We start from the raw sequence: 135,885 nt of genomic DNA, 5'->3' as shown, positions 1-135,885 counted from the left end.
ATTAGCAGGTTTTGAATGTAGTTGTTGGCCTTTGGCCATTAGAATTTTCTTAAAATACATTTTAATAATTGTCATGTGACCAACTGATTTCAAGAAGGCAGAGTTTGAGAGAAACGCTTGACTCCAAGACATCTCATCAACTTTTGAGCAGGCATGAAGTGATACGTGCTTTTTTTCAAGGGGAAAAAAAAGACAATGGAAGAATAAAAACCCCACCAAATCAACATGGGGGCACATCAAGAGCATTCAGTATTCTCTTTACTCTGATTAAGATGCAGGCTGTAGCATTTGTACATGTTATAGGACACAGACAGCTCAAACAGATCTGCCAAACATTGAAATCCGAAAAGGTCACATCTATTAATCCTTTTGCTCTGAGATTTGGATTTTTGACTGGTGTTTATGTCCATTGCCGGCAATGGATGCACCAAAACTGCTGCTGCCACTGTGGAGTGAGTTCTCCTTTCCTGCCCCACCTGATTCCCTTCCATTATATTGTATTTACTAGTCAGTCATTAAGCACTTCTGTTTTCTTGTAATAAAACCAGCATTAGGCCTTTACTAAATACCTCTCTAGAAAACCTAGATCCAAAATTTACCTACCTTCTGGCCTTTAAAGTCTTGGTTTTGTTTCCCCACCTCTTTCTCCACAAGGTCTGTCAGAACCCCTCCATAACACTTACTTGTTTGGGTTCTAGCAGTGCACATATCATGCTATAAAACTAGGATCAGAAAGATGCAAAAAAATGGAACTTGCTCATTATCTGCTGTGCTAAGCAAGCTTGTGATTAAAAACAAAGAGAAGTCACTCTCTACATGACAATTTAATTTCCTCAAAGATTACATGTTTTCCTACCTTACTAGTCTTAACAACAGTTAAATGATTAAAATGGGGTAGTGACGAGCCACAGAAACTTAGAATGAGTTCTTAAAAGCATATGTAGCGTTTTAAGCTACTCTAGTGCTTTCTCTGCTTAGGTGATACATAAATGTAGTGCTTCTAAATTCTAATATACTTGTGGTTTAGAACCAGTAAGAACATACGGCTTCTACTTGTCCATGGCAGTAGCTGCTGAGCATTTTTAATACTTGCAGTGCAAACTGATTCAAATACAGCAACACTGTGCAATTGATGGTTCTTCATTTGTTTTGGCAGTGCCATATTTTTCTTTGCTGCCTGATGGAGCCTTTTAGTATCTGATCAAACATTCTTGCTTGTAGAGTCAACTGCAAATGCTAAACACGTAGTGGGCAGGTAATTGTCCATGTAAGAAAATACAAAAGATTTAGAATTCTGAATATACTAATCAGGAAAAAAATTTGAGTGCTGAGTTAGAGTGATGTAAAAGCAGGAAAGACCAGGAAGCAAATTAGGAGCATTGAAGCTTGCATCAGGAGTGTCATGTTTTAAAAATGGCCAGTTGTTACCAAATTTTACTTTCTCTAGGTCACTTCTCAAAAGCAACTTTTCTGTCTTGTAAGAAGTCACCCTTGATACCTGAGATGGCTTCATCGCACAGGATCTGGAGTTCCTCCTTAGATCAGTGGGAATGGTGTGCAAGGAAAAACTGCAAAAAGTGCTCTGGAAAGTATTACCATTTTAAAACTTGGTATTTTTCTCATTTTTAAGGCTTCCTGCTTGGTGGAAAATGTATAGTCTGTTTGGGAAGATGACATTTTCTCAGAGGCCAGCTATCACACAGGGTTCATGCTGTTACAGTACGTATATGTGATTCCAGAGTGAAAATGTCTTCCTGGTGTCCTTACAGTCTTGTGCCCTTCTGTGCTCAGTGTGAGATCAGAAGTTAGTTGTCTTTGAATAGTGATCTTAAGGTGTACCTTTGGGCTTAAAGCTCAAACTGAATGGGAAACAGGGGGAACAGGCCAGGGAGTGTTTTTAACGAGAACAAGCAGCTACTGGCAGAACATGCAGAGCATTTATTCAGCTTGTTTACTCCACAGAGATTGTCAGTAAAAGCTTTGTCTTTTTTTACCTGTAAGCTCTTCTGTGTATAACTGACTGGGAGGAGAACTATGTGTAGTCTAAGCAGCTGGGAGGAAGAACATATAAATCAAGTGGAGTGGATTTTTTTGTGCCACCAAGATAAATGCTGGCTGTTTGCTTCCCTGTGTGGGGCTTCTGTGACTCAGCAACAAAAAGCACACAAGCAGGGGCACTCTGCAGTAATGAATGGGGTGTGTCTGAGCAGAAGGGGGATAGATTTAACAACTGGGTTGGTTTCACCACAGTTGCTGTCTTCTGGTTGCTGAGTGATAAAACTGAGCATATTCTTGATATAAAATGGAAAATGACATCACATTTAACGACCCTTAGTTAGCAAGGCCAGTGCTGAACAATCAACTCTTTGTTACTTTCATTTTGTACATGTTGAATTACTTTATGAAATCACTGCATCTTCCTGATTATTTTTTGAATGAAAAGATTGCTCTGGTCTAGCAGCACTTAAGAGAAACAAGAGATGCTTTCTTTTAAAAGGTCATTTTTGAAGTGTCACCTTAAAGATTTTGTTGTCTTAAGTGTCTCCGTTACTCTCCATATTATAGGAGCTAATGACTTAGTTGGGCTTGTTTTCTGTTCACTTCTGTTTTCTAATTGCTGTGTCTGAACTCTTGGTGAGAGACTTTACATTAAGAAGCTCAAGGGGCAAAAAAAGTATGTTCACAAAAGAAAAATTGTGTGGTAGTGGTACACTTGTTCTGATTTCTCTTCACATCTATTATTTGAACTACGCTGGTATCCAGATGCTGCAACTGTTAAATAATTTTAATCCTTCATTGTCAGCGGGTCCATTTTTATACCTCTGTTTTCAGGTGCTTATAACATGGTTTTCAGTTTTCTTCAGTAGGAAGCTCTAGTCTAAACCTTCCAATGATGATTTCAAATCACATATTTTTACAAACTTCTTTTATGAAAAGTAAGCAAGGAATTTTTACAGCACCTGCTTTTTAAAATTCACTTCGTACACAGTTATTTAAATAAATTATAGCAGTAATGCTCACCCCCAGAACTGGTCTGAAAGATTTGTATCACCTAATTCAAAAAGGCTTTATATAGGCCTTGAAAATTTGGTTTGATACATGTGCAGTGACTGCTATTCACAGACTTGTAATATGGTTCTGATGTGCAGTGTGTGCACCCTAGGTATGTATTTGCATTTGAGGTATGCTTCTGATTTGGTGGGTATATAAAGTCCTTAAATATATATTAATATATGTAGAAGATCAAGTATCTTCAAATGAAACAGTAACTTTGGGAAAAAATCCGTGTTGAATATGGTGTGGGAATCTCTAGAAATAAGGGAGCAGAATTTTGCAATTCCTTAAGTGTTTAAACCTTCCATAGAAGCGTTTAGGATATTGTCTGAAGTAAGGATTTGCAGGATCAAGACCACATTTCCTGGTCGTTTCATCTTCCTCCCCTTCCCTAACAGTTAGCGTAGGGGCTGTATCTCACTTAAAATGTTGGAAGGCAGAAAGTAAAAAAATCCAGCAGAAATTATCCACTTGGGGTTTTTTTTTCTGGTATATCTGATGTAAGAAAAATTCTATGACTAATTTTTGATGCTTTACCCAGTCTGAGACCTAACAGAGAGCTCTGGCTTCAGAAATATTTATCAGTTGGAAATTATTTCTGGACACCCAGCAGCTGGGGTATTGAGGATTACTAATCACTTTGGAAAGTCACATCACTTACCAAGCTCTTCTTTTGGATTAGGTGTAACTAACTGAGATAGTTCCAAACAACAAAAATGTGGGAATAATTGTCCCAACACTTCAGAGTAATTTAACTTACTTTGTATATTGCAAAAGATGTATATTGCTTAGTATAACACATAAAAAAAACATTGTGTAGAGCTTCTGGGGGAAAGAATAAAACTCTCTAAAGTAGTTAAGGTTTTATAGTTGAATCTGTGGTGTAAAGCCCCCCGATTCAACTGCAATTAAAAGCAAGTCTTACAACTTGGGTTTTTGACTATCATCTTGCAAATGCTGGCGCCCCACACCTGAGCTGAGGAGCAGGCGAGGGGGCAGCACTGCAGTTAGAGGGGCACACGTGCCTGCCAGTGGATCTGCTGTTGCTCCCTACAGCCCCAAAGGTTGCTGAGGAGAGCCGAGCGACGGCGCGGCTCCGTTTGTTCGGCTGGTTTACTTCGTGCACTTTGCAGCACTTTGTGTATAGTCAGTCTCACTGGTTCCCCAGGTGCAGACCGAGTCACTCACTCCTGCTGTTTGGATGCTTGTTCCAATAACAGGGGAGATGGGGAGTAGATGGAGGGAAGCGGAATGGAATAGTGTGTATGCAAACCCAGGCCATTTGCAAGACAGGTCTTGGACAGGCCTAGAAACTACTTGTGACGTGCCCTTTAAAGGCTGAATTTCCAAAGGAAGGTCTCAATTTAGGAGAATCATCCCAATACCCTCCTTTTCTCATCCTGATTTTCAAAGTAACTGGAAAATGTACTTTATGTCTCCTTCCTTGAGAGAATAAATAATGTTCCTCCATCAGTGCAATGTGGATGTGGAAAAAATTAGGATCAGTCTGTAGAATATTATGACAATGTTTGTCTCTAGGGATGACAGTCAGAGTTCGCACAATTTGCTTTCTTGTTTGTTCCTCTTACTGTGTCCCACACAACTGAATTTGGATCAGTCTGTCAGAACTTAAATGATTCTACAGGGATAAAGTCCTTCTGCAAAAACACATTATAGACCTCGTTACCAGTGCATCGTTTGTTAGGTAGAACAGATAAAAGTCCTTAATAGATACTAATCTGCTACTTGAGGTAGTTGTAGAAAAGGACATCAAGTCATAAAGCTGTAAGCCTTGTTTAGTTTTCCATTTTGTACTCATTATATGGACTCTAAAATTTTGTACAGTACCTTATTCCTATCCTATATTCATTCAAAGGATGCTCCTCCCCCTAACTGGCATTAAACCGCTGTGTTGCCAATGCAGTTGCTGGTTCCTGCCCGTGTTTCACAGCCATCCTGCTGCACCCAGGGGATGGATGTGACTGATCCAAACGCGTCACGTTACCATTCCTGGGTGCAGGGCAGTTCCCACACAGGCACACATCCTGTCCATGAGACAAACATCGGGGATTCTCAGCATCCCAGGTGGATGCTTACCCTCCAGTATTCTTTTGAGAACTGGATCAAATCTGCCAGATAGGTCTTTTAAAATTCAAGATATGCCTACATGAAATACAGTTTTGTCTTGCTGCCGTGTGCTGTTTGTATGTTTGTAAAGATGCCTTGAGTTCCTTAAAAACGGTCTCCACAGCTGGCCTCATCTTTTGTTTTCTTTCTCTAAAGAATTAATACAGTAAAGTTCCACAAGCTGAGCTCTTTATGTAGAGTTTAATCCTTGCATTTTTTGAGTCCTGAACCTTGGTTTTTTCAGTCTCTCTTCAATCATGACTTGCTACAATATCAAAGGGAAAGGACCGAGGGGACACACACTGTGTGTGTGGGAAGGGGGGGAGATACCTTGAAAAAACTGGAAGTGTTATTCTTGTTGCACATAAATTGGGTGGTGCTTTCACTGTCTTTTCCCTCCCACTGGTAATACCACGTGCATGTAAAACATGCTGCGTTAAAACTTTTTAAAATGGAAGTCATGGTGGCATAGTGCTCAAAGGGTTAACTGCAGTTTATTAACAGCTAATGTTTTTAGAATTGCAGTACACAACTGTTTAAATACTGTATTCCTTGTAAATGAAGTAAGAAAAAATGTTAAGGCTGGTGCCAATATTTTTGTTAATGAATTGTTCAGCGTTGTCTCTCACTACAGTCTGGTCAGAACTCTTTGTGTATAAGCTGGGCCTGAAGCCATTTTATAGCTTGTAGGCCTAATTGTGTAACTTTTCTTTCATAATGGTTTTGTTATAATATCTACTGTCATTTCTTTCATATAAATATGACATGTAAATTGTCATAATAAAAAAAAATTGAAATAACTCGATGTACAAAGTATAATGTGTATTGCAGATACAAGTGCTTTTTAATGGGACTTCTCTTAGTTTTCGAACGAGCACTGAGTAATGGCTGCTGTGTATTGTTCCATGATGGGGCCACTGCCTGCCATGGGGACAGGCAACTCCTGGTTTATGTTGGTTTTATTATGGCAGCTCATCTGACAGAGTCCTTTCTTTCTTTGAGCAGCTCTGGCTGATGGTGGGGAAGACTGATGGATTTGTTTTTGCAGTCATGATGTTTTTCTGTGTGTGTTCCATCTTCTGTATAATTTTTGTATCTCACCTCACAGTGGTGTTGCAGTCACTTGACAAAAGCCAATGTGCCTGCAGCTGGCACTGTACCCAGCTAGGCTGTTCCAGCAGACAGCCATGAGGTGTCCACGTGCTCTCCTGACAGAGGAGCCAGGTTCATTTATTTAGGTTCAGATGTGTAAAACCTGGGAAAAATGGGGGAAAAAAATGGAAATCTGCAGAGACGCACTGAAGAAGCAGATGTTCTGACACGTGGCAATGGACGTGGATGATATTTCGGCACTTTAACAGGAGAGAGTCAGGGAGAAAGAAACAAATCGAAGGAGAGAATGGCTTCTCTGTGTGAATTGCGGAAGCCTGTCAATCTTTATTTTGAATGTGTCTGTGGTTGCAGTCAAGCTGCTGCGTGTTCCTGTAGTGATGAGAAATTGCTGTGAAATCCGTCCTCTTGCTCCAAATCCACTGCTGAAACTTTACACTTCCATTTTTAACAGATTCGGGGTATCTAAGTCTGAACTCACCACCTTATGGCAGGCAGTGCTGTGGAGAGAAACAAGCTCCTCTGGATGGTGAGTCCTGCCTTCTGTCCTAAGGTGACTCTTAACCCTGTGAAGGTACCTGCTGCCCTTCATTGCCTCTGAACATGGTCCTGGTTGACTAAATCACTGCTGGACATCCAGTGTTCAGATGTCTGTCTGAGGCTGGATTTTAACTCACTTAGCTGAAGAAAAGTTTTCAGATAGTGCCATTCTGTTCCATTCAAGCCTAGAGGAAATGTCTGCCTTCACCTCTAAGCTTCTGTTAGGTGCAGCACTCAGTACTCTGGTGTGAAGTGTCTGGATTATGTAAACAAGGAAGATGTGGATTTCTCCTCCTCCTTTAATGCCTCATCCTCAAAACCAACTTCCTGCCTGGGTTTAAACCATCCATTTTCCCATTTTCTTTTGGAAGAGTGGTATGCCACAGAAGAAAGACTCGCATTTGCATGCAGGAAGAGAAATGGACTCTCTACTGCTCCACTGCAGTGGCTTCAAGCTGCAGTAATTCAAGCCCAACCACTCAGAAATCTTAATTATAATTGCCTTAAGTTGTTGTGTGATTTGGAGTTAACTGCAAAGGTGGTGAGAACACTCTGTGGCTAATATGACAGCCACATTAGGTGAGAGGGGGCGGACATGAACAGGAGCATTGCTTTATAACCACTAAGTGTAATGAATGGTGTTTCCATGTATTTGGACCTCTTCCCACCAGCTGCCACAGTCTGATCAGTGTTCATGGATGAACTGTAAATTTTTGTTTCCGGTTGACCACTTGTCTTGGTGTGGCAAACTTGAAGATGGTTGAGAAATTCCCCTTTCCTCATCTCCTGTTGCCTCTGTTGTGTTTTTCCAAGCTATTCCAGTGGTGTTTAAATATCACTTCGTAGTGGAATTTGCTTTCATTTTGGTCTAGGTGATTATTTGTATGAGCAACAATTATTTCCTTAATTAGAATCCAGAATGGGAAGGCATGGTTGAGCAGCTTTCCAAAGCATGGTCAACAGCTCAGCCTAAGAGAACCATGTTATGTTCTGCTCTTTGCTGTCCAAGACCATAGCTAAGAAAGTCCAGAGAAAGGAAAGATGGGGATCTAATCTTGTAATAATTGGTTCATGTTTGTGAGAACCCGTGTTTGCACACAGGTAGGTAAATGACTCCTAAAAAGTAAATTTAAACTGTTAAAAGGGAAGATGAACATCCATGACAAGCTAACAACTTGCATGGGCTCTTGGCATGTTGCTATGGCAGGAGCATTTGTCATCCTGACAAGTCAGGGAGAAGGGATGTTTGCAGTGATACTGTCTCACTGATGGCATTACCAGGAGCATGCCTGGACAGAGATGTACTTCGCTGATGTGTCAATAATCCTTGTTTCTCACTGTAGTAGCAAGAGAAATGGTGTAAACCTGGGGGAAGAAACAGGGCCAGTGCTCCTGAGGGGGTGGCAGCCTTTCCATCCCTGCAGTGTGCTGTCCTGAGACACCCCCAGCTCACCAGGTACTGCAGTAGTGTCGGGCTCCTGAGCCCAACTTCATCACTGCTGAGGGAAATCAACTGGATACCCTTTAGGCAATTCAAGTACTTGTGATTTTGTTTTTCTTCTCTGTGTGTATTTATGAGACACTGGGTGCTGGTCACCCACCAAAAATTCCCTTCCCAGCATCCAATAATGGTAATTGAAAAGCTGCTGTGTTTGTCTTTCCCTCTGTCACCCGTCCAACAGACACGTGCAGGCTAAAATAGATATGGCAGAGATCAAGAAGCATTTGGACAATGCTCTCAAGCACATGGTGTGATTCTTGTGGTGTCCTGTGCAGGGCTGGGAGAGGGACTCAATGATCATTGTGGGTCCCTTCCAGTTCAGGATATTCAATGGTTCTGTGACTGCTCTTGGTACTGTCAATTATAGAAACAGAATGGTTTGGGTCGGAAGGGACATTAAAGACCTGTTCCAACCATCTAGTTCCAAACCCCTTGCCATGGGCAGGGACACCTTCTACTACACCAGGGTGCTCAAAGCCCCATCCAACCTGGCCTTGAACACTTGCAAGGATGAGGCATCCACAGCTTCTCTTGGCAGCCTTCGCCAGTGCCTCACCACCCTCACAGGGAAGAATTCCTTCCCAATATCTAATCTCACCTTGCTCTGTCAGTTTGAAGCCTTTTCCCCTTATCCTATCCCTTCATGTCCTTGTCCAAAGTCCCTGTCCAGCTCTTCTGTATCCCCCTTTAGGTACTGGAAGGGGCTGTAGGGTCTCCCCGGACCCTTCTCTTCGGAGAACAGCTCGCAGCCTGTCCCCACAGCAGAGGTGCTCCAGCCCTCAGCGATCAGCTCAGCGCTCCCCTTTGCTCCTCTCTTCCACACAAAGACGAGTTAACTCCGACCCCGCCCGCAGCACTCGTGGCACCCAGACGGCAGCGCCCCGGCCCCGCGGAACGGGATGGCGGCGCTGACACCGCGTCCGGGGCGGAATTGCATCACAGAGCGGCGCGTTCCGCTTCCGGCGGCCGCGATGGTGGAGCAGGGAGGCGGCGGCGGCGCCATGAGCTTCCTCAAGCGCTTCCCGCCGCCGGCCGACGGCGTCCGGCACCAGCAGCCGGACACGGAGGCGCTGCTGGCGGGGCGCAGCCTGGGCTCCGGCACCCTCTACATCGCCGAGAGGTGCGGGGCACACGCGGGGCTGGCACCCCTCGGGGGCTGCCCGGGACGGCCCTGAGGGGCCCGGGATGGAGGGTTCGGATGAAGGGGCCGTGGCGTGCGGGAGGTCCTCAGGGGCCGTGAGGCTCTGCGGGGGGCGTTCCGCTGCTCCCGCTCGTTTTAAAGCGGGCAAGAGGGAGCAGCACGGCCACGGACCCGGCTGGCTGGGGCATTCAGGACCACGGTGGATGGGACTTGGAGCAACCTGGTCTAGTGGGAGGTGTCCCTGCCCACGGCAGGGGCCCGGAACGAGATAGCTGTAAGGTTCCTTCCCACCCAAACCATTCTATAAAACTCAGCGTGGTGGAGAAATGTGCACTTGCAGCCCAGAAAGCCAGTTGTATCCTGGGCCACAGCAAAAGCAGCGTGGCTAGCTGGGCATGGGAGGGGATCCTGCCCCCTCCTTTTGTGAGACCCCGCCTGGAGTGCTGCATCCAGCTCTGGGGTCCCCAGCATAAGAAGGACCTGGAACTCCTGGAGCAAGTCCAGCAGACACGACAAAGTTGATAAGGGGACTGGAGCACCTCTGCTATGAAGACAGGGTGAGGAAGTTGGGATTGTTCAGCCTGGAGAAGAGAAGGTTGTGTGGAGACCTTATGGCAACCTTCCAGTATCAGAAGGGGCATGCAGGGAAACCAGAGAGGGAGGGGGTCTTTGACAGGAACTGTGGTGATAGGACAAGGGGGAATGGCTTCAAACTGTAAAAGAGCATTAGATTAGATACTAGGAAGAAATTCTTTACTGTAAGTGGGGTGAGACACTAGCACCAGTTGCCCAGAGAAGCTGTGGATGTCCCTTCCCTGGAAGTGTTCAAGGCCAAGTTGGATGGGGCTTTGGGCATCCTGGTGTAGTGGAAGTAGTGGAAGGTGTCCCTGCCCAAGGTAAGGGATTGGAACTGGATGGTCTTTAAGGCCTTTTCCAACCCAAACCATTTCATCATCAAAACCACATCAGCTCTCCCCTTGTGACAGCACAGTAGGCGGGGCTGTTGGGTTTCTGCTGTTAATAACTACTGTGGTTCTGTGACGTGTTTCATGTTGCATTAATCACATGGAGACTGTATGTTCTTACTAGGCAGAAATCAGTCTGGTTATTCTGGAAGATGTTTTCTGAGCTCTTTGTGGTCTCCTTTCAATCCTCCCTGCATTGTATAGCTCAGGGAGACAGCTTGATAATTAAAACAATGTGATTTTCTTTAACCATGGAAAAGTACTCATAATATATTCTGCAGATGAAGAGCATTGTTGGAACAAAAATGTAATTTAAAATGTGCACTGAGGAGTGAATTGTCTTTTAAAAACCTCAGACTAGGAAACTTTTATGAAATGGCCAATATTGACGGAGGAGCTTTTGCCCCACCTGAGCTTGTTAGTGATGTGTTGGAGAGGAATCTCTCTGGAATTTTGTTTACTGTTTGATTTTATTTTGGTTGCAGTTACCAGGACTTCTGTTTGTGGGGTATCTGCTCTGAGGACATGTAATGTTGAGCTTCTTTGTAAGTTGCTCTCAGTAGACTTTTGTGTGAGGCACCTACAGGGCTGCCAGCTTCCCCTCCACATGTTTCAAGTGCATCACAGAGCTTTCACCAGAGTCATTTGCTGGAAGTGAACAGAAAACACCAGTGTTTGCAGGAGTGCCATGGGAGAACAGGGTGCCCAGGAGCACAGTGTGGCCCTTGATCCATGTACTGACTCTCCACCAGCAGCGGTAAACATTGAGGACTGGCCAGTCGAGGCTAGCAGATAAATTCCTTGCTCCCACTGCACTAGCTCTTGCTCTCAGCCAGGTTTTCCGAGGCAAGGAGTCTTCTGTGACCTTTCCATTGGTTTTGTCCCACCACAAAAGCTTGTGAATGCTGAGTTTTGCACATGGTGGAGGTCTTGCTTTCTGGCCCTCAGTATTTCTGTTCACTGTGTGACATCGCTGATCACAGGCACCCAAATCTCGTTCGAGTTTGATTTCTCAGTGGCCAGAAAGATGTTGGCTGTTCTGATACAAAGGAAGCAGTGGCCTGGTGGTGACAATCTGTTCTGTCTCTTGCTGTGGTTAGGGATGAGAGTGAAAGTGGGAGAAGCAGAGGCTATAGCACATAAGTTCTGAGTGGAGGAATACCCATAACCTGCCTCTGCTGATCACAGAACTGGCTGTTTATCCACATAACAGGCTATACCCACATCAGATCTATAATCTTCTAGGAATTATGATACTGACTTGCCTTTCAGTGTTCTGTCTTGAAAAACCACATTTAATAGTTTGAATTATAAATCACACTCTGGAACCTCTGTAGTTACCTTTGGTATGATAGATATCTACAGGGAGGAGAAAATGAAGAGGTAGGGAAGGAAATTCAGCATTTAGTGCAAATGTGATAAAGCTGTGATGTGTTTAGGGTTCTTAGCTTCACATCATCTAAGCAAAGGTGTCTTTTCCCTCAGCCATCAGTTAATGCTGTTGTAAAGATCTGTTCAGGCAGGTCCAGGACCATATGCCTGGAGAGTGGGCTAAGTGCCTTGTCTACAAGTCCTTTTTTGGGCTTAGTTTTCTGCACACTCGAGTCAGGTACTGTGCATTCCTCTGTTAGTTTCTAACTTGTGTCGTCCTTTTTTCCTCCCTTGTTAGTCGCCTGTCTTGGCTGGAAAACTCTGGAGTGGGCTTCTCCTTGGATTATCCCACCATTAGTTTACATGCCGTCTCCAGGGACCTGAGCGCCTACCCGAGGGAGCACTTGTACGTCATGGTGAACGCCAAGTTCGAAGGTATGCCTGGAGTGTTGCTCCTGCTCCCACGCAGCCCCAAGTGACAGGCTTTCCTCCTCAGAAGGAGGAAATGTTGATTTTAAGTAATTTAAGTAATTGCTTGTGTTTTCTTTTTTATTCTCCTGAAGGATGGTTATTTTAGAAGCACAGCTTTGCATGTATTTAGAGTCACTTCTTTACAGTTGTGCTCTCAGCTTGTGGCTGTGTACACTGAAGCTGCTGAGAATCAGTTCTCTGCCCTCTTACACTGTTTTAAACAATTTAGTTCCTCTGCCAGTCTCCCTGTGATTCCATCTTGAGTATGGTTTTTTCTTTATTGAATTTATGTTAATGTTGCTGTCCTCTCCAGGCTTGATGAATTCCTGCTGTTTCACAGCCTAGAAACTTTTCATTCATTTTCTCCCACAGCTTGGTTAAAAACAAACAAGAAAAGGCAATAGGTCATGTTACCAGGCTTAAATGGATCTTTGTAGATTGCCCACAAAACCCCCCTTTTGACCATTCTTGCTTTGATATAGAGAAAGCAAGCTTTCTGTTTCATTGTTTGTATGAAGACTGTATTTTTTTATATATATACTGTGTATTTTATATATATATTTATGTTTTTCTTCTGGCAGACCTGTTAAGTGCATCAAAAACTGCCATCTCAATTGAAGATTAAAAAGTGTGAGGTCTTCAGCAGGTCTCCTTTTCCCCTTTGTGCCTGCTGGTCATCATAGCTAAAGGCTAAAATCTGGTATTTTGGGTTTTTTTTTAATGTATCCAGAAAGTAGTGACAGGACTCTGAGGAGGTGGGGACGCTTTTAAGCTATTAATGTTCTTCATTATTTCCTTCTCTTATGTTGCTAATGTTCTCTGACAGTCTATCACTACAAATAAGAGGACATTTGCATACACCTCATGGTTCTTCTTCCTCATTTTCCTTTCACTGTGGTTATTTTGAAGTAAACAGAGCCTCGTCTGAAGAAAGACACTGTTTCTAGCTTTTAATTGCATTTGAATTAAAAATTTGACAATACAGATATCCTGTGAAGCCCTTTTCTAGAAATCCTTAATAGACTGATTTTTGTGGGTATTTTTTTGTGTATTTTTTTAGTGTTTTTTAGTATTTTTAGTACTCTGCCTACAGTAAATCTTCCACAGCAAGTAGCTTTTACTTTTCCAAGTCTAGCCCTAGCCTGCAATTTTAACTGCTGAATAGTGTTAAACCTTTCCACTTAGTTGGCTGCAGGAGTCTTCATTCTCCGTTGTGCAGGGTACATTTTGTTCTTCCTCTGAAAGTTTTGCCTGTGCTCTCTGCGTGTTTGCGCCTTGTCCTCACCCCTTTTCTTTTAGAAAAAGGCACTCGGAGGTTGACTGCATTGAAAACAAAGAGCTGGACTCAGCAGTAACAAGCTGTGCCTGTGGGTGTCAGTTGAAAAAGGACTGGGTAGCTTCCTTGCACACTTCATTTTTGGGGCAGCTGGCTGGCAGCTTCTTGGTGTCTTTGTATTCTTGGTGGTGCCAGTTTCGTATGGGATAAAAACCACTCTCAGTGGAACAGCCTCTTCTCCTGTAGAAAATTATTGTGCACTTTTGAGGCTGTCAGTGCAGTGTCCCCAGCCCCGAAGTGATGAACTGCAGCCATTTTTGTGGGGTTTTTATTCATAGAAAGGAAAACGCCACAGTGATGCTCATTTATTCATGTACATGGCCTGCAGAAGTGAGGAAGCACCGCAGTTGTCACTGGCTCTGGGTGCGCTTTGTACTTCTCACATCTTGCTGGCTGACTAGGAATCTTGGAAATGGAACAGGCATCCTCCGCACATGTCAGAGTCCCCTGTGAGGGGCCCCACTGGAACCTAGCTGATTTCATGACAGTACTGTTAAGGATCCATAAAAAAACCCCATGTGATTTTAAAAATGGTAACAATTGTGAATTGGGGGGTTTGAGCACAGTTGTTTTTAATAAGAATCAGGCAATTTTCCTGAAATACATTAATACATTGTGTGACCAGTACAGAAATCTTAAGTCCTAAAGTTATAAACAGAGAAGCTTGCCTGTGTGTTGCAAGTGTTTTTGACGTGCTGTGAGAGGGCCTCATATATCCATGTAGGTCTAGGAGTCTCATGGGTTTTTTTGGGAGAACGGAGTGGAGGTTTTGTGCCTCTCTCAGGTTGTTTCTGACTTGATTATGTGTGTGTTCCTGAAAAAATAAACAAATGGCTTTTTTTTTTTTTTTTTTTGACAACATGTTTCTTCTAAATCTTTCAATTTCCTAAAGAGGAGACAAAAGAGGCTCCCATGACTGAAGGGGAGGAGGACGACAGCGATGATGACGTTGAACCGATTGCGGAATTCAGATTCGTACCTAGTGACAAATCAGCCTGTAAGTGAGGAGGGGAACTGTGTTTTACTTTCAAGTCCTGGCTATGTGTGGAAGACACTGGGGTGTAGAGATGTAAATACCAGGATCCTTCAGTGTCATTCTCTAATGACTTGATTCCTGTGTGCTGGAACGAACAGTTTTATCTGGCTTGAAGATGGGACTATTTCTAGCATCTGCTTCTCAAGTAAAAATTCTAATGCTTTAAAATAGAAACTGTGGAGTATAAATACACAACATGGGTAATCTCACTTAGACACATTTGAAGAGAGCATGTATGGGAAATGACTTTTTGATTACAAGTTCAGTGATATTTGAGTCAGTGACAATTTCATAAGAAACATGCTAATGTCCTGACACTACCACTGGAAAGCTGTCATATCTTGTCCAGTGTGGGGCTTACAGTTGGATTCAACTTTTAGGAATCTGATAGATGAGATGCTGCAAGGATTCCTGCAGTGGGTAACCACAGACAGAATTGTCCATTGATAAAACTTTATCATCAATGAAATAATGCAAAAGTGCTGTTAAGAGGCTAAAGCACCAGGCTGGATCTCTGAAACCTGATTTGTTTCTTACGTGGCTTCTGGCTTGTTGGATGATGTTTTCAAATACGAATTCAGTTGTGGTTCTGCTAAAGGAGTATTCTGAATCCCTTTGATCACTTGGAGCAGGGTTTCTTGCCTGTTGCTTTGGGGTGTTGGTGGAGGTTTGTGTTCACTTGTGTTCCTGCAGTGGAAGCCATGTTCTCAGCGATGTGTGAGTGCCAGGCCCTGCACCCAGACCCGGACGATGAGGACTCAGACAACGATTATGAAGGGGACGAGTACGATGTTGAGGCCCGCGGTTGGTAACAGTTGCTTCTTTTGAAATACCTGCCAGCACTTGGATACCTGGTATCTGTCATAATTGTTTCTTCATCTTGCCTAAACGTCCCTTTTGTCACAGGCACTGTATAGAAATGCATAAATCTGCAGAAAACCTGTAGTTTAGCTGTCACAAATCACAGGAATTCAGCAAAAGCATTGTTCTGGCTCTCCAAAGCAGACACAAAGAGCAGCCTTTCTTGTTCCCAGTGGCTGTGCTAGTGCAGGTTCAGTGCCCGTGCTGCTGTGTGGTCAGTTTACAGCACTGTGTGTATTCTGTACCTGATGTAAGCAGCTTTTTAATCTGAGTCAGTTCATCTGAGCATAACTTGCCCAGCTGCTCCCCTGTTCCTCAACCTCTGCATGTTTCTGGCTCCTAAACTTAGGTCTGATAAACACAAACTTGTTTTTGCAGAGCTAGAACAAGGTGACATCCCGAGCTTTTACACATATGAAGAGGGATTGTCACATTTAACTGCAGAAGGCCAGGCCACGCTGGAGAGGTTAGAAGGCATGTTAGCCCAGTCTGTCAGCACCCAGTACAACATGGCTGGAGTGAGAACAGAGGACTCCATAAGGGAGTTTGAAGGTAAGGCATGCTTTTGTTTTACTGAAGAATATGTCTTCATCAATGACACAGCCAGTGGGATCAAGTGCACCCTCAGCAAGTTTGCAGACAACACCAAGCTGAGGAGTGCAGTTGACATTCCTGAAGGATGGGATGCCATCCAGAGGGTCCTGGACAAACCTGAGGAGTGGGTCTGTGGGAACCTCATGAGGTTCAATAAGGCCAAGTGCAAGGTGCTGCCCCAGGGTTTGGGCAACTCCCAGTCTCAACAGAAGGTGGGAGATGAGGGGATTAAGAGCAGTCTTGCCAAAAAGGACTTGGGGGTGCCAGTGGGTGAAAAGTTGGACATAACCTGGCAATGTGCACTCGCAGCCCAGAACACCAGTCATGTCCTAGGCTGTATCCAAAGCAGGGTGGCCAGCAGGGCGAGGGAGGGGAATCTGCCCCTCTTGTCCACTCTGGTGAGCCCCCACCTGGAGTGCTGCATCCAGCTCTGGGGTCCTCAGCATAATAGGATATGGACCTACTGGAGTGAGCCCAGAGGAGGTCATGAGGATGATCAGGAGGCTGGAGCACCTCTGCTATGGAAACAGGCTGAGAGAATTGGGGTGGTTCAGCCTGGAAAAGAGAAGGCTCTGGGGAGACCCTACTGAGGCCTTTCAGGACTTAAGGATGGGGTGCGCAATGGGGACAGACTTTTTTGTAAGGCTTGTTGCTGTAGTGGTGCCATGATGATTTTTTGCCTTTTCTTTTATACCCCTTCTATACTTTTTTACAACTTCTGTATTCTTAGTGTTTTTTAGCCTACATTCTTAGACTTGTTTGTCAAGCTAGGAGACTATAAACATTTTAGAAGCTTCATAAACAGGGATCAGTGTGCCCCAGACCCCAAGGTCCTCTCCAGAACACATTTGTAAACTAAGATAGAACCATCCAGGGGAAGGCTCCTTGGGGAGGGGGGGCTCATTTGAGCCTCTCATTGGGGAATCTTTGATAGATATGCTAATTAGTAAGACCTAAAATGTTATACCCAGTTTTTTGGGGGGTGTGCATTGCAGTGTGCATTTGGGTGCATTTGACCTGGACATGTGCACCTAAGGATCCTTAAAATAAATACCAAGGTAAAATCCCTTTTTCCCTTCTAACTGTGTTTGACTCTTGATTTTAAGACCAGGAAAAGGCATCAGTAGGACAAGGGGGAATGGCTTCAAATAAAAGGAGGGGCGATTCAGACAATAGAAGGAGAGATTTTTTTTACCATGGGGCTGGTGAGCCACTTGCCCAGAGAAGCTGTGGATGCCCCATCCCTGAAAGTGTTCAAGACCAGGCTGGATGGGGCTTTGAGCAGTCTGCTTTAGTGGGAGGTGTCCCTGCCCATGGCTGCAAGGTCCCTTCCAACCCAAGCTATTCTATGGTTCTATGATATGAAAGTGGTGCTTCCCCCATCCGGCTGATCCGTAAACACCAGGACTGAGCAAGTGCAGTGCTGTGGGTGATACCTTCTGCAAAAGGTGAGGGATCACCCACAGGCCTGTGGCCCTGTGGGCAGCATGTTGCCTGCTGTGGATTGAGGGCTGCTCTGTTAAAGAGTGAGCACTTCAGTGTTAAGAACACTTGATTCTTCCTGGTATGATTTCCTGTAAGAGTGGTAAAGTGAAGTTGATTAGGAAAAAAACCCCTAAAGTTATCAGTCTACACTGGGATTAGGAAGCAGTTTCTACTCTAAACAAGTTGTATTTTTTATTTGGGTTTTGGTTTTAGTTTTTTTTCCTAATACCCTAAATTACAGGTTAACAATTCTCTTAACAGAGTTCAGGGTGAATTCTGAATCATTCAAACACACTGAAATAGATTTATTTAAAAAGATCTATTTTCCTGAAGAATGCTGTCTCTTAATTCTATTGATTGTTAAATCTGTGTATTTAAGGAGCAAAATTTCTTTTTTGTTGGCTGAAAAACACCTGATATCTCAGACTCTTGTCTTTTCTGTGTGCTGTTTTCCCTAGAGCAATATATTATCTTGGAGAAAAACAGGGAAGTAGTTTAGTAGCATTGCTTCTTTTATATATAAATTGCAGTGCTTTTTATATGCCCTCATATTTTTGAAAGATGGAAAATGATGCAGCAGTTGTGGATTTCTACAGAATAATAATGAATTTGTTCTCATCCACAGGGAGGGGCTTTTAATCTTACTTGTTTTGTCAGTTAAGGTTCTCTTTGTTCTGCAGTTTTGAATAAATTTATGTAATGTAAAGACAGCCATACATGATATGCTCCTGTTTCAGCAGTGCCCTTTGTTTGAAAATTTAGTCAGGTTTCTGAATGCCAAAATTCCAGAAATGAATGTAAATTTAACAGCAAGTATGTCATGTGCCTCAGAGTCATCTTCATCAGTTTTGTTTACTTTCCTAATCTTATTTGCTATAGTACTGCTGCTGGATTTGCTGCGATTATGAGTGTCTCCAGGGCTGCTCAGTTTCAGAGTTACATTATTTTTTGACATTGTGGCATAGGGCAGTTGCTCTTTCTTTTCAATGATTGTTTAAGAACAGGATGCAGCCTCTTTCTGCTAGAATAAAGTTATTCAAAGGAATCGTGCCATCTGTTACACCCAAACTTCATTTAAAACATGAAATAGTTAAAATCCGGTGTTTAAGTCTTTTAATAAGACAGGGTGAGATGAGGTTGTAGGAAGTGGTGACATCTTTAAGTGACTGACTGATGAGCTGGAGCAAACCCCACTATCTTGTGAGCTCATCAGTGTTTCCTTAAGCTGCTTTCAGAAGTTCAGTGAAGGGGTTTTCTGTCCTGGCCACCTGTTGTCAGCAGAGGGCACCCGCTCTCTTTCTCGTGGAAACGTCATCCCTCATCTCTTGTTTACGGAGCACTGGCTCTTTTTTTCAGATGGCATGGAGGTGGACATAGCGCCAGTAGTTGCCGGGCAGTTTGAAGACGCTGAAGTCGATCACTGAGGAGGACAGGTGCGGCTTTAAGTTCTTCTGACTTCTCACATCTATGCTTTTCAGTTCTGCAGAGCCTTCCCTCTCTGTAATTTGTGTAATGTACGTGATCCTACAGGAAGAGTCTCACAACACTGGGATGGTGGTGATATAGAAGAAGGAAAAGGGAGCTGTAGTTACTACAAATGTAGAAAGATGTTTAATGATCTGGGCCAAAATGCCTGTTGGCATAAACCATTACCCTGCAGAGGCAACCTGCATGGATGTGCCTGTCTGGAAGACAGGTCAGCCTTCTAGTTGATTAAGAATTGTCTGATCTCAAAGGCATGTTGATGTAGATGTTGATATATGAACACTGGAGCCATCCCTGGGAAGTTACTGTCTTCAGTGTCTGTTCTTTTGCCCTTAGTGTGCAGGATTTCCCAGGCTGTTCAAGGGGGCAGGACACTTCACAGCACTGCAAGTCTATCTCTTCCTTCACTATAAGCAGAGCAGGAACAGTTCCTGGTAAAGTTACTGAGCTGTCTGGATGGGATTGCTGTCAGGAGTGCACAGCTTAGAGCCTTCCATCACTTGTGCTGCTTTTCTCCTCTTAGTAGTGTTACAAGCTGTGCCAGTGTTTCCTTGCTGGTGCTGGGGAGAGAGGAAGAGCAGCTTTTTCTGGGACTGTCTGTAGAGCTGCACCAGCACAGTGGGGTTGTGATCCCACCCTTGCTTCAGCAATGCTCACTAGTGCTCAGTCTGTACGTGCTGCTCAAGTGGTGCTGTGTTGTCCCAGTTCTTCTGCCTGTCTCAGAAGGGAGACTGATAGCTCTTACCTTAAAGCAAGTGTCCGACTATCCCACTTGAAATGCCAGAGAGAGCAGCTGTGGAGCAGACAGCCAAAAGCTCAGGGGAGGAAGGAGGAAAGGGACACAAAAAGGAGTGTGACACACTGAAAGAAAAGTGGGAAGTAGTTGAGTAGGGATTACAGTGTCACTAGGAAAGAGCCTGCAGTCCCTGAGGAGGGCTGTTGTGGGGCGTGCTGCACAGCTGCATTCCTCCTCTGTTGCTTATTTTTCTTCGCTGCTGCAGTTCTGAAAGTCTCAGAGTATCCTTGTGTTCTCTTACTGACCTCCACCACTGCCACTGCTCCTGTATCGGTATTTATTGTCTGGTGTAAGAGCTCAAACTTCTGCAGTCGCATTTTTACCCTGGGAAGGACTTTGCAGAGCAGAGAGGAGTTCTTAAAAAAAAAAAAATCTGGATACTGGTTGTTCTGCCATTGGATGGTCCTCCAGTTTGGTAAAGGACAGGCTTAAAAATTTAAGAAAAGTCTTTAGCTGTAGATCAGGTGCTTCCTAGTGAGTGAATGGAAATTTAGGCTCTGATAACTCCATCTCCAAGACTACTTTGGTCCATGGTTTATTAAAAAGAAAAATAATGCTTTTGAAAAATTCAAATTTGACTGCTTTATTTATTATCCTGGTTAAACTTGATCTGGATTAAGGACAGTTTGTAGCTGATAGCAGATCTCTAAGAAGCCTGAAAGTGCTGGTGGAAGTGTTGTAGACTGTTCTTCTAGCAAAGCACAAAATACACTCAGTAAGAAGTAGTTTTGGTCAGTGGAATTTTTCCTGCTACTTAACTCTGTGCCTTCCATGGTATGGCATGTGGCTGTGGGAGATGAATGCTGTGAGAGGTGACCGGAGAGGATTTCCTCCTGTGCTTCTGCTTGTGCTGACCAGAGCTGAGGGGCTGATCCCTGTCAGAGCAGATCAAGTGACCTGCACCTGCAGTGTCAGGTGCTGCAGTGACATCACTCCAGGTAGCAGTGTGGGATGGCCTTTTTTAGAGTAACCGCCAGCCTGAGTGTGTGGATGTAATTTAGGGAAGTTCAGGAATCTAGGCCCTAAGGCAGCAATAAGGAACTGAAGGTAGAAAGTGACAAGGACAGCTCTGGGAGGTCTGTACTAATCACCCTACTCAGAGGGTGGCTTGGCTCTATACTCTGTAAGTAGGGGCAGAGAAGGGAGCATGCTGTGGTCTTGTGGGTATTCCATGGAGCAGCTTGGCCCTTTTAACCTCCTGAACTGCAAAATCATCTACAGGAACATCTTGTTGGTGATCCCTTAGAGAGCAGCGTGCTGCCCTGCCTCCAAAACAATGCCCTTGTGTGATGCTCGTGTTGCATGCCACCCAAATGAGATGTGGCAGTCTCCGGCTGAAGCTCCTGAAATACTTGCTCATAGTTGGTGCAGGACATTTCCACTGTTCCTGCAGTAAGTGGTGTTTTGTCTGTGCCATCACGAGGCTGCAGCAATTGTTCTGAAGCAACTGGTGTGTCCGCATGTGGGTGCAGCGGGGTCTGTCAGGGCACCCTGGTGCCTGCTGTAGGCACATGCTGTCCTTAGCTGACCCGAGCTAGAGCTCCTGCCAAAGGCAAAGATGCTCAGCCCTTCTGAAAATTCATGGGCTTGTAGTAAAGTGCAAACAACAGATAGCTACTACTCTGTGAAGATTAACAACCTTTTAATGCCAGTTATGTAAACTTGGGTGTCTTGTGTTTTTCAGATTCCTGTTGCGGCACTTCCAGATAAGCTGTAAAACCGAAGGCATTGCAGTGACTATCGGGAGTTAACCTTTCTTTTCATGACCTATGTTTAGACATCTAGGTCTAAAAATGCTTCTAGAGACGTTTAAAACAGGGTTTGACATTCGTGACCACTATGGGGTTATTTAAAAAAACAAAATAAAAACAATAAAACCTCTTGCATTTAACACTTGAATGGGGCTAATCAGGAGTCATTTCATAGAATCACAGATTGATTTGGGTTGGAAGAGACCTTAAAGATCATCTTCTTCCAATCCCACCTGCCATGGGCAAGGATGCCATTCAGTAGATCAGGTTGCTCAGGACCCCATCCCAACCTGGCTGTGAACACTTCCAGGGATGAGGCAGCCACAGTCTCTCTGAGCAACCTCTCTGGCCTTTTAAAGAAGCCTTTGTAGGAATTCTAGCACTTCAGAAATAAAACTAAGTACAACAGAATTTTAGATTGTCCTAGAATTTTCCATATTTTTTTACCTGTCATTGACTCTGGGGAGTAGAATGGAAACAGAAATGTTATGACTAAAAGGAAATAGGATTGGCCAATGATTAAAAGAAAAGCTAAATTAAAAGCTCCTCAAGTAACTGGCTTTATCATTTCAGTGCTATCCCTTTTATTTTTCTGAGAGCTGAGCTAGGGTGGTAGAGGAGATGGAATAAAGTCTGTAAGGTCCAGACAGAGAGAACTGTTCTGTGTCTATGTATTAAATGTTAACATTGTTAAATAAACTTAAGATTTTTGTATCTCACAACCAGCTGTGTTGCAGTTCTCCCTCCTTCAGCAGGAAGCTCGAGCCCTCGAGTTTCAGAACTCTGTTCTGTAACAAAAAAATCTCATTGAAGCCGAAGCCATTTTCATAATTTACCTGGATGTGAGGATAAAAGGGCAGAGCATTTGCAGAGTGTGCCTGTGATAGAGTTGGTCAGACACATCCCAAACTTAGGAACCCAGCTTTAGATTGCCAAGATCTTGGTCCTGCTGGAGCTTTTCCTGTTTCAACTCTCTTCGGGGTGGTGATTTTGCCATTGGGAAATGTCAACAAATTCAGGTTGTTCTTCTCTTCCCCAGTATTGAAATGAAAGTCTGGACCAAACTTCCTCCATTTTCTTTCATTTTGAAGTTGACCTGTGATTTTTTTGTGGGGGGGGATAGGGGGTAAGGTATTGCTGTGTTGGTATATGAACAGTTTTCTTTACTGGCCCTACACTGCTTACAAATTAGGATGTGATTTGGTTCCAAGGTACATGATAATTATAACCACTCTTTGTTGAATATTTGTTAGGAATGCCAGTCAAATTAGGGATGTCTTAATAGTGTTGTGAACCATTGATGTAGCTGAATAAATGAGGTGTTCAGCATGTTATGCAACAAGACATTCTACAAGAATGTCTTTACCAGCCCCTTTGTATACATACAAACATATTCATGGGAGTGTGTGCATGTTTTTGTTAGGGATTCAGAGTAACAAAGGAGGATACAGAGTGATGCTTTCATTTTTGCACTGGTGTTTGGAGAATCTTGCCATGGTGAGATTTTGGGACAGGTAAAACTCTTACTGGCACCATAATTGAGGCAAAAGGCTCACTGAATGCTAAGTCACCATTCGCTGTTACAGCAGACTGGTGGGGTTTTCTTAGTGTGTGTAAATGTGAGTTGCAATGTGGTGTTTCTGCTGTTGTCCACGTTAAATTGCAGCCTGTTACATATCCTGGCAGATGGGCAGAGTTAGCTCCAGGGCAGCAGGACTGTTCACAGCTCCTCTCGGCACTCTCACTAAGGAGAATTCGTGTTGTACTGATGTGGCGCTCCAGGACCAGACATCTTGTGATGCTTCCAGTCAAATCAATGGAGCAAGATCGAGGTGAGGTGGAAACAAACCTGGATGAACCCTAGAGGTACCGTTGAGAAGTGTCTTGTGTGGATTGGCAAGTCTTATTTTCAAAAAAACACTATTTAGGCTGTGTGTAAGTGTTCTGGACTTTATAAGTTTTTGTTACCCCAAATGTAAAATACGCCTTTTTGCCTGCACTACCAAAACCAGTTAAATTCTTCACTTCCTAGCTCAGGTTCATTTTTCTTTATTTCTGCTACTTTTGTTGGGTTTTTTTTCTTTCGTTTTGCATTAATTTAGTCAATTTAAGGCCTGTCTAATTCTTAGTGATTCGTCTTTTAATTTTGTGTTCTAGTGCCTATAAATACAGCAACTACTTGTTAAACACCCAGATTGGTACCAATTTCTTTTAGACTATATGTTGTGGCAAAATAAACAAGGCAGACATGGAGAAGTCAGATCTCATCTGACCTCCTTACTTTATGGACTTCGCTTTTGCAGGCCATCAGAAATGATGTGGAAGTAGGGCCTCTAATCTAATAAATCTTGGCTGCCTGTAGGTTTGTATATCTGCTTTCTTTTTGTCTATTTTTATGCTCTTTGAGGTTTATTTTTGAGACCTTTATCCTGTGGGCTCCGTGGGCTTAGAGGAGACATCAAATCATGTAGATTTTGAAAGACTTGTTTCCATAAGAAATGAGGTGAAAAAGTGGGGGGTAAAATTATTAGGTATGGATCACTTTAAAAATAGGTAAAAGAGATAAAAAGCAGTAACACAAGAAAGGGAAGGTAGAAACCCCCAAAAGGATCTGCTTTAGAATCAGAACAGGGTATAAAAATAAATCTTTTTTCAGAGGATCACATCTTTTCAGGCTCAGTGTGCTGGTGTGTGGTCCTTGCCATGGAGAGTTTTAACAAGTTTCCTTTGGTAGAACTACTCACACCAGGGTCGAGGAGCTGCTGAATGATAACTCAGCAGTTCTAGTTCTCTTCAGTGTATTAGCAGGCTAATTTCTTTTATTATTAATTACTGAACACAGGGTCATGGATAGCACTCTTGTATGTGAAGCACATTCATACAACTGATTTAATTTTGCAATATAATCTTATAGCTACCTTGGAAAAATAAAACAAGAAAAGATTTTATTGCAACAAGGAAATTACATGGAAATATTTACTTCCCAAACTCTTGCAAAAAAGATAGCTGACAACAGTAGCTGTTAAAGACTTCATCAATTTACTGTGAAAAACCCCCCATCTGATTCCCTTTCTCTTAAAATATGGTTTGTAAGATGACTTGGATGATGAGGCGAAGGACACAATTCTGAGATCTTTGTAGAATTTGTTAACCATCTCTCCTTTTAAACCAAGTAACTATAAAATGAAAAACTGAATTTACTTTTAAATTTGAGAGATCTATTTTGGCATATTTAAAAATTAAGCTGCAGCCGGAAGAAGAAACCTCATGCTAGAAACAGAGCTTCAGAGGGTGGTACCCATCAGTGGTGTCTGCCTCAGTTGAGGCTGTAAAGGGCATGCTTGTGCCTGTTTTGTATAGGTAGCTTTCCTGTAGGTTTTATCTCTGTTATTTATTCTCCTGCATTGCAGATTCATTTGTTTTTTAAAGAAGTTGATAAGAGCTACATAAAATCAAGGACAAATGGAGTACTGCATGATTCATGCCTATATACTGTGTCTATGTGAAGAGGCAGCAGTAATTGCCAAAAAAAAGTAGAGGGTTTTGCCTAAAATGCCATTTGATGTGCTTGTCTACAGAATTTTATGGTACTTTGTTACTGCTTTTTCCAACAATCTCCAGTGTGACAGGAAGGGGCAGAGCCTGCACGGAAGGAAGGGAGGGGTTACTTACCTGCACACAGGTATTATTAAAACAATGTTGGTCATACAGACTTTTAATTTTGGTGTAGGGTGGCTCTAGAACAGAGCTGTGGAGACTCTTCTAGGGAGTAGTGTAGCCTTTCTTCCTCTCAGAGGTAGGTATATGGCAAGTAGGAATATGATGATGTCAGTATAAGAAATCTTCAGCTCCCTTTTTGCAGATGCCTTCAATGGGAAGAAATCCAATAAAATCAAACCTTGAAAGGATAGGGTATTTCTCTAAAATTAGTTTTGCATGCTAATAAAGGTCAGCAAATGGCACTTATGGCTAAAGTGACAAAGTTTGTGTTTTAACAGTCTTTCACATTCATATGGCTTAACTGAAAATGGTGGCAGATATTCCCAAAATCCCAATATGCATTTACAAAATTATTATTTGAATACAAAGTGGTAAGTCATATATTTCAAATGTGAAGTCTGAAAATACAAATGAAAGGTGGCATGAAAGTCTGTCAACAGTTCTCTGAAAGCTTTATGTCTGCAGATGTTGAAAATATTTTTTATGTAGTGCTGCCAAATTTCAGGATTTGATGTCTCAAGATATCCGAGGAAAGAGTTCATCCCATATAAAAGCCACAAGTATTGTACCTGAAATGAGAAGTTACAGAAAGCACCTTTATTTAAATGCATTTGAGAAGGACTTAGTACTGGTATGGAAAATTAACATTATATTCAAGTATTTGAGTGTCTAACACAATACTCCAGAGACTGCATCAGTACTTTTTGCAAAGGAAGCTTCAACAGGCCATGCAAGTGGTCCCTGTGAGTTAATAATCTTGTTTTCCTTAGTATGGTTAATGCTTTGATCCGTGTAAGCCAAGCCAAAGGCAGAGAGTTTGGCTAGGTGAATCCAACACGGGCACCTTCCTGTTCCTGAACAGGGTTCCTTTCTTTGTAGCTGGATGTATAAACAACTGAACCAGCAGCTTAACCTCCATCTTTCACCTGAGTTTGATAGCTGTGTCTGTTTTGGTAACATCATTTTTAGGCACTGCCAAGTGGGTGTAGGATAGTGGGTGTTTTATTGAAGATCATTCTGATTTAGGGCTTATTCTTGAAGCTGAAAAAACTGTAAAGTTAGAGATAGTGTACAATTCTCATGAAGAAACTTCTATCTCAAGTTGGAAGGGACCCATAAATCCAAAGGGCATCCAAATACAGTTTACTATGACCATCGGTGTATTCTTTCAGAGACAAAGAGGATGGCATTGATGGCATTGCCCACACATAAGCTTGTATTTATGAAACTTCTTAGATCACAAAAAAAGCTTATTGGAAGGGATTCTGTTTAGTCCAGTCTCCCATTCAGTGCAGGACTTTGCCTATGCTACATGGGTCAGTGAGACTTTCCCTGGCTGAGTCCAAAAAACCTCCACGCTAGTGACTGTAGCATTTCTCCAGGAACCTAATTTCAGTGTTGCTGCACCCTTCCCCCTGAATGTTTTCCTGGGGTCTAAGCTGAACTTCCCATGCCCCAATTTGTGGCCTTGCTGTTACTTGTTGCCAAAAAGAATGGTTAATCTCTGTTATCCTTGTAACTACTCTTGAAATAATGCTTCACTGTACTTAAAACAACACTTTCATCTTATTTTTGTGGCCTAAACAAGTCCAGTTCCCTCAGCCTTCCCTCTCAAATCAGGTACTCCAGGCCCTTCATCATCTTTGTAGTCCTCCACTGCCTGCATCCTGTTTTGTGACACGTTGCTCTTGAACGAGGGGACTCCACCTATGTTCCAGATGCCACCTCACATGCATTGAGTAGAAGGAGGCAGTAATCACAGAATCAATTTGTTTGGAAAAGCCATGAGATTATGGAGTCCAACCTGTCACTGAACACCACCATGTCAATAAACCATAGCACTGAGTGCCACATCCAGTCTTTGCTTAAGCACCTTGAGGAACAGTGACTCTACCACTTTCCTGGGCAGCTTTTTCCAAAATCTAATCACGTTTGCAGTGAAGAAATTCTTCCTAATGTCCAACCTAAACCTCCCCTGGCACAGGCTTATGCCTATGTCTTCTCATCCCATCACTGGTTGCCTGGGAGAAGAGACTGACACCCCCCCTACCCCAGCTGCAACCTCCTTTCAGATATTTGTGGAAAGCTATAAAGTCCTCCCTGAGCCTCTTTTTCTCCAGGTTAAACAGCCCCACCTCCCTCAGCCACTCCTCATAAGAGTTGTGCTCCAGACCCTTCACCAGCTCTGTTGCCCTTCTCTGGACACACTCTGGCACCTCAGTGTCCTTCCTGAACTAAGGGGCCCAGAACTGGACACAGCACTTGAGGAGTGGCCTCACCAGTGCCAAGTACAGGGAAAGCATCACTTCTCTGGTCCTGCTGGCCACACTATTGTTGACACAGGCCACGCTCCATTGACCTTCTTGGCCACCTGGGCACACACTGGCTCATGTTCAGCTGCTGTCACCAGCACCCCCAGGTCCTTTTCTGCTGGGCCACTTTTCAACCACTATGCCCCCAGCCTGTAGCCCTGCTGCATGGGGTTGTTGTGGCCAAAGCTTAGGACCCCGCACTTGGTCTTGTTGAATCTCATGTTGCTGGTCTCAGCCCACCTCTCCAGCCTGTGGAGATCCCTCTGCAGTGGTGCTGATCCCAAACTGCTGAATCACATGCTTTGTCTTGCAGAGAGACCAAACTGTTGTGAACAAACTTTAATTCAGGTCACTGTTAAACACACTGGGGAATATGAACTCCCAGTACCGACACCAGTGTACTCTGCATGGTATTGGCCACCAGCCAGGTGTCAGCCCATTGATTGTGACAGTTTGAGGTCAATGGTTTAGCCAACCTTTATTGCAGCTAATAGTCTTTTTGAGTGACCCCACCTTGAACCAAGAATGCTGTGGGAGGTGGTATCAAAAGCCTTACTAAAGTGAAGGTATGCTACATCCCTGCTCCCCCCTCATTCCCACGTGGATTCATCACAGAAAGCAACCAAGCTGGTCAAGCATGGATTACCCTCGCTAAATCTGTGCTGACTGTTCCTGTGATTACCTTTGTTTACATAGTTGGAAATGGATTCCAAGACTAGATACTCCACCACCTTCCCACTGACTGAAGTGAGACCAACTAGCTTACAGTTCCCTGGGTTCTCTTTCCTCCTCAAAAGGGGGCATAATACTGGCACATTTCCCATTGGCAGGAACCTCCTCCAACTGCTGTAGAGTCTCATAAATGAAGGACAATTCCAACACTGGCCAACTCTACCTCCATTTCTAGGTGAATCCCACTAGAGTCAGTGGATTCACAATCACGTATGTTGTTCCTATACTGTTGCTCCCTATTTATTGCTTTCTTTCAAAATTTTTACTGATTTACACAGAGGTTTGGGAGCAAATTTTGCTCGGGAAGACTGCGTGGTACCTCAGCCTTTATTCCATGCCATCCATCACTAGGTTGTCTCTCCCATCCTCCAACTGATCTGCATTTTCTCTGGACTTTTTTTGTGATTAGGATATTTGTAACTCTGCATGCCCCTGCTCTTAGTTCCAGCTGAGCTCTAACCTTCCTGATTTTGTTTCCAAGTGCCTGTGCAAAGCTCTTACATTCCTCCTTTGCTGCCTGTCCCACTTTCAACTTCTTACATGCTCTCCTTTGTTGTAGGGAAGCTCTTTGTCTAGCCAGCAGGGAAAGGCTTTCTGTCCAAATTCCCAGTCTAACTATGTGACAGATTCCTTCTGCACATCTCAATCTATTACTGAGCTCTCATGAGCTTTTTTTTAAAAATCACCCTTGTAATGTATACTTTTCTAATTTATAGCAGCTTCCAAGGGAATTACTACTGACTTAGCAATTCCCTAAACAAGCAGAATTTTTTTTTGAAGTCCATAGTCTGGACAGCTCTGCTATTTACCTTCCCAGTCCTCCTCTGGACCCTGAACTCTTGTGAGGACTACAACCCAAGCGGCCACATTCACCACCCATTCTTCTCTGTAAGCAGGTCAAGTTCAGGATTAACCACTCACTGGCCCTTTAGTATTTGAACTAGACATAATTACTGACAGTTTCTAGGAGCTTCGTGGATTGCATTCACTCACTACATAAGAGTTTTTGCTCAGATGATGTCTGTGGAGCTGAAAACCCCTGTGAGGACCAGGGTCTGGGAATAGGAGTAGTTTGTTTTCTAGTTGTTTGTTGAAAACCTCCTTTGCTTCCAAGTGCCTGAGATACTGAACACTTCACTGCAGATGGACTTGGAATTCTTGTTTCTTTGCTTAAATGTTTGAACTTGCTGGCAGCCTCTGAATAGCCTCTCCTCTGAGCAGAAGGCTCAAAGTGTCACCTGCTGCCTTCTTCCTTGCTTACCTCTTCCATTTACATCTACTGCTAAGTGACTTTTGTGGCACTTATTTTCTAAGGAATAGTATTAGTCTTTCTAGTAAAACTGATCTAAAGAAAGGGGCGTTGATTCTAGAAACCTAGCAGGAGGCTAGGCCAGGTTGGATGGGGCTTTGAGCATCCTGGTCTAGTGCAAGGTGTCCCTGCCCCTGGGTAGGGGGGTTAGAACTGATGGTCTCTAACATCCCTCACTCTACAATACAATTCTATGACATGCTAAGCTGGCACCTGTCCAGGAAAGGGCATTTCATTTTATTGACCTCATGACTATCTTGTCACCAACTTTTCCATTCATAGCTGCCATCTCCCTGGTACTGAAAGCAGCATTAGCTCCGTCCCCATCATTACTGATGGTATAATCATCCCTGGACAACTAACGTGGATTCCTTTGGCAGCAAAACAGAAACTGTCTTTGTTCCACTGGTACTTACTGAGTCTATGTTCACAGGGCAGAACTTAGGCCTGCCTGTGCTAAGTTATAAACACTTGCTGGCATCTATGTTTATTGCAGGAATCGGGAGTTTATTGCTGCTGGAGAATCACCTTCACCAAAATATCAACGAAGCCATTTTGAAAAATGAATAATTAACTACAATTTCAAGATTAAATTCCTGAAAGACCATAAACTACCAGGAGATTTGTTTATGCTAAAAGAAAATTTCCATTTCATCCTCATCTTGTGAAAGTGATAATCAGTCTTCCTCTTGTTCCAAGTGTCCTTTCTAGGAACATTGTTTACAATGTGCTTACAGCCAGATCAGAGTATCAGTTACATACTGAACACTCTCCATCTCCTTGTCCTCATAGATTTTTGCTATGGCCATAAATGAGAATATATTGCACTTTGCACAGGCAATTTTAAGTTTCGTGATATGTTAGTCCATGGTTCTACTGTGGTAGTTATTACAGCAAAACACAAAAAACCCTTCTGAAAAAAAGTAAGTACAAAAAGTAAGGAAGTAAAGTAAGTAAGAACAAAGTAATTTAACCATCTAAGAGGCTGATGCTGGAAGAAGTAAGACATCATATTAACATATCATTGTGACTCTGCCAGTTTCTAGGAAGTCTGAAACAGCATTTCTACTGCCATGTGAATTCTGAAAGTAATTTTTTACAATTGAATTTAAAATATCCCTTCCCTCATCATCTACTCTCATGATTCTGCTTAAAGGTTCTTTCCCAAGAATTGTTTACAACTACTGATTTGTAAGGTCTCTGTGAAATGTATGAAATGCATCCATGAAACATCCTTGTTTTGTAATAAGATATTTATATCACTAACAGGTGATCCACAGACCTGAGATCTGTAACTAAATGTTGGCTACAGTAGTGACACTGCAATAAGTGATGTGTCCTGAGTATTCACATCTTTACAACTGCCCAGTCTGGCGTTCCATTCCCTCACAAATCAAGAGACAGCATTCAATGTATTCTGTATGTATATTCTAGATGTTAACTAATGACAAACCACTGTTCATGAATTTTCATAGAAATAGAACATTGCTCCCTAATTACATTCTAAGTCATGGGTCCATTTCAGTTAAGGTCAGTTGATTTTATGATGTCAGAAATCACCTGGAGGTTTTCTGCAAAGCTGTTCTGCAGGACGCATGTCGGAATGTAAGTAGAACATGGGGTTTCAGAATGCCTCCTGCTTCTTTAAATCACTTGCCAAAAGATTAAATCCCAAATACTTAGAACCTGGAAAATCTTTAAATGGTTATGAGGTTGAAATCAGTTACTGTATCAGCAAGCTAAAGCTGAATTGTGAGAAATACTGTATGGCCTGTCAGGACCCGAGTGATGCTGATCAGCTTTGTCTCTGACATTTCATTAATTTCTCTCTCACTCTGTTGGTTCAGTCATCCTGTTTGGAGATCGAATTTAACAAGATTATATTAAAGTGAATTTCAGTTAGGTTTAAACTTCTGTCTTCGTTTTGTGCTGACTGAGAGTCAAGGCAAGTAGAACGTGCACAGACCTGAACTCAGGAAAAGGAAGTGTTTGGTCAAACAGGAGCCCTTTCCAGGGTTTCCTGTGTATATTTTACATCCTGTTGTGCCTTCATCACTGTTGTACCTTCTAATAGGATTAAGAGTCATGAAAGAATTCAGGATTAGTAGACTGCTTCTTTATATACCCTAAGCAGAAAGCTCAAGATTTTTAGGGACCAACTGTAAACAAACAACACCATGAAGTATCACATGGAGCATTTTCATCTGCACACAGCTAGAAGTCAAAATCAATAGCTTCCAAATTAAAACCATAATTTAAGTTAGAAAAAACCTAGTTGCTAACACTTCTTAAACTGCCAGAACAGACTGTGTCCAATAGTGACTGGGGGAAAAACACAGAATGGGAACTGCAAAGTTTAGACACTATGGGGATAAAAAAGATTTGATATAATAAAAGTGGTAACTGAGAAAGCATATTTAAGGCACTTATCCCAATACCTGTGGGTAGGGTTTTTTTTAATTTATCATCCCCCTGTGTTTGTAAACTGTCACAAACAAGACAGACACTGCGTGGTAACCAGTATGTTTCTCTTTTTGAAGTTCATCAGGCTGATACTTACTTTCAGGTAGGGACCTTTAAAGGTCCTTCCCAATCCAAATCCTTCTCTAATTCACAAAACAGTGCTGCAGGCACTCTACATAGAGCATTAAAAATTTTTAAAATACACAGCCTGCATTTGCAAAATGAAACCATGATTCTGAATGACTTCAACACATACATTGTAATCTACTATTTTCTGGATTTATTTAACACAAAAATCAAGCACACTCTCAAATAAAGAACACCTATTTCCCGATTTATGAACCATGTACTAAATAACACTTTCTCAAATACATAAAGTATTAAGAACTTACCTAAGGATGGTGCTATCCAATATACTAGCGAGTAACTCAAAAATTTGTCATAGAAGCAATCTGCATGTAATGAAAAAGCCAGTGCTGGGTTAAATATTGCTCCTGTGAGATTTCCACCTGTAATAAGATGTAAACAGCATGAAATCAAACCATCTTTCTTAACATTTACTTTAAATTAAAATGCACATACACCATACTACAAGAAATCTAGACCCTGCAATAAAGTGAATTAGCAGAAGCAGTTTGAAGAGATAAAACTCTTCTCAAGTTATTCACCTGATGACATAGTAAACAGTTTAACTGTTTTCTCAAAGGCTTTAAAACATGTGAAGGGTAAGCTATAACTTCCTTTATCTCTTTCTAGCAAATATTCTTTAAAGAGATAGGTCTGGCCAATGTGGAATGTTTCTAATGATAAAGCTGGAAGCTATTTCTGTATCATGATTTTAGAGGAGACAGAAATTACATAAGTCATTACATTATAGCCTCATGTCACATGAAACACATATGCAAGATAAAAGAAAAAAACTGTCAAGTACTGTTCTTGCTAAGCTGACCCCTCTACTTTCTTAAAGGAACACTAATATTACCATATCAATGTACAGAACGTTAAGATTTTCAGATGGTATAAGAACTGTGGGAAACTTCTATATGTTGTTCAAAGAAAATAGAAGCAAGAGCCACTCCACTGTCTTGCAGAAGGAAGCCAAGCATCTTTCCTTGCCTCTGACTTCAGATGTAAATGAAGTTGCCTAAACATTTTCTAAATCCAAACACATTACACTGGGGACTAAGCTGTAATTACACTGCAGATACCTGGAGCTAAGGATGTTTAATTCTTACATATGTTGTTCCTCTCATTGCAATTCTGCAGAAAAAGCATTACTCATAGCTAAACTATCTGTTTTCCTCTACTGTTAGTTACTAACCACCCCATACCTATTTTATCTATTAACCTATTCCCATAAAGTATTCTGTAATTGCACCTATATAATTCTTTACAGCTTATTCTTGACTTCTCCCCAAATAAGCTTGTATGAGCTTTGAACTCACCCTTTGTACAAATACCCTGCTGCTGTAATCCTCATTTGCTATGACTGTGCAATCATTTACTCAAAGTTTTAGTAAAATCTTTGTCATTCTCTTCTCTGTATTTCTCTTTCTATATTCTCCCTATTATTTCTTTTACTGTTATTACGGTTCAGGAACATTTTAATCTTTGTTTGCCTACTCAGTTCACTGTGGTTTTACACTTGTTCTCAAGAACAAGTCAGATTTACTGTGCAGTCTGTTTTTCTGCACACTGACATATTAGCAATGTCCACAGTTGCCTGGAAGCCCAGTTACAATAATTTACTTTGCTTTAATCTATTTATGACTCCACTGCTTCTGCTTCTATATCCACAAACATAGAGTTGAAAGCAGAATTTCACTCTCAGGATGCAGGTGATGAACATTAAACATTAGACAGTTTTAGCTGCTGTATTTCTTCAATATTCATTACTAATAACTACTAGAATATCAACCATAGGCCAGGGGCACTACTATAATCTTACTTAAAATTATTTAACACCTCAGTCTCTGTACCAGAAAAGACAAATTATTTTATGGCAGAAGAAGTGTAATCTCTTTGACGGGATATGCATAAAAAGTTTAAAAGGGGAAGTAATGCCACACAGGGCATGAGAAAGTAATTTTACCTTTTTGCCTCTACTAAAGGCAAAGCCAAAATTAGGAAGAAACTCAGAATAAAAAATAGGTATCTCATTTGTACCTTGATATGTTAGGCTCAGAAAAATCTAACCAATTTCATATGATTCTGACTTAACTGTAATGCTGCCTGTAAATAAAAAAAAGCCCTCAAAAGGTGTATTGCTTTAACCCCTAAATAAGTACTTTCCCAAAAGAACTATACAAAAATATCCTTTACCATCTTGCATATGGTCTGCATCCTTAGCTAATGAATCATTCCCTTAATGTGTAAAGACATAATGTTCTTTTTTTTTCTTTATTTAGTAGAAAAAAAGAGAGTGAAGCAGAACTTTTGTGTTCGGTATGTACTACTATAAAAATTTGGTTTGTGTAGGGACTAAATGTAAAAAAAAATCCAAATATTTATAAGTACAAAAAAGTATAAGAAAAAGTAAAGGAACAGCAGTAAGGTACAGGGCAGACCTCAGTACCTACTGAGATGTGTTTTTTCCAACAGCTTCATTTATTCAACCATAAAAATACAACTGAATGTTTTTGAATCTTCTGTGCATCAATACTTTTAGACAGGTGTAAGCCACAGGGATGTGGCTGTCCTTCAGAATTTTACCCACACCAAACTGGAATGAGAGGTGTTCCTTCTTACAGTCCCTTTTTAGACAGCAATCATTCACCTTGCAGGATACAGCTTTCAAACTCATAGCAGAGCATAATTCATGGAGTGAATTACGATATGCCATGTATGAGGTGTTTTTTCTGTAATTTCTAATTCACTCATAACTGTATCAAACACAAGTCCTGAAGGCACAATTGATTTAGTTTTTTGAAATCAGAGTATAAAAAGAAATCACTATAATGAATTTTATTTTGTAAATTTAATGCACCTGGGCTCCTAGCTAGAACACTGTATTTACCTGTCGCTGTTGTACCGAGAACGGCGAAAAACGACACAAGTCCAATTTCAGGTTAAGTGGCCAAAATGGCTCTATTTAATGATATAAATCAGCTTATATAGCTTTGTTCACAAGGGTGGCATGACCCCACTGGTCACTTGACTATCCACCCTCTAGAGTGATAGGTGGAGGTTCCATAATGCCCATTCAAAATATTTTTTCCAATGGACAAAACAACTTGGACAACAAGTTTGCAGGTGCAAGATAAAGTCTTGGTTTACAAAAAACTGTTTTCAGCTAGCTTGCATGAGAAAGAAAAACTTCACAAGATGCTTCAGCAGCTGGAAAATTCCTCTGCTCCTAGCCTTTTAGTATCCACATTTACCAAATTAAAGTTTAAAAAAATTATTATTCAGACAAGACTCTAAACTATTCAATACTTTTGTACAAAAAAGTAAGAGTGTGTAAGGGTAAGTTTGCCTTAATTTGTGCTGGTTGCTTGAGCCTTTGGTACTGGGTGTGCAAGGAAGATCTCTTCCTCTTAGAGAAGCACTCAAGTTTCTTATAAACAGTAAACAAAGAGGTGCAGAAGATTTCCTGAGAATGATCCAGCTCAGCTAAATTGTTTATCTGTCTGTCTTCACAGCCTGCAGATGAGAACTCGTCCTGCTGGAGACCATGGTTTGTGACACCTGATTTGTAAGTCACTCTCCCTGCTGCGTGTAAGAAGCAGAGGTAGGACAGACATGGTTAGGGCTATGCCATGAGATGCACAGGACATACGGGATATGTGCAGCAGGCATCGTCCATGGCCACTTACCAGGCCCCTTGTTATTGCCTCAGCTATGCCAGGATCTGAATACACATACATTTTTATAGTAGACTAGTAGACTGTAGTTTAAAAGAAATGCAAAGAAAAATGTCCAGGTGGCACAGGGTGTTGTGCACATGACACAAAAGAGGCCTGGGCACCTCAGCAGGTCTGAGGTTTCCTAGAAGTACGTGCAGATCGATTGCACTGGATAGTCCCAACAAGCCCAAGTTTACGGCACAGAAGGGCACTCAGCCTTCTCGTGGCACACAGCCTTCTCCTGCTAGAAAAAGATAGGAACCTGGCCAATGACACTGGGAGTGAATTCTTTGTATGAATTAGCTAAAAGAAAGGCAATGTGACACATATTATTTTACATGACTGTTTGCTAAGCAGGAGAAGAATGTTAGGAATCAGGAATCCAGATTTCTATGCTTGCAGAAGAGGGAGGAGGATATTTGGCTACACTTTCACCAAGCAACGGAGAAATATATTTAATGTCCTCAAATGCACTGACACCTTGCTTCTGCTTTTAAAAGTTAACTTTAGAAAGTAGTTCAAATTACCAAGTTAATTCTCAAAATTCCCCATCGACTTTTGTCTTTAAGGTATTAGCTAATTTCAGCTAAAAATAATGAGTAAAGATTTTTACATTACTACATCTGAAAATGTGACTGTACATTGTTCTAGATGCTATTATGTTAAATAGCATTAATACAGCTAAACCTTTAGGACAAGGCATTAGTGACATCCCGGATGTTTGCAGATAAGAGGAGTGATCTCCCTCTCTCAAAGGGATTTGGTAATTGCCTAGATTACTTTTTCTGTGGTGGGGGCAGTAGCACAAGCAAGGAGTTCTGTAATCATGTCTTTCACCTCTCCAAGCTACACGATCTCTTTGCCAGTAGGAGAAGGACTCCCTGCAGGGCAGTCCTCAAGTGACCTAACAACTCTTGTCACTTCGGTGGGGACAAGAGGGAACACCAACAGTCAGAAGAAGGAAGTTCAGACTGACTCCCCTCACCTCTCCCTTCCCACTGGTCCAGAGAAGATGGACAGGTGACAGCATCCCAGCTCTGGGAAGCACGAGGTGACAATCAGGTAAAGGCAGGGATATGGACACACATGGCATTACAGACAATAAAACAGGCACCTCTTTTTTTTCCTTTTTTTTTTTTTACATTTGGTATCATGAGGTATTATTTCTGTATGTATTCCACAAATAACCATTCCTGCCTCTGATTTAGGGAAATAGTTAAATAAATTGCACTGATATGAATTATGCATTATTTAAATACAGAGTTTCTATATTACCAGTCTGTACCCTGCTGTTGCACAATCAGCACTTTTTCCTGATGCAGCCAGCGGTGCTCTCCCAATGACACTTAGTAATCAGAACACATAGTATGAAATCTCTCACGCTGTATAAATAGTTGGATTATGAAACAATCCTTCACTGAGATATTTTAACACTTAACCATATGTACTTGCAGACCTGACATAATTTTAAATGTGTAACTCATTTCGTTCTTAACCCCATACCTGCCTGGAATGCAACCAGGCAAACTTTATATAAACGCCAAATGAACTTCGCATACGTAGGACGATACAAAAAGAAATCATCAAGGAAAGTGTAATCTAAGAAAAAGCACTTTGCATCTAAACACTTCTACGAAAACAGTAAGAACCCCTTCCATTACAACTTTATTGCAGGAACAGAAGGAAAAAAAGAAAAAAGACTAACCTGCATACACGAGCATGGTGATGAGAAGAGCAATCAAATGGACTCTGTATTTGGGATTAACACTTTCGGCTCGCAGGACGGCCAGCTGGAAAACGACAGAAAAGAGCAGTTCTATGCAGAATGCCTGCACCTCTGTAGTCTGCATGGGGCTGCTGCAGCCCTGTGAGAGTGCTCCAAAATGTGGCTCTGCCATCTCCAGACTCCAGATAAAGTGCATGAACACTCTGGCGAGCACTGCAGCCACGAACTGAGCGGCGATCTTGAGTGCCCCCATCCTGAGCGATGTCCCGCCGCCCCACATGGGCTGCAGGGTTCCGCAGGGATTGCATGTGCTGCCGGCGAGGGTCAGGCCGTGCAGGACGGTGAAGCCGTAGGTGAGGGTGAGGGCGGTGTGCGGCTTTGGCTCCACGTTGCCGAGCAGGCTGAGCTCGTTCGTGCAGGCGCAAATCTGGAAGGTGCTGAACATCTCCACAAGGAAAGCGAAGAGGTGCGGGCGGGAGCGCAGCCGGCGCCGGGCCAGCCTCCGGCACAGCCCCACGGTCACCACGACGCCGGACATCAGCAGCAGGGAGCTCCCGACCCCACCGACAGCCATGCCCGGAGCTTCACAGGCCCGAGGGCTCGCGGGAGGTCCAGCCCCACCACCTGCGGGGAGAAAGCAAGCGGGAGAGGGAAGGAAAATACCCCCGGCTTTCCCTTGGAGGTAGGAGCCAGCTTCTGTTCCCACCTGCGAGGCGCCTGACTCACCCTCTGCTCAGCGGAGCAAAGGGCAGGGGTGAGGGCAGGGGGATCCCGCTTCCTGCCAGGGCACGGGTTAGGACAAGGAAGCTCTCTCCCGGCGGCGGAAAAGCACGGGGAGGGGAGCGGGGAGAAGGGGGCTCTGCTGCCCCCTCAGCCCCTCCGCCGCGGGACGGACCGAGCTCCCCTGTCCCCTCAGCCTGCCGGAGGAGAAGGAGGAGAGGGAGGGCCTCCGCTCCCGGCCGCGGGGGAACGGGAGGCGAGCCGATTTCCCGGCGGGATCGGCGTTGCGGTGTGTCCGTGGCTGCGGGAACGATTCCAGCCCCAGCGCGGAGCCGGGCGCGGGCTCGGCCGCGCCGCCCCCTCCGGCGGGCGCTGCGGCACCGCGCATGCGGGCGGGGCGCTGAGGGAGCGGGGGGCGGGCGGGGCAGCTCCGCGGGGCTGGCACCGGCACCGCCCGCACGCACCGGCCTGGCACCGGCACCGGCTGTCCACGGAGATCAGATCCCTCGCCCCGCGGTTTGCAACAAGCTCCAGAGAGAGACATTGGTTATTTATTTGGAGTTGCGCAAGCCTGGGTGTTCGGTGGTGTTCAGCAAAAGGAGCGTGCCAACTATCAGAACTTTTTTTACTATTTGTACGTTGTAGCACACACAGGCATTACAGAATTACAGGATCAATTAGGTTAGAGAAGACCTCTAACGTGACATGGAGTCCAAGCTGTGACGGAACGCGACCATGTCAATAGACCATGGCACCGAGTCCTACATCCAGTCTTTCCTTAAACACCTCTAGGAACAGTGACTCCGCCACCTCCCTGGGCAGCCCATTCTGATGTCTAATCACCCCTTCTGTGAAGAAATTCTTCCTAATGTCCAGCCTAAATCTCCCTTGACACAGCTAAAGCCTATGCACTCTCATCCTCTCATTTGTTACCTGGAAGAAGAGACCGACCCCCACCTGGCTACAGCCTCCTTTCAGGGAGTTGTAGAGACACAAGGTCCCTCCTGAACCTCCTCTTCTCCAGACCAAGCACCTCCAGCTCCTTCAGCCACTCCTCATAAGATTTGTTCATTGACTGCAAGTTACATAGTTATCTTACTAATTAGCACTCTATCTTCTGTTGGTTAATGATTCTCTCACTTCCCGTGCTAATTCGTCCACATGTTCAGTGTTTTATCTTTTTTGAGTTGGTGAGTTTCTTGGGTCAGTGGTGCGTGAGTTGGTGGCCAGGATCTCCCCCTGCCAGAATTACCTTTCACCCAGTTGGAGCTGATTCAGCACAGTTGCTGAGTTGTCTTTATTAGTTTCTTCCTTATCTTGTGAGTTCTGCCAAATGTCCTTGTGGCCTGTGAATTCTGTGTTGTGTCCACTATCAGCGGTACATCCTTCTTCCCAAGCTTTCTTATCCTCCCCCTAGGTCTGAGGTCATTGAAACAGGTTGAGCCCTAAACCTTAACAAGGCAATTCTACTGACAATTTGTTTTTCTAACACCTGGACATCACTTAGAGCTTCTTGGCTGCTCTGTTTCATGGATTAAACCTCCTTTCTTGTTGATTAGGCTTGAAATACACGAAGATCAAACATTAGAGAACATCCTTTCTTAAGAAAATTCTTACATTTACCACGTTTTGTAACAAGACAGGTTTCTTTCCTGTGTTTTTGGGAACCTGGTGGTGCAAAACGCAATGCACAGATTGATTCAGCCTCCTCCTCCCACTCACTTGCTGGGAGAAGGATGTTTGACAGAGCGCCCGGAGGAAGCAGGTGGTGATTCTTGGGCTTCTCCAGTGGAAGCAATGCTAAAAATAGGCATCATCCTCATTCTGCTGAACGTGGTAACGTTGGCATTCATAGCAGGGCCCAAATGGCATCAGGACTGTCCTGGGAAAATAGGCATGGGCTCCTTTAGGGTAATTCTTTGAGCCTGGTAACTGAGAAGGCTGAGCCCAGCGTGAGGTAATTGGGAAATGCTTCCTGTCCTGTTAGGCTGGGGCTGAATTTTCCTTCAGTCTGTCCCTGCAGTGGTATTTTGCAGTGTTTGGAATGGGTTGTACCTCTCGCCAGAGTGGTTTTCTGGTGGGAAAAAGAGAAAAATGCCCAAGCTCTGAGCACATGAACGGTTGTGCTATGTGTCATTGGGTGTACTGATTTAGTTTGCACCCCAATAAAACAAAAATAAATGTGTTCTGTGGTGCTTTTTCCAACTTTTCCTCCTCTCTGTCACTGACTGGCAATCTGTTTTTAGGAGTGTCCAAATCCTGATTTTATGAACTCTAAAACTGAAGTGCTGCAAACAGCAGTAACCGCTGTGCTGCAATTCAATGCACCTGCAAGGAGGGGCAAATGCTGAATGTTTTTCCAGAATTCCGGTATCCAGTAGTTTCGCCACAAGGTGGCATCAATGTCGGCTTATCAGACCTCGCAGGAATGGCTTTTGCCTGATCAAGGTCCGCACAGTGTGTTTCTTGCAAGGAGGCAATACACAGATATGTTGCTTCCAAGCAACAACAGCAAACTTTTAATTGAAGGTCAGCCTACCATAAAGATCAAAGTTGAAACATACGGAATTGTTGCCCTAGAAGGGAGTGACAAGCTCTTAACTCATTTCCAGAAATGTAGGACCATTGAGACACCTGGGCTTAAGAAATCTGGGGATAAAAGAGTAATTGGAAGGCACATTTGGCTCTGAGAAATAGGGTTGTTTTTAACAGGAGAGGGGGAAAAACAGCAGTTGTACAGTGATGATATAAAGAGAGGAAAGGAGAAAATGACAGAGCAGTTAATATTTGGCTTTTGCTGTTTGTACAAGATTAGATGTCAAAAAACGTGAGTGAGGCAAGGCAGGAGACGCGACTGTGTTAAGTCATTACCTAAGTCTCAAAGCACCTCCGTGAAAACAATGCATTGAAGCAACTGCTTTTGCCAGCAATGGTGTTCTGTAGCTGTAATGTGGAAGGAAAAAAAACCCCTGGTCTCTTTCAGAGCCTTGGACAGTTACTTGTGCGTATGCCCAGTCATGAATTTGTCATTTTAAAACAGACTGATAAGGTAGATGTTTGATTTAACAGCACTCGAGGTGGATTACTGGAGTGTGGATTGGAATTGATTGCATCTTCAAGGTATCTGTACGATCAGCTCTGAATATTTTACTTCCTGGTGTACATATAATTGTATTATTTGACCACCAGAGGGTAGTGTCATTCCAAACAATTGCTTTTGGTGTGCTCCTATAGGAACTTTGTGTTTTGCCACAGGGAGGTGAGAATAATAGATCTTCTATGTACAAGTTCAAGCCCTTAATTTTGTAATTTGTAAAAACGAGTGTTCAATGTCTCTTAAAATTAATTTTAGAACATATAGGTTTTTTGGTACTGAATTAGTTAGGCTCATCAGTTTCTTCTTCTTGGTGGCACTGCTGTCTCTGTCTCATTCTGGGCTTTTCCTGTGTATGCTCTCTCCTCCCTGAACAAGATTCCCTCATGCTCTATACCAGGACATAAATAATTTCCCTTTTGTCTGATTTGTCCCATTTTCTTTTCTCCTCATTTCAAAGTCTCTCCACATCCTTTTCTCCCATCTCCCCTTCCATGCAAATCACTCCTTGTATTTTCCTTCCTATTTGTGTGTATTCCTACTTTCTCTTCTTTTCTTCCAAGCCCTTGTATTTCCTGCTTTTTCTGCATGCAGTTAACTGTTCTTAGCTGTGTGTATGGTTTCAGCCCCTTTCCTTCCTAAAATTCCCTCATCTACTTCCTTTTTCTATGGCAGGCTGAGTCATTTGGACAGTATCAATATGCCTGGAATTCTTGGATGGGTTTTGCAGGGTTGAAATTGGCCATTGTCATGCTGGAAAATGCTGGTGAATGCTTCCATCCATATTAATGCTAATGAATAATGGCAGAGGAGCTGAATCTGTAGTTCAGGTAACAATATACCAGGGAATCTGTGTGCCCCGTTTTCTCTGTTTGGGTTCAGTTGGTTTCCCCCAAAATTAGTAGATTTCCACTGACATTTAAAGCTGCATTGGAAATACAGCAAGTAAAAGTAGTCATAGTGCCTCCAAACAGAAGATCGCTGTTGAGCAGGCCCTGGCAAGCTCTGGCACAGCTTTTCTTAGCAAGCGGCTGCAGAGCTTTGGGACATTTCCCCTTTCTGGCTGCGTTTCACAGCACTTGGATGCCGGTGCCAGGATTTGCACCAGAGGGCAGCCGGAAGCTCTGCTGTTCTGCTGTGTGGAGAGCGATCCCGGTGCACGGGCAGTAGGGAAGAGCCAGGGATCATACCATCCGGGAATGGCTCGGTGCACAGGAGTCTGAGCTCTTAGACAATACACCCGCGAGCCTTTGGTTTCAGGACAAGAAATGCCACTGCCTGCGAGGGCTCTTGCCTCAAGGACCTGGTGAGGGCGTTGGCGGGGATCAGAGTATGCCAAGTGTACAGACTCTTTAAAGCTTTGCCCACACCGTCAAAGTAAACAGCATCAGGGATATCCCTGAGCACCGGAACTCAGCTGTTTCTACTGATTCTCATAATCCTTACATGGTTTTAGCCTGGGCCAATGAGCAGTACCGCAAAATATTCCAGGGGGTGAGTTAGGGGATACATCCTGCTGTTACAAATAGGCAGACTGTGCTTTCATGGACTTTTTGAGGCTTTCATAGACTGGACATTGGATGTCCTGTGCCAGCTGGCCTCAGGGGCAGAGACTGGTCCCAGACTTGTTTAATTTAATAATGTGAGTGTAATCACAGTGACTGGGCCCAGCCACTGGACTGAAAATCTGTTTTTCCAAACCCTGTTTGGTTTAGACACCAGGAACTGAAGGGAGGTTGCTTCCATCTGTTCCCCTATTCTGCCTCCAAAGATGACTGCCTCATACAAAAGAGCCAGAAGCTTTATTTGCTCTTCAGTCATGACTGGCCACCTTGCACCTCTAGCATTTAGTTAGACCACTGATTTTTGTTTTCTGATCATGCTGTTGGCTTTGATGGGAAGGACTTTTTTTTTCTAGAAATGTAACAAGCAATGTTATTTTATGAGGTGAATCATGGACGAAGGAAATCTCCAAACCACCTGATGTTCATAATCTCTGAGGTAACAAGACATATACAAATTAATATAGATAAAATCACTATTCCCTAATAATAGACACAGCTTTCAATGTTGTTTCTACCAGATATTTTGTTGTGGAAACCTACCTGTTATTATTGCAGCAGTGGGTGTAGAATTAGGATTCTAAACAAAAGTTTTCATAAGACTGGAGCAAAACTAGATTAATTTCAAGTTAATGATGAATGGAAGGCAGGTCCTGTTGGCAAAAGACCCTTGGATTAACTGATGCGTGCTTTGTTTATGAGCACTAAAGTATTTCTCTTTTTCCCTGTAGACCAAGATCCAGAATTAAAGTGAATCTGTTGGTTTTGATTTAAAACCAGAAGGATCTGCCTGTCTTCATAGCAGAGGTGCTCCAGCCCTTTGATCATCTTCATGGCCTCCTCTGGACTCGCTCCTGTAGGTCCATGTCCTTCTTATGTTGGGGCTCCAGAGCTGGATGCAGCACTGCAGGGGTGGTCTCACCAGAGCAGAGGAGGAAAATCCCCTCCCTTGCCCTGCTGGTTGTGCTGCTTTGGATGCAGCCCAGGACATAATTGGCTTTCTGGGCTGTGAGTGCACATTGATGGGTCATGCTGAGCTTCTTGTCAACCAATACCTCCAACTCCTCCCCCTCAGGGTAGCTCTCTATCCCTTCATACCCCAGCCTTTATTTGTACTTGGAAATGTATTGGAAATGCCCTGACTCATGCAGGACCTTGAACTTTATTTTGTTGCACTTAATGAGGCTTACAAGGGCCCACTAAATCCACCCTAATCAAAAAGGATAAAAGCTTAAAAAGCTAAAGGCAGAGAAGAAGCTTCACATTTTTTAGGGGCTCTTGTTTTTCAAGGCCATTTATCTTCCCCCCCCCTCCCCCCCCCCCTTCTGGATTATGTAATAAAAAATAATCCTTAGCTTTGCCTTTCTTAAGTGTTGCTGTTAGCTGCCATAACCCCATTCATGATAGTAAAGTGACACTTGCTAACAAAAATTGCACAGTGTTCAGTCCTTCATCTTTTGTTCCCATCATGTTGCTTTCCATCTGTTTGAAGCTTGTTTCAGAATCAAACTGCTTGCCTTAAATGTGGTCCTGTATTGAACAGGGAGTCCATGAAGTGAATGCTTATTGTCTCAATATATCTGCTACACCCAACTTGCAAAAGAATTTTTAAGTTGCTTGTGAACATATTTTCCTTGATTATATGAGGTAACATAGAACCATATTCTAAGTATTGTAAGTGCTAAAAAACCAGTAGAAGGCCCTGAGCTGAAATGACTCATTTTCAAGTATATTTAAGATAACAATCTCCAAAACAACCAACTCAATTCTCTGCTTCTGTTTATTATGCATAGTGCCATAGATCAACAATAATTATCATTGCTTTGTTTTCTTTTTACCTGTGATTGTTTCCAGGAAAAAGAAATGTGTAAGTACAAAACACAGTATTCTGCTGAACTTGTAAAGAAAGATACGTTACTGAATTCTGGTTGCCCTCACTGATAATTAGCTTTCTCTCTATGAAGTACCATGGAACAAACCCAACAAATAAATTACCACTGTGATTTAGAGTAGCTCCAATGAATATTTTTGTACAAGTACAGTTTTTAGGGGCAGTATTGTCTCATGTATCACTAAAATATATTTAGGATGACTTTGTGTTTTGCAAGGCTGTGTTAGAGCCTTGGAATCCAGCAGTCTTTTTTAGCACGCTGTCTTTATACTCCGTAAAAGCTTTTCAACCTGGTTCACACTCAGTTTTGTCTTTCTCCTTCACATATCTGGGTTGTGAGTGGCAGTCACTGTACTGTGTGAGCAGGAGGGCTTGTGCTAGTAATGCTCCCTTTTGCACTTGTTACCAAAGCAGTTTGGTTTTGGCCCAGGCAAAGCAGTTCTTGAATTCAAGTTTGATTGTAGATAAACTGTGTATTCAAGTGTAAATCATCTCTCTGTATGATGTTGGTGCACACCTGCCAAGTGTCCTTCTGAACCAGTAATCAGACATCACATTCCCTTGACATGTATGAAAGCATTTACCAAAAAAAGTGCGTTAGCAAGTGTGCCAGAAACTTCTTTGTGGGAAAGAAGTGAGTTCTTTTGTTCTCCCTCTCTCAGTTGTTACTGATAATGACTCGTGTTGCTTACAGCCTCCAAAGTACAATAGCAGTAGTTCCGAAAGCAGAAGGGAGCTCTGCTTTTCTTTATGAACAGGTGATGAAAGATTTTGAGAGAAGGAGGCAGCCCATCTTAGAAGGCTTTGAATCAGACAGCTTCAGCAGCAAGCTTGACCAAAGGTGAGTGGAGAACCAGATATAAAGGGAATGATCACAACTTTTAGTTGGCTGTGATGTTGTCTGCCTCTGGTGCTAAAGGAAAGATTGTGGACCTGTGGAAAAAGAGCATGACTCTGATTTATGCCTGTTCTTATGTTGCACCTTCACTTGAGCTGTACCATGCCTGTGTCCATTGTGGTTTCCTTTGAAGAGAGCATTTTGTAAGCCTGTCTTTGCTGGCATCCTTGTTGATAAGGTGCGTTTGTTCATTGTCTGTTTCCAATGCCGTGAAGCTGAAGCAAAGGAGAACTTCAGTGTCAGACAGGAAGATCATTTTGAGTGACTCGCTGTGGCAGAAGTTTGTGTTAGTGAAGTTGTTGCTTCTAGTACTGGGAGACATCTCATGCCTGTTTGTTGTTGCATTCACATAATTGCTTTGAACGTTTAATAAGATTAAATCTTTATTAACACAACTGGGTTTCTTTCATTTCACTCAAGCAGATGCAGTACTTTTTCTATGGGGGATTATTTTGTTTGCTTATATTTTATATTTCAATACATGTATTTTTTTGCAGCGTAAGAAGCAGCATTGAGTGGTTGATTCCTTCCATAAAGAAATCATAATTCATTTGTTAGAGATGAGGTAATCTGGTAGCAAAGCATGCATGCTAGTCAAGAGAGGTGCAGTCTAATCCTTATTGCATAACCATGTGTTGTGGACTTGTTTTGATTCCAGCTCCGCCTGTCTGCAGCCTTCTACTTGTCAACTGGCAGTGTCAACACTTGGGTGTATGGATCATCATTGCCAAGTGGCATGCAGTCACAATCTCAGATAGGATCTCTAAACCTCGTGTAATATAATTATTTAGAAATAACAGTGATATTGGAATATTACATGAGCATTAAAAAGTATGTTTCACAGCACTATTACAAGATGCAGTAAAACATTGCTCATTTTACAGGGCAGTAAATTAACAGATTGTTCAATGCCTTGTCTGAGATGTCAGGAAGGCTGTGGATTATGTGGAGCTTCTTGACTCCCAGGTTTTAACCTTGATCACAAAATCAAAGTATCGGCACCCTCAACAGATACTCCCTCAGCTACTTCAGGTTATTGGTAAACCCAAGAACTGTGACACCTGAAAGCGTCACAGAGTTCCTGTGTGTAGAGCACACAGTCTGTGCTCCAGGGACTGGCTGTGATTTTGTTGGGCTTTCTTTTTCTTCAGCTGCTCCTACTCGGGTGTTCTGGGCCTAAAAAGTGAGCAATGGGTTTGCTTTTTTGCTGTGGACATGCTGGGCTCAAGCTGAATCACCTGGAGCTTTGAAAGTTTTCATGAGGGTGAGATGAGGGCACTGAGTATCAAGAGACTCTTTGTCCTCAGTAAGATGCTAGGCATCATACTTCAAGACAGATAATAAGAGGTAACTTGAAGGATAATATTGAGTCACCAGATCTTAGAAACAAGTGCCGTGTCAAGCCTGCTGTTTCGCAGTTATTCTGTTTCTAGCTTTCTATGAGTTTTAATCTGTTGAAGGGTGCCACATTGAAGTCTCTCAAGCCTGAACTTCCATGTCATCTTTGAAAAAAGATTATTTAGGGTCAGATTCAGCCAGTGCATAACCACAGACAACTGCTAATTTTCTATAATGCCACTGGTTTCCCAGAATTGAAGCTTTTGTTATAAACACCCATTTTCTCCCACCTTCTTTGATTTCTAGCCCACAGGATTTCAGAAAACAATTTAGTACGTGACTGAAATGAGTTTTCAGAGTTCTATGGGAAAAATAGTCCTGAGAAACATGAACGGGTGCCTTTCTTCTCAGTGGGTAATATTTCTGAACTTAACAAATGAAATGGTTTCATTTTTGTTACCATATTATTGAGGAATTGGAGTAAAGTGCCATCACAGTTTCCGAGTCCACCTAGGGGCCAAGTAACCATGAAAAATGACACTTTTGGAGTTGATAGAAAAAGTAGCAACTGTGCTAACCGCTTAGATAACCACTTAGACCTAATAAAAAGAAATGTGTTTATAGGCATGTCAAAAGAACAGCAATACAATACAAACAAAAACCTATGAAAGCAATAAATGAACAATATTTTCAGGGCTAATTATCAGGCAAGAGAAAAATTGCTAATTAAATTTAGCAATGACATAAAATTGGAAGACAAAATCAAAACAAAGAAGAAGTGGAACATCCTATAGGAATCACTGCATAACCTTAAGGACTGGATTAAGAGAAGTCACATAGTCATGTACTGGGGACTAAGGAAAAAAATTTGATAGAACAGAGGAGATTTGCAGAAAGAGTAGAGGTAAAACATCTGGATTCAGTTGCCAGCTGCCAGTGTACTGTGGACCAGCTGTAAGATGTGCCTAGATGAAGGCAAATGAAATCTTGAAATGTCTCTTGTTGCTCTTTCAGAGTACATGGAAGAAGCTAAAACTCCACAGAGAGATGACCTGTTCAGTGTAAAAGACAATACTGACACAAGAACAAATGGAAAGATATACGTGTGAAATGTGAAGTAGGTGAACATTGCTAAGCCAGAAACCAAACACGTTTATTTTCAGCTTTGATTCCCATGCTTCTAGTAGCAAAGAACACAATTTCATGATTCGGGGATTCCTTTCCAGTTGCAGTCATGTTATCAGTTACGTTCCTAGAATGACAGCTGAAAAATGTGCGGGCTCATTTACTGTCAGTAATACTTTTCCTTGCTAAAATACAACAACCTCCAAGAAACCTGGGAGGTAATCTTAAAGAAAAGCCAAAGTCAAGTTACCAGTTACATCAGGGTTCATTAGGCTGTGCCAGAGCACCACTGACCCCACATAGTTTGTCTAAACAATAAATATAAACAGGAAGAGGGGTTTTAATTAAGCTGAGGATCAAACAGAGGATTTCAGTAATGCAATGTCTCTCCCAGTCTGCTCTCAGCAGAATCTTCACCCCAATATCTGAAAAGGGAAATTGGACTCAAATAGGGCAGGGGAAAACTGACTTGCATGTAAGAGCCAAACCAAAACTGGAGGTCAGGAAAGTGAGAAAGACGAATGTTTGCTTCAGAAATAAATATACCTTAAAAAGACAGAGCCTGAGTCTTTTCTAATGAGCTAAGGCTTAAAAGAAATCTTGGTTATGTAGGATTCTGCATCAGTGTTTGCAAACGTGCCCACTCCAGACCAGTTCCATAATCTCCAGCTGGTAAACCACCAATAACAAGGATAATAAATGCTTAGGATTTCAAGACACAGACTTATAATGAACCAGGGAACTAGACTTGGTAATATTGCATGGAAATTGAATCCTACTGGTTCTAATGAAAAGGGATTTTGAAGAAAAAGAAATAAAAAAGGTAGCCTTTTGTACGCTAAAGGATGCAATGCATTTAAAACATACTTAAAACATATTCAAAACATAATAATTAGATGCATGGATCCCTTCGGGTGAAATATTTAATAAGAATGTGTGAAAACCTAATTCCCTCAGTGTTTACCATCTGACATAAATCTAATGAACTGATGTTAAGGGTCAGTAGACCATAACTTTGCAAATTCCTTCAGAAATGTGACTGATACCTTACCAGGGGAATCACAGCTCATATGGAGACCACAAAAAAGCATAACTTGCAATAAAAATAATCAATTTCCTTTAATGACTTGTAATGGGGCCTCTGTTTGAGACTACCTATTTAGTTTTAATTAACTCTGATGCTTTTCAATCAGGGATCTGTTTTGGGCTGACTCATCCCTACTTCCCTCTGAAATTTCAGCCAGAGATGTTCAGCCGTTTTCCAGTATGAAAAGAGAAGAGTAAGTTGTTTTTCAGTGTTAAAATATCTTAGAAGCTCAGATGCTTTTGTGGTGTGATTTTTTTGTTGTTTGATTTTGTTGTTGGTTTGTTGGGGTTTTTTTGTTGTTGTTGTTTGTTTGTTTGTTTGTTTGGCAAGAGGATGGGATATGTATCAGGTCTGTGCCTCTTGTGCCTGTGAAAGTTGACCTAAATTTGGCCAAGTCAGGAGGCTTTAAAAAAGAATCTCACTTTTCATGTTCTTGGGAGATGTGCTGAACTTCAACAGTAAAATAAAACAGTGGGTGGGAGAATGACAGAGGCTGGATGAGAAGATGATGGGAGAGAGGGGACATAAACAGGAAACTAGGACTGGCCTTATGAAGGTGTTGAATTGGCTGTGGGGGAGTAGACAAAGATTTACCTAAACAGTTTGGTGTGCGTGGGGACAAATACATTGGACAAACAAAACAGAAATGACAGGATGTATAGGAAGTGAGAAACTGAGACTGAGCAAGAGATGTTCCCTATGGGACTGGAGAGATTAACTCCTCCACCTTCCAGGATATTATAAAAATAAGAAAGAAATGCTGAGGATCTATCATGATGAAAATCATAGAATATAGAATAAAGTAATATTTTCTGTCTTCAATTTGGCCAGCTTACAGTGAATATGACTTCGGAACATGCAAGAAATTAGGAATTAAAAAAGGAATTGAGCCGCTGTTGCTTTAAAAGGTGGATTGCTGACATATCCATGAGATATCTAAATTATACTTTTGTAAGTTCGTAGTAAACTCTGTATTTCAAAAGGAGACTCAGCTTGCTTGAGACTCAGATTGCATAAACTTGGTGCATAAAGGCAAATGACATCAATCTCCTCTTGAGTGAGTGTTGTTCTTTTTGTGAACCAAATGAGGAAGCAGGGACCTGTGGAAAAACAGCACCAACGCAGGTAATTAAAATCCACCATAAGGAATATATACAAAGGGCAATAATTAAGGTGGTGCAGCTGACATTCACTTTGGCATTTTGCAGCCTTCAAATGCTTAGATTTGCAAATTTCATTAATGTTCGCTCACCCTCCTTTTTGTGCGTTTAATTAACATTGTGTATTGTTTGTATAGAGATAGAGCCTGGAAGCCCTAGGCAAGGATTCTAAGGCTTTGCAGTCACAACACGGAATAGCTGTCAGAAGCCCAGATTTTTCAGTTACTACTGACTTGGACTACACTTGAAAAACTGAGATATATGAGCTTTGTCTGGGAACACCAATAGCAGTGTGTAGTCCCTGAGTTGTCTACTTATACTGTATGCTTTTTGAACTGGAGACGTTCTCTTTGCACAGTTTCTGCTGTCCTTTGTTACCACCTTAGAACTAAATTCTGTGCTGATAAAGACAGTCAGTAATAATTTGTAATATAAAACCTTTTAAAATCCTTAAGCCTCGCTGCTGGATGTGAGAACTCCCCAGCTGGATGTTGCAGGCTGAGTGCTGTTAACAAACAATAGAGATTGTAATTTTGTTTTGTTGAAAGTGCTTGTGGTTTTGAAGACATCCATTCTTCTTCTCCTTCCCACAGAGCTCAAAGTGACTTGGGCATGCAGTAGTGACTGTGGAAGTTTCTGGCTTCTATGCATTTCTTACAGTATTAAATAAGCTGCTTGGTTTTGTAACACATGAACCAGGTAGAATTGTTTTCCCAGAAAATGCTTCAGTGAGTGTCACTCATTGCCTCAGGCAGGCAGGCAGGCGGTCAGGGACAGTGTGTCTGTCTTGTTCTTCATCCAGCAGTCCCTTCTGACTGAGCTGTGGGAATCGGGCTTTCTCAGGTCAGGGAACTTGTCTGAAGAGCTCACTCCCCGAGGATGCCAGCCATCGTTCTGCTCCAGCCTTCTTCAGGTCTCCTGGTGCACATCTTGAAAGTCAGTACATTCTTTGGCAGCTGCATCTCACCCTTCTTCTTTAAACTTATTTGGTATGTTTCATACAGGGAGATTGTGTGATACACTTTTGTTTCTGCAGCATCCTAGAAGCCTGGATAAAAAATATTTAGTGAAAAGAAAAAAATAGGTAACAGTGGGCTAAATATGTCGTGATTTGATTGCATGGAAGTCTGTAGACTTACACCTGGTAGGACTCTGGTCTAATGTGTGTGGCAAACTTGTGACTGACAGGAGAATTTGGCTCAGATTGCAGGCATGTGGATCAACTGCAGGATCAAAACTTTCCATTCCAATTGGAATAACAAGAAAAGTCATCTCACGTGCTCAGACAAACTTCGGTTTCATCAGCTGCTTTCTTTTGATCTGCAGTAAGTACCAGTGATCACAGCTGAAATGATCACTTTGTTAGACAAGGGAGAAGTGCTGGTGTAGATGTTCCTAATGACGCCCCTCTCTGCCACAGAAGGTGACACCACAGCAAACAAAAATAGTGGGCATAGCTAACGAAACTGTTCCCTTGCAATCAAAGTGTAAATAACACTTTGACATTATGACTTCATTGCTATATAATGCTTTCTTTGGAATTGCATTGCAAGCAAAAAGGCAAATTACTTAAAAAACCCCCAAATCTTTGTGGAGCAGAGGTCTCAAGTGTGCTGTTTCTTCGTTGGCCATCCTGCAGAACAACCAGCAAACTGCAGCTTAGCCCATAAACCTCTCAGGAGCTAATCTGGCCTTGATGGAAGCAGAGGCTCTACAACAAGTCTGGAGAATTTAGAAACAAATGGAGATCAGGAGAAGTAAAAGGAGTTAACCAAAATAGATAGTGTCACAACAACGGTGTAAGTTTATTTTGTGAAATAACTGATTTTTGACAAGGAAAATAGGATCTCCCGGGACTTCAGTGAAGTAGTTGGTGTGTTGCCACAAAGAAAACTGAGCTAAACAGGTGAAAGTGAGGATTAGAGCGAGAAGGATGGCATAAACAGGTGAGGTCAAAGTCCCGTACTTATTTGGGATTTTGCATGATTGCATCCTTGAGCCCATTAAACTCGTTGTTTTGTGCCATGTTGTCTATGTTAAACTAACAGGTCATGAAGGAAAGATTCATGGAAACATGCAGGTGAACAGCAAAAGGGATGAACTCTGCTCTGGTTTTGCCAAGCTCCATCTGGGTTGACAACTAGCAGCTGTCAGGGTGTTATCACTGTGTGCTGTAGGCTGTGCATGGGGGTTTTGGGTTATTTGGATATGCAAAATTGTCTGTGAGGAGACTGTGTGCTTGACATGGTCTGCTGGTAAGTGCAAATTCTGGTCTGTATACTGTCTGTGAACCTAAAAAAGATCATTTTTCTAGTATTTTATGAAGTAGACCAAGACTTAATTAACTAGTTTTGGAAGTAGTTTGCAGAGTGGACTTAAAGGGGAAATCTCTCATTCCTCACACTATGCAAAGCAATAATTTCAGCTGCATTTCTGCTCACCCTGAATACCTTCAAATAATTGTGCTGTTAAAAAAATCCCCAAAACAGACCTAGAAGGTTGAAGAGGGGGAACTGTTTGGAAGTAGAGAACTTCCTATATAGGTTTTGAGGATTTGGGTTGCTTGCTGAGCTGATTTATTTTTTAAAAGCACTTAAGGTAATGCATTTCAATTTATTTTCCCTTACTAAGTGAGCCTTGTAACCTGCTGTTTTTGTGATCTTCTCAGACATCACATTGTCTTCCAGGCTTTGGGGAAGAAAACCAGGAAAAGAGACAGGCACTGGCAATCTCTGATTAGAATTTGTTTAATAATAGCAGCCTGCTTACTTCTTTTTCATGTTTCAACACATTATCTTCTGTTCTACATTTACTTATTAAGCCTGAGGACCATCTGCTGAAGGAAATTTAGCTCCTGTAGTAGGAAGGAACCACATGCAATTCCTAGTTATGCTAACAAAAGCTTAAGTGGACTTACTAGTGGTTTGAATATAGTAGCATATAAGCTGAAGATAATTTTTTAAAATAGCTCTAATTTGTATATGTGCAGAACATGTACATGGTGCAGAACAAAACAGAGGTGATGAACTCTTGTTATCCTACTCCCTGGCATAACATAAATGACTGTCAAGGATACTGAGCAGTGGAGGATCTGACCCACTTGTCTTATTAGGTTGTTTTCCTGGGTATACTTTCAGTGCCTGTTTGTTACAGAGATTAGTCATGTATCTGCAATGCTGGATGGTTTTCCTCCATTTCTACAATAGGATGTGCTACTCCCAGTGGAAATAAATAAATAAGCACAGTAACTCCTGCCTTTTGCAGTACCAGTGGGTGGTTTGGATGTGTGTGTGTGTGTGTGTCATGCTGGAGCTGTGAGTTCAGGCTTGGCAAACTATTACCGGATCATTTAGGTTAGAAATTATTACTCATAATTAGTGTTATGGTGGTGCCTAGAAGTCATGGCCTTGCCACTGTGGGTACTGATAAAAACATCAGATGGAAGCCTTGATCTTGGTCTGTATAAGACATGTGGTCCAGGTATCATTTTCATGTATGGGCATTTAATGGGATTTTAATGACTGTATGGCCTAGGCTGGGTGCATGTTTTGTCTGCTTAGTTTTTAAAACTGAAAGGCATCAGCCAAGGATTGTGGCATCCCTGGTGACTATGCAGGTTGTACACAGGCTAGGAGCAGGTAGCTGTTTCCTGTCTTTTTCTGTTCATGAAGAAAGACAACACAATTAAAAAATTAGGATGATTAATAAAACAAGCAGCATTTCCAGCATACTTTGCTGGAAATTGCTTCTTTGTGGCTGAGCATGATGGCACCATCCTTAGCTTAAATTTTATTATGGAGGCTGCAGTGCTGTGCTTATGGATTTTGTGTAGTTCTTCTTGCCAAAGGAAAGCATGGGAGAAAACAGCCTTGTGCTTGAGGGAGTTCAAGCCTGATGAATAGCAGATGATACCTGGTGGACTGTGTGCCCCCATTGCTCCAGATACACCATTATGCCCTTCCCAAGGGCATTCAGTGGAGCTGGAGATGCTACAGCTCCTAGAGAGAAATTTCTTTGATCCATTTGAACAAGAAAATGTGAGCACCATCCCACAGATATAATCTTTCTGTGACTATCACTTACTGAATTTGTTTATTCCAGTGGTGTTCTCTGGCAGGAATACTAAGGAACAAAATATTAATTTTTGAGCATTCTGTTGGGGTTTAGGTGTGTAGGTTCACAAGCATTGTCCTTCAAAATCACCAGCCCAAGTGATTTATTTCTGGTTGGCAAAGTTTCTTGCTTTCTGAATTTTTCTTGGCAAGCAGTTCAGCTCCCGTGTTGCTCTTAATTCTACCCATGATCCTTAGAGTAGGTACTCCTTTGTCTGCATCCACTAGGGGTTGTGGTCTGGAAGCATTGCCCCAGGCACACCTGCCTCACAAGGGACAGCACTGACCTGAACACACATCACAGCACTCACAACTCACATCAGGAAACAAGTAAATAAATAACCACAGCACTGCAGTTAAGTAGTCATGTTAGCTTGGAGCACAACTGGATGTCCCTTTTCCCTGCAGTGTGTTCTAACCCTTATGTTTCTTCTTTTTGGCGTGGTAATTTCTAAATAGTTTGTTGCACTGTGACAAAATTCCTGCAGCAATTTTTCTTGTGATTATTTCCTTGGGCACTTTCATGCTTTTTCGCAATTCTACTTTTCATCTTCGCTTCAGGCACTGCTGGGTACACTCTGCACTCTGGTGAGTATTGCTGTGGCAGTTTAAGATGTGGTTGCCTGTTCTGCCCCTCTGGTGTGGGTTACTCCTTCACATCAGAGCTGTCAGAATGAACCAGTGCTGAGGCTTCTACCTGATGACAAAACCAAACCAGTAGGTAGTTGATAAAGATGTATCTGAGTTAAGACACTTGGTTTTGGAGACAAGCAGGCAAAATGCAGGCACGCATTTCCTTCTGCTGACTTTGCTGGAGGGATGAGTGCACCCTCAGCAAGTTCGCAGATGACACGCAGATGTGTGGTGCAGCTGATGAGCCTGGAGGATGGGATGCCATCCAGAGGGACCTGGACAAGCTCGAGAAGTGGGCCTGTGGGAACTTCATGAGGTTCAACAAGGCCAAGTGCAAGATGCTTCATGTGAATTGGGGCAACTCCTGGTATCAATACAGACTGGAGAATGAATGGATTGCAGCCCTGAGAAACAGACTTTCGAGTGCTGGTGGATGAGAGGCTGGACATGACCCGGCAATGTGCTCTCTCAGCCCAACCATGTCCTGGGCTGCATCCAAAGAAGCGCAGGCAGCAAGGCAAGGGAGGGGATTCTGCCCCTCTTGTGAAACCCCACCTGGAGTATTGAATCCAGCTCTGGGCTCTAAGCACAGAGAAGACATGGATCTGACTAGTGCTGCAAGAATTAGCAGGAGGCTGGAGCACCTCTGCTGTGGAGACAGGCTGAGAGAGTTAGGGTTGTTCAGCCTGGAGAAGAAGAGAAAGCTCCAGGAAGACCTTCTAATCTCCTGGAGGGGCACCTTACAGTGCCTAAAGGGGCTACAAGAGAGCTGGAGAGGCATTTTTGACAAGGGTGTGGAGTCAGAGGACAAGAGAAAATGGCTTTAAACTGAAAGAAGATACATTTAGATTGGATACCAGGAAGAAATTCTTCCCTGTGAGGATGGTGAGGCACAATCACATATTGCCCAGGGAAGCTGTGGCTGCCCCATTCCTGGAAATGTTCAAAGTGAGGTTGGATGGGGCTTTGAGCAGCTTGGTTTAGTAGAAGGTGTCCCTGTCCATGGCAGGGGGGCTGGAATGAGATGGGCTTTAAGGTCTCTTCCCACCCAAACCATTCTATGGGAGATCCAGCGTGAGGTAACAGCTAACAGCTGCAGAATGGAAACATCTTAAACTGATGCAGCTGTTGCTAAGTGACTGAGCCAAATATAGCATTTTAATTTAGCAAATTTCACACATTAATATAGCATACAGGTGTTAATTTATTACATTAGCTATAAATATGTTTATGTTCTTTTTTTCCACTTTGCATTTGAGACTGTCTGGCAATAATGGGAGGAAATAAATTCAAAATTAATTTGTCCAGTTTCACCATTTTTTCTTAGCTGATCTTGTGGTATGGTTTGCATCTTGCCTTCTGATTCCTTATTTGCAGTTTGCAGTTGAGAAAACCATATAATCCTTGAATTGCAAGCTTGCCTCAGTTAGAAGCAAATTAAATAATTATTTGGGAAACCAATCAGGAAGCATTCAAATCTTCCTTGATGACATGCTTCCTTTAGCTGTACAGCTTGCTTCCTTCTGGATGGCAAACATCAGTGTTAAGATTAGCCTGGCATTGTGAAAGTGCTTACTTGGCATTTCATCACGAGAGCGAGCACTGCTGGATTTGTGATGCTGCTCCTCTGGCAACGTCAAACGGATTTAGGCACAGCAGCCCTCACATGTTCATGCTGAAACCTGGTCAGCTCTGAAACAGCGTGTTAAAACAAGAGCCAACAGTTTGATGCACAGCTGAGAACTCAGAGATTGATACAGATACCTTGCAACTGGATACCCATGAGAATTAAAGAGCTGAACTGAAAGAGATTAAGCAGCTCTTTGTACATTCTCCCCTGCGAAGTGTAAAGAACTGAGAGCTTCATTGTTTTTTAACCACTTAAAAACTAAAGGGGAAAAACAATTACTTCAGCATGGGCTTCTTGAATATGGTTTTATGGAAGGTGCTCTTCCCAGAAACCTAGGCATGCAGGCAAAATAAGAAATGCTCAGTATACAGATTTCACAACAGAACTTTGTCCATCCTGAAACTTAAATGTTCCCAAACCCAGTTTCCCTTCAGCAAGTAGCTTTCCCTTCCTGTTTCAAGCACAGTCCACATACATCAGCAGTTGACTCACTTTCTGCACTGTTTTTTGAAAATCATTTACCTTGGGCCTCTAGGACCTTTTTCTCTAGACAGCCATTTGCACCTTCATCTCTGTGTGTGATAAAGGCCACTGTCACCAGAGAATCCGTTTCACTATCACAGTTTCCTGCAGGGCTGTTCTCTGCCAACACAAAGCCTGTGGACAGAGGCTGCCAATTCCAAATGGCAACGCTAAATGTTTCTTCCCTATAGTTCACCTGCCTGCTGAAGATTAGTTCTCTGTATGACTGCAGGCCCAGGTCTCTTCCATAAGGTTATATTTACTGCAACTGGAAGCTTTCAGAGGCAGCTTAAAGGATTGATTTAGTCTGAGAGCAGAAATGGGAAGTAGGAACTCCTGAATTCAAAAAGCATTATTGCAGTAGTTTTGCTGCAGAGCCTGAGGCTACGGATTGAGCTCTTAACTCATTTTCCCCATCTGTGATACAGCTGCTAGGATGGTTTGGTGATTAATTTATGCTGATGAAGTTAATTACTTGGTAAGGATGTAATAACTTGATAAGAATCTCTACATATCCCAGAAAATGTGGCAAAAAGAAAGGCAAAATAGCCATCCCTAAAACTGTTAATTAACAAACTGAGACAAGATGGTGAGATTCAGGACAGAAACCTCATCAGAGATACTGTGGCCAATTACAGCCAGTGCAACTTGACATTCCTCTGATTGCAGGGGCAACTTGACAGGGATATAAAGTTAGAGGTTGGCATGTTCCTGAAACCTGTTTTATCCTGGCAGTTTTGCAAGACTTCTGTGGTATGCTCAGGCAGCCAGTGAAAAAGCTCAGGGGGCTGTGTGTTGTTATTTAGCAGATCCTGCAGGTATATACAAGGAATCAATAGAAAAGGATTATGCAATAAAAATAATTTATTAAGATTTCCTGTGTCCTGCAGAACAATCCATGACTCATCGTCGATTTGGACAGCACTGAGATGTACATCATATCAAAGGAATTCTGCAGGGCCAGCTCTCTTGGCAGGCTTGTTGTGATCTGTATCTCTAGTGTAACTCTGGTTATAGTGTGACCAACCAGTATAATTAAATTATCAGTGTCACTCTCCTCAGCCAAAGTGCCCCTGAGCTTGTATAGCTCCCGCTATTGGGTTAACTGTCAAAGTCTCTCTCTACCCTGCAAAATAGGTGCTCCATCTCTCCAGCTTTTTGATGAGTTAATAACTTGAATTATCTTGCTGTTTCTATGATATTTTGTCTGCTCCAGGTCAATTCAGATTATGTTGTTGAAGACCTTTACTTTGCACTTTAATAAAATTTTACTGCACTGATGTTTGAAGCTGCTATGAAATCTCTCAAATTCAATGCAGTTTATCCAAAACATTTGAAGTCTATAATCTTTTTGTTATGATCCACTTAGGCCCTCTTGAACATGATGCAAATAGGTAGAAGTGAAGGACTGAGGTTTCATATTTTCACAGCTTGCTTGTGAAATATCCGAAATGCCCAGAGACACCATGTCTGTCAGTGCTCTGCAGTTTTTGGTTGCTATTCATGTAACCCAGTGAGGCAGAAGAGCAGAGATAAGGGAAAGAACAGGGGAAGATTTCTCTCTGCAGTTTATTCTCCAGGGTTTTATTCAGTCCAGTTTTAAATGGCTCAAGCTACTGAAGTGATTCAAGCTATGACATTTTGGCAGGGTGTGAAACAAAATCTGGCAGAGGTGCTATGACTGAAGGGTTGGTTTTGTACTCTGAAATGTGTGGCAAATCTTTCACTGGCTTCAGTTAAAACAGGATCAGGTCTTCAGAGTCACTCAATTTGAATAAGCTCAGCAAAACCAGCAAAAGAATCTACTTTTGTGGTGCCATTACGCTTTTACAATCTCTCTCAGCCTCACCCTCATCTGTTTACAGTGTCCTCCCATGCAACTAAGACTTTCTCTGTAGAAAAATGAGCTGCTTTTGTTAGGTTTTGAGTAATAAATAGCCCTGGATTAGTAGTCTCTGTCTGATGTCTCATTCAGACTGTCTCTTGCATTACCTAGCTATGTTTTTAAGTCCTGATACTGGAAGTGAAAGTTCTCCAGAGGCATTCTTCAAAAAATCAATAAAGAGAGGAAAAGCTAATTGATTTTTAAATTATTTTTATTATTAATTTCTTTATATGATAACCCATTAAACTTGGGGAGTCCCTAATGAAAGGTAAGTTTAGTGCACTCCTCTTTTTCCACACTTCCAGAATATTATGCTTTCTTTTTTATTTCTTCCCACTTATAGGTAAAAGGAAATTTAAAAAAATAATATAGTTCAGAATAATTTGGATTTATTTCACTTTCAGTAGTGTTATTCTGGTTTTCTTACTGGTTCAGCAGGAGTTGTTGAGCCCGAGGAATGTGTAAATCTCTTTCTACTGTGTTCTTCCACATTCTCACAGAGGAGGATTTATCTTGTCAAAGGTCTACAGTAAACCACAATAAAATGAATGGAAAAGTGATTCTGAGTGTCTGTTATAAAACCGCTGTACGCTGAATCCTGGAAGGAAAACCTGTCATAGACTTGTCTGTTGCAAAATCTGTTCTAGCTAGCAAAGTTACTTTGTGGGCAGTATTGAGCTATTTTTTCTGATTTCTTTGTATTGAGGAGAGCAAATCAGAGTCATGGTTCTGGGACAATGCAGAGAACCAGTTCACACCTGAGGCCAGGACAGTCACCCAAACAGTTCTAAGACGGCTGTGCCACACAGTAACACAGGCCAGGACCTTGTACTGGTGGCTGAACAAGAGCCAGCAACCATGGATTGTTCTGTGATTTCTGCAGGTATTTTGTCACTTGGGAGACAGACTTTCATGTGCTTGAGATGTTTGCCTGCCTGCCATTACTATGCTACTTTCCACACTTCCTTCACTGGCAGCAATTCCTTCATGCTCCAAAGGCCCAAATGCATAAGCAGTATCTACGACCTCCCCCTTCCCTCCCCTCCCTCTCAAGCAGTGCCCCTCTTGCTCTCCCTGGGTGCCTCGTTCTTTGTCTGCTGCTGCCTGTGTTTTGTAAAGCAGAGCTGCTGCCATGATTCTTCACCACAAAAGTGGTGAAGCACTGGAATGGGATGCCCAGAGAAGCTGTGGATGCCCCATCCCTTTGAAGTGTTTGAGGTCAGGTTGGATGGCGCTTTGAGCAATCTGGCCTAGTGGAAAGTATCCCTGCCCATGGCAGGGGAGTTGGAAGAGATGGTCTTTGAGGTCCTTTCCCACCCTAACCATTCTATGCTAATTTCCAATCAAGGTGGGACATAGATCCCTAAATGAGTGTCTAGACCATATTCGCATCCTTGCCTTAGGTTGGCTGGCGCGATCAGGGAGGAAAGGGACTTTCAGTGTGAGGTGAATGATTAAATAAGGCTGGGAGGTGGAAGGAAGGGGAAAGGAGAGGAAGTAGGAATGAGTAGATGTTTCTTGAAACAGCTGGAGAAGAATAGGGGCAGGCAGGGATAGGGGTTTTTTGGACTGCAGGCAGAAAGAAGTTTGATGTAAGGAACTATAGGAACTACTGTAAGGAACTACGACTGCAGTTGGGAGATTGAAAAATGAAATTCTGAACCTAATTCCTGTTTTTGGAGCACGTCAGTACTGTTTTTAATATCTGGAAACAGGCTCTTCTGTTATGGCACTCATCTCCACAGATTCTTGCACAATGTAGGATTTACATACAAACGGTCAGCCTGTGGTGTGAACTCTTATAGCTTCAGTGACTGACCCAATGTGTTTGAAGTTTAGACCTCCAACCACAAAAAAGAGCTTACGGCATTTAAATATGTTTTTTACCTAAGATTACCAGTGCCTAGTAATATTTTCCCAAAAAACCAAACTATTTAGATCATTGAGAGAGCATACAAAATCTAAGCCAAAGCCAGGATTCTGTACAGCTCCATAGAAACTCACAGTGCAGGGTAAAACTCCCCCCTTGCTTTTAAGCTTGAATTAGCAGCATGCCTCAAAACTCAGATATATGTGCTTAAATTCAGCTGTTGGCTAATGAATCAAAGACTGACCTCACTGTTAAGCCATTGCCCATCTGTATTTTATGACTTCCAGAGGTACACAAGGCTTCCAGAATCAAACAGTCATTTGTGGCTTCCCTAGTATTCCCCGGCTTGCTGACTGCTCACCAAAGCACTGAGTGCTCTTAGCTGTCTCTGTGCAATTTCCTGGCTAAAGGAGATCTGGAATGTAAAACTGCATTCATCACCAGAGGTTTTGCAAGATTCCAGGACTTCAATGAAGCGGTAAGAGATTATTTAAAATTGGAATGGCATGAAGGTTCCTCTGAGTTTTCAACCAACTATAGGGTAACTTAACTGACAAGTAAGTAACCCATAAGAAGAACCAGAATTATTTGGGATTTAAGCATCAAAAATAAATATACCAAGTTGTAATTACTGTTATAACCGCACCAGACAGATCCTGGCCCTTTACTGTGAGCTTCTCCGTACAGAAACGGAGGGCTAAGTGGCAAGTGGGAACGTGTACAGTATGAAGCTCTAACCATTTATCCAGAGTGAAACAACTGCATATAGTCAAATACTGAGAGATGTTCATGCATAAGCTGGATTTTCCACTTCAGTGCTAAGATGAAAAACGTGTAACCCAGAACCAGCTTGGCCGAGATGGTGGCCCTGGTTCTTACTCCTGTATTTGAACTCATTCTTGGCAGAGAAATCGTAGGAAACTTTTCTCCAGAATGGTAGAAGGTGCATGTCCATGTTAAACATGCATCAGATGTAATGTGCTATTTGTATACATTTTGGAAGTGATTTTAACTTCTGTTGTGATGGGTATTACACACTATCTAACATCAGGGTATAGAAGATAGGAACCAGATGCTGCTCTGTGCTAGTCAGGTGTTCTGGCCCTTTTGTTATTTTTTATTTTGCTTTTCTGGCACTAAAACACTCTAAAACTTACCGAGGAAATGAAAGATTGTTGCTGTCGTGCTTTTGTGTGTTTGTTTAGCAAAAACATTTGTGCATCATAGATTTGTGTCCAGAAACACATTCCTCACTGCTTTAGTGTACTGTATTATCTGGACAAAATGAAAAGGAAATAGTTGTGATTTGAAAGTGTTTTGCATACATTTTGCAGAGCTGTACAAACTTTTATGATATGTAGGGCACCGATGAATCACAGTCTGTCTTCTTCTTTGCTTCACACCACTATAAGAACATTACTTTGCTGGACTGACTTCTGATTTACTGGATGAGAAACCTCCAGGCAGTAGTGTGCTGACCCACCATCACCTCCAGTTTTGCTTGCTGCTGCTTGCTGTTTCTGCAACTTCACAGTGAGATCTTTGGCTGAGGAACTTTGTAATTGTGTGTTGTATAACTATAGGACTCCATTTTTCTTTTTGTCTTTTTCCTTTCCCTGCTACTAAGACCGAGAGACCTGTAATTAGTTTTCAAGTAGTTTGTGAACTCTGGTTTCTTCCATGTAGTCTGAATCCAATTTGTCTCTATTTGCTTGAGCAGATTAAATGAGTGGACAGGTTAATGCAGGTGACTAAGTGGGCATATCCCAACAAGTTACTGTCCCCCAGCTAAGCTTCAGTTTCTGTGATTTCCCATGCTCTTGTGTTCCTCCTCGTGTCCACTAAAATATTTGGGAATTTGCTCTGGCTAAAACACCTAGGAAAACTCCTAGGTGGACCAGTTGTTTGATCCCTTCCATTACATAGCTGCACAAATAGCTGTGCTGGCACAGTGCAGGGAGTAGCTCAGAAACAGAGATGCACAGCAGAGTAAGAACTATTGATACTGGTGCTGCTGACAAAGAAGAAATCACCAGGCTGTGCCCTATGGCAGCTGTACTGCTCGTTCTGCTGCGTGTCTGAAGGGAAGGAAAATGCAGTTCTTATGCGATCACTGTAAAATCAATTGTTCAACAGAGTTGGTCTTCGAGGCTGGGGTCTGGGGCCAGGCTTCTTCCCACCACAGAACACAGGAGACCCTTTTGAGGTGTAAGAAATCCCCTTTTTCCTCCATACTTGAAAAGGGCCATCAGACTTTAACCTGAGTACAAGGCAAGATGGATCCTTTCCCTGAAAACGTCTGAACACTTAGCTCTGAGTGCTTAGAAATGCAAATAAAATGATTTACATTTCAGTCATTCCATTCTCAAGTACCAAATTCTGGTTTGCAGTGGTAGCTTTCTATCCTATTCTTACCTGTTCATGGACATCTTCTTCCTTTTGTTTAGGAACTCCCTCTGAAATATCCAGCAATAGTTTCAGACAAAGGAGTCTTGAACTTTGGGTAAATTCAGAAAACTCCAAGTATTGTAATTCCTGGATCTCCCTTCAGAATATCTCATTAGTATTCCACATTACTACAGAGTAGGAAAATAGCAAAATACAAGGATTCTGAAAGTTTTGGTGAGATCCCTTGGCAGCAGATATACAAAGGTTTAATTGAAATAATTTCTGAACTGAGTTAACCTGTGTATAGATTGTCCCCTCTCAGTCGTCTCTTCTCCAGGCTGAAGAGGCCCAGCTCCCTCAAGCCTTTCCTCGTAAGAGAGATGCTCCAGTCCCCTAATCATATTTGTGGCCCTCTGTGGACTCACTCCACAAATTCCATGTCTCTCTTGGATTAAGGAGCCCGGACCTGGTCACAGCACTCCAGATGCACCTCACCAGGGCTGAGTAGAGTGCAGTACACCAGGTGTGTATGGACCAGGGCTTAGGTCAACCACTGCAATTACCTTACTCATCCGTTATCCATGTGGTTGAATGAATGTATTTGGCAAAATGTTTTGTCAAACAAGGCATGTTTATGGGGTGTTTTGGGCTGATCTCTTGCCTGGCTTCAAAATTTATTTTTTAAAATTATCAGAGAACATCATCCATGTTTCTGAAAAGGCTTTGGGATTTCAAGCGTGGTACAAAAAGGAGGTCACTCTTCAGCTCTCAGTTCAGGGCTGAAGGATAACTGTTGGATTTTAACTCCAGCTTTGATGGAGCCCCCTTTATGGATCCAGCATTTAAGCTGAGCTGCATGGTTTTTGCCTCAGTTCCCCCCCCCCAGCAGCAATCCTGTAAGCTCCCATGTATCTCTGGGATTCTTGACACGCTCTGATCCTGTCTTTGAAGTGAAGTGATTGATACACATTACCATGAACTACATAAAAACCTTCATGTTGCAACCAGAGGACAGACTACGGCCAGACGGTGCTTGAGGGAGCTCACGCTCTCTGCCTGTGTGCGTGGATTTGAATCCAATTTTAAATGTATCCGAGAGAGGGAAGTACTCCGAAGTGTGCAATTCCACTGCAGGTTCAGCTGACTGAAGTCAGCTCTGTGGCAGTCCCACTCTCCCTATCAGTCCCAGACTTGCATTCTCGCTTCCTCCATTTGTTTACTTTTGCGATGTTAATTTTCTGCTGGTTTAGCTCCCGAACAAACTTATCACAGGAACTGATAGATGCTGGTACAAGGAGGAAGAGTGAGACTGTGGCAGTGCTGTCTTAATCTGTCGTGTATAGGGACATGCTGTCTCGGTATAAGGCTTGTCTCCCTTTTGCCTTTATCTACCTGCTTCACTTAAACATTTCACCTTCGTACCTCTAGAGAGCACGTCCCAGGAACACCTCAGCATGCCCGTGCTCTCTTCTCGAGAGCCCTGCGCTGTACGTGCCATCAAACCCCTCCTCTTTTTCTCTCCAGGCAGAGCACAAGCGCTGAGCCGAAAACTCCTGTTAACTAGGGTGACAAGTTTCCAGCGAGCTTTGGATCACGGGGAGAGGGAACACCCGGATCCCGGCAATATAAGGTACAGACGCCTCGGCTTGTGCAACACAGAAGCAGGGCAGAGCCCATTTTATTCTTGCCTTTTTTGGATCTGCACGCACACGGTCCTCAGCACAATGGAGCCGGCTCCGCGATAGCGCAGCGCGATACGAGCAGCAGGAATAAAGTCACTGCAGCGCTGCTCGCCAAGGGTGCAGCTGCCGGCAATCCACTCCCCGCGTGGCAGCTCCGCTGATGGCGTGATCACCAAAGACTTCTACGTCCCAGGCAGGCCAGCGCCGCTCCCGCCCTCTGCCCTGCGGAGCTACGGGGCTCCGGGAGCCGCCTGCAGCCGCAGCACGGCCCGAGCACTGCCCGCGGCTGCCCGAGGCAGCGCCGAGGCGCACCGCGCTCCGGGGTCCCGATCTGCTGCGCCGGGAAGGTACCACCCCCCTCCCAAAAAAACTTTCCACCGCGGGCCACTCGGCTGCGATGCCGCGCCCCGGCGGCCGCCGAGCGAAGCGGGAAGGACCTGCCCTCTCTGTCCCCGCTCCCTTCCCCGCCCCGGCGGGCCCGGCTGCCCACCTTGGCGGCAGGGGGGCTGCGGGGCGGGCCCCCCGGAGCCAATAGCCGCGGCAAGGCGGGCAGGGTGCGGGGGGCGGCGCCGGGCCGACAATAGGGGCGGTGTGGGCAGCGGGGCCGGGCGGGGAGCCGGGGGAGAGCCGGGCAGCACCTTGCGGCGGGCGGAAGGTGAGTCCCGGCGCGCCGGGGAAGGGGATTTCCTCGCGTGTTTTGTAACCGGGAAGTTTGCGCAGGGGCTGAGCGGACGGGTTCGTTCTTCTTCAGCCTCCCTCTTCCCCCCTTCTCTTTAAATTTTCTTTTAGAAGGAGGTACTGAGCCTGCCTTCCTCCTCCTGTCTCCCCGGCTCATTCATTTCACAAAGGGAGTTGTTCTCAGCCCCCGGGCTTTGCGAGCGGGGAGCCCTTCGGGGCCGCAAGCTTGAGGTCCCGGCGCAGAGGTTGGGGTGGAATCGGGGCTCAGCCCACAGTTTCTGCCAAGCACCCTCTCCTGGCTTCGGCTGGAGGGGCGGGCGCTTTGGGCAAACACAAAGAATTGAGGAGCTGGACCCATGCTGCTTGATGGGGTGATGAAGCCTCGGGCTTTGTGTGGTTGGTGAAGGAGGGATGAAGAGGTGGGAGCTTGTCTTTTAACCCCTCCGCCCGCGTGTGTCTACGAAACCGTGGCTTTTCGCTAGTAAAGTACTTAAAAGCAAAGCTGAACTTTGGGATCGTGTCATAATTCAGACTGGAGGAGACGTCAGGTGGTCTGTAATCCAGCCTCCTTCAAAGCAGGGACTTCTGCCTGGGGAGTGGGTAACAGTGCAGGGACATGGGAGATGGGTGGCACCTCTGGGTGCTCTTGAATGCTCCTGGGAGCCCGAAGGAGGAGGCAGCACCAGCAGGACGAGTCTTCAGAGGCAGTAGCGCTTCTGTCTTCTGCTATGCATGGAAATGCCCCAATCCACAGCTCTCCCGTGCCTGCAATCCCTGGTCTTGCTGCTTTTGTTATCCAGAGGGCTTAAAATTCATGATGTTGGGAGTAGCTGGCTCCATCCGTATGTGTGTCACGGTGCATCTGCTCCTGCTGAGCATTACTTGATCCTTATTCCGACATTGCCTCCAGGAGTTTTTTCTTCAGGAGCAAGATTTATAAATAGGTGTCAAAACCTGGCTCTTTGCTAGGGACTGGCTGTAAGGCGTGTACTTTATGTGGTAATTATGTGTGAGATATGTTTATATATGTGCGTGTGTGTAAGAACAACCATAAAAGCAGTTCAGTTAGCCAAGCTTTCCATTTTCAAAGTGAAAGCAGGTATTGTGGCTGGGTGAAATGGCTGTGTCGGGCACAGACGGAAGAATGTTTGTTTTCTTTGCTCACAATTACTCTTTGCACTGTGGCTCACGGATGCCTTTCACTGAACCACCTCCCCCTTCTCCATACCTGGAGTTTCCTGGTGCTGCACACATTGCCTGGCCAAGCAGGGAGCATCTTCCTGTCTGCTGCTCCAGTATCTCTTAGTGCGGGTGTGCTGATCTTGCTCTCAGCTTTATAGGGCAAGGCTGGAAAAACTCCTCCTTGTGGAACAGTTTGTGTGTGTGTGTGTCCACTGGATGCTTGGAGATTGCTTTTCCCCGTGCATTTTTTTGTGGGTAACTCAGAGTAGTGGAGCTCATCTCTGCACAGAGAACAGAAGGTATGGTGGGAATTTAAATATGTCTAAACACCGATTCTATTTAACTCTGTATTGTCTGTCTTGTGGCACAGAACAGAACTTGTTCTCAGCTGTGCTGTAGAACAAAGCTGGAGTCTAAGACTGGGCAATAAACTGCCAGGTGATTTTTTAGCCTTCTTTGAGTTCTGTGGGGAAGGACCCGCATCTTTAAATAGGATGATATAACTACTATTCTTTGATTTGGAAATGAAAGCCAAAAATAAACTTGAAGAGGAAAAGGCTCTTATAGCATGACAGCAAGAATGCTTTTACTGGTTTTTTTGGGGGAATACTCTGTTCTCTGGATGTTGCTCAGAAAAAAAAGAATAGGGAAAAGTGAGGGTTTTAGTTCATGCTTTTCTGGGCATCGTGGGGATATTAAAAGAAATATGTGACAAGTCCAATATAACTGCCACAAGTGAAGATGTATTGCTTGTTTATTGTGTTTCTGACTGCCTTGCTTGCACTGGATTGAAAACTGATGCTAGCTCTCTTTGCTTGAGAGGTCAAAGAACTGTTTTATTATCCTTTTCCAGGTCTGTGAAGGGAGACCTTTTCTTTCAGCTTAGGTTCCAGTGCATGAATTTCACCTAGTTTGCTAACTAGTGTTTTGTCTTTTTATAAATGTAAGTGAGCTTGCAGTATGGCTTCTTTCCTTCTTTTTCTCTTTTGTGCACCTGTCTCACTTCCTCAGTGTGGGAAGTTTTGTAATTTCAAAAGCTTGTTGCTATGGTCCAATTTCCTTATATGCTTAAGAGTGTAGAGAACAACCTAGGGCTGAAATAAACTTTTCTCAGTTGAAAAATACAGAAATGATCCAGAGCTCCACCCTCAAATTGTTCTGGTTTTACAGTTCATCCTCATCAACAGCAGATAACAGAAGCAAATAGACTTCATAAAGGAACTGACAGTCTTGGTGAGGATGTGTAAGACACAGACTGAAACCAGACAAAATAAGTCATATTTCTTAAAAGCATAGTCAGCCATTAGCCCTCTGACAGGTACAAGAATGCCTACTGTTGGCTTTTTACCTCTATGGGAAGGCAAAATAATACTGTGTGCCAGAATTTTATTGTGTCAAAGAGTGTTTTTCTATACTTGGCAATGAGCTGAACTAATTTTCTCAGCCTGATGCCTTGGCTTGTATACAAACTGGGGACAATGTAGGCATGTTCTGCTTGATGCTGAGGGCTTGCTCTTATGGAGAAAATAGTCCAGTGCACTCTTCTTATGCAGTTGTACAGCTCTCACCTGGGAGGAGCTGCTTTCCACCCCTGTTCTCAGAGATGGGAATGGCTGGGTCCATTCCCCTTGGTGGTGGCAGAACTGGGACTGTCAGCCCTCCCACTGATGTGGCAGAGAAGTCACAGTGATCAGTTCTGCCCATCTGAGGTTAAGGCATATGATGGTCTTTGGGAATGAGTGGGTTAAAAGTACCTGATGCTGCTTGTACTAATCAGGTTTTTACGCAAACTGAAGTTCAACTTTGAAATTCCTGCACTTGGGTGCAGCTGTGCACAGCATGTGCAGATGTGGATGTTGTGGCTCTGAGGGGTAGCGCTCAGTGCGTCAGTGGTGATGACTGCTGCTGGCTTTGTGCAAGAAAGGGAGCTGACTTTTGTCCCATCCCACCTCAGGCACATCCTCAGAGCTGTGGATGTCTTTGGGTCCTTCAATGGTCTGTCTTCTTTCTGGTACATGACAGTGGGGTGCATGTCACAATTTCAGGACCCTTCCTGGGATCCATTTGATGGAAACATGGATGCTCCGAGCTCAAAACATGGTTGCTCTGAGCTGAACATGTCTCCTTAGGCTCCCAGTATGATCTGCAGAGAGGGAAAGGCCCTTTTAGGATGTGCCTTGTATCATCCTCCTGTAGGTGTTTTTAAAATAGGTCAGAGAGTTGCACTCTAAAAATGCTGATTCCTCTTGTAGTCTCCTTGGTCTCCTCTGTCTCCCATGTGTTGTGTTGTATATTGGAGCAGCTGAGAGCAGTTTCACCTGTTCCTCTCACTGTGGGGATGCAGGCAGGCAGCATTGCTAACAAATTCATCAGCAAAAGTGCTGTGGTAGCGTGGCTTTTGCCCTTTCTCTTCATTTTAGCACTTTTTTGTTGGGATGGAGGAAGAGGAAACAACAAAAAAAAGCCATCTGAGAAGTGGATTTCCAGGGGAATTAGAAGAAAAAGTCCAAGTATTCAGTTCTGGTTTGTGTACTAATACACTGTTTCAGCCTGGCAATCCAAGTGTTCTGGCTTCCTTTCATACACTATCAATCTCTTGTGTGTAGTCTGAGATGCAGGTTAAACAATAACTTCCCCTCCTTTTCTTTCCTTCTTGCAATCTGTACTCTTTGGACCTGCCATATAGCTAGTTTGTTTTACTCTTAAGCTGGTATATCTGCCTTCAAGCCATTCTGTTTCTTACTTCCCGTCAAAAGTCAGAAGTGATGCTGAATCAGGCAACCTTGTATCATCTTAGGTTTAAAATAAGGAAGAGAAAAAAGGTTACTGGTGTAGAAAAAATAAAGTCCTAATTTGTGAAAATTGGGCCAAATCATATGACTGCAGAAGTAGTAAGCAAATGTACTTTCTGGAAAGAAATAATTTCTACCAAAGTAGCCCTCTGTGATCCCAAATACCCTGTGAGAGACAGTGCACAAAATATGTTGTGACTGCCTTGAAGCATACGACATCTAGGTGCAAACAGTTCTTTGATCTAGGTGGGCCTTTAGCTGTGGGACTGTGAGGAAGTCAGGTGACGAGTATGTGCTGCATCCAGGTGGGACATAAAGACTTGTGTCATGCCTTTTTTTTTTCTTCCTCTTTTTCCATAAAGTCTGTCCACCTGTAATCTAAAAGGAAAACAGGGGAGGAAAATAATTGCTATTCGTCTTGTGTGTGTTTTGGGAATGGAGGAGTCATCCAAGTTTACCTTAAGGCTTTGTCTCCTGCCCTTGTGAGCTTGATGTGTGTAGTTACAGTGTCTGTCCATGGTTTACAGCTGATGGCATTTGATGACTTTCCAGATGGCAGCAGAGAGAAGGAAATCAAATACAGAAGGTTAGGACACAGTTTGACAGACTGGCTTGCTGAGGTCACAGCACCACTTTGAGTTACTTTCTCTAAGTATCAGTAGGGCTTTGAACTATCACCTTTCTTAATGACTGTAGTGGCACACAAGTATTTTAGATGATGCTTCCCTTACGAGGCAAAGCCCATTTCTCAGGGCTGATGTTCTATTCATGAAGTAAGAGCTGGAGCGAGAAATATTTTTATTTGAACCAGTGGCTTGCATCATGTGGGTTTTTTCCTCTTTTGAACACAGTGTAATGCAAAATACCTTTTCACCTATTTAGCATAAAGAAATTGCAAGATAGATTATTATTTGTACCTACATATTCCCAAATGCACATTCTCTGCTGATCTTAAAATAAGAGTGGCTTGGCCTCTTAACCCAGACTCTTCTGTGGAAAGAGTAGAGAAGTGATTACTTTTGTAAAACTTGTATTTAATTTCCCCAGCTATCTGTAAGTAAATGTTATGCAGTTTTGCCAACAAGTTGAACTTGGAGGCTTTGTGCCAGAATGATTCTACTATTTGCCTTTAGTAGGTATTTCAAGGATACCTTATTTCAATCATGCTTTGAGAGGCTAGAAGTCACAGCTGAGTGTGGAGTTCATGCACTTCCAGAGTTCAGACTTGTTTGGTGTGAAGGAAAAGCTGATTTCCTTCAGCAGCAGAAGGGAGAGATATTCCAACCCCTCTTTCCCAATTCTCTATATACTACTGAAGCTGTTGGATTCATCCAACTCAAGGCCCTGTGCTCACCTCTGTGTGAGGTGTTTGAGGCTGTTATGGAGCTCTCTAATGCCAGCATGTTTTGGGGTAGAGGAGAAAAAAAATGAGGCCAGGCTCATAATATATCCTCTGCTTTTCTTGCTCATTAAACTGGTCACCTGAGCCTGAACTCCCGTGTCCCTTCACAATAGAAGGTAGATTTGTCAGGTAACAGCTGCAAAGACCAGGGCGGGCATGGCACAAAGAGGGATTAGCAACAAACAGACATATCAGGATTCGCAATGCAATATTGATTAACTCATTAAAATTAATAAGACACTCAATTATGAAAGTCCCATTACATTTTGCAGTTCTTCTGGAAATAGAACAATTTATATGTCCTTATCCTTTCAGGAATACCTCACACAAGACAAATTTTAATGTCATTTTTGTCTGCAAACCACAGAATGTGTTAACTTTGAATAGAGCCCAAGTTTGTCAGTGTTTTATCCAGTAAAACACTGGTTTTGATAGGGCACTGTTTTTAATAGACTGGAAGATGTAGTCCTAGTATTATGTACTAAAAAGTTTCTTTCACAGAGAGTAATCTAAATTAGTGTATAATTGGACTAATGTTGTTTTAGGTAGGGTCAAAAATTAAATGGCAGATATTCACATACTGACCAATTTTAGCAAATCAGAGAAATGTGTTTCAAAGTACAGCACACAGAGGGGAAACCCTTTGATTCAAGCTCAGGAACTCAAGGAACAAGTATGTGAAAGGACATGTTGTTCCTAAAAGGGAAAGGAGTCAATTTTTTCCCAGTCATTCAGAAATATGTATATGGCCTCCACAGTACATAAATGCAATTTTTCAGGCTACAGATCTAATTACCTTATGAACTTTAATGACTTAGAACTGGATTTCCAATGTGAATTTCTATGCTTTACTAAGGTGTTGGTTTTTTTTTGTTTGTTTGTTTGGTTTTTTTTGTTCTTTGTTGTTGGTTTTTTTTTTTTTTTTTTGGTTGGGTTTTTTTGAATAATATCTTTAATAAAGGCTATGCTTGAGAGGGTTTGAGCCACCTGACTCATGGCAATTCTTGCTGAAATGAGAAATTACTTTAGGAATACTCAGTTTCCATGCAAGAGAGAGGCTGGAGGAAGATAAAGCCATAAACCTAAGATCCTGGAATGTTTGTTAAGTGGATGGCACTTCTTATGAATGTGGTCACTGGTATTTCTTTTTTCCACAGAAGTTTGATTGAATTTTTTTGCCACATTGCCCAGGAGAGCTAACTTTCCTGTTTAACCACAAGCTGATAGTTCACATCCCTGTTTTGGCCTGCCATTGTGCTCATCTTTAGTCCCACTTTGGAATAAGCTGTGTGTTCAATTTCGGTGTTGCTTCTCTGGCTCATGATCATGGCAGATCACAGGTGGCAACGAAAAAGCTTTGGGAGCTGAGCTCAAAGGAGAGGCCCAGAAACGAAATGGTGATAACACCACATAGCCCTTCATCAAAACCATCCATTTTCTGATAATCAAAGTCATTGGTAAGGTTCTTTGGTAAAATGTATGCACATTGTGGGTGTGTGTTAAGGTGTTTGATGCTTTCTGTTAAGCTCCAAGATTCTGGAGATGTGAAAGCTATGCAAAAATATGTGTCATATAAAAGAGACTTCTCCCACTCCTATCTGTAGAGAGAAATGACAGAATTTGATCCAAATGTGCCTTGAAGACTTAAATAAAGAGATTTAAGCACACAGAGACTTTGGTTTGAGTCTCCAGTTCCTAATTTTTTGTGAGGAAGTGACAGTATCTACTACCTCTTAACAGTGAGTTACTAGCATTGTAACTTAATTCTCCAAAATCACTGAAGTCTTCACTGAGTAGCCTTACAGAAAGCCAGAGAAGTTGCAAGGGAAGGAAGGAGAGGAAGCTGCAGCACCAGCAATGAGTATTGTCTCACAGTTATCTTAATCCAATATAAAAATCCACATTTTAATTTCTGGCTCATCAAATTTCTTATTGTTGCATCAGCCTATATGCCTTGGTAATAAGGTGTCTGGGAAAAATTACAGTCTCTTACATTTGTGTGCTATAAATTCTTCTGTGCAATTTTGACTCCCTTGGTAGCAGAGAGAATGAGTAAAAAAGCTGTACCTTATTCACAGAAATCAGCAGGAGTCTCATCCACTACCAGGCCACTGCCAAAAGACTATGAAGAAGTGAGACTGGAAGTACTTTTCCAGGCCTGCTTTAATTCCTTTGCATATGTTCCTAAACCAGATTTTAAAGAGAATGAATAAAATTAAACTGACATTTTATCTGGAGCTGTAACCTCCAGTGTCAGACTAGTGTCTCTCTTGCCATTTCTGGGAGCCCTGACAACAATACTGAACCTAACTTGCAGTGTGTATGGGGGAACTAACTTTTGTATTCTTCCTGTTTGGGTTCTTTTCCCTGCTTCCATTCCTTGATCATATCTCTTAGAGCTTTATTTGTTGGTTTTCCTTTTGCCTTTCTACAGAACCCTTGTTCATCTCCTGCCTATCTTTACTTTCCCCAGCCACTCCTAAGACTGATGAGAAACAGATTCCCCATACTTCTGTGATCCTGAAGATACTGGGCAAGCACAGATGAGCAGCAGGGAGGTAAAATATTTTGTCCTCCACCCCAGTAAGAAGCATCTTCTTCAGGGCTTGGGAGGGGGTGAAGACTGGATAGGGAAAGAAACCCATTATCTTCCTCTATCAAGCAGGTAGTTTTGGTGATGAGATGTCTGGAAATACTTGAATCTGTAGATTTCATTAGAAAGGCTGAGGAGGTAAGGGTAGGGCTGGGAATGACAAAAGCAGGACTTGTTTCAAGAAGAGAAAGCAAACAACTCAAGATTCCTTCAGGGCTCTACTGCAAGACTGAAAGTACGCAACAGTGTATTTCTCTGTGTAGGCTGTCTTTAAATGGAGGCAGACGGTCACAGGCAGTGTTTGGATTCCAGGTTCAATAAAGGCACATCCTTCAGTTAGAGGAGGCAAAACAGTGTCACTTGTTAGAATTCAAAATCCCTCTCTAAATGCCTCAGTGACTTGTCATCAAGTGACTCACTGCACTGTCATAGTAGGGCTTCTGGCTTTCACATCAAAGCTATACTTGCTGAAACAGTGTCCTGCCAGCTCATATTAACAGTCCCCCCTCCCTAACTTGTTTCCAACTTACTCACGGCAAAGAGGGGATTTGGGGGTGTCAGGGCAGGAGAAGGCTGCAAGGGCAGATCAGAAATCTCACAACCTTGTAGACTTCAGAGTGCCAGGTTTTCATTTGTTTTGAGTGTCTCTGAAACAAGTCCTTGAGCTGCAAAAGAAGAATGTTCAGAAGTGATGAGCTGTAAAAAATGGTAAGAATTTAGTCATTTACTTTGTCCAACCAACAGTGTCTTTTCTTGCAGGCAATGGCTTCTTTTAAAGTTATTTGCTGCTTTAGAAAAATGCTAATGTTGAAATGATCTCAGCTTGATTTCCTTTATCTCCTGCAGTTCATTAGATGATCATCAGGATCTTTTCTTTCTTTTTTTTTCTTTTTTTTTTTTGGTTTAAATCACATAATCAATTTTATTCTAGGTGACCTTTGTTTTTTTAAGAGCCAATTCTTTCTAACACTAGATGTATCCTGCAGGAGCCCTTCCTGCCTTCTGATCCAATACTTATTCATCCTGGGACCTAGTCCAAATGCCACCAACAGTGTTTGTGTGGGCTTTTTTTATTTCAAAAACATTTTATCATGTGCTGACATTACATGTGTAAATGTGCAGTTTAGGATGTAATGGTTATGGAGATGAAAAGAATCTCACCTGAGCAGCAAGTGGCTTTCTGCTTTTTACATCATACCTGCTTTAAATTTAGTACTACAGTGGATGCTTTGTGTTTCTGATGATGTTGCTCTTTGAATCCCACCCTATTATTTTGGCTCAGTATGGAGGAGCAGTGACTTCAACAAGGTGATCTCATCCAATGTGTGATGTAGCTGTTTTTGTTTTTGAAGGCATGAGATTCTGTTCCATCTGCACTTCCTGTAGCTATAGGTAAACCATCTGAAATCCAAGATGATGAGCATGCCTGCTGTCTGTGCTCTCTCTCCCTTCTCATGAATTCATGTGCTTCCCTTCTGTGGTGCGGCTCTTGTGAGCGTTGTTTTTCTTTTCACTGGGGTGTGAATGAGGTGAGCAGGGAAAGGGTTCTCTATGAAGCATAACCTGTGCTAGTTACAGCATAAAAACTCTGTGAGGGCTCTAAATTCCTAATGAACTAACTACAAATTTTGGAGGAGAGTCTGTGGTTGACTTAACTTTCTTCTTGACTAGCATATGAGAAGCTCGTGTTTTGCTTTTTTTTCTCAAAACTAGCTTGCACTCCCCTCCTCCCCCAAACTATAAAGCAAGGATGTGGCCCTTGGCTGCTGTTTTCCTTTTGATGTGGTCAACTCAAAATTAACATTAAAAGCGTAATTCTGAACTTGCATTTTCTTGAAGACTGAGTGCATGATGAAAGGACAGGAGAGATCTCTCTCCACCTGCTGGGCGTGTGCTCTTCGCTTGAGTTTCTTAGGAGCTGAGCTCGGAGGATGAAGCTTGACACAGCTGAGCTCATCGTGGCACACAGCCATCCAAAGGCAAGGGTGCCTTTCCCTTTCAGCACTTGGCTGTGAGCTGACCTGGCAGGAAACTTTGCAAAGCAGTATGAGTGACTGTAGCTGTGGTGTAGTATTAAAGATCACGGAGCTGCCTGCAGGTCTGAAAGCTGGAAGTAAGGTCTGTAAGACATATGGTGAGATTTAGTGTCTCCTCAGAACTGACGCTCAAGTAAGTGCCTTTTTACTCTGTCATTGTGGTACCTGCTGTATACAGCTTTTTATTTTGCTTATTTTGTACTTATATCCCTCTCTCCCCAAGCTCTCTCAACCTCTAGCACCTGCCCAGTCAGCTCCTGTGGGACCTGCTTATGCTGCAGATCTGAAAGTCCTCAGTGCAGAATGGATTTTATAGAATCACAGAATGGCTTGGGTTGGAATGACCTTAAAGATCATCTAGTTTCAACCCCCCTGCCATGGGTAAGGAACCTTCTACTAGACCAGGTTACTCAAAACCCCATCCAGCCTGACCTTGAATGCTTCCAGGGATTGGGGCATCCACAGCTTCTCTTGGCAACCTCTGCCAGTGCCTCACCACTTTTATAGTAAAGAATTTCTTCCTAATATCAAACCTAAACCTACCCTCCTTCAGCTGAAGACCGCCCCCCCCTTGCCCTGTCACTCCATGCCCTTGTCAAAAGTTCCCCTCCAACCTTTTTGTAGCCTCCTTTAGGTACTAGAAGGGGCTCTAAGGTGTCCCTGGAGCTTTCTCTTCTCCAGGCTGAACAGCCCCAACTTTCTCAGCCTTTTGATTTTGACTCTTCTCTAACTGGTTCTCTGTCTTTAGTAAATGTATTTGGGAGAGAGACCCTGACAAAAAAAATCACAACTGGATCATGTATTTCTCCCCATCCCATTGTTCTGTTGCCCTGAATTGTGTTTTGAGTCCCTGTAGAGGAATAATGCTTGTAATCCCTGCCATGCTGTAGGGAGTTCCCGTGCATTGCCTAGTGGGTTCATTTGTTAGTGTAGCAGAGCACTTTTGGGATTTTCCCATCACCAGCCTGTATAATGTCTTGTGTCAAGTGTTACATGTATTCTTGAGAAATTTTTCAGAATTGAAAGAATGATTATAAGCTGGATCCAAACTTCTTGCTGGTGTCCAGCTGGAAATATATTTTTACTCCAAGACAGAATTACGTTGTTAATGCTGCTGCCAGTCACACAAAATTAAATAATCCTACTGTTTTGCTGTTCCTCTTCTACCTTGCAGTCCTCCACTTCATAGCCACAGTGCTATAGTGTAGGAGTTGTACAAATGTTTGATGGCTTTTTCATGGAGGTGCTGTGATGCCTTGCCACCTTCCACCTAAACACTGCCAGTAAAGGCTCCTGGTGAGCATAAAACACAACTATGCTGGAGAATAATATGCCTAGTTCTGTCATATAGGTGTAAAGGGCAAACAGAGAAGCAGCAGGCACAGGAGGAGTAGGAAAACACATTTCTGATATAGCATAATGTAATTTTATGTCTGAATACCCTGCAATATGTATAGAAAAACTTCAGCAACATCTGTGCCTCAGAATTCATAGCCAAGATGAAAACAAAGCTTTCATCTGGCAGGAGCTGTGCAGTAGGTATTTGGTAAGATCTGCCTGGCATGAAAGAACAAAAATCAAAAGTTGTGGAGGGTTTTTTCTTTCCTTTTTTTTTTTTTTCTTTTACTCTTCTTTTTTCCCCCTTCCTCTTTTTATTTTCCTTTTTTTCTTTTTCTTCTCCCTAACCAGGAGACATAACTCTCTCTGTAGCCTGTGTGTTTCAGTGGGAACATTCAGGGGCTGTCTTAGCAGCACTTGAGAGCCTAACCTTGAGATCAAAAGTAGTGTTTCATGTGGTTACGTACTAAAAGATGTGGGTAGGCATCTAGTGGGAATCCAGAAAGCGCGTGGGCGCTTGATTCCCTCGGAAACTGTTGGGATTTGGCACCTAAACTGGCAAAGTATTTAAACAAACTCTTAAATATCTTTCTGAAAACTGAGTCTGATGTTGCTAATCAGTGTGAAGGGTGGGGGGATTTTTTTATTGTGATGTAATGGTGCCTTTGATCTTTGTTACTTTCTAGTAGATAAACAGAAGGAAGTTGAAGGAAAGCAACAGAAGTGACTTTGGGGTTGGAGGGATTGACGCAAGAGGAAGATAAAAGCTATATACTTGTGTAGTTTTTATAAAATAAGTAGGAGGGCAGGACTGCTATGGGCTTCTGAAAGGTATAAATGCCAAGGAATGGAGGGTGTGGAAGAAGGAAACTGTCTGAGTCTCTACTCTGCAAGTGCCTGTGCAGGCAGGTAGCTTCACACACAGCCTCATCCAAAAGGACCATTTTCATTGAACCTTGTGAGTGTTACAGGGACGCGCTGGTGAGGAACAGAAACACTTTTTGTGGCAGCAAGAAAGGTACCTGCTTTAGTACTTCAGTCAGGGTAAACCACTAAAATCTGCAGCTGCTTGCACCTCAGATTGGCTGGCATCTATAAATGTCATCACATCACACAAAGGCTACTTTCCATTTGTGCTGGCCTTCCTGGACATGAGCTTTAGAAAACTCCACTTTAGGCCTCGACAGCTCCTGTCCCAGACTTGGATTGTGAGGGCTTGGATCTCCACCCTGCCTTACAGCTGGCTGCCATGGTGACACAGTTAATCTCACTGATCTCTCGTGGTATCTGAAACTTTCACCAGGAGAGAAAAGCGGGGTGACAGCTGCTCCAGGGCACAGGTTGGTAGGAGGGGGACAGCAGGTAGATAAAACAGTCTGTCTTGGGACTGCTCTCCTGAGATGTTAGCACGTCACTTATTATAGCCACTAGGACATAAACATTATGTATGTGAGGATATAATCCAATAAGGTTTGGGTATCCTGGGGAGTGCTTGATGTTAAAGGTGTATAAAAGCTACTTGAAGATGATAAAGCATTAGCAGAGAATATCAAGTCTTAACTGCTGGAGGTGTTGGGGATGTTCCTGTGTCAAGTGCACTTCTTGTAGCCAATAGATCGATAAACTAATTTGAGATAATTACAAAAGGAAAAATTAGACCAAACAGATAAATGTTAATAAGTCCCCAGAGCTGGATGCCATTCCAGAGTCCTGAGGAGCTTGAATGTGAAACTGCAGAACTGCTGGCCAAGCTGTATAATTTATCACTACAGATGGCCACGGTGCCAGAGGACTGGGGAGCTGCCAGTGTGATTCCCGACTATAAAAAGGGCTCTAGAGGGGATCCTGGGAACAGCACAACAGAGAGTCATGCTACCAGGAATGGAAAGGATCTCTGAATACATAGAGAAATGTTAACTGCTGGGAAAGTCAGTTTGGCTTCTGAAAATGAAAATCCTCCTGCCCCACCCCATTAAGTTCTGTGGGGTGTCAATAAGAAAGGGTTAAAGTGGATATAATATGTTTGGATTTTCAGAAAACTTCTGTCAACATCTTAAGTTCCTGTAAGTTTGGAGGAAAGGCTTTTTTACGGTTTGAAGGCCACATGAATAATAGGAAGTAAAAAATTTGGGACAATTTCACATTTTACGATGGAGAGGGAAGCATCACTGCAGCAGCAACCAAAAAAGCCACCATCCTCATGGGGAAAGTGATGAACGACACCATTTGGCTTTGGTATAAATGCTTGATGCACCCATATCTTGTGGGTGATGTACAGTTCTGGTCTCCACATCTCTTGCAGAGTACAGTGGCATTGCAGAAAGGCAGCTGAAAGGGCAAAGAAATGGGCTACCTTCTGAGAAGAAGCTAAAGTAGTTGAGACTATTCCATATGGGAAGAAGGGAAGGAACACAGGTTTAAATCATAAAGTCAGCAGGTAAAGCTGATATGAACCATTAGCTCTCATGCTTTTACAGCCAGGGAACTTTTGGTTAAACACCATGGGCTTTGATTTTAAAACAGGTGAAAGACCATACTAGTGCAGTGGAGAATTGGTGACTGTAGCCTCAGAATAGGTAGAATTTGGTGACAGGCTTTCAGGCACTCACCTGTGCAGGGTAAATCCCACTTGTACTTTGCAAGACTCTTGCCTTTGCAAGACTCTCTGCATGACCCTTCCTTTCCCCAGGGCTCTCCTCTGCAGTTTTTCATAGGAAGGAATTATCCAGGTGGCTGGCAAGTGTTTGACACTCCCTTATGTGCACAATGAGATTTTTTTTTTTTAATTATAAGTGACTTATTCCTCATAGAAGTAATTTTTTTTAATGCTGCCTTCAGCAGGGTGTGCATGTGAACTTTATTTTAATTAAGGATGAGGAATCTGTTTTACATAACTATATCCCAGATTCTCATGAGAGAGTGAAAACAGCCCAGAGGGATTGATGAAAAGGCCAGTGAAATCGGTTGCCTCACCGATGGGAGGCCTGATTCCAATCTCTTAGGTTTTCTTTACCTGTGGGACTGACTCCAAGCTGGTTGACAGCCAGAGGAATTGAACCAATGCAGAGGCACTGCCTCCTCGCAGCTTTATTTTGCACCACTAATTTGTGGTTCTGGGCAGATACTGGGGTGGCTGTTGCAGCTCTGCCTGAGGTTGTTGTCCGTCTAGTGGGAGTGACCAAATGGGGTGTGAATCTGCTTCCAAGTCCTTTCAGCCATGTCCTGATGCTGGCTCAGGCAACTTCTGCCGCTGTGCCCATTGCCAGGGCATTGTATTGCAACACTTGGTTCACCCATCTCCTTGGAACAGGGGTGCCTGTTGTGATCAAAATGTGGTCCCCACCAGCCAGCTGAGTTGCTAATTTAATAGCAGTACTAAGGGGATTAGGTCAAGGTGGTTCTCTGAATCTTTGAGAAAGAAAACAAATGGCACTGGAAGTCACAAACAAATGCTGTTGGCTAAAATTTGTTTTATGTTGTAAAACCTGAAAGGAACACGGAGCTGATGAATAAAATATTTCTGTACCACTAAGGAGGGAAAATCCAGGCGGTGTGTGGCCTTTTGTTTGTTTTCCTGTTAAGAAAAAAGAAGTGATAAAGGTGTTAAAACACAGCTGTTGCTGGAATTGTACTGGAAGTGGAGAATACAAATAAAAGAGAACCTCTTTCACTGTGCACAAAGAGAAATATGAAAAACCACAAACTCTGTAAAGAGGCTAATGAAGTTTATGACTCAAACCTGGCTTGTTGTTAGCACCTTGTTTGTGGTGACTGAAGCAAGCATCCCTTTCAGAAAGTCTCTCATACTGGGAATAACTTTACTCCTGTTATCAGAACCTCGATGCAGTTGAAGAAGCTGAACTGCTGATAGACTGCACAGCTGAGAACTTCAGCTTGATTCCTGCTGAATGTAGTGATGGCTGGCATTTTTTTCTGATGCCAAAAGCCTAGAGAGGTTTGGCATGATGCCACTGCATGAGGACAATGTTGGTTTTGTTCTATTTCTGCTTCTGCCCCAAGAGCTGTCTCTAGAAATTTGGCTTCTCTTACCAGAATCTTACATGAATCAAAGGAGGGTTCTGATGCTCAGCTCTTAATGTTTTATTGAAGTGGCAGTTCATGCATTGATCTGAAAAGTGTTGAGGACTTAAAATTGATGGGAAGTAACTGGTAGTGCTGGGGCTTTGCAGCCCCAGGTGGGCATCTGCCACCCGTCTCCTGGGGAAGGAGGAGACAGATGAGCAAGGAGGTGGGGCCCAGAAAAGCCTGTGGGAATAGAGGTCCCTCAGCTGTTCAGCAGAGCAACATAAATGAGTGCATTTTAGAGAGAAAGGAATGTGATGGTCATGTCACAACTTGGATGTGCTTTGCTTTGGGGTGAGTTCATAGGCTGGAGCACGTTCTTTGAGTGGAGGTCAACAGATTCATCCTGGTGCGAGGTGAGGGAAGTGGGGAACAAGGTCAGTGTCAGTCTGAGGGGATGTGCTGAGGGCTTTAAGCACCTCAGAGTGCAGAAGCTGTGGAGAAATGTCTGATGGTGAAAGGTTTTTCCAGAGAAAAAGTACTGAACATTTCCTTCATCTTAACAGAACAAGAGGAAATGGCCCCAAGATATGCCAGGGAGGTTTAGATTAGATGTTAGGAACTTTTTTGTCAAATGAATATTGTAAATCATTGAAACAGACTGCGTAACGAAGTGGTGGAGTCACCATCCATGGAAGTGTTCAGAACATGTGTGGATGTGGCACTTGAGGACATGGTTTAATGGTGAACGTGGCGGTGGTGCTGGGTTGATGGTTGGACTTGATGATCTTAAAGGTCTTTTCCAACCTTAATGATTCTGTAATTTTGTGACATGAACATCCCATTCCTGGCATAGGTGGTTGGAACAAGAACACTATGAGCTGTGCCAGGAGCAGTGATCAAAATCTCTGCTTTATGCAACCTGTGCCCTATAGGGAGTAGGGTAAAGTGCTGTAATCACTTGATAGTTTAAACCAGGAGCAAATCTGTGAGGCTCACACAAGTGGAAAGGCAAAAGAGAGTGAGCAGTGCCAGTGTCTCTGATCAGGAAAGTTGCACAGAAGATGGATAAGGATGGCAAGCTGCTGCCAGTTCCTCCTGCTTTCTGAGCTGTTCCATTCTGAGTGTGGTACCAGCCCCAGCAGCTTCTGCCTGGCAGCCTGTTCCAGCAGCAGATCCCCACTCCATGCCTTGCTCCAGTGTTGCTTGCAAAATTAGCAGGGAGTTGGAGAGTTGCAGGTGCAGAACCAGAACAGGACAGAAGCCTGAAAGATGTGTTTCTTCTGTGTTGTAAACTTGTGTAACCTTTCTCAACTCACTTCAGCCATGTCCTCAGTGTATAGAAGGGTGGTAGAGCTCCTGTGCACTTTCAGGTATTCTGTATTACTTGGCAGAAGTTGTTCTTTCACCCACATTAGTAACATTTTATCACTGAGTAGTGTTTTATGCATGAATGGTTTTCTGTGCAGTGCCTTAAATTTAGAAAAATGTCCAGAAATTGTATGAGAGTCTTGTATAGGCACAGTTGGTCAAGGGGGTGGGGGAAGGGGGAGTTGTATCCTTTTCTGCAGAAACTCTTGTACATTTTTCCTTCCAAAATAATTTCAGGCTAGTTATTGATATCAAACCTTCGTTAATTCATTGTACAGTGAAACAGCAGATAGAGGGTTCTTTTGGAAGGCTGTACAGATTAGAAGATGCTTCAATACATAAACCATAAGCAAAGAAATAAGAACACCCTAAGTAATAATATGAAGTGTGATGCTTTCTGGTCCTGCTACACTGCTGCAAAGCAATGGGCGAAGTCAGATTTTGCCCACACAGCTCTCCTAAGCATCAGTACTTTGAGTTTTACTTTGCTTGCTTTGGCTTCTGAGACAGCCAGTGTCTGGAGCTGAGGCACTCCGGTACTTTGCTTAGTGTCCCCAAAAGACCTGCAAACTTAGCCAAGCTTTTGGGCTTGAAAGAGATGAGCTGCGTAGCTTGAATTGCAACTGGGTGCCTCTAGTTCTGGGAGGCTGCAATGACTGTGACCTTTTGAAATCTTGTTCAAGCTGTTTTTGTTGCACTCAGACAGGAATGTTATGTTCTTTGTTCCATCTCCTAAAAGGCAAACTTTTCTGTATAGGCCGCTTGTGGCTTTTAGACTTTGATATATATGGGTCAGGGGAGGAAGCAGGCACAGACTGTTGGATGTTTTCAAGCTGCTGAAAAAGTCCTTCTGAGTGCATGAAGTGGGTTGTAAGATCCCAGCTGAATTTTTGCAAATAACCTCTCTCTTGATTAGGAACAGGAATAAGCCCCCAAATGTGAATTGCTTCCAGTTTGTGTGCACACAAGCGAGTGGGCTGACTCTTCTCTGAGACAGACCTGTGTGGTGAAGGGTTACGTGTTTAATTCTGAACCCCTTCTCCTGGGAGGAAGCATGGAGCATCTCAGCTACCATTACTGAAATGTCATTGTTTTTCAAGCATAAAACAAGCATTGTTTTTCAAGAATAAAAATATGCATTCAGTAGTTTAAATTAAGGTTAAGGTTTGCATTGGCTCTTGGAAGGGCTCTTCTTGATGCCTATACACCTTTAGGTACATTTCTTCATAGAATCTCAAACTCGTTGAGGTTGGAAGGGAACTCCAGAGGTCATCTGGCCCAGCCTGCTGTAATCAAGCAAGGCCACCCATAGGTAGTTGCCCAGGACAGTGCCTAGACAGCGTTTGAATATCTCCAAGGATGGAGACTCCACCACCTTTCTGGCCAGCCTGTGCCAGTGCTTGGTCACCCTCACAGTAAAAAAGTTTTTCCTGGTGTTCAGAGGGGCCCTCAGTGTTTCAGTTTGTGCCCATGGCCTCTGGCCCTGGGCATCACTGACAAGAGCCTGGCTCCATCTGCTTTGCACCCTCCCCACAGGGATTTATAGACATGGATGAGATTCCCTGAGCCTGCTCTTCTCTCAGCTGAACATTCCCAGCTCTGTCAACCTTTCATTACTGAAGAGATGCTCCCCTCAGCATCTTTGTGGCCCTTTGCTGGACTCTCTGGTGTGTGTGTCTCATACAGGAAAGCCCAGAATTGTACCCAGCATTCCAGGTGTGGCCTTACCAGTGCTGAGGAGCAGGGAAGGATCATCTGCCTCGAACCTGGTGGCAATACTTGGCCTAATGGAGCCCAGGATACCATTTGCCTTCTTGGCTGCAAGGACCCACTTCTGGCTCACACTCAACTTGGTGACCACCAGGACCCCCAGGTCCTTTTCTGCCAGAGTGTTTTCCACCTACTGCCAGCATATGTAGGTGCCTGTGGCTGTTCTTCCCTGAGTGCAGCACTTTGTGTTTCTCCTTGTTGAACTTCATGAGGTACCTGTAGGCCTGCCTGTGGTTCCCTGGGTCTTCTGGAACATCAGGATTGACATTTGCTTTCCTCCAGTCTATGGGCCCTTCTGCCAGTTGCCGTGATTGATCAAACTGAGCATGGCCTTGCAATGGCCTGTGCTGGCTCCCTCGGCATTCCTGGATGCATCCCATTAGGGCCTGTGTGCTTATTTTGAATCTCTGTCTGTAGATATGAACAGAAACTTCTAGAGAAGGACTAAGGCTTGAGAATGACGCCTGTTCCTTGGTCCTCCTTTCTTCCCTTCTTTTCCTCTCTCCGTTGCCTGCTGACCTCAGTCCTCGGCTACTGCTAGAGGCTCTTTGCTTGCATGACAAGGTTGTTGTGGATTTGGCTTTACATTTAAAGCCTACAGGTAATGTGGCTTGAAAGCCAGGACACCTCTTTTGCAAAGGCTCTTGTGCTGTGTGGCGCTGCTTCTGAGCTGATTTTGTCATACACATACACAATTTGGTGTGTGTCTCCTGTGCAGTGTTTGCTGTTTATTCCTGGCTGAGGAAGGGAGTCTGTGACAAGAGCTGACTGCAACTTCAGCTCAAACTGCCTTAACTCACACTATTTACTTTGGAAATTACAGTTTCGATTGCTGCTGATAACCCAGCTGATCGTTATGTTTTACATTTAGCACTGTTTTTTTAGTTCTTTCCTTAATTACTTATGTAAATAATTTTAGAAGACTTAGCATTAATTTTGGAGGAGCTGGCGTATGGGGCTGCGAGGCTAGCAGCAGGTGCTGTAAGTAATCACTCTTCTAAATTAAGTAACACTTTCTGAGGCAGTAGGTTAATTTCTGGGTAAGCAGCCTGCATACAGATTCTTGGAATCAGATGGATCGTGACCCAGCAAGTGACTCAAGGCTTTTGTGTAGGTTTAATTGCTTGAGTTATCTCACTGAAGCCTTTCATTTTTAGAGGAAACTGGGGCTGTGCTTGAATGTCTGTTGAAACTGTGTTATCATGTTGAAATTTTTGTCACCTGGCTTTGTGCTCGTCTCTGTAGCTCAGTCTTCACTGCCATTGGAGGTGTTTTTGGAGCATGGGCAGTGTCATGGCTTAACCATGTCAAGCTGCCTGGAGCCAGGGTATCTATCCTAGAATGGCTTGGGTGGGAAGGGACCTTAAAGATCATCTCATTCCAACCCCCTGCCATGGGCAGGGACATCTTCCACTAGATCAGGTTGCTCAAAGCTTCATCCAACCTGCCCTTGAACACTCCCAGGGGATGGGGCATCCACAGCCTCTCTGGGCAACCTGTACCAGTGCCTCACCACTCTCACAGTAGAAAGTTTCTTCCTCATATCAAATCTAAACCTGCCTTCTGTCAGTTGGAAGCCTTTTCCTCTTGTCTTATCACTACATGCCCTTGTAAATGGATCCCCTCCAGATTTCTTGTAGGCAATATTTGGGTACTGAAAGACCACAATGTTCATGAGTGGCTCATGCTTAGGCTGAAGTCTGTGCTGCTGTGGGTTTCTGTCATTCCTACAAGAGCAAGCAAAGTCATGCTTGAGAGCTTTGTGCCATTTCTTTTTCCGCCTTTGTGCCTGTGAGTGGATTTCTGCAAAAATATTTCCTCTAATATCTCTAGTGGAGTTCTCATGGCGTCTGTAAGCAGTAACTGTTGGCCAGATTGTGCTCAAGTGCTGCCTGTCACTTCAGCATTGTCACAGCTCTGGCCAGCATTGTTCTTGCTCAGGGCTTGGAGATTGCCTGCAGGAGTGTGACCCACTCTTCATAAAACCACTCTTGAGTCTGTGAGGCTGATGGGGTCAGTGGTATTTGTGACTTGAAAACTTAAATGATTTTTCATAGGCTCTGCAGAGCTCTGAGGAAACTGGTAAAATCTTAATTTCTGTTATTACACAGAATATGACTTTGGAGCACTTTGTCTCACTTGTGGAGCAGGATGGTACAGTTTTTACAAGCTCAAGCTCTCTTTAAAATCTATCTTCCTTTGTGAAGAAAAGTTAACTGTTTTCCTGTGCCAAAAAGTAACGGGAACGGTAGAATTTCTACTTATATGGAATCCCATGGAAAGCGGAATAGAGCAGAAAAATGTCCTTCTCCAAGGATTCAAGAAAGGAGAGAACTTCAGAAAGCTGGAGAGAAAAAAATGGATTTTTGTTGCCTCTATGTGACTGTCAGCTGGGACTTGTCCTTCCTTTGACTTAGAGTTGGTGCTTCCTGTGCCTGTGGATGCTCAACCTAATCATCAAACTGGTGCTTGAAATCATATACCTGCTCAAAAGGTCTGAAGCCACTTCCTACACTCTTTAGCTTGATGTTTTTGCTATGGTCAACCGTCTTCAGATCAAAACGCTTTTAGGCTTGAAAGTCAGTGTTGGGATACAGCCCTTTCATGTTTAAAAACTTAATAATCCAAATGACAGGCTTCTGAAGGTAGAGCTCAATTCTTGTGAACAGTGTTACAGAATGACATGGCTCTTGTAATTTGTTTAGAGGTCTGTAATCTCTTTAATCCTCTTGTCACTTTCTAGATTAAAATTTTACTCACTTCTTTGCTGTGAAATCTTGGAAAAGCACCGTTCATATGTGCAGAGTCTATCTGCTCTATAATGGAAACTAGATGTATAAGCAACTTGATTTTTTGATAGCTCAATTTTACTTGAAAACCTGAATTCTCATATAGCTCTGAAGGCAAACAGTCCTCTTTAGGTGACATCCTGGTTCTATGGGAATTGGGACTGAAATATTTTTAACAAGAAATGGTGAAGAAGTCGTCACAGACTCTCCACTCTTTATGGATCTTCTGGCAGTGGATGCCTCGTGGGTTTAACAGATGATCCAAATGCATGTTGATACATTCAGATGATCTCAGTGTATTCTCTGGGATGCTGTGAGATGTCTGTAAGCTTGGAAATGGAGAGCTGAAATGGGCAAGAGCTGGATGGATAATGAGTTGGTGTTGGGAGCACAAAAACATGCTGATCTTGGACAGCCTTTTCAAAAGGCTCCAGAATTTGAACTCTCTTAAATACTGTGGGGTAGAAGGCAGAGAAATCTTTTTTCCCAGATGAGTTAGGTCTGTGTGGGCCGCAAGAATTGAAAGCATCAGGTAAAGAAGTGACCAACACTTCTCATACAGGTGTCTTGAAGGTTGGCTTTCTGAATGGACTTCTGAAGAGAAAGCAGAGGAGCAAAATTCTCTGCTCTGGATTTGTAGATTTTGAGGGGAATAGGTAATTTAAGGATATTGCTTTGCACCTTTCTCACTGACTACCCTAACCTCAGTCTATCCAAGTATTTTTTCCAGGCGGCGTGAAGAATTTGTAATTCTTTTTGTTATCAAAAGCAGAACTTGGAAGAATCCTGCACCATACCAAAGATATGAATGCTGTGTTAGGGAATTTAGACATATTAATAAAACCAAGATATTACCCTACCACTCTCTCCTCTGAAATTAAACGTGTCAAGCAAATTGCTGAAACAGTAGACGGAAACTTGGCAATTATATTTGTGTGGCAATTTGATTCTGTTCTCCTAAAATACCTCTGGAGAGCATCCAACTGTAGCTCTGCTCTGATCCCAAGACTACCCTGCGGATGCCCTGAACACAGACACGTAAGCAGCAAGCTCTGGTGGCCTGATCTGTGTAGTTGCTGGAAAGCTTCAAAATCTGGTTTGCTCTCAGAGGGCTTTCCATTTGGGAAAGGAACTGATACCATTCCAATTTTAACTCTGGAAGAGGAAGGGAAAATATAAAAGCTTCAGAGAAGCAAGTTTTTGTCTAGACTGTGGAGCCAGCTGGGTGTCTTGTTCTGTCTTGTCAGGCTGCGTTCTTGTTTGGGGCTCTGAGTGGTTGACAAGCGCCTTAGCTCTGTGGAAATAAACCCACTTCTGGTGTGGCAAATGAGCCCTGGTCTCCCATGACCATCCCCTGCTGCAGTTGTTTGCTGAATGCTTTACTGACCCATATAAATACACAATCTCTTCTCCTTGTCCTTTCACAGGCATAATTTGAAAAGCTTTCCTCTGTTTTTGCCTTAAAAATTACTTTTGAAGTGAAAGGTCCCTTTTGTCTCACTGACTGTAAAGTGTGCATGATAATTATGGGACAATTGCTGTGCTAGCTGAGATACTGCAGTGTTTCTGCAAGACAAAACCCTGCTCCAAGCAGGAGCAATTCAACTTCTCTCACTCAAACCCCAGGGGCAAGGGATGAGGAATTCCCTAGGTTTTCTGCTCAGAAGTGACAGTGGTATCTGTGTGGATATACTATTTATTGCACTCTAAGTAATAGTTTAATGGCCTTGCATGCGATAAAATGCTGTTTCGTGCTGGTGTGTGGTTTTTGATAGCATGTCAGAGAATTACTTACGCCTTTTAATCTGCATTGTTCAAGAAGGCAATATTTTAAAAATGTGATTATGATATCAAGGGTTTGTGGAGTGAGCGGCAGAGAGGCTTTTGCTGCTCCAAAGATTTCCTGTCTAGAGAATATATGTCATAACATAACATGCATGACAGCTATGGGATTTCTTTTTTTTGCTATTTGGTTTGGTGTTTTGTTTTTTTTTCTTTGAGTCAGGCTTCTTTCCTTCTCCTGCATTTGGATCCTCTTAAAAATTACTAGTTTCAGGGGAAAATTCAAGCATACCAAATAACCTGTGGAAGTCTTCTGTCATTTGATAACTAATTGCTGCTTTTAGAGTGGAACCTCTCTTGTCTCTTCAGCAGTGTGTCTGCTTAACTGTGCTCTTGCTCCAAAGTAAGTCATGATTCAGTTTCTCAAATACCCACTGTCCTTGACCGACTTTTAAACTTTTTTTTATCATTTGTTTGGGTTATTTTCTGTTGGATGTTGTCAGGGAGCTGCTGTGGTACCTAAAGAGGCTGCTCATCTTAGCTATTGTATCTCAGTTGCTGCACTGATTATTTACAGTGATACAATCTGACTTGCACCATAGGTGTTGACTCTGTCTTGTGCAAACCCCTGCTGCCTCCAGGCATCCAAATGAAGGATCTTTCTAAGAATTAGATGCTACAGACCTTATGCTGTTGTCTGTAAAGCCAGTGGCTTCAGTTTGGGCAGGAGCCAGGTCCCCCATTCAGAGAAGCGATGCTGTACGAAGCCTTTGGCCCCTTGAATATGTGAGCTGGTTGTTACTCAGCTTCCCACAGGCTCGAGGCCAGGTTGGGTTGAACAGGGCTCATAGACATGTTTCCCTCAGGGGAAATGCTCAGCTCTGGCACATACTTACCTGAGCAGTATTTGCTTAGTTAAGAGTGGGACAGGGATTTGAAAGATCATCAGCCAGTGGTAAACTGGTTTCCTGAGCATCAATGCCATTAGATTTGGGTTCGAAGTCACTGTGTGGGCAGAAATTTGCCTCTCCGACCTCAGTGCCTCTGGGCTGTAAACCCATCCACCTTGTCCTAGGTTGAGCTGCGGATGGCAGTAGCTATTTTAGGGTGGGAAAAGATGAGGATTTGGGTGGGGGTGCTGGAAAGAAGTTCTAGAAAAGCATCTGAAGATGGGGTATTAGTGCACAAGTTAAGTAATATCCTGGATAACCACTGCTTTGGTTTTGTGGTTTTGGTTTGGTTTTTTTTTTCTCTTTTAAAAGTGTGGTTTGTTTGGCACTGAGTCGGTATCAGAGAGGTGTTTTTAGCCATTGTCCTTTTGAAATCAGCATGCTAAACCCCCTTGGAGCTGCAAGAATATGTGCATATGCAGACTGGTGTTGGTTGAATTCAATTGTTACAAAACACACCCTTGGCAACCTCATCTGGGATGGTGTTGGCATGTCCCTCACATTTTGCCAGTTTTCAGAAGCTGTCAGGTAGTCCTGTGTGGGAGGTGTTACAGGGATAAATCCTGAAATCCTAATTTGGGCTAAACTCCCACTGTTTTCAGTGGGTGGCTTGCTGGCATTAAGGCCAAGTACCCCTCAGCTATCACAGATGACCTTTCTGTCTTTTAAAAGTCAAGGAGACTGAGACTTGATGCTGTACCTTGTATTAGAGATCAAACTGCAGGATTGCAGCTCCAAAAGTTTGTACGTGTGCTGAGATTCGTGAACAAGAAGTTGGTTAACCAAAAACATTTCCAGTAACTGTTCTTTAGATTCTTGGTAGTGCTGGTGAAATGCCAGAGATCTGGAAACAGAAATTAGCTGGTGATTTAGAGGCAGTGCATGAAGAAGATACTCATTCTGTAGAGGAAATACTGATATTCTGAAAACCTTACTTTTCATAAATGGAGGAAATATAATCCCATGAATTTTAAAATGAAAACTTTAAATTCTTTCAAAGTATCAGCACAAATTTATTGAAATGCTGTTTGCTCAGATAACTGACTTTTTTTTTTTTTAGGAGAATGTTTCTATGAAATGCCTGCAACTTTTTCCAGTATATTGATTTCCACCAAAATTGAATTAAATGTATTTTAGAAGTTAATTGTCTGAAAGTAGGTACCTGAAGTTCCTGACTGTCACCTAGTAATTGAGATAATTTGTTGTTCTGGCTTCTTCTTTCTGTGCAAGAAAGAGGGAAGATGTTGTGTTTGTGTTGGCAACACTTAAGAAAATCAAACAATATCCCAACAGTAAGAAAAGAAAAAGGCCCAAATCCCTTCAGAAAATGTTGCTGTGCAAACCTTGTCTGGCAGAAGGTCTTTCCAGCTGAAGAGCTTCTTTCCTTCACCTCAGTGGAGCATCATCACTAAAGCCTGACTGAACCCAGCTTGGTGTCAGCCTAAAGTATTATGCAAGGGTGCCCCAAGAACTTGCTCAGGTGCAGCTGAGGCTCTGAAGCCCACACTGTATTGTTTTCCTTCTCCATTTCTGCTCAGGTGGTTGCTGCCTATTCATGTTTCAAGCTCAGGAGGGCTCTTCTGTCCCATCTCTGGGACTTCAAGGGGGAAGAAGGGTTTTCAAATTCTTCCATGTTCCCCTTTACCTCTGAGTTTCCCATCAGAATTGCATACACAGCTCTATTTTTCTTTTATTTTTCATTTTTTTTTCCTTGCTGAGAATGTGTTTCTTGTGCTAACTGAAGTTGCAGAAGCACCTGGAAGGGATTCTTCTCATGCTGTGTGCTCTGTAACTACCTGAATTGCCCTTTCTTTAAAGAGATGACTGACTGATGGGAGGAGGGCAGAGCAGACAAGAAGTATTTTCTCCCCCTCTTGTGCCTCCAAGATCCCAAATGAGGTCTGTGAGAACTGGGACAAGAGCTGGCATCTCCCAAGTACTGGGACTGTACTCCACAGTCCTCCACATAATGAGGGTGTTGTGATACTGATCCCAACTCTTCTGCTGATTTTCTGCACAAGGTTGTCACAACCTCTTTAAATTTGTCTTCATTGCCAAACTAGGGCCTTGGATACTGAGGAGTAAAGACATGTGCTTCAGACAAGTAGTTTTGAATGATGTGTGTATCTCTCTTCTAAAGCCTCCCTGTCAGTTTGTGTGGCTTGTAGTTGCAGAATTGCAGGTTGGCAGGAACCGCTGTGGATAGTCTAGTCCAATTCCCCACCTAAAGTAGTGGCAACTGAAACAGTTTGCTCAGGGGAACATCCAGCAGGGTTTTGAGCATGCCCAAGGATGAAAATTCCCATTATTTTTCTGAGAAACCTGTGTTTTTTCTGGGTTCTGTGGTTTTGTGTCCATCTCCTCTCATCCCCACCCAGAAAAAAAGTGGAGTTTTGTTGTGGGGTATGTTCTTATATTTAAATGGAATTTCCTGTATTTCAGTTTGTGCCCATTGACTCTTGTCCTGTTCCTGGATACCACCAAGAGGAGCCTGGTTCCATCTTCTTTACAGCTCCATCAGGTATTTATGCACATTGATAAGTTCCCCTCTGAACTACTTCTTCTGCAGGCTGAAGAAGCTCCTTCAGCCTCTCCTCATACTCTGGTCCCTGAATCATCTTTGGGGATCTTTGCTAGACTTGCACCGGTATGTCCCTGTCTCCGTTGTACAGAGGAAGGAAGCACTTGTCCCAGCACTCCAGATCTGTCTCACCAACCTTGAGCAGAGGGGAAGGATCCCCTCCCTTGACTTCCTGGCAGTTGTTTTTCCATTGCAGCCCAGATGCTGTTGACCTTGTTTGCTACAAAGGTGCTTTAGAGGCTCATGGTCAACTTGATGTCCAACAGGGATCTCAGGTCTTTCTCTGCTTTTTCTGCTTCCTTTCTTCCCGTTGGCTCCCAGTCTGTGCTCCTGAGCAGCAGGGCTTTGCATCTTCCTTTGTTGAACTGCAAAGGTTGGTGTTGGCCCATTTCTCCAGACTGTCCACATCCCTCTGAGTGGCAGCACACCCACCTGGTCTGTCAGCCACCAATCCCAATACTGTATCATCTTTGAGCTTACTGAAAGTGGACTCTGCTGTCACCTATAATCTTTCCTTTATGAAGAATCGAGAGCCTTGTGTGAAGTGTTTAATGAATCAAATCTCTCAACAGTTCTTGAAAGTACATTGCTGTTCACTTAGGAAAGTTAGACAGAGATGAGGCAGCTTCACTAGCACTAAAAGAACATTAAATACTGTGCCTTGTGGTAAAGGACTTCATTATTATTATTTAGGACCTTAATTCCTTGAATCTCTGATACTTCATGCAATACCAGCTCATGCCCTTGGCTAACACCATAGCAACCTGCTATAAATGTCACTGTATAATGTGGCTTGTTGGCCAAAAGCTGGACAAGGAATGCTTTCTAGGGTAGGAAATCCATGGGGTCAGTAAAAAAAGTGCAGTAGAATGAGAGAAAAATCCTATTTTTATAGTATTGAAAAGTGATTTTTCTTTTTCTCTCCAAAACTGTGCCCTAGAGGAAATAGAGGCATTAACTGAAATTCTCTCAGTGCTTTATCTATATATCCCTCCCCCAAAAACTACATCCTAGGCACAGTCTAAACCTCTGGGCTAACAGATGGTGTTGAGAGGGGGAGGGAGGGGGAACAATTTGCATCTAAATAGCTGAAATAAAAAAGGGTCATGTCCCACAGACCAGCCCCACTCACCTGCTGTTTAAATCCCCCTGAGAAACAGGCAAACGCGCTTTTTAACATCTGCGTCAGCTGTACTTGCTCTCTGAAGCTTTCTGCCCTAAAAAAGCTGCAATCCTGTGCATCTTGCTGTACGGATTCTGTTCTTTCCCCAAAATGATGGACTTTTAAGGATTTAGTTCTTTGAATGGAGTTGACAGCTGTGTCACTTCTGTTCAGTCCTCCCATCAGAGTGACTGCGGCTGTTGGTTATCGTAATTAGCGCAAGCACTAATGACACAGAAAAGGTTCAAAGCAAATATTACCTCTTCTGTCAGCTTGCTACTCACATGGCTGCCTGGTTCTGTCTTCAGAGGTGCTCTTGCCATATGGTCCTGCGGACTCATGCCGCAGTGTTCCGCTCTGGGTTGGTGTGTGTAGGTGGGATGGGCTTTGGCTCTAGTGACCGCCCGGCTGCAGCCCAGCGGTGATCCTGATCCTGCAGGACTCCGGCATGGTGTTGGATGGCTGTGTTTAATCATGCAGGCATGCAGAGCCAAGTTGCTCTGGCTTCCTGACTGTCCTAGAAAAATTTGTCAAATCTAAGACCTCACTGCTTTGTAATGATTTTTGTTTTGGAGTGTAAAGGTCACTTGCCCACCACTGTTACACATTCATGGAGGCTGCTCTGGGTCTATCCCCCTGTCCTGGCAGCAAGAAGTGCACTTTTGTTTCTTCAGGCAGACTTTCTCAAAGGTTAAGGCTGTGGAAAGCCTGTAATAAGGAATATCTTCCCAGTTCTTCGTAATCATGTACACATTCATCACCCCAAAACCATCCTGCCTTATTTCCCAATGATATTCGGAGAGGCAAGAGAGCTCCACAGATGAAGTTTAGTCTTAGTACAAAACAGCAAGATGACCAAAATCTGGTTCTACCCACCAGTTCCTTGGACTTCTATGCTCAAATGCTAAAAATAAATAATGTGACAATAGTCCAGGTGGTTCAGGAGCTTCTCTACTTCCCAAGAAGCCAGAGGCATTGGAAGGTTGAGTTTAGCAGACTGGAAGGCTCAGCAGGATAGGGAGTGGTGAAGATGATGTCTGGGGACCCACCACTGTCTTCTGTGTATTGACCTGGTAGAATAAAATGTCTGTAAAGGAGGGTTTCTATTTCTGGAACTGCAAGACCTTGAATCTCTTCTTTCTTCAGCACAAGCCTGGAGGGAATTGGTGAGGCTAACCTTTGCTAAGGTACTGGGCCCTTCCTCCCACAAGTGTCTTGGAAGAGAAAATGGCCTCAAGAAATGTCTTCATTTTCTTTTCTCGTTTAATTCCCTAGTATATTTCAGTATTGGGAGTGGTAGTGGTTGATGTGCATGAGGGCAACACGGATCTGGGCAACAACCTTGTTTATATGTCTTGGGGAATAGGTTTATTTATTTTATAATTTAATATAATTCCAGTTAATAGAAACAAGATCCAGTGTATGAATACTTACAGAAGTAAGTGGGCAATGTGCAATACCGAATTTTATTAATTTAGAGCTGTCTGTTGTGCTTTCTAACTTTCTACAACTGCTTTTCTTTTTAGTACTTTGTCACTTGAGGATAACTATGTTTAGGTCCACATCCTTCTTACACTGAGGTCCCCAGAGCTGGATGCAGCACTCCAGGTCGGGTCTCACCAGAGTAGAGCAGAAGTGGAGAATCCCTTTACTCTGCCTGAGATGTAGGCTGCTTTTATTTTAGCAGGTTTCTTTTTGTTTCTGTTATTAAGTGGCTTACCAAGAGGCTGACTGACACTGGAACATTTATTTCTGTATCTTCCCAAGCTCTCTAACTGGAAGAGGAACTTGCTGTACAGAAAGGACCATTCTGGTAGTCTACAGTGTTATTTCAATCACTTTCTCTGTGTGGAACTAAAATACTAAATAAAAAGATGTGCTAGATTGGAATCATGCCTAAAGCAATTCTGGGCATAATGGGGTTATTTGACTGATTTTTAATTAAAATAGAATTTTAACTAGATTGTTTTGAGCATACATACAGCTCTGGTTTGTTATTGTTGGTCTAATTGCCTCCTAAATTAAAGATACCAATATTCTAATCCACCCTCTCCCTTAGGATACTGGCATTAAAAGAGGGTGTGGAATGCTATGTAAATGATTTACAGGCATGCAAGATAGAAAATGGTCTTTAAAGGCATCAGCCAAAACTTAGGTCTTCCCTTTACCTGTGATGTCTTGACAGAGAGAATGATGAATTGTTATTTTTTGGTATGTATTTATTTCTCTGTCCTGACAGGTCTTTTAAATGGCTAGAAATGTGTCTGAGAAAAATGCCAATAATCTCAGCCTTTGAGGAAGAAGCAGTTAACGAATCTCCAGGGAAATACCCTGTAGAGTACTGATGCTCTGTGGGGAAGAAAAGGGTTAGGAGCCAGTGGAGCAGGGGTTGGAGACAATACATCATCTCAGATCTAAAAAGGAAGCTGTCTGCTGGCAACATAAGATACTAAAATGACAGAATTATGGGCTTATTTTCTTAGGACTACTTTTTGAGAGCCGATTAAAAAAAGTCATTATTTGGGATTTGGCTACTTCCATTTAAGATATCTTGGTTAAATTTTGTCAGAAATAAAGCATTAATTTTTTGCAGGTTTTTAATTATCTTTACGAATTGAAACCGTTTGGGGAAGTTTCACCTGTGGGGAATGTAAATCCAAACCATGTTGGAAGTTTAAAGAATATATACTAGGCTCAAATCCAATTTCTATTTTTAAAGCTATAAGGGACCTTACAAAGTAGCAGGCCACAAGTTTAGATGTCTGTTTTATAACATTTTAATAGAACAAGAGAGACTGACAAAGCTTTGAAGCTTTTGTCAAAGTAGAATATTTAAGCTCCTCAGATCAAACTAGATGTACATTGACAAATGTTCACTGGAAAACAAGAGTTATTTCCAGCCAGAAGAGACTTTTCTTAAAAATAAAAGCAGCCAAACGTGTGTATGTTGGGAGGCTGTGAATCAGCACCTGCAAATATCAGCAGTACAAGAATAACCAGGAAAAGAACAAAAAGTTGGATGGGGCCCTAAGCAACCTGATCTACTGGGAGGAATTGCTGCACACAGCAGGGGGGCTGGAATTAGTTGATTTTATTAAGGTCCCTTCCCACCCAAGCCTTTTCTATGATTCTATGAAAACTTAGGCCAAAAGAAACAACTGGAAAGAGTGGAAGATGCAACCTCATACTTGCAAAGGAGACAGTTCACTTAAAGCCATCATCAGGTCATGCTCTGTTGTGCATTGATTTGAAGGATCTCCTTTCCCACAGCAAGTGTATTTTACTTCACTGGATTCCTCTGCAAGGAGTGTAAGAGCAAAAGGGGGAGTTAGTGCAGGTTGTGCCACAATGTGTGTATGAATGTTATTGTTAGTGAAGAGGAAGGCAGCACTTACATGAGACAAGTGTAAATGGCATGAAGTGAAGAGGAAAAAATTGGTTTGGGAAGTGCACCCCCATGCATTGCTCCTGGGTGTGCTCAGGGACCAAACTGGGGAGTTCTTGAGAGCTGTGACATAGCCGTTTCCGAAATGGACTGCCCTGTTTGTATCTTGAGTTTTTTAGCAAACAGAGCTGTTACTGTAAAGGTGAGGGGTGAAATTCTGGTGTGCTAGTTACAGAATTTAAAGTATCATTTTATACTCCCTTGCCTTGGATGGGAGAGAGGGAGTGTGGTCAGGTAACCTGAGGTGGGTGCTGGGTTTGTGTGCCTGAACACTAAGGAAGCTCTAGTGTTGTGGGTAGGTGCCATATCTCAGTGACAGTGTGCTGTGAACATCTTTGAATCTTCATTGTTGAAATTAGGGAAGAGTGGTCAGAAAACTGCACCTGGACTTCCTGCATGCTGTGCTCTCCTAGGGAGGCTAATTCTTATGCTGGTGACCTTAGGAGGAAGTAGCTGCAGGACTTGAACAAGGTGCCTTAGAGTAGTGGGAGGGAATACTGTAATGAACAAAATGCCTTAACTCATACAATTTCCTAGAGCATCTGTCTTTGGTCGTTGTCTTCATTTTGGAAATCTGGTGAGTTTTGGCTACCACTTAGCAAAGGTACAACATTGTCTATAGAGCTTCTTGTCTGCTCAATAATGACCATAAAATGATTTTTAGCATTTTAAGTACACAGAGGACATACAACTACCTGACAAAGCAGTCTTGAGATGAATAAAACATGCATACTGGCAAACCATCCATCAGTGAAATCCCAATTCTGCTGAATTTGCAGTTCATATTGTTGCTAATTGTATGATGTAGATGCTTGTCCACTGGGAATTGGATGGAAATAAGCAAGTCACTTGCTTCAGATGCTGACAGGGCTGTGAATGGGAGCTCAGTCAGTCTCCTCTGGGTTGGGTTTTATGGCTGCAGTGTTGCTGCTTCTTGAGAAAGAACAAGTTTTAAATAGGTAGCAGTGAAGATCCATGCATCCTACTTAAAGTTGCTTAGGTCATTGTAGCAAGAACAGAGGGTAAGAAGATCCATGCCCCAGAAAAACCTTGCTCAAAGATGTTGAGGAAAACCTTGCCTGCTATATCTAGTCTTGTAATTAACTCCTACTCCTAATTACATAGTGCCTTAAAATGGGCCTGCCACTGTAATAAGTGATGTTGTTATATTTCCTTTTGTTCAGTGGAGTAAAAATAGTTCACTTGGCTCATGGGCTTTATTTAACTGAGCACTAATGCAGACTTAGTTGTAATATATTGCAGAAACAGCAGTTCCTTTGTGCCAGTCCTACAGAGCTCTCTTTTCTCTACTGACATACAGTAAGTATGATTGGAATCTGAGTAAATGATGTGATAAAAGGCTTGATGGTGCTTCCTAAAAACAAACTGCTGCTCATTAAATTAAACGATGATGATTCTTAATGGACTAGTTAATGCTCTGCAGTGCATTTGGTACAAGTAAGGAAGCTAGGGATGTGAGACCCTCCCACTATGGTTCGTCCTGTATGTTCTGGAATCATAAAGCAGGTAGAATAGGGAGTTTTGCTAGATAACATATAATTATAAACACAGAGCAGATGTTCTTGCAGCGAAGAAGATTCTACTGTGAAAGTTTAATTAGGGGAGAAACCCTAAGCCACCTTAGGCTTTTTCATTTCGCCTTGTAAGTGAACTGCTCTTAGAGCATTTAATCTATCACACTTGAAGGAGTAATCATTGCAAACCTGAAGCAGATTTATGTGCAGTGCTCAAATTGCTTGTCTTTACTGATACTAAATTAGCTCTTGCAGTGCTGGGTATTTGATGGTGCTTTCCTTGTCTCTAAATTCAGTTTGTCTACAAAAACCTCATACTTGCTGCAGAGCTTATCTTGTCTTTGGAGAACTATTCATTCTCCTTCTTTCCCCAGCTTTGAAAAACCAAAACTTTTAACAGAGCAACATGAAACGGAACCAATCTTTGTGATTTTATTTAATTGAAAACTACTGCCAGTATGAAAATCCTGGCTAGCAATTAAGGGAATGTGACAGCTTCACCAGTCATTACATAAATGCTGTGGAGCACTGGGCTTCCTACTGTCATTAGCTGCAGTGAACACAATGGAGCTATACACAGGAGCAAGCACTACTCTGATGATAAATGTTTGCATTTCCAATTAGCACTGAACTGTTGTGGCATTTTCCCCTCAGTCTAATTGAGGGTCTTGGATGGTTTCATTCACTAATGATAATTGGGTTGTCTTCTTGCTCTTTACTTTCCCAGCAACAAAGGAGTTGAATGAGTTTTGCTCTTAAGAACGTTGGTTTCCTCCTTGCAGTTCTCTGTCTTGGTGTTTCTTCACCTCAGAAAAAACTCAGCTTTTACAGATCCATGTAAACGTTCATCTATTGACATACTGTGGCTTTTTGCTAACCACTGTATTGCAGTGTCCTCTGTGCCTATGGTATGTTGTTGACTTGATCTGACAATGTTCTCATTTTCTTATACATATTTTTACCCCCAACCCCATTGCTAAAATGACAGATGTCCCCATTTAAAAAGGGGCAGGTTTTGCAAATGTGTACGTGTATTTAAAGTGTGAATACGTTGTACGGAATTATTCCACATTAGGGGATAGCAGGGCTTAATCCTGAGCCCTGTGCTCTGTGTCCATCTTCTGGATTGGAAACTTTTGAATGGAAGAATGATTAATGATTCGGCTGCTCTCAGTTGCTGTTGCTGCTAATGTGGAGTTAGGACTCCGAGCCAAGTAACTTAGGCACAGAGTAGTGGGGGTGGGTTTAACTGTGTGCATTAATATATTCTCTTTATGCTGCATCTAGTCATTTCCTCTGGAACACACATTTCCTCCAGGAAACCTGCTTATATGGGCTTTGGGGTATGCTTTAACATAAGAGGCCTTTATTTTTCCCACCCTGCTTAGCAAGCTCCGACTCCAGTGACTACTTTGACTTGTGTGGTTGAAGCCCTGCCCTCCTGCAAGCAAAAGAAGAACCAGAGCCAAGGCTGCTCTGTGCTGTGCTGGAAAAGGGAGCCTGTCCTGACATCTGCAACAGCGAACTTGCTTGTTCAGGCATGTAGCTGGGGGAGGGGAGGCAGCACTTCTGGAGATGAGGAAACAAGGAGGATGATTTGTGGGCTGAGAGCTTTTAAAAATTATTCTCTTGGTTCTTTCTGTCTCAGCTTGGATTTTTATTATTTTTTTTTCCTCCTTGAAAATAGATGCAATTTATTTTTCTAGGGCTGTTTAAAAGCACTGTTAGAAGTGGGTAAATGGTCGATCAAAATGAGGAGGCTGCTGCCCAGAGATGGGATCAGCCAGAGCTGACCTCTGCAGTTCTCCAAGCTTGAGTACTGGAGCACAAGTAAGGGCAGTTCATCACGTGTTCCAGGTACTTGGGCATAGCTGGCATTGATTGTGAAATGGTTATTGTTTGACACTGCCAGTTATTTGTGCAACAGCTGAAGCCAAGTCTAAACACGGCAATTTAAGCTGGCATTGCCTCTCTGTGGCTTTGGATTCAAGCCTAATGTGGTGGAAAGGGCCTGACCTGCCTCAGCGCCTCTGACACCCTCAGTGTGCCTGGGTTACTGTCGCAGTGCTCATGCATGGACCCACACTGTGGAAGCCGGTGAACATTGGGCCTCCATTCTTTCAAACAAAACAGAAAGAAGCTTCCTTAACTTGAATGAAAGGAGAACTCTGTTGCTAGGAATCGAGTGGTTATAATTAGTCTGTTCTTCTTTAGAAGTGTATCTGTGCAGTAGGATGGGTTAGCATGGATATCTGCCCAGGGAGAGATTTTGCAGCTCTCCTGCCCGCTGCAGTGATGTCCATGTCCTCCTGCAAAATCTGGGCTAGGGAATCCCACCTGGCAGTTCTTGCCTTTAGCCTAAACTGTTGGGGTTGAATTAAAGGCTTTTTTAGAAAGGACCATCCAGACTTTTGGCTTTTAAATTTCCAAGCCATGGAATTGTCCAGCTTTTCCTGTTGACTTGTAAGTGGTCAGTGATCCTTTATGTCTGGCACTATGGAAATAATGCTGGCAGTGGAGCAAGACTGCAACTGGTAGTTGGCCATCTGCCATGAGAGTGTCTCCCTTCCCCCTCCTCACACCCACCCATCCATGCTGTAGCAGTGGATGCATTCTCTTCTACGTGTATACTGATGTTGAGTGATTATTCCTTCATTTAATTTACTGATTTCATCTGCATCTTTAGGTGTTGGCAGCACCTGCAGGGGTCTAACAGGTAAGTTCTAAAAAGACATCAGCAAACACTGCTGTTTTGTAATTATTTATTTGAACTTTATGCCAACCTGTTGTTTAGTTTGTTGGAGTTTTTTTATTGTTTGTTTGTTTTTGTTTTGTTTTTGTTGTAGTTCACATGTAAATGCCGGGTCTGTGCTGGTGCTTTGCTGGTTCTTGGCTTTTTTGGTTTAATTGGCACACTTGCAAAGAGCTCAGATGTGCAGTAACTGGTTGGGGAGACAGCTCCATGCTACAGTTTCTAAGGGTTTTTTTAATCACCTCTAAATTCGGTGACCAGTCTCTCCTCCCTCGGGGTGTGTGTGTTGCAGCTGCCTTTTTTGTGACAGCATGTGTTCCAGGTCCCATCTGCTGTCGGGTGGAGGAAGAGGACACCTCTTGCCTCTTTTTCAGGTGGAATGTGTGGGGTGCCTTTCCTTCAGTGCGAGACTGGTGTTTCAGACAGTCCCACGTAAAGTAATGAAAAACGAATGGCTGTCTTTTCATACTGTGTCGAAACCCAGCTGGTAAAATCTGATGTTGCTTTTTCGGATGGGATTTGCATGGAAGCGTGACACGCAGGGAGGGAATCTGCAGTTTGCAATGTGTTTGAGCAGAGCAGGGCACAGCCTGTCTGTGCTCTTTCTCACCAGGGCAGTGTGAGGGAGGAGGAGATTTCAACTGTGTGTGCACAAGCAATTTCTAGCCATGGGGTGGAAGGATGCAGGGATACTGGTGCAGAGGTAAAACACTTGTTCTGATCCGGATTGACTCAATTAAAGGTTAAGAATCTCTCTCTTTTTTTGTGGGCAAGACACCTTTTCCTCACCCTGTCAACAACAGAATACTAGTGTCTTGGAAAAATGTGATTTCCTTCTGGTAGTAGGCAGAGAGGGAAGAGCAGTTGCTGAGCATCTTCCTCCTCCCTGTCTTGTTTAATATAGTTTATTCATCTGTAAGTTGTAGTGAGTAACTTACAGCTACTCTCTTGCCAGACTGCATGAATTATAGATAGCTCTTTTATGAGTTTTCATGTTGACTCCTGCAATTAGTATGCATTGGACGTAGTTATCGGTATGGCATCTACTGTAGCGTAGGTTTCAGCCTTTCTGACTTTTTAATTGCTTTCTGTTTTAGCAATCAGTCATCTGTCTGTCTTGCTAAGGAATGCAAAGAGAACACAAGCAGCTTGATAGAAACTTAGAGTTCAGCATGGAGCAGCAGGTTTGAAATGATGTATTTAAGTGGAAGAAAAATGACATACATAGAGGGTCTTTGTTCTCTCTTTTTTTTTCTGCTTGTGTGTGTGCTACAGTAGGGTCAGAATGTCCCACCTACCTCTGGGTCCCACTCTGCTAGGTGAATGTCTCAGGAGGCTGTGCCTGTACTGCAGTTTATGCCTGTAGTTTAGGCATAAACTGCATGATTCACAAGGCATGTAGATGTGGCACTTGAGAGTGTGATTTAGTGGTTAAGACAGTGGTGCTGGGTTAATGCTCAGACTTGATGATCTTAGAGGTCTTTTTCCTTAATGATTCTGTAATTGTCTTTTGTGTTATATCTTCTTAACAAAGATCAACAGACCTGTATGGATCTTTGCATGTGTGAATGTACTCTGAGCTCTTGGATGTCACTCTTGGCACCTGTGGGTGCTGTCTTCTGTTCAGTACTTCTGCTTGCTGCATGTTCTGTCTTCTGTCTGTCTCTTTCCTGAATGCAGAAGTGTTTTGTAGGTGTAAAAGGAGAGTTTGTCAGGTTTGCTGTTTGACTCTGTTGAGGCTGGGGCAATGTTATGTAGCTAAAGGGCTGCAAAAGTTGATGGGGAGGGACAGGGGTGCATTGAAGGCAACCATAACTTGACTACAGCAGTCACAGATTGCAGTATGTAATAAAACTTTTCCTGATTACTGTGTGCTGAAACAACTTGAACTTCCAGTGCTCCCAAATGTCTGCAGAAGCAATAGTCCTACATCACGGCTATGCCTTCCTAGTGGTGTCTATGGGGTTTGGTTTGAGTGCTGGTGTTTTAATAGATACAATAGTTGAGAATAATTGTGTCTGCAGCTAAAACATATTCCCTCATCTGACTCTGGTTGAAAAGTTCATGTGCTGTTTCATTGCTTCCACTGTTCACTTAATAACACAGTGGAAACCTAAGATGGATTTCTCAAGGCAGAGTCGTGCTGGTGTGAAGAAGGAAATAACTCAGTGCAGTGATGCTTTGCATTCCTGTTGGAAGGGATTGTGCCAAGCAGAGTGACTCATTTCAGCGGCCTAGCGCTGATGTTCTGCTGGCTGGGGAAGCGATTGCCTGGCGCTCTGAATCTGAGCAGCGCCTACACGAGGGGGTTTGTTTAAAGCCTGCTTAAATGTGAATTGGCAGGAGATTATTTTAGGAAGAAGAGAATTTGCACAGCCAGCTGGGCTGCAGTGAGGGAGATGGCTACCTCTGTAACCACTTGGCATGGCTCTGAGCTCTCAGCTCTGACTGGGGGTATAATTCTGTCAGGACAGGGTTTCATCCACCTACTTTGAAGCCAATGGAAGTTGCAAGTATAATGATGTTGCATTTGACCTCTGTATTGCAGTGGGAGGATTCACTTAGCAGGTTTTTGGTTTCCCTTTTATGTAGTGGCACAAGGCTTTTGGGAACCCTCTAGTGTTGCTATTACAGGGGACAACTTCTGTGGAATCAGCCTCTTAGTTTTGTGGATCAGTGGATTTCTTTCACTCCACCATCTCCAAACAGCTCATGTAACTCCAAACATAAGACTTTGATGAAGAGAAAGGTCTGGGAGCTTGAGTGATGGAGGGAAAATGAGAGGGTGTACTATAGGCTTTGCCTACAGCAAAGTTGCAGTTATCAAATAGGTATGAAACAATATTGTTTGTAAAACTATGTAACTTCTCAGCAGTTACCTGCTCATTCAGGGAATCATGTAAGATAAACAAGAGCTTGTACTGCCAGTTTCTGTCCCTGCGGTAAAACAGTAATTCATGTGTGCACTATCCTTTCTGACTGAGGGATTTTGAAAAACTTTCTTGTATTGAAGAAACTGAGAGCAGATGTCCCTGGGGTTTTGCGCTGGTGGAACTGAGCGGGAGGATGCTTGACATCCAGAGATTTTTCTTGGAGTCTTTGTTTGGGGTTTTTTGCTTATGTTTTTTCTTTCCCCCAGCACTAGGCCAGCCTCTGCCTGCAATCTGGGGGGTTTTTTTATTCCTCTTCTCACTTCTTTTTCTCCAGCCCGGAGCCACATACTGCTCTGTTTCAGTTGGATGTTGCATCCATTCCCCAACTTAGTAAACTTTACTCTGTCCCCTTGCCTTTGACAGCAGGTAAGAAACACCAATTCTCACCTACTGACTTCTCTGCTCAGTGGGAGAGGGACCCAGAAATGAGTCAGTCTGCATCCCAGCCATGCCTGCAGCTCCAGGCAGTCTGGGTGGTGGGGGAATCTTTGGATGCACCTTTATTCAAACCCCCGTGGGGGTAAACCAGGGTGTTAGAGCAGCAAATGTGGTGCCACTCCTGGGGAGGTCTGTTTGGCAGGCACAGAGCTGCTAACATTCCTTTTCCTTCTGCTTCCCTGTTTGCAGTATATTCCTAGCATCTTCCTGGCATTTGCTTTCTGGTAGTTAAATAAGATCAATGCAGAGAATGCATCTCCTATGGGACACTGCTGCTTATGTTGTTTCACATGGTTTAGTTGTGCCAGTTCAGTTCCAGCCACTGACACTGTGATGTGCAAAGCCCATCAGGAAGGCCTCAGCATTTTTGTGTTTCATAAGGTACATGTGCAGCAGTGGCTGCCGAAATTATCGGTTGGGTTTTAGCTTAGACTTTTTTCCACTGCTTAGGCAGGGAGACTACTCATTTGCACCAACCACTTCATGGCTGGCACTCCAGCTGTCACTTAGTTCTGTTCTGTCTTACACTCAAGAATGGCATGAGGCTGAAGCATGAGTGGTGGGACATGCACAGGGCACATGCAAGGACACGCCCAGACAAGTGCACAGCTAATTTCCCCCTCACCCCTCCCAAATGCCAAAGTTGTCCCACCATTAAAATCAATCCCCAAATGCTAGTGTGTCATTTAATATTCCATTGCACAGCGATATTGGAAGGAAGATGGGACTGGGGTCAGTCCTTTTACAAGATTCCCTCTGTGTGAAGACTTGCCCAAAGCCCTGTAGGGTGTACAACACTGCCAGCCCTCCCATTTAAGGGCAAGTGTGAAGAAACTGGGAATCAATCAAGTGGAGGAGGAGGTGGAGCTGCAGGCCAGCCATGGCTTGGCAGGCGACAGGGAAACCTGCTATTGGCAAAATCTGGCGCATTGCTGCCGAGTGACTTCTGTGGGCCGTGGTTGCCTGCCTTAGTTCCCCACAGCAGCAAGAGCAGTGTGCTCTGGGTCTGAATCTTGCCAGTTACACTGAGGATCAGTAGCTTGGCTGAAGAAGACTTTGGAGGCTGGCTGGGTGCTGTGTGGCCATAGGACTGTGGTATGGTGGTGGGATCTGTCTAGAGTGTGACTCAGTGTCCCACTGAGTCCAGCCTATGGAAAGCGGCTCCCTGGCAGTCAGCAGTGCTCTCAGCTTTGTAACTAGACTTCTCACTTGCAGAGAGCAAACAGCTTCTGACTTTCTGCCACCTTGTAATTCTCCCTGAGCAAAACATCTGCCCTTACTGCCTGTGAAATTGGTAAAGCTGTTGAATTGCTTTTTCCACCCAAACAGAAACCATTCCCACTTTGGTCTTTATTCAGCAGTTAACTCCCAACTTACTTTTGAAAACATAGTGCAGATGAATTCCAGTTTCCAGAAGGATCTTGCTGCAGCCAGGCTGTGTCCGGAGCAATGCTGATCTCATTTGGGTGGAACAAGTTAGCCGTTGCAGAATAATCTATTACCCTGTTCCCAAGCTTCCGTCTTTAAATCTGCACAGCAGGGATTATTTACTTATGGATTTAAGTGTGTGTTGGGGATCTAGTTTTGTTTGACCCTCCCAACAGAACAAAATGCAATCAACTTCCTGGAGTTGCTTCTGAAGTGTGCTGTTACTGCAGAAAGGCCAGGGCTGGCTTGGCGCGATCGAGGGCTGTGGCACTGCATCTGAGGTGACATGGGTACAGCTCAGGGCTTCCTGGCCACCTCTGCCTCTGAACCCTCTCAGCAGCTTTTTAGCAAAGGAGCCTGAGTGGCTGCATCAAAACTCTTTGAGTACAAACTCCAGTCTCTGTATTGTGCTGTGCTGGAGACTGATGCAAACCTTTTGACGTGTTTTTTAGGAGAACTAGCAGGGATCTGAGAAGTGTTACGAACTCAGCAACTTGTTGGCTCCTCTCAGGCATCCCTACTCTTTGCTACCTTATATTTACCTTCCCACCCTGCATGTCAGCTCCATGGTTTGCTTGAGAAGTGGTTGTATCCTGAAATAGGCTTTTCTCAGTGATCAGCAACTCAAATGCTTGAACATAGTCTTATTAACGGGAAAAAATTCAGAGCTTGAGTAGAACTTGTTGTGCTGCGTTTGTGTTGCTATCCTTATCCCTGGGAGTGTTCAAAAAGCCTGTGGATGTGGCATATAGGTATATGGTTTGTGGTGAACACAGCAGTGCTGGGTTAATGGTTGGACTGAGGTTGCAGGTCCGTCTGCAAATACCTGCTAATGATTTACTTGATAGTGTGTGATTCTAGTCTACAATAAATAAATAAGGCTTCTAATTTGTTTTCTTTTCCAATTCCCAGTAACGGCCTCCCCAGCTGAAGATGTCTAACAATGGAGTTGAAACAGAAGACAAACCACCTGCTCCTCCAATGAGAAATACCAGCACTATGATTGGATCGGGCAGCAAAGATCCTGGGACTTTAAACCATGGCTCAAAACCTCTGCCTCCCAATCCAGAAGAAAAGAAGAGGAAGGATCGATTTTACCGATCTATTTTGCCAGGAGATAAAAGTACAGTATTTTATCTCTTTTAATAAACCTTCTGTCTGAACGTTGCTCTGCTTGAACATAGTCAAGCCCTTGATGCTTAGTGATGGTTGAGGTTTTAGAAAACCTTGTGTGTTTGTTTCCTGCACATCTGTCTTGGTTTTTTCAGGGTACATAAGGTACAGTCTGTAGATATGTTTTTTCTAATGATTAATCCTATCACATTTAATCCGTCTCACTTTATTTTCATAAGATCATAGAACCCTAGGATTATTTGGGTTGGAAGGGACTTTAGGGATCATCTCGTTCCAATTCTCCTGTTAAAGGTAGGGATATCTTCCACCAGACCAGGTTGCTTAGAGCCCTATCCAACCTGGCCTTGAACACTTCCAGGGATGGAACATCCACAGCTTCTCTGGGCAACCTGTTCCAGTGCCTCAAGACCCTCAGAGTGAGGAATTTCTTCCCAATACCTAATCTATACCTGAACTCTGTTGTTTTGAATCCATTCCCTCTTGTCTTATTACTCCCTGCCCTTTCCAAAATCCTTCTGCAGGTCTCTTTTAGGCCCCCTTTCTTGCAGATTTTTTAGAATTTATTTTGCTTTTCCCATAAATTATGAGAACAGTGTTCATGAAAACTGGGACTAACTCTGGGACTAGCTCTGTTACTTCCCAGCCTGACTTGTCCATAATGGTCTTGAAAATCACAAATTTTTGTGCCAATTACAAGTTGGCCAATAAAGCTGGCACTGGCAACTCCTTTGGTGGAGAGCAGAGGGAGGTCTTTTGCTTGTTTTGTTGTTTTAAACAGCAAATAATTTGAGATATACAAGACTAACATGCAATCTCCTACTAGACCTGTCATATTTTACCTCATGGCCATTTACTCTGTTCTCATGTCTGGGTCAGGCATTGTCTACTTGCTTTTAAGAACAATTTGTCACTGAAAATTCTTGCATATTTCTTGCGAACTGAAGGAATTTTTTCATGTTCAAGGGACTGTAACAGATGGAAAAAGAGATAGGAACTGTGAACTGTACATGAAATTCTAATTTTTAGGACGAGGATATTTTAGAAAACCTCTCTCTCATGAATCTTTTGAAGTGATGCAAGAAAAAAAATCTCTCCATCCCCTAATATGTGCTGTGTTCTTTTTATATCTGACCTATTTTTTTGGAGTTCCTCTTCATAATATATCAGCTTTTTTTCTGTATTGCAATGGTATCTAAGCACTGGGCAACTAAATCAAGGCTAGATATCTTCAACTCCCTGGACTTCAGGAGGGAGGCTGCCTCCTAATTTTTATTAGTGAAAAGACTAACTGAAATGATTGTTTCACTAATTTAAATAAGCAAAGTGGTGGATCATTTTCTACAAAATACTGTAGTATTTATGATGATGATGATGATTATTATTATTATTATTCTTAGCTGATACTTTTGGCAACTTTGGATTGTTTTACAAACGTGGGTTTTTGAACCTGCAATCCAGAAACCTGTGAACTCAATGTTAAAAGTCTGCTGGATCCTGGTTGGAACTTGCCATTGTGTGTATGAATCCTAAAAAAGCTGCAGGATTTTTGTGTTGGCTTACTTAAGGGAGAGGAGTTTTTAAATCTCTGGGATCAACTGTTTCAGAGATCAAAGAAGTCACCTGAAACTTGTAAAAGAATAAAAAAAGTAGAACCTGAAATGCTAGTTTGAATTGGATTATGAAGGAGAACTACGAACGAGGAGAAAAATGAATGTTTTGGGTAAAATCAGCAGACAGACTGCAACTGATCTGAAGATGCCTATGTTTACTGAAGATTGGCCAACATGGCAGATGCTTCAAGACGTGAGAGATTTTTGTTTAGCCAAGCCCAGCAGAGCCTTCTGTTGCCATACACCTGCCCAAACGAGAATGGTTGCTTCTGTCCTCTAATTCCTGTCGAGCAAAAAATTCCTTTAGCACTATCACCTTCACTTCAAATTGGTTGATTTCCATCTTAGAAAACTTCTTTTAGTCTCTTTTAGTCTTTTATGAAGAGAGCTAAAGTCCTAGAGCTTCATGCTGCTTAAACGTAGGGAAATTCTTCAGTGTTCAGACACTTCTCTTTGGTTTGTGCCTGAAATAATTTGGGTGTTATTTGCTTGTTTGGCTGAATTAAAAGAGAAGTTGGTTTCCATTCAGTTAGAGGAAACTAATTTTGAGCAAATCTGTGCTACCCCTGTGCATGAACAGAGGTGTTGTGTGAGGGACACATGGGGCATAAATCCAGCGCCTCATGCATGTTTTCACATATGCATTGAGCTATACCCCTTGCCAGGTGGCTCTGGAGGTGTCATGCTCTGCCTGCAAAATTTAGGATGTAATTTGAAGTCCTGATTTCCTCTGTCCCAGCCTAAACCACAAACCCAGTACTTAAAAAACCTGTTGGCTTAATACGGGATGGGTCCTGTCCAAAGGACTCAGAGCAGAGCTTGTGTGACTTGTTGCTTTCAGCAGGACTTGGGAACATTTTGAGTTTTCCTGGGCTCAGGGGACTCATCAGTGACTAATTGAGGATATCAGTCTTGCTTGAATGGGGCACACTTAGCTCCTGTGAGCTTTGCTGAGCTCAGCTGCAGCTTCAAACAGAGGCAAGGTTTTACCCACAAGGTGACAGTGTGCAGCAACCAGGAGCCCTTCCCATGGTGACTGGGAGAACTTTACTCCATGTTAGCAGTGGTCAAGACCTTTCTCATCTCAGTGTGCTTCAGGATGGCTCACTGCATGGTCAGACATCATGCTTCACAGTAGCAGCTCAAGGTGCCAGAGCATCATAAGGAAAATTTATGGGAGGCTCTTGTAACAGCATTGAAAAGGGGGGTTATGAATGAAGAGGTGGTGAGGTGTTTGTGGGAATGAAGCCTTTGGTGGTGGTAGGCAGGTTGTCTTAAATATATTATATTATTTCTCTTTTTAATTTTTTTTTAAAATTAGGATTCTTCAAGTCTTTTAAGCTTATTGCAAGGATAATGCAATCACTTTAAAGGGACATTAAGTGTTTAGCAATATTGGGAGTGCCTATCTCTTTAGTTCTTTTTCCCTTACACCACCTGCTATGACATAAATATCTGCTTACAAAGGCAATTGTGTTATTAATGGTTTAATAATGTTTAGGCTTCTAGATCTGTCAGATCTGCCTCAATGTAGAAATAAAAAAATGCCTAAGACTTCTGGATAACGACTTAAGGCCCTTAAGCTTTTTTAGGAATGTGTTCAACTCTGCTGTGGCAGCTGCCCTGGACCATGTGTGGGTGTTCATTGTCCGTGAGGAACTCCTGCACAGCGGCACTGGTAGAGGTGTCCTCTTCTTCCTCACCTGAGCAATGGGCTTCTAGGCTGAGATGGCACCTCACTCTTTGGCTTGGATAAGTGGACTGATCCTGCAGGCAGACCTATGGAATATGGTGCCTCTGATGGCACTCCCTGCACTTCTTTGCCTATTTCTTTCCATCCACTGCTGCTGTGTGCAGCAGGCCTCTGTGCTGCAGATGCTCACCATCTGCTAACCAGCAGCTGCTCCTGTCTCCTCCTCGCTCCCTTCTCAGGGATGGCTCCTCCAGCATGGCTCTTTGCCCCTTGGCAGCTCTGTCGCTCCTCTGCGACTCAGCTTCCCCCATCCCCTTTGTTTGAAAGAGGGATCAAAAACAATCTGTTCCATCTTCATGTCCCAAATGGAGCATCTGATCCTTTTTCTTTCTCCAAAATTACTCTGTACAACTGTAGCTCTGTAATGATACAGAGAATGGTGCCAGAGCTGGCACTGAAGGAAACGGGATTCAGTACTTTGGGGCCAGCCCTGAGCCTCTCTACACAGCCAACTGCAGCAGTGTCTTAAAGAATTGCTGCTCTGAGTGTTAGCCTTGCAGGCTTCTGAAATACCTGGGGTTTGGCATCTGTGTTGCCAAAAGTGTGCTGGGGAATGTCAGCCACAAAACAAATTCTGTTTGGCTTTGGATAAAAAAGGGGAGCGGCTGGGAAACGTGAGTGGTTTGCTCACCTTCTCCTGGCTTCACTCATTTTATTGCAAGCAGCAGCAAAGCCAACTAGAATGTGGTTCTTCCTTAAACTAATCTCAATTTTTGAATACAACAAATACTAAAAGGAAGGTGGAGCCCTTAGTACATAATGAATATGGATGAACTGAATCCAATGCATAATGATAATCTTGTTTGACAACCTCAGTTTAAAATTTGCAGGGTGCATCTGCTTTGATGTATTTCCTTCCCTGTTTCTTTATGACTTCTGCGCCTCACCTGCCAGATTCTGCTGTCTTGCTCATGTCTTCAAAGCTGGTTATTAAAACCACCTTTAATTCATTTTGTGAGCAAATAAAAATAGAAGAGCTTTTGCTCATAAGATTTTGTAGCAGAAGCCCACATTATATTTAGGTTTCTTCATACACTTTTGAGGAAATAGGATGAAGAAAGCAATTTCTAAGCAGTATTTGTAGTTAATTTTGTCCCTAGCTTTGTGTGAGAGGCAGGTGTACATTTAAAAGCACATAATATTTTTTTTTTAACTTGCTTAAAACAACAAATAAAAAAATGTGTTCAAAACTGACTGGCTTCCACTTACTGCCACTGTGGAGCTTTTGACTCTGACCTGTGTAAGTTTGAGTGGCTATTTTAGAGTAAATAGGTCTCATGCTGTTGAGTCTAGACATACTAGTTGACACTTTACATACTGAAAATATCAGTTTCTTTCTCTTATGCTTGTCCTGTATTACAGGTATTTTTGTTGTCCCTTCTCTGTAGCTTCTCTTAAGTGAGGAAACAAAGTTTTTAAACTTGGTGTTTCTCTGCTCCAGATTGAAATCCTATGACTAGCAAAAGTGTGTGGAGGGGGTGGTTGTATAGGTGAATTAGAAGCTATTGAGGAGATTTTAATTCTTGATGCATTTATGGACTTTTTAGTTGTTGTTGTTTTTGTCTCTTGCAGCCAATAAGAAGAAAGAGAAAGAGCGGCCGGAGATCTCCCTCCCTTCAGACTTTGAACACACGATTCATGTGGGGTTTGATGCAGTCACGGGAGAATTCACAGTAAGCGAATCTGGAGGAAAAGGGAACTGTGTGGTTTAGCTTATTGCTAGGAGGAGCCAGGGCCCATTAATCTTTTATGCTGGAAGGGCTATTACCATCATCTAGTTTGATCTCATTTGAAACACATCTGCAGAGGTTACCCACTAATCCATGCTGAAAGACTGTCAAACTTGGCACATCCCAGGAGATCAGGCTGCCAGCAAACTCTTCCTTTCCTGTTTTTTTTTGCTGTTGTGGTCAGCTAAACATGGTATATCTCTCCTCCCTTCCCTTCTCTTCCCCTCCCTTCCTCTTCTAGAGCTGAAATAGGTCTACAGCATAGTCTGTGTCCCCCAACTGGGGATCTGGGAGTTTTCCTGTGGGAGGCCCACAGCTGTCTACAACTACTTAGGACAGAATATGCATGTGCTGCCCTAAGGCTAAATGTCAGATGCTTTTATGTGTTGTGGGTTTTTTCATTTATTGACATGCAAAATACTGTAAAGACAGAGTTGTATTTCATCATCATCATATTTTTATTCTTATTTTGGTTATGAGAGAGTATTTCCTAGCAGCAGAAGTTGTTTGTGAGCAAGGTGTTTCTACCTGTCTGTAATATGGTGCGTTTTCAGAGGCTTTATTCCCCTACCCTGAATCACGTGTACAGCTGTGTTTTGCATGGCAGCCTCTAGAATTGCCCAGGTTACCCCATGTGTGCCAGTGCTGATGCCTTAGGGCTTCAAGGCATCAGTGGGGCATTACCTGAGGGGTGTATCCAGCCATCCTGTTGAACTGGGAGGATTATAATGTCATTGCTAATGGATCCCGATCTCTGCCTCTTTGTCCGTACAAACTGTTATCCCTGCTGGTGAGGAAAGGCTTAAGTCTGGCTGTTCTCCAGGTGTGTTTATTTTCTGGCTTAAATGATGTCCCTATACCGAAATTCGGAGCTTGAGATGTGAAGTTAACACCTCTGCTTTCCCAGCTCTGGTTACAATGGGCACCACACTGCTGTTACCAAAGAACTCTAGTGCTACCAGAAGACCCAAATGAGTGTTGCATGTGCATTGTGCTGGAGGCTATGCAGTGTATGTTACTTCTATAGTCTTTCTAGGGTGTATATATACGTATGTGTATACCTGTGCATAAAGGATTTCGTGTTTTGTTTGTTTTGGTTTTTTTTCCTGAGACTTTTCCTGAACTGCAGCAATTGAGTCTTCTCCTTTCTGGTATTTGAATTTTGGTCTGCAAAGGACATGTGAGTCACCCAAGAGCAGAGTGACATTTACATGCCCAAGTGTGATTTGTAACACAGGCAGTGGCTAGGGAGGCACACATTCACCACCTCTTTTTCTTTCCTCTCCTCTCCTGTCCTCTTTTCTCCCTGTTTCCCTCACAGTACTGTGTAACTCCAAAAGCTGGGGCAGAACTGTGACAGTGGGCTTATGTTTTGTGGACCACGTTAGGCCAACTGTGTGTTAACAAGGTGCCTCTTCCCACAGGGAATGCCAGAGCAATGGGCACGTCTGCTGCAGACTTCCAACATCACCAAGTCAGAACAGAAGAAGAACCCCCAGGCAGTGCTGGATGTGTTGGAGTTTTACAACTCCAAGAAGATCTCCAACAGCCAGAAGTACATGAGTTTCACAGGTACATGGTGATGGTCTCATGTGGCTGTGTTGTCCAACTCTCCATTAGTCTCTCCATTCTGTTAATCCTGATGCCCAGCATAGCTGCAAAAAGAGGAGGCCAGTCAACTGGCTAAGCCTCCCAAACACATATGTTTCTGATGCTCACAGCCAGCATCTGGAAAACAGATCCCAGACTGCTGGGGCTGGGCTCCCAGTGATGAAAATCCCTGGAGAAAACAGGCAGCTAAATTTTGCACCGGTTTCAGTTTGCAGGGTGGGTGTGGATGTTGCTTTTTGTGTCTTTGGGGTGAGAGTCTCTCTGCTCCCATGTGCCATGGTTGAGGAATATGGCTCAGCTGCCTGGGTGCTTGAAAATTCCTGGCTGAGTTCCTCTAAAAGTCAAAACTCTCAAGGTTTTGTGCCTCTTTCTATGGATTACCTGCCCTCTGAAGGACATCTGCAGTTACCACTCCTCCCTTTCAACTGCAACTCTAAATTTTTGCAATTTCTAAATATTAACCCCTACTTTGGTTCTTTTAAGGGGATAGAACCGTGTCACCAGATCTGGTACTAATTAGGAAGGCTCCGAGCAGGGATAAAAGCGCAAATCTTCCCCACTAGTGCCTGGATAGACCCCACCAGTTGACTTGTGGGGTTCTCTGTGCTCTTGCAGGAAGTTTAGGCATCGGAGACTGAACATCATGCAGGAGGGAGCCAGCTGCAGTGCCTCTGCTGCTGACTTAGTCCACTGATAATATTTTGTGTATGTGGAAGGAGGACCATATTCATTCAGGTTTTGCTCTGGGCAATTCCACCCTCCTGCAGCAGGGATTCGTGACCCCTGCATTTGTCTGCATTTATTTACCCTCTGTTCCTATATCTGCCAGGGTATGGCTGGTTCTGGGAAGCTGGAGTTAGGAAGCTAAGTTTGGGAGCAGCCTTTTTTCCTGCCTTTTCTAAAGACAGCTTGTCCCTTGCTCCTCTCCCCACTGCTGCTGTGTTTATAACTCATTTATAATGGCATTGTTACCTGTCTTTCAGATAAATCAGCAGAGGATTACAATTCATTGAATACATTGGTAAGCCTTACACTCACATTCTGTCTCAAGTTTGGGGATTAGAAAAACTTGCAAAAAACCAGTTAATTACATGTAAACTTGTAGTTTGCTTAGTGTTTTAAAATCTGAACTATATATATTTGTGTAGTGAATACATCTTTATAAAAACAGGCATGCTCCTTTCACTTTTTTTTTTCCAACTGATGGGGAGTAAAGTGGACAGAAGTAGGATCTTTAGCGAATGCAAATTAGTGAATTAATTAATAGAAATAGCTCTGTTTTCATAGAAGTTGGTCTTCTCCTATACCTAGAATTTGATAACCACTCTGCTGTCAGGTTTTATGTCTCTATAAACATCTGTGATATAATAAAGTTTATTTACTAACTACTAAGTCTGATTTACCAAAGCTAATGTTGATTAACCAGACTAATCTCTAGCAGAACAGGAAATAAAAGGCTCTCCTCCTCTCTGCTTGACCTTTACTCAGTCCTTACCAGGGCAGGCACCACTCCTATTTGCTTTGTTAGGAGATGTGATAAATTTTTGTGTGTGCCTGTGAGATGGAAGAAACAAAACTTTCAGTTGAAGATAGTTCATAAAACCCCACAATTCCCTCATCTCTTGTTTTCTCATGGCCATGTCATTACATAGAATTGGCTTGTTCTTCTCCCTTCCAAAGGCAGCTTATTCAGATCTGATCATTTAGGACTCTGTGTAAAAAGAAAAGGAAAATGTTTCTGCCATTGTTCATTATTGTATGTCACTGTATGTCAGTCCTCAGAAGTTTCAATATCTGAGGTTGGATTTTTAAGTAAATCCTGTTAAAGCAGTAGTTACCAGTCTACTGAGATAACCTGAGGGAGGGCATTGGATAACCTTTAATTTTGGGGATATTCAGGAAACTCCCAGTGCATAGTTTTTCCGTGTTGCTTTTAACAGGCCAGGCTTTTGTGTCATGTCAAGTGCATTTTGACAATTATTTGTCAGGATGATAATGACTTCAAGTATTTTAGGCTGAGTGAAATACTGTGTTGCTTTCCCCCTCTTTCTGAGGACTTTAATACTTTTCCCCCTGCCACTCTTAGGGAGGTGATGATGCACAAACAGAACTGGTCTAGTGGGTTGAGGACCTCACCAAGTTTATTCCGAAATGTTTGTAGTGTAAAGAATGTAATGAACTTCAAATCCAGTTTTAAATGTATAAGTTTAAAAGTTACTTTCATTCCTAATCACAGTATTGCAGAAAATTCCAGATAATTTTTTATCCACCTTTACAACTGTTTTTTAAAAAAATAAATCATTCCTATTTTTCCATTAAATTTTATGTTAGGAAGTGATTTTAAAAGAGATTTGAAAAGATTTTGCCAGATTCTGCTTCCAAAATCTCACATTAATTAATTCTCGATCATAATACCAGAGGCAACATTAACTTGACCTCCTAACTTTTGGAGAAAACATTAAGAGTTTGATGCAAATTCTAGCATTTAAAGTCTGAAATTTTCATACTGAATGGTCAGGGTTTGAAGCACGCAAAAAACCCTAAGAGACAGTATAAATAGGGAGAGATATTTTCAAACTTGAGTGTCCCAAAACTTGCTGGGCAGCTGTGTGGGTGTTGGGGAAGCAGTGAGAGAGCCCAGGTCTTCTGGGAAGGGGATTGCTGTCAGTCAGGCAGATGAGGAGCTCTGTCTGAACAGCTGTGTCAGGCAGTGCTGGACTGCACACCCATTTCCCATGAAGACTCAGAAACCTTGGGCCTTGAATTTTTCGGACACTGTAACTCTCCAGCCTGTTCTGATTATTGCTTTTCTGCACTTGCTTCAGTGCAATCTCTGTTAAGAGCTTAATCCAGTGTTTGTGGTTTTGTTTACAACGTGCGATTGGGTTTTGATTTTTGCTATTTGTGCAACTCCATGCAGAATGTGAAGGCTGTCTCTGAGACCCCTGCAGTACCCTCAGTGTCTGAAGATGAGGATGATGAAGATGATGCAGCTCCACCCCCTGTGATAGCTCCGCGACCTGAACACACCAAATCTGTGAGCAGAAATTCTTTGTTCAGCCCTCACTGCTGCAACCACAGTCAGGCCTTGACTGTGACTTTGTCCCTCTGCATGGCATGCTGAGCCCTTCTAGGGAGCAGGAGGGATGCAGTGGGAGCCACTCCTTCTGGCAGAGCACCTTAGTATTGTCACCTGCCTAGTTGGGGGGGGGCACGATTAATGATTAATCACTAATCCTTGATTAGTGATGTTAGTTGCTAACAAAGTAGCTGTAGAAATGCATCCCTGGCAACAACAAGAACAATAGCAATAAAAAGAAGATGAATAGAAGTGTTTAAATCTTCACCTGACTTGTGTGTTTTTCTCAACAAAATTAGATATACACCCGCTCTGTGATAGACCCTCTTCCTCCTCCTACCAGAGATGTGGCCACCTCTCCTATTTCTTCTCCCTCGGAAAACAGCACAACAGCACCCGACATGCTGGTCAGGAACACGGAGAAGCAAAAGAAAAAGCCAAAAATGTCAGATGAAGAGATACTGGAAAAATTAAGTATGTCCTTGTTCTTTAACAAAGTCAAATTCCAGGTCCTGCTGTGTTGGTTTCTCAGAATGTCAATAAGCTGAAATGTTTTCCCGTTTTGAGATCCCTTACTGAAGACATGGGCACACAGTCACAACACAACACTGGGGGCAGATGTAAGGGGTGAGCTTGAACATAAACTGAGCACCTGTGATACTTGCTGAAGTCCCCAGGGAGTTACAGATCCTCAGGCTCTACAAAACAAGCCCTGAACAAATAACATCTATTTAACATTGAAGTCTGAGATTGTTCCACGTCTTATTCTGTAGCTCTGAAGCACAAATTATTATATTGCAATGTTAGACACAAGGTGTCTGAAAGATGGAGAGAAAATTAATGCATCCCCAAGTTTGCTTTCCACAGTATCGTGGTGTAAAGTGACTTGGTTATTTTTAAGTGCTTTAACATTTTGTGGGTAGCCAAATTGGTGAGTTTTTAATGAGAAAAATTCATCAAGTCTCTCAGTCGTGTCCTCGTGTCTTTAACAGTTCCTACCTTTCAGTGCAAGTGCCCCTCTGCTGCTTGGTGGTTTTTGCCACAAAGCTGCTGTGGCATATCCAACCGCTGAACCAGCTCTTTCATGCAGTTGATTGCTATCCTCAGCCTGGGCCAGGTTTTTTTAGAGTAGAGCATTTCTAATTCTTTGAACTACTAATCCTGTATTAATTACATCCATTCCTTGCTTGTCAGTTGACTTAAATTGTGTTAGCACCTCTATGGTAAGGCTGACCTCCTTGGCTTGAGTAGATATTTGTTAGTGTTTTAGGAATAAGAGTCTAGTAGCTACATGAAGACTTCATCTGAGGATATAACTTTAAAAAAATTTTAAAATATTAAAAAATGGTACCTGATTTCTCTAAATAAAGCCTAAGTTGTCTTGATGGCTTATGAACTGGAACTGCTTGCTATTGGAAAACTCACACCTGTTGTTTCAAAACATCGACTTCAGTTAACCTCAGTTAGCAGGATCTTTGTACCATTAAGGATTCAAGACATTTTGTGACCAGGTAGGAACTGTGGCAGGAAAAAAGGTGCTATTCTAATACAAATACACCCACTTCAGTCACAAAGAGAAGTGCAAGTGCTACTTTTAGGAGTGTTGGGAAGCAGATGTATGTTCTGATACCTTGCTTGCTCCAGGTGTCAACTTCTATATGTGGGCTAGTCAGAAAAATGTTACGAAGTTTTAATCTTTAGTCTTAATCTCAGTAAAAATGTCTTTCCACTGAGGGCAATGGAGCTGTACTTGTGCAGACAAGCAGCCTTTTGACATTTTAGTTTGACATGTAAATAAAATGATTAAAACTGTAAAGCAAAAATATATTTACACATATTCAAGATGCGCTAAATGTGTGCAAAGGTTAAAAGGAAGCTGCTCAATCTCTACCTCTCAGCATAAACACAGCATTGGTACAAACATTAATGAATCCTCACCCGACTCTTTGGAAGGTAGGAACCTCCCCCTATTTTAGAGTTAAGAGCATTAAACAGGGCAAAACTGGCAAATGCCTCTTGTCACCACAGCATTCTGTCCAGTCCTTGCCTTGGGGAAACATTTGCAGTCTGGTCTTGTAGCCTGTGTTAGGCTTTGAGGGAAAATTTATGAATATTTGTCCAGAAATACCAGTCCTCAGGGCAGACAGCATCGCTTCTGTAATTGTAGAGTGGGTTTTATAAAGCCAGATTTCTCTTCCTGCCCTCCTCTCCAAACATGGGCCATATTCCCTACTTCTACCTCTGTCTGTCCTAAACCCTCTGGGTCTGGCTTCTCTCCAATGGCATCTGAAAATAGCCTGCTCTTGCTCTGCTTGCTACTGGTTTCCTTGGCTTAATGACCATGAGCAGTTTCTTTGCCAATATACATCTGTTAAGGCTCAGCCCCAGACCCTGTGAAAGCAGCACCGTATGTTGGCAGCCTCAGTGACTTGCAAACACCAACTCGGATGCAGCTCTGCATCCCTTGAACCTGTGAGCCACCTTGGTGCTGTTAGAGAGGGGACTGGCTACCAGCTGAGCTCTAGAAATTGCTGGATCTGGTTTCTTTGCCCTAAAAAGGGGTAATTCCTGCCTGCCATAGGGGGGTTATCAATATCAGTTAAAGTCTGCAGCCACATGCTGTGGAACACCAGGCACAGTGCTTTTCCCTTTGAGGGATGCAGTGATGGACTTTCTTTTGGCTGAACAGCCGTGTTTTGGGAGAACAAACTGAGATGGTCTCAGGTTGCTTTCCAAACCCAGAGGGATGCTGGTAACTGCTGCTAAACCTGTGCTGGCTGTCAGGTTCCTAGAAAAGCCGCTGAGCATTGCCCAAGACAGGGCAGGGGAGGTTTGGCTCTGAAGGGTCTCTCCACCTTCTCTCCTGAGTCTTGCAGCCCAGTCACTGGGTCAGTAAATGGCTGTGGTTGTGCTGGTACGAAAATATCATAAATACTTTTTTTCCGCTACAAGCTGTCATGGTGTAGGGAAATCTTTGGCTAGTTTTGTAAAAGACTGTTGGCTCCAAGATGATTGAGAGCCCAGCCTCCAATTTCAGAGATTGCAGTGCGGGCACATCTTAGATCATCCAGGGTGCTGAAGCTGGGAGTGACTTTAAGTAACAGGTTTCCAACAAATAATTGTTTTTCCATGTGTTAGGCCTGTGTATCCCCATCCTGCACCTAGTAATGACTGCTAGTGAAGGTTAAATGTTCTTAATGTCTGTGTCCCATCATTTCTGAAGGGAAGGTCCTGATAGAAGGGCATGCTGCAGCTGGTATGTGTGTAAATAACTGAGGGCTTCCTTGGTGTCCATGTGCCTCTAGATTTGACGAATGGCTCATCAGAGCCTGCTGTGGCCACTGGAGCTGTTCTTGCAGCTAGTTCTTGTAGCTGTATGAAAAAAGGACTTGAAGAAAATCCTCTTGTTTTTTGTTTTTTTTTGTAGGAAGTATCGTGAGTGTGGGTGATCCAAAAAAGAAGTACACGAATTTTGAGAAGATTGGACAGGGGTTAGTATATGCTTCTTCTCTGTCCTAGACCTTTCATTTCCTTAGCTAAGAAGAATCCACTGAAACCAGGCTAAGTAAGCTTGCTGGAAAAGCTGTTTGGGATACTTTGGAAAGTTTCTTTTGTTTGGTTGTTTATTTGTTTTCTTCTTTTTTTGTTTTCGGTTGTTTTGCTGGGTTCCACATCCCCTCCAGCTGTTCTCCTGTTCCTGGCAAAGTCACAGGGACCGGGTTTTTGTGCAATTGTGTTGTAGTATAAAAAATTATGCCATTAGATGATCAGGTTTATAAATACAGCTACAAGCAGGGAAAGAACTGCAAGGCCATCTTCAAATTACAGGTTTACTTCTGAATCAGCTCTTCTCAAGGCGTGTGCTGTGGCCCTCTAAGCAGGGGGACAGTAGAGGTTGTAGGAGAGACTGTACTGAGGCAAAACACAGATCTGCAGTTGGTTCCATGTGCTCAAACTCCTCTTTTCCTCACTACAAATGCCGCATTTGTTTACTTTAGCTGATCCTGTTGCTCTGTTACCATGTTGGGCATTCTGCAAGCCAGGGTACTGCAGTCATGCCACTTGAAATGGGATAAACTCACAGTCCTACAATTTGCTGGTTTAGCAGCAAGGGTTTGGATGACCACAGTGTCCCTTATTAGGAGCTTTTTTGCCCATAAGTTCTCTGGCTTCTGCTCCAACAACAGCCTTGTCTCAGAAATATTTCAGCTGATGTTTACCATTGAAATTATTGCATGTAAATGGAATGGAATGGGACTGAGAGCACTTCAGAGAGGCAAGTGGGAAGGGGCATGTGTTAAACTCACTTTTACTTTGAGACACTAAGAATTTTTTTTTTTCTCTGTTTTGTTTAGAGCCTCAGGTACAGTTTACACAGCAATAGATGTAGCTACAGGACAGGAGGTAAGTGCTGCCCGAGTACCACAGCAGTGGATTTTGGATTGTATCCTAAAAGTTCAAGTTGATGCTCCAAAATACTGTCTTTCAGGGATTCATGACATCTTATTTTTAATGAGGTCTTTATTTACTTACTAATGAGACATGATTGAGTGGTCTGAGGAGAGAACTGGAAAAAATTACTTCCAAGTTTTGATTCCTGAATAACTTCATATTTATAAAGATTCTTTCTGTGATTGCAAAAGCTAGAAGCAAATGTTTGGATCTGGGCAGTTCCTCAGTAAAAGTTTCTCTCTTCTTCCCCAAGATTTCTGCATGTGTCCATACAAGCTCTTTTATTTGCCCTCTGCTCCTTTTCTTCCTACACTTGTACTACTTAACTTGCATGGAAATAGTTCCTCTCCCACCCTTTGCCCACTTACTTGCTGCCCTTGAATTTGGAGACAAGGAATGCCCGTCTGTTCTTTTTTCTCTCAAATATTGAGACGTGCCATGCTTATTACCTGCATAATAAACTAGTAGTGATGGATATGCAGCATCTGTGGAAACCTTTATTTCTAGATGGAGGATTTTAAAAAAGATTAAAGTGCACGTGTTATTCTGAATTTATTTATGGAAGTCTGCCACAATGCATGTCTACTTTGCATTGTACAATGTAAGGAGTTATTCACCAGTAAATTTCATAATTGTGCTTGTTGCTGAAATTCCTTCACCCCCTTTTTTAGTTCCTGAAGAAGTAATACAGTTTAATTGCAGCCTTTAAGGAAGAGTTCTTATATTTATTTTGAGGCAATGAGAAATTTTATAGGAGGAGGAAGTCCTTTGATGGTTTTCTGCTTTCTTCCTGGACCACGTGGGTGACTCCCATGTGAGAATTTGAGCTCTTGTATTACAACAGACTTTTAAATCATTCCTGTTAACACTAGTGTGACCAGGCCCTGGATTTTAAAATCTGCATTTGGGATCGCTGTAACTTTGTCATGTTGTTGTTTGTTCCTCTCTGTGAAGTGCACTGAACTCAGGAGCTCTGTGCAGGGAAACACTGGGAACTTCTTTATCTGCATAAAATGTCTTCCCTCTCTTCTTCATCTTTCATTCTTCTCTCTGGTCTTGTATAAAGAGCAGCATGGGGGTTTTGGTTTTGAGTTCTTTAAGTACTGTTTGGCAGCCTTGTGAGTACTGTGGAAAACCAGCATGTCTGTCTGCTCTTGCCTTCTCATGTGTTGGGATTTTTCTATAGTCTTCCCTGCTATACTTTCGAAATGCTGATTGTATCCATCATATTGGCACTCTGTGGCTTGTTTCTTTTAATCCTCGTTTTTGTGAGTTCCTGTAGTTGCTGGCTCTGATCCATTCACCCAGGCCTTCTTCTCTGCACAGCAGTTTTGTAAACGTGTAGTTTCATCTCATTCCCTTTGCCTAAATATTGTACCAAAAGCAGTTGAGTTGTGACATCTGTGAGTTATTTTTGCCTCCAGCTCTGCTGAGTAGGTTTACTGATTTGGAGGTTCCTCAGAGGGCCAGGTGCTCTCACAAAGTACTGGTAGTGTGGAAACTTGCTGTAACCTTCCTGCTCTTTGCACATATACATGCAGAGCTGGTATCCTAAAACAGGAAGAAAGCTACTAAACCAAAGGGCTGCAGCTGACAGATCCATCCCTGTTGCACTTCAGGCATGACTGGCCACAAAACTGGCTCAAATTCATTTATTTTCAGCCTTTTATCTAAACACTGGTGCTTCTCTCCCCCAGGTCTTGTTGTGGCAAAAGAAATAGAGTTACTACCTTGAAGTACTAAGCATGATTGTATTATTTACCCACCCTCCTTTAGATTTCTAGAAGCAGAAATTTGCATGGGAGGAGGAAAAACACCACCAAAAATTTTTCAGAAACATCCAATTAAATATAAAATTAATAAGAATCCTTTCAGAAATAAAAACTTTTTGGCATATCAGTCCATGCCAGAGTAAGGGGATCTCTTCCTTATTACCAAGAAGCTGTAGATGGAGACGGCTATCCAACTGTGACATGAAGATCCAGTATGAAAATGGCAATTCCCCTTGTTCTTTTTGTCATTAAGCATTATCCAGCATGTGTGGAAATGGACTGGCTGCAGGAACTTGTAGAGTTATGGAATGGTAGTAGGATTCAGTAGCTAATGATGAAAAAGTGACCTCATGATGAAAAGGTTTTTATCCTCCCTCATGTGAATGTGGGACTAAATGGACTGGTACTGGCAAGTTTCTGGGGGACTCCTGCAATAATGCTTTACTTGATCTCTTTTCATTGCAGGTTGCAATCAAACAGATGAATTTGCAGCAGCAGCCCAAAAAAGAACTGATTATTAATGAAATCCTTGTGATGAGGGAAAACAAAAACTCCAACATCGTCAACTACTTGGACAGGTACGTCAGTATTTGAAGGGCTCACAAAGGGACACTGGAAAACACTTCCATGTCGGTCTCTTAATGGTTCCTGGCTCAGTTTAATGCAAGTGTGGGACAACCTTGCATTGCTTAATGCATGTGGCATTGTGGGAGTGTGGGTGGCCTGGCAGTCTCTCTCCAGAACGAGGACAAACAGGTATCTGAACCAGTGTTAGTGGGATGTCTAGGCTCTCCTCAGAGAGGCTGGCAACAAAGGTCCTGTCAGGACTCCATTTTTCGTCTCTCTCCTTTGCCAAATTTGACACAACAAATTTCCTGCTTGTTTCCTTCCTGTTACTAAAGGAGAAATAGAAACAGTTTGAAATGTATTATTCTATTTGCCTTCCTCTTCTTTTCTTTTCCACTGAGCAATGGTGGTGTTCTGCTGCCAGAGGAGCAGACTCCTTCCAGGGTTAGATGTAGTCTTGTCCCTGTGACTGTCCACTGAGGTTTTAAAACAGAGGGAGAGTGACTTTTAAGGCAGATAGTGATAGAACAAGAGGGAACAGTTTTCAGACAAAAGAGGGTAGATTTAGGTTATGTGTAATGAAGAAATTCTTTACTGTGAGGGTGTTGAGGCACTGGCACAGGCTGCCAGAGAAGCTGTGGCTGCCCTGGAAGTGTTCAATGCCATGTTGGGTGGGACTCTGAGCAGCCTCGTGTACAGGAAGGTGTCCCTGCCCATGGCAGGGGTTTGGAACTAGATGGTCTTTAAGGTCCCTTTGAACCCAAAGCATTCTATAATTCTATGATGCTGAAAGCCCAACTGGCAAAAGCATTGCATGGTGGCTTGGATTCACCATCAACATCACACTGCTGCATTGTGTCAAGCCTGTGTCCTTTACCTGTTAAAAATAGAGCTAGTTCCACTTGAGCTGCAGCAAGATTTTCTGTCGGCTGCACTCAATGTCTGAATGTAGCAGTTCTGATGAACCACAGGTTTGCTTTATTGTAGGGTAAAGACTGCTTGGATAGGGTGAGCTGCAGGCTTTAATCTTGGCAGCTTGGGTTTTTTGGAAGATACCATGAAGGGACGTGACCTAGAATCTCTTTTGGAAATTTGAGAGGGGATTTGCACACTTTTTATGCTTGGCATGTATGTCAAAATCTAATCAGCTATTTCTTTAATAGGTTTAGTTAGCAGGCTTTCAATGTCTTAGCCAAAAAAGGTGGCACTTACAAACTGCAACAGTTGTGTTGCTGAATTTTTGTGGTGCTGTGTCCCATGCATAGCTGTAAAGAACTACTTTGTTGAGGGGACAGAAAGTCTGCTCCTGAAATTTTTGTGCAAGAGGTGTGTGTGCAGGAAACTGATTCTGGGCACACGCCCTGTTCTTAGAGAGAGCAGAAGAATGTTACTGGTGTAAAATGAAACAAGTGCTTAAGAACTCCATCTGGCCTGGAACTGTTATTTTCTCCTGGCTGATTAGAGGCTTTGTTTTGACAAAACTGTTTGAGAGAGATGCACTTACCTTATCTAGCCCGTGCATCCCAGCTGCAGGATAGCTCCATATCCTGCTGTCTTATTCAAACTTTCAGCAACAAAAGCTGCTGCTTTTGTCCTCCACTTTCACTAATCTTTTTCAGAGGGATTAGCTTTTGAGTGCTGCACATGGACAGAACAGCAACTGGGATGAACATGGGGGTTCTTGTGCCTATTGTGCCACTTCAGCTCTGTAACTGCAAGATCCTGTTGCTGGGGAGCTGTGTTCCTCCTGCCCAGCCTAATGTGCCTGTGCTTCCCAAGTGCTGAATTAAGCTGATATTTGGATGCCACTTGCTGGCTTCTGCCTCCTGCTGAAGGAGGTGGAGGAAGGATGTGCTGATCACTGCAGGGTCTGGTTTCTGCTTTGTGGTTCTGTTACAGTGTCTCCCCTTCTGAGTCCCTAATGGGAGCTGCAATCTAGATAGTCATTGGCATGAACCAGCTCTCTCTCTTCTCCTTGCCTCAGCTCCTGCCCTTATGCAAGGGTTTCCTGTTCTTTGTCCCCTCATAGCTGCACAGCCTACATACTTGTGGTTAAGCATCTTTTCTGCTGCAGTCTAAGTGGCCAGCGTTGCACAAAGGTGTGCTGTGATATTTAAGATAGTGACATGGCCTAATTCAGCTGTACTTGGGAGCTGGATTTAGAAGCATCTGGCTCTGAAGACAGTGACACCAGTCTTCTGTACAGACAAACAGCCACTTGTGCTGAATTACCTGCTGGAGGTGCCAGTTCCTTTCTGCTGCATGAAAGAGGCCCTCAGAGCCCTGCTTCTAAACTCAGCCATCTAAACACAGGTGTCAGATGCCCAGTGCTAGGCAAAGCAAACTCCTGCCCTTTAGTTTCATTCTGAAGAACTCCTTAACTTAATAAACCCCACAAATAAGTGGTAGCCTCTGTTACCCCAACCCCAAACTGCAGTAGGGATGGGTGGTCAATGAATAAAGCTGAAAGTGTAAGACAGTCATGCTACAAGAACACACTGGTTTCTTTCCAGGCTATATTCATGTTTGCATGTTGGAGGCAAGTTACTGGTGCAAAATTCTGTAATGAATGAACTTGCACTTCTGGGCAACTCCAAATTTCATCAAATTTATCAATAAAATATGTGTATTTGTGATAGAGAGGGCTTGGTGGACAACTTCCTAAGGTATCTAAGTGGAAGCTGAGGAGCACCTTACAAGATCAGACATTAGCTGCTCTTGCAGATGGATGAAGAGAAAGCTGTAGACCATCCTTTTCTTCCTCAAAGATTTTCATCAGGCTTTTTTTACTGCCAGCTTGTTTCGGATGGTGACAGTGGGTGACAAGGTGTGACACCATGCTGCGCCTGATGTTGCATCAGAGCAGCACGTAGGTGTACGGATTTCCTGATGGTGTCTCTAGAACTGCTGAGAGAGTGGGTTTGAGTCATGCCTTCAGTGGGCAGCTCAGTGACTAAGACTGGCAAGAGAGTGGAAAGATCCCTGAGACAGTACCACCCTGAGATGACATTCCTTTGGTGGCAGCTGGCAGGGAGCCACTGTTAATTCCACCTCCCTGTGTGTTATGTCAAATCTATCAATTATGGAGTTGCCAGGGTCTTGGCACATGTCTGTGGCTGCTCATGGCTCAGCTTTGGTTCACAGCATGGTTCTTGGCTTGCTCCATCTGTTTTGGCTGCAGAGATACACCAGCTTGCTCCCAGCATGTGGAACTTGAGATTGTCATGCAAAGAGCCCATTCTGCCCCCATTCTTACAGTGAAGCGGGATTTGGGCTGCAGAGAGTGCTACTGGCAATGAAGGGAAACCTTGTGATGTCCATGGTGGGTGATTTGCTGAGAGGGTGCTGATAAAATCTGCAGAAAGCCTGGTTTGGCAGAAGTGAAGAAGTAGCTATAGCATAGGGCAGGAAGGAAGAGTGTGGATGCAGTTGGGCTTTCAGAGCCCAACAGAAGGTAAATGACCCACAGAAATTAGCAGGAGTGCTTCTGAAAGCAGTCCTGCTGCTCTTTTCTTACTCAGAGGGGCTGAGTGCTTTTGCTGGGGTCTGTAATGCTGGGGAAAAAAAAAGCCAGTGCATCAGCTTCTGTTCCATAGTGGAATTTGAGATCTCTGTGCTGTGGGAGCACAGCCCTGTGCCCTTGGGCTTTGCATCCTGTAAGAATCTCCAGATTGCACCTCCCTACACAGTCTTCAGCATCAGCAAATCAGGATACCCACTTTGTCCGTGGAATTAAAGGCTGTCCATAACTGTAACACTACTGTCATCCAGGTGTAGATCAGACCACTATTACTATTTAAGGGGATTTTTTTCATCAGCTTGGTGTTGTCAGTGTGTCCTTTGGGGGTAAATACCACACCTTGCTCACTGCTGTGATGTCTCACTCATCTCTGTCTACTTTCCATGCCAAGCTTAATAGGTTCTTTCTCCTTTACTGTTGCTTTCTACCTAATTGTTCCCTAATACCTATCCTGCATTTGCATTTGGCTCCTGGCAAATTCATTCCTCAGTAGGATCAGTGTTTTAGAGCAAAGCAAACGTATCCTTGATGAACTCTAGTGCCAGATGATGCTTTTAATTTGATTCTCTGCCCTCTCACTTTTGACTCATCTGTCCACTCACTTGAAAAATGAGAGGATTGGCTGAAAAGGTGGGTTTTCAAAGTGATGATTCCTTCCTTCAGGAGTGTGTCATCCTGATGTATCTGTCATGGTAGTTTGTGTTGATGGGTCCAAAAAGGGGCAGAAATGGTTAGTGGTTTGGGCTTTTTTTTTTTTTTTTTTTTGGTTCATTTGTTAGTTTGTTCTTAATGCATTAATGCTGAAGTCTTCATTTCCCATCTTCTACTTTTAGACATGGGTACACACACACACTCAGCAGAGAGGAATATCCCAAATGACTGAGAAAAGCCACTCTCAGCTGTCTCCTCCCCATCTTCCTATGGGCCTTCTTTGGAAAAGACCTGCCTTTTTGGCATTTCCTTTTCTATTTTAAATCTTTAGAATTGTTGTTTCAACCAGTAAGGTGTACTACTTTGACCTTATGAATGGTTCTGAAATTTTCAGACAAAATCACAGATTAGTTGGATGATGTGGAAAAGATTGAGGTGATTTTTCAAATGCATGATGCTTAAAAAAGAAGTGCTCATTCATGATTGATTGTGGGTAGCCATCTTTTGTGTCACCCAGAATTGTCCCTAGGCCGAGGCAAAGCAAGCAGTTGCTAAGGACAGCAGGATGCCAGGAGTAGTGAAACAGCTCCCAGCCACTTCTTCCAGTGCAAGAGCCCTCAGAAGCCATTGCTGTGTGCCAAATGTCTGGGTTGCATGCTTGGACCCCATCTTTGCTTCTTTCCTTGTCTCCCAGCAGCAGGAGCAGTTGTAAGGTCAGGTCTCCATCTTAGTCTGCATCCTTTCCATGGCAGAAAAATTCAGCCTTGCCTTTATGGACAGGAAACTTCTAGCCACCTCTCCCACTACACCTCTCCTCAGCTTTCTGCACTCACCCTTGTCTTTGGTCATTCAGGTTGTGATCAGATCTTCCCATGTACAGAAAGTACCACAATTTTGTGGTTCCCTAATAACTGTTAAACGCAGCTCTTGTTTTTAGAGCACTTCTAAGACAACTTTAAAACCCTGTGCATTTTGTTTTTAAAATCTGGTCTGGGCTCTTCAGTTACCTTGTAGGAGAAGAGCTCTGGGTGGTGATGGAGTACTTGGCAGGAGGCTCCCTCACCGATGTTGTGACAGAGACCTGCATGGACGAGGGACAAATCGCCGCCGTGTGCCGGGAGGTAAAGCAGCGCTCACACTTAGAGGGAGCTCTGGTTGGGAATGGGACATGGACTTTCCACCATCTGTCACTGACTCCATGGGAATGTCTCCAGCTTCTGTAATGTGACAGTCATTCTTTTAGAGAATGGATTTCACCTATGAGGATGCAGCAATCAATTCTAATGCAAACCTCATGTTTCACCCCAGAGGGAGGAACTAGAGTGGGAAATGGGGTTGGGATCCTATTGATTTTGTCTGTTCTTCCAGTCATTTGGGACTAACTTGTCCTCCCAGGATCTGCTGATCCCAGTGTGACATCTCTCTGTAGCCCTGCACATACTGAGTATATGAAAAGCCCTGAGACCCTGCGCCATTACTACCAAAAATGCACAGTCTGTTTGAGTCCTTTAGCTGGCTAATTGTGACTGGTGAATCATTTCATGCACAGTAAGAATATCTCAATTATTTTTCAGTGTCTCCAAGCCCTGGAATTCCTCCATTCAAACCAGGTTATTCACAGAGACATCAAGAGTGACAACATCCTGCTGGGAATGGATGGCTCTGTCAAACTAAGTATGCAGGGAACTTTACTGCTGATGACTTATCAACCCATGCCAGTTATCTGCTCTGGGCCAGGCATTTTAGGGAGATGGGTGTTTGAGGTACTTGATGCTGTCATGATGAACAGGCTGTAGAAATGCTGCTATAGATATTTCTGTGGCATTTGTTTTAATGAAGACTGGCAAACACAAATCCTTGTGAAGGGATACCAGACTTGAAGTGAGGCTTGGGGTTCATCTAGCTTTGGGCCATCTGTTTATGTGAACTAAAATAACAGTATTTTAATGCTACTCCAGTCTAGAAAGCTGGGTTGGAAGATGTAAGGCTATAAGTCTTCATTTATGAACAATCTCTTCAGTCTGGAAAATGCTGCAGGTACTCAAGGGGCAGGAGAAGTGGAGGGCGAATTGAAAACCGTGTAACTAGAAATCATTTAATCTTACAATGCCAACCCAGACTGGAGTCTAAATGTTGTTTCCTCCTTGTGGTATCACCAGTAATGAAAACCTTGAGACTGTTCTGCCCCTTGGGTGCTAAGGTAGCTGTTGTGCTTGTCATTGTCCATGCAGAGATAAGCCTGGAAACCAGTGAATTATTATCTTCCACCTATAGCTTTAACAGAATGGTGCTCCCTTTTTCTTCCTCTCAGTTCTGTTGGCTGGCACCCAGTAGGCATAAATAAATCTATTTTTGTCAGCAGTGACAGCAGATATAACTTAAAATTCACAGGGTGCAGATATGCTGAGTAAGAAGGTGGGGTTTTTTTGCACATAATTGCTTTTTAAACTAAAGCTGCACTTTGGTGGAGCCAGATCTCAGGAGTGTTAGCAATGAATAACTGATGGGGGCCAAAGTGCTCTGTTCTTATGGAATAACTTCTTTGAGCACGGTGTGCTGGTGCCGGGCTGTAGTTTAAAGTTAGAGAAATCCCTGTGGATATGATGCAGTAACCTTCTGGATCTGAGCTGCTTATTGGCTCTGCTGGAAATTTGCCCTGTTTATGAACCATATGTCCTTTCCTGGTATTTACCCTTGATGAAAACTCAGCTAGGAATCAGTTTAATTTTCATCATTCTGCCTAAAATTAGACCTGCAATGCCACAGGGGGTCAGGATGGGCGGTGCATCTTGCTGTGTTGATTCTGCTGGGCTTGCAAGAACAGATTTAGTTTTCTTTTGGTAAGCCAAATACAAATAAGACATAGGGTGCAGCAATCTTTGTGTGAAGGCCCTCCATCTTTCTCTCTATTCAAAGAAAGTAATCAGTATAAATTTAGGTACTTTACATTTATTCTGAACACTCTTTGCTCCATAAAATAGATGCTGTTTGAGAAATGATATGTCCACAGGGGAAGTAATACCCCTTGGACTGAAAATACCACCAGACAGTACAGTACAGCGTGTGGTCTGGGCAGTGTATCTAGATCAGACTGTGCATTAAGTCCTGTTTTCACATATCCAGGAATGGTCTTTAGATGATGTATTACAGAGTGTGTTACAGCTGTGTGATGCTGAAACACAGCTGAGTGTCCCAACTCCTGTATGTGGTTATTTCTTGATCCCCATCTTTCACACAGACAAGTGAAAGCAGCTCTAGAATCCTCATGGCCTCAGAGAGTCAGGTTTAGAAACTTGGCTCTAAACACCATCCTCTGTATTAGCCACAAAACCTCTCCTCCTGTCACAGTTGCAGCAGCAGCACACCAGACAGCGCAGCAGGGTAAAGTGTACTGTAGCTCTGGTGTCAGTAAGGGTTATTTTTGGAGAAACTTGCTGATTCCTTCGTCTCTGTCTTTCCCCTCCACCCTATTTTAATTTTCCAGCTGACTTCGGCTTCTGTGCCCAGATCACTCCTGAGCAGAGCAAACGCAGCACCATGGTGGGCACCCCGTACTGGATGGCACCTGAAGTGGTGACGCGGAAGGCTTACGGGCCCAAAGTGGATATCTGGTCTTTGGGGATCATGGCCATTGAGATGATCGAAGGAGAGCCCCCCTACCTCAATGAGAACCCTCTGAGAGTAAGCAAGTGCTTTTCTCCTCAGCTCTTCACTAAGCTGCTGATGAAATCGAGCTCATGTGAATCCTCCGGTGTGGTTTCACCACCTCCAGCCCCATCTAATTCAAATGAATCTGTGGTCTCCTTAGATGTCCTAGTGAGAAGACTGAGATAGTCTTAGTTAAAACCCATAGTTTGCTCTGGGTAGCAGAGGTGTGGGTTCTTTATGAGTTAGATCATGCATACTCGTAATTTCCCACTTTCTGGGATGCTAACAGAGGCAGAAGTTCTACCTACTGCAACAAAGCAGTCATGTCTTCAAACCTTCTACCCTGTGAATGAGAGAATTCTCCTCTGAGCATGGTGTAGTGGAAGGTTCCCTGTCCATGGCAGGGGTATTGGAATTCTGTGATCTTTAAGGTCCCTTTCAACCCAAAGCATTCTATGTTTCTGTGATTCAATTTGATTCTATTCTAGTAGGACCTTCTTCCTACTGGCAAATTGTTCCTCCTTGCACGCTCCAAGTAAAATGAGAAGCGTAATAAGCCTTTAGACAGGGCTCAAGCCTCCTGATGTCTTCGCTTTGTTTAATTATTAACAAAAGGAGATATGCTGTCAGCATGTAGGGACATCACTTCTCTTAATACAAGCTAGGTTTATGGCTTTTCCCCCAGTTACATGGGTTGGAGGGATCTAGAAAAATTCTGTTTAAATTCTTTTTCCATCTCTTGCAATGGAACTGGTTTTGGGAGAGAAATGCAGCAGCCAGGAAGACTATAAGGAATAAAACGGTGTTGAGTTAGAGTAACAATACTTTGGCCTCATTTAACACAATTTATGCCAATTACCAGTCTATTAGACTGCTCCCATGGGATGTGTTGAGTGATGTGTTCAAAAGGCCTGTATATTAATGAGTCTCTGACAGATTTCTGTTTCTTTTGAAAATTCATCCAGGAAGTTTCTCACATGAAATCCTGAACTGGATGAATTTTGAGTCTCTTGATTCTCAGAGGAGGGTGTGTGTGAATGCTTCATCCCCAAGCAGTAGCAAAACTGCTTTTTTTTTGCAGGGTGTTAAAAGATGCCTAAGGGTTTGCTGGACATCTTTTGTAAAGAGCCAACTGCATCTTTATCGTGTTGATGTTTTAGGCCTTGTGCACTCAGGCAGAGTACCAACAGAAAGAAAAGTCTATTTAGTCAGGGTTACCTTCCCATGAGGGTATAGTCATTACAGGAGTAATGGTAGAGTCATGCCAGTTAACTTCCCTGTGTAAACAGGGTCTGGAATGTTGGTTTTGTCCTTGTAATCCCTTGAGAGGGCTGCAGGATCCAAACCCAGATTACAAGGGTAAAACAATAAAGGATTGGATCTCATCCACAAAAAATAGGGCTGGCAGCTATTCTGTTTGCTGAAATGTAGGCATTGATTAGTGACCCTGATGAGGTGGAGTTTTTTCCTCCCCATTGAACTGTGGGGAGGGAGAGGAGAAATGGGTGTCTCTAATCCAGAGATAGAATCTAATCTTCATAACCTTCTGTTTCCTGGGTGCTTGTTTTTGTCTTAGGCCCTGTATCTCATTGCTACTAACGGGACTCCAGAACTGCAGAATCCAGAAAAGCTTTCACCCATATTCCGAGACTTCTTAAATCGCTGTCTGGAAATGGACGTGGAAAAGAGAGGTTCTGCAAAAGAGCTGCTACAGGTAGGTGATGGGGAACAAGACTGGAACAATGTAATCATACAATCCTGAGTGAGGCCAGGCTTAGGGCGAGGTCTTGTTTGAGGTCTTGAATACTGTATCAGCTGAAGGCACAAGCACAGCTAAGGTAACCTCTGAGGGGAAAAAAGCAACTGAAAACCACAGCCCCCAAACACAAATCCATAATAAAGTGATAACAGACTGCTCCCTTTCTATGCTGTACTGGCTACTGGCAGCAGCTGTGCAGTGTGTTCTGTGCCCACCCTCAAATAAGAGATATGTCCCAGGCCTGCCAAATGCTGAGACCCCCTATTCCTGTGGTTTCTTCACATGGCTGGCCATGACACCTGTATGTGTTGTCACAGCCTTGTCATGCGTGTTCCAGTTTGGACAGCAGGAAGGCTTCTAGCTATCAGATATTCTGGCTGTCTTCTTTCTGGAGGAAGGATCACAAAGCCCTTTGAAATGTGTGTGGCTTCTATTAACTGGAGCAGTTCAGTGTTACCACATTTTGCCTGATACTACTCCTTACAGAGATGATGGAACAAAGCCTGTGAGATACCTTAATTATAGAATGGCTTGGGTTGGAAGAGGCCTTAAGGATCCTCTGGTTCCGCTTCCCCTGCACCTTCCACTAGACCAGGCTGCTCAAAGCCCCATCCAACCTGGACTCGAAAAATTCTAGGGATAGGGCAGCCACAGCTTCTCTTGGCAACTTGTGCCAGTGCCTTACCACCCTATAATCAGGTATTTCATTGAAAAACTGATGTCTTAGTCTGAACTCATGGTGAAAGTTGAGGACCAAGGTGCCAGGATTTTTACCAGCATGGATGAGAGGAGTGGTTTGTGTGTTCTTTCTGTCAAATTTGCCATGAGGGTGGAATATATAAGTCTTTGTAAAATAAATATCTGTGATCAGGAACACTCAGACGTTAAGTATCAGACAGTTTCCATTTTTTGTTTCCTCTCTCTCCACTAATTTGTGTAGTGGGCTCAGACTTGGACATGCTGCTGCCTTCTGAGACTATAATGAAGCATAAATGGCTGACAGAATGGCAGTAGTTGAAAGATCACTTTTTCTTCTGGACTTTTCAGTCCTAAAATATCAGAAAGAAGTTATTTCCTGTTCCTTGGAGCAGGAGAACATTCTGACTGTAACGCTTCAGCCTGCTCTAACTACCTTGTGGCCTCTGAATTTTTACTTCTTATTTTTTTCCATCTCTGAAGCGCGTTGCCTTGGGTGATTGATCCCTTCTGATGCTCAGAAGTCTTGTGGATTATCATTGCTTTTTGTTTTCAGAACAGCTTGTGGACTTGCCCTTCACTCTCTGAGAGCTGTTTTGATAATTAATATTGTTTTAATTCAAGAAGAGCACCAATGTAGCAGACTGAATGGTGCTGTGTTGCAAGCTCTGTGCTGCTCTCCTAAATTTCAGCTGCTTTGCAAATTTCTGATATCTGGTAGAAGGCCAAGGCAATGCTTTCTCCAGACCTGTGACAATGGGGAACAGGGAAATGAGAGGTGATTCCTGCATAGAGCCCTGTGCCTTGTGTCTGAGTCACACAGGTTGATTTTAGTACATGTTCCATCACACTGGATTTCAGTATCAATATTGCAACTTTTTAATTCCTCAGGGGAATTTGCTGAGTTTTGCTTGATCTTGAACATGCACAAACGTTGGGTAATTTAGCATGTGTGGGGTGCAAATCTCTTCATCACTTCAGGCAATCCCCAGAATTTTGTGGTAGTAACAGATCCTCGGGTTTCATGTGTACGAGAGTAGAGTAAGTTCTTAGATTTCATATGGGTTTAGGTGAAAATGTTTAGAATAGCCACTTCTGGAGCATGTTCTGAAAAATTCTAACCATTTTTTCTTTTGTTTTGTCCTAGCACCAGTTCTTGAAAATTGCAAAGCCTCTATCCAGTCTCACTCCTCTGATTATTGCAGCTAAAGAGGCAGCCAAGAATAACCACTAAAGTGGTGAAGTCAACACAGAGTCATCATGTCAAGACTTTTAGATGTTCATTTCAGAGACTGAATTACTTGCCCTTCTCCCCTTCTGCTCCTTCTTTGCAGGGGTGTTCTGACAACTTTGACTTGCCCTGAAGGGTGGCATTCACTGTACAGGGAAGGGCACCCAACAGGGGCATGGCTGATCTTACATGGTGAACTCTCCTTCCATCCTTGTGGTGGGGACGAGAGGGGAAGAACATTTTGTATGGGTGAGGAGATCTTTCTGAGAGCGTCTGAACCTGACCTCCACGTAGTGAAGCCAGTTTGTTTTCGTATTTCTTACGGTGTTTATTTTTAAAAATAATGTGGAGCCTTAGACCACGT

The 135,885-nt window shown here is 43.1% G+C and overlaps 3 protein-coding genes across 4 annotated transcripts; 2 read left to right on the top strand and 1 right to left on the bottom strand.

The window, feature by feature from the left end:
• Positions 1-9,303: 9,303 nt before the first annotated feature.
• CLNS1A (chloride nucleotide-sensitive channel 1A) lies at positions 9,304-22,035 on the top strand (the record flags this gene model as incomplete). Its single annotated transcript, XM_082277435.1, has 7 exons — positions 9,304-9,452; positions 12,108-12,244; positions 14,509-14,613; positions 15,346-15,456; positions 15,892-16,065; positions 18,949-19,025; positions 21,558-22,035. The coding sequence occupies 6 exons, from the start codon at positions 9,304-9,306 to the stop codon at positions 19,014-19,016; spliced, it is 744 nt and encodes a 247-aa protein (XP_082133561.1). The 3' UTR covers positions 19,017-19,025; positions 21,558-22,035.
• A 3,217-nt stretch (positions 22,036-25,252) lies between these two features.
• Positions 25,253-38,305, bottom strand: AQP11 (aquaporin 11; the record flags this gene model as incomplete). Its single annotated transcript, XM_082278494.1, has 3 exons — positions 25,253-25,913; positions 32,553-32,669; positions 37,711-38,305. 3 exons carry the CDS (start codon positions 38,303-38,305, stop codon positions 25,861-25,863), a joined length of 765 nt encoding a protein of 254 aa, XP_082134620.1. The 3' UTR covers positions 25,253-25,860.
• Positions 38,306-65,935: 27,630 nt separating this feature from the next.
• On the top strand, positions 65,936-135,524 carry PAK1 (p21 (RAC1) activated kinase 1; the record flags this gene model as incomplete). Of its 2 annotated transcripts, none has more annotated exons than XM_082277688.1 (15): positions 65,936-65,983; positions 107,221-107,431; positions 112,378-112,478; positions 113,960-114,107; positions 115,130-115,167; positions 117,067-117,183; positions 117,525-117,699; positions 120,653-120,716; positions 121,581-121,629; positions 123,915-124,027; positions 129,191-129,308; positions 129,762-129,861; positions 131,672-131,868; positions 133,412-133,549; positions 135,438-135,524. In XM_082277688.1, the coding sequence occupies exons 2-15, from the start codon at positions 107,242-107,244 to the stop codon at positions 135,522-135,524; spliced, it is 1,635 nt and encodes a 544-aa protein (XP_082133814.1). In that variant the 5' UTR covers positions 65,936-65,983; positions 107,221-107,241. The 2 variants fall into 2 exon arrangements, with proteins under 2 accessions (XP_082133814.1, XP_082133815.1); XM_082277689.1 differs by lacking the exon at positions 65,936-65,983 and adding an exon at positions 92,475-92,555.
• Positions 135,525-135,885: the final 361 nt, after the last annotated feature.

The sequence above is a fragment of the Coloeus monedula genome (assembly GCF_965178545.1).
Source record: "Coloeus monedula genome assembly, chromosome: 3".
Classification (NCBI taxonomy): Eukaryota; Metazoa; Chordata; class Aves; order Passeriformes; family Corvidae; genus Coloeus; species Coloeus monedula.
This window is presented reverse-complemented; position numbering and strand designations above follow the sequence as displayed.